At 39.0% G+C, this 144,179-nt stretch overlaps 1 protein-coding gene across 1 annotated transcript; it reads left to right on the forward strand.

Moving 5' to 3' along the window:
* Positions 1 to 38,481: 38,481 nt before the first annotated feature.
* Positions 38,482 to 111,080, forward strand: LOC124595284. Its single transcript, XM_047133968.1, has 9 exons — positions 38,482 to 38,706; positions 51,951 to 52,068; positions 74,472 to 74,605; positions 74,876 to 74,972; positions 75,195 to 75,424; positions 84,559 to 84,710; positions 102,299 to 102,424; positions 109,141 to 109,271; positions 110,866 to 111,080. Exons 1-9 carry the CDS (start codon positions 38,506 to 38,508, stop codon positions 110,967 to 110,969), a joined length of 1,293 nt encoding a protein of 430 aa, XP_046989924.1. The 5' UTR covers positions 38,482 to 38,505; the 3' UTR covers positions 110,970 to 111,080.
* Positions 111,081 to 144,179: the final 33,099 nt, after the last annotated feature.

Below are 144,179 nucleotides of genomic sequence, written 5' to 3' on the forward strand. Positions count from 1 at the left end.
CATATGGGCACAAGTGATGCTGAACGTTCTGGACGCCCTGTGGAGGTTACAACTCCAGAAATCATTGATAAAATCCATGATATACTGATGAATGACAGAAAAGTTAAGGTGCGTGAGATTGCTAGTGCTGTGGGCATCTCGAATGAACGGGTACATCATATTTTGCATAAACATTTGGACATGAGGAAGCTATCTACAAGATGGGCTCTGCGATTGCTCACGCTTGATCAAAAACGGATTCGTGTTAAGTGTTGCAAGGATGGTTTGCAGCTGTTCAGGAAGAATCCGCAGGACTTCAAGCGTCGTTTTGTCACTGTGGATGAAACATGGATACATTACTATATTCCTAAGGTCAAACAACAATCTAAAAAATGGGTTACCAAGGGAGAATCTGCACCAAAGAGGGCGAAGACCATTCCTTCGGCCGGAAAGCTTATGGCGACTGTCTTTTGGGATTCGCAAGGGATAATCCTCATCGACTATCTGGAAAAGGGTAAAACTATTACAGGTGCATATTATTCATCGTTATTGGACCATTTGAAAAACGAGCTGCAAGGAAAACGTCGGCGATTGGACCGCAAAAAAGTCCTTTTCCATCTCGCCAGTACACCAGCACACACCTCAGCAGTTGTGGTCGCAAATTTAATGGAAACAGGATTCCAACTCGTTTCACATTCCCCCTATTCTCCATACGTAGCTCTCTCGGACTACTATTTGTTCCCCAATTTGAAGAAATGGCTCGCGGGACAAAGATTTTATTGAAACGAGGAGGTGATTGCAGCATCTAATAGCTACACTCCTGGAAATGGAAAAAAGAACACATTGACACCGGTGTGTCAGACCCACCATACTTGCTCCGGACACTGCGAGAGGGCTGTACAAGCAATGATCACACGCACGGCACAGCGGACACACCAGGAACCGCGGTGTTGGCCGTCGAATGGCGCTAGCTGCGCAGCATTTGTGCACCGCCGCCGTCAGTGTCAGCCAGTTTGCCGTGGCATACGGAGCTCCATCGCAGTCTTTAACACTGGTAGCATGCCGCGACAGCGTGGACGTGAACCGTATGTGCAGTTGACGGACTTTGAGCGAGGGCGTATAGTGGGCATGCGGGAGGCCGGGTGGACGTACCGCCGAATTGCTCAACACGTGGGGCGTGACGTCTCCACAGTACATCGATGTTGTCGCCAGTGGTCGGCGGAAGGTGCACGTGCCCGTCGACCTGGGACCGGACCGCAGCGACGCACGGATGCACGCCAAGACCGCAGGATCCTACGCAGTGCCGTAGGGGACCGCACCGCCACTTCCCAGCAAATTAGGGACACTGTTGCTCCTGGGGTATCGGCTAGGACCATTCGCAACCGTCTCCATGAAGCTGGGATACGGTCCCGCACACCGTTAGGCCGTCTTCCGCTCACGCCCCAACATCGTGCAGCCCGCCTCCAGTGGTGTCGCGACAGGCGTGAATGGAGGGACGAATGGAGACGTGTCGTCTTCAGCGATGAGAGTCGCTTCTGCCTTGGTGCCAATGATGGTCGTATGCGTGTTTGGCGCCGTGCAGGTGAGCGCCACAATCAGGACTGCATACGACCGAGGCACACAGGGCCAACACCCGGCATCATGGTGTGGGGAGCGATCTCCTACACTGGCCGTACACCACTGGTGATCGTCGAGGGGACACTGAATAGTGCACGGTACATCCAAACCGTCATCAAACCCATCGTTCTACCATTCCTAGACCGGCAAGGGAACTTGCTGTTCCAACAGGACAATGCACGTCCGCATGTATCCCGTGCCACCCAACGTGCTCTAGAAGGTGTAAGTCAACTACCCTGGCCAGCAAGATCTCCGGATCTGTCCCCCATTGAGCATGTTTGGGACTGGATGAAGCGTCGTCTCACGCGGTCTGCACGTCCAGCACGAACGCTGGTCCAACTGAGGCGTCAGGTGGAAATGGCATGGCAAGCCGTTCCACAGGACTACATCCAGCATCTCTACGATCGTCTCCATGGGAGAATAGCAGCCTGCATTGCTGCGAAAGGTGGATATACACTGTACTAGTGCCGACATTGTGCATGCTCTGTTGCCTGTGTCTATGTGCCTGTGGTTCTGTCAGTGTGATCATGTGATGTATCTGACCCCAGGAATGTGTCAATAAAGTTTCCCCTTCCGGGGACAATGAATTCACGGTGTTCTTATTTCAATTTCCAGGAGTGTATTTTTCTACCAAACTTGGAGTTTGTTAAAGTAAAGTCCAGAAGCAACCCTACCTACCAAGTAAGAAAAGGGGAGGAATCTGAATGTCATTGGCCAGAGGCGCCCTGGAGGTGCAGAGCGACTCGTCATATTGGGCGAAGCTTGTTAAATACGGTGGATTGGCGGGTCAACTACAGGAAGGGAGACATAGTGCGCCTCCACGATTCTTTAAAATCCCATGTTTTTGTATTCAGAGGAGCTCTCAGTCAGATCGTTGGGGTGCCGACTCCGTCTCGCTCGTGGTCAGCCTTTGTAAGCTCCGACATGTCTGTTTTTCTCACCTCAAGTGCTGCTCTCAAGTTTGTACCTATAATGCTGCTACAGTTCGCTACTTCTGTTAGCGCCTAACCCCGTGGATTCAGACACTGACTTCTGTTCAGCAACCAGTTGCCTGTTTAGAATCAGCCTTCAAGGTAGTGATTAGTTTGATCGTTAATAAATAGTGAAAATCAGGCCTCTGAATTCCATGAGTCTTCTGCTGCAAACATGCTGTCGAGTCCCAGAATCCGTACCTGTCGTAGGTGCTCTGTGACAATGTTTGGCGCTAATTCAAGTTATCAACCTGCCTTCAGCGGGAATTTGTCTTCTAACATTTGCTCCTCACCGTTCGGAAATTGCAGACTGGCCTCAAACCCCCTGTCTTTCCCTATCTTGTGTAAGAACACGACAGAATGATACTTCCTTCTTACTTGCGCTGATCTTGCATTCTTTTGTGGTGCAGTAACGGTCAACCTCAGATACCGCTGTCGTCAGCTATTGTTATTGAGCTGACGCACCAGTTAACTGATGGTAAGTGCTCATGCAGAGATGAAGCTGTGGACTGTGGGTTATGATTAGTGCTCTTCCGAATCCATGCAACAATGAGCCTTTGAAAATATCGCCGAGAATGGGAAGCAGAGGACTGTGCGGAAGGTACGAGGGGCGTTTGAAAAGTCCTTGCAAAGTCCAAGAGATGGCACCACTGCGCATATCGAGGTCATGTTTAGTTAGTAGCATCTTTGGAAAGAACTTACACTAAGTTTCAGCCATATTGATCTATTTCTTTGTGTTTGGCATTCGTGTGACTCAAGGAAGTCGAATCATTGTCAAAAAATGGACGACAAAGAATTAGTGTGGTGATAAAACATTACTTTATGAAAGGCAAAACGCCTCAGGAGACTAAAGAGAAGCTTGATAAACATTACGGTGACTCTGCACCTTCAATTAGATCCGTTTGTAAGTGGTTTCAAAATTTTTGGAGTGGCCATATGGGCACAAGTGATGCTGAACGTTCTGGACGCCCTGTGGAGGTTACAACTCCAGAAATCATTGATAAAATCCATGATATACTGATGAATGACAGAAGGGTTAAGGTGCGTGAGATTGCTAGTGCTATGGGCATCTCGAATGAACGGGTACATAATATTTTGCATAAACATTTGGACATGAGGAAACTATCTGCAAGATGGGCTCCGCGATTGCTCACGCTTGATCAAAAACGGATTCGTGTTAAGTGTTGCAAGGATGGTTTGCAGCTGTTCAGGAAGAATACGCAGGACTTCAAGCGTCGTTTTGTCACTGTGGATGAAACATGGATACATTACTATATTCCTAAGGTCAAACAACAATCTAAAAAATGGGTTACCAAGGGAGAATCTGCACCAAAGAGGGCGAAGACCATTCCTTCGGCCGGAAAGCTTATGGCGAATGTCTTTTGGGATTCGCAAAGGATAATCCTCATTGACTATCTGGAAAAGGGTAAAACTATTACAGGTGCATATTATTCAACGTTATTGGACCATTTGAAAATCGAGCTGCAAGGAAAACGTCGGCGATTGGACCACAAAAAAGTCCTTTTCCATCTCGACAGTACACCAGCACACACCTCAGCAGTTGTGGTCGCAAATTTAATGGAAACAGGATTCCAACTCGTTTCACATTCCCCCTATTCTCCATACGTAGCTCTCTCGGACTACTATTTGTTCCCCAATTTGAAGAAATGGCTCGCGGGACAAAGATTTTATTGAAACGAGGAGGTGATTGCAGCATCTAATAGCTACACTCCTGGAAATGGAAAAAAGAACACATTGACACCGGTGTGTCAGACCCACCATACTTGCTCCGGACACTGCGAGAGGGCTGTACAAGCAATGATCACACGCACGGCACAGCGGACACACCAGGAACCGCGGTGTTGGCCGTCGAATGGCGCTAGCTGCGCAGCATTTGTGCACCGCCGCCGTCAGTGTCAGCCAGTTTGCCGTGGCATACGGAGCTCCATCGCAGTCTTTAACACTGGTAGCATGCCGCGACAGCGTGGACGTGAACCGTATGTGCAGTTGACGGACTTTGAGCGAGGGCGTATAGTGGGCATGCGGGAGGCCGGGTGGACGTACCGCCGAATTGCTCAACACGTGGGGCGTGAGGTCTCCACAGTACATCGATGTTGTCGCCAGTGGTCGGCGGAAGGTGCACGTGCCCGTCGACCTGGGACCGGACCGCAGCGACGCACGGATGCACGCCAAGACCGCAGGATCCTACGCAGTGCCGTAGGGGACCGCACCGCCACTTCCCAGCAAATTAGGGACACTGTTGCTCCTGGGGTATCGGCTAGGACCATTCGCAACCGTCTCCATGAAGCTGGGCTACGGTCCCGCACACCGTTAGGCCGTCTTCCGCTCACGCCCCAACATCGTGCAGCCCGCCTCCAGTGGTGTCGCGACAGGCGTGAATGGAGGGACGAATGGAGACGTGTCGTCTTCAGCGATGAGAGTCGCTTCTGCCTTGGTGCCAATGATGGTCGTATGCGTGTTTGGCGCCGTGCAGGTGAGCGCCACAATCAGAACTGCATACGACCGAGGCACACAGGGCCAACACCCGGCATCATGGTGTGGGGAGCGATCTCCTACACTGGCCGTACACCACTGGTGATCGTCGAGGGGACACTGAATAGTGCACGGTACATCCAAACCGTCATCGAACCCATCGTTCTACCATTCCTAGGCCGGCAAGGGAACTTGCTGTTCCAACAGGACAATGCACGTCCGCATGTATCCCGTGCCACCCAACGTGCTCTAGAAGGTGTAAGTCAACTACCCTGGCCAGCAAGATCTCCGGATCTGTCCCCCATTGAGCATGTTTGGGACTGGATGAAGCGTCGTCTCACGCGGTCTGCACGTCCAGCACGAACGCTGGTCCAACTGAGGCGCCAGGTGGAAATGGCATGGCAAGCCGTTCCACAGGACTACATCCAGCATCTCTACGATCGTCTCCATGGGAGAATAGCAGCCTGCATTGCTGCGAAAGGTGGATATACACTGTACTAGTGCCGACATTGTGCATGCTCTGTTGCCTGTGTCTATGTGCCTGTGGTTCTGTCAGTGTGATCATGTGATGTATCTGACCCCAGGAATGTGTCAATAAGGTTTACCCTTCCTGGGACAATGAATTCACGGTGTTCTTATTTCAATTTCCAGGAGTGTATTTTGCAGACTTGGACAATTCCTATTATTCGGAAGGGATCAACAAATCAGAACAGTGTTGGACGAAGTGTATAAGTTTAAAAGAAGACTATGTCGAAAAATAAAAAAGGTTTACCCCAAACATGTAAGTAATTTTTATTTTTGCACACGGACTTTTTCAAACGCCCCTCGTATGTAGTACCTACTCAATTCTTCAAGTGCAATACGTTCTTACATAATTATAGTTAAACTAAACGATTATTCCACTAAACATTAATTTCGACTATAATATGTACTACTGTATCGTAGGCTGCTCACTGACAGTTCAAAAGATGCCAACAGCTTCGAAGAAGCTTTTAGCAGAGATTGTAGGAAATATGTATGTGCCCACAAGACAGATATGCGGAAGCATGCAGCCGGGGAATTACATGTCTCAAAAATGAAACGTCGCTGGCCCCAAAAGGAACAGCAGAGATAAAATAATTTTGTATAAGTCGTTAATGAAGCAGGGAAGGAGACAGAACTATTAGTAGCTGTTTATGTAGCATTGCACTTATCGATAATAGCCGTTGGTCATCTAGAAGTCTGAATAAATAAGATGACTAATAAAACACTGTAAGAATTCACAGGACGAAATGCTGTCTCTCACTAAACATGTTGTTGTACCATATTTAATTGATCCTTTATTGCATGAAATTGGTAACGAACCTTACTCATTAATTATTGACGAGAGCACCATTGTGGGGGACTTAAAATATCTTTGTATTTGTATGAAATATTACTGCAAGGCAAAAGGGACAGTGACTATAGACTTTCTTGGATTACTGGGCAGTAGACAGTAAACAAAGCCAAAGAGGTACTTGGAAAAGGATTGGTTGGTTGGTTGATTTGGAGGAGGGGGCCAAACAGCGAGGTCATCGGTCTCATCGGATGAGGGAAGGATGGGGAAAGGTATCGGCCGTGCACTCTCAAAGGAACTATCCTGGTATTTGCCTGAAGCGATTTAGGGAAATTACGGAATACCTAAATCAGGGTGGTCGGACGCACGTTTGAACCGTTGTGCTCCCGAATGCAAGTCCAGTGTGCTAACTCTGCGCCACCTCGTTTGGTAGATTACTAGAGGTTCAGAAAACAGTGGGAGTGAATTTGTATACAGCACTTCAGATGTATCTGCAAAAGTTATCATTGAATTTAAATAAAATGGTAGGGGTGGGAATGCACATTGGTAGCAATTTATGTAGGGTTCAGAATTAAATTTTTGCTCTGTTTAGAAAAGACAATGTTAAAATCCAATTATTTCGGTGCGTTTGTCATTCAATTCACAATCCTGCATCGCAGGCATCTGAAGTCCTTCCTGCAATTGATGTGCAGGGAAATTTGCAGTTGGTTTCATTCTAGCCCATTACGGAAATTAGAATACCAAATGTTATTTAAAATTCTTAACAATAATGAGAAAAAATTTCACAGTTTTGTACAGCTAAGCACATTCAGGAGGCTATGTAGATGTAATATAGTAAACACAGTATTAGAACACTGTGAAGAACTATAGGTGCATTTTGATGCTCTGGTAGACAAAGAAATATGTTTAATAGCAAGTACAAGAAATGAGATGTTACAAGATAATGTCAACGATGTAAATTTAACGTTTTGAAACCCATTCTTTTCGAGGGAATTAAAGTCGATCTAATTTTTCAGCACACCAACGTCAAAATTGGACATACCACTATCCAGAATGATTTTCAAACCCGTTTTTGTGTAGAACTGTTTGCAAGAAATAATTGATCCTGTTGAAAACGATCTAGCATACCTAGATATTAAAGATATTGATCTTGATTGAGAATGTTATCATGTGTTGTCAAAACTTCAGCTCAAAGAGAGTAAGTTGCTTCAGTTGCAACTCAGAGCAAAGCAGTGTATTAAGTGATATTAACTTACCAACTCCTGAAAAACTTGCCCACAAGCTTGAATCATTTTAAGAAACTCCAGTATTTCAGCCCAAAGATATGTCTGTCACAAGCATCAGAAACGAATTTCATGCATTTACATAACAAATGATATATATCAAGTTAACTGAGATAAGTTTTTTGGACAGGGCATTTTGACAAGTTCATGCAAATTTTGGCCAACAGTTTTACACCATACAAATGCTGTATGGTCTTTAATTTTCCAAGTGTTAGCTGCATCTGCATTATTGCTGATGTCACTACCTACTACTAATACTGTAATGGAAAGACATTCAGCGTTGTGAATGCAACAAAAATAAATGGCGAAATAGAATGAAACCAGAAATGCTTAATGCATTGTTTCAAATTAAAGTTCATCTCAACTCTAAGTTTGTGTGTACTAAAGAAATGGTTTGGAAGATTCAATAACACAGTTTATTCAACAGCTGTCAACAGCAATATTGAAGAAGGTGAAAGTATTTTGTAATCGAAGCTATGCATGAGTATATCCTTTGCGAAAGTTTAGTACACTGATTCACGAACCATTTCATGTTATAAGGGTTGTAAGTTCAAAAATTAATAAATCTAACATTTAAATGGATCTGTACTCGAATTTAGTAACTACTGTACTTTCCAGATTCCCACTATTGCATTTAAAATATGACTATATTTTGATCGGATTCATAGCCCAGTCGCTAGTGTAACTGGGATCAGCTAAACTCGAGAATTTTTTTTTTTTTTTTTTAGGAAGAAGGTTTCTCGGTAAGTCCAACCTGGCCCATGTGATTGTGAGCGTGCTAGAGTGAGTGTTGAATAACCATCTAGCTTGTTGTTGTTGTTGTGGTCTTCAGTCCTGAGACTGGTTTGATGCAGCTCTCCATGCTACTCTATCCTGTGCAAGCTTCTTCATCTCCCAGTACCTACTGCAACCTACATCCTTCTGAATCTGCTTAGTGTATTCATCTCTTGGTCTCCCTCTACGATTTTTACCCTCCACGCTGCCCTCCAATACTAAATTGGTGATCCCTCGATGTCTAAGAACATGTCCTACCAACCGATCCCTTCTTCTAGTCAAGTTGTGCCACAAGCTCCTCTTCTCCCCAATTCTATTCAATACCTCCTCATTAGTTATGCGATCTACCCATCTAATCTTCAGCATTCTTCTGTAGCACCACATATCGAAAGCTTCTATTCTCTTCTTGTCTAAAGTATTTATCGTCCACGTTTCACTTCCATACATGGCTACACTCCACACAAATACTTTCAGAAACGACTTCCTGACATTTAAATCTATACACGATGTTAACAAATTTTTCTTCTTCAGAAACGCTTTCCTTGCCATTGCCAGTCTACATTTTATATCCTCTCTACTTCGACCATCGTCAGTTATTTTGCTCCCCAAATATCAAAACTCCTTTACTACTTTAAGTGTCTCATTTCCTAATCTAATTCCCTCAGCATCACCTGACTTAATTCGATTACATTCCATTATCCTCGTTTTGCTTTTGTTGATGTTCATCTTATACCTTCCTTTCAAGACACTGTCCATTCCGTTCAGCTGCTCTTCCAAGTCCTTTGCTGTCTCTGACAGAATTACAATGTCATCGGCGAACCTCAAAGTTTTAATTTCTTTTCCATGGATTTTAATACCTACTCCGAACTTTTCTTTTGTTTCCTTCACTGCTTGCTCAATATACAGATTGAATAACATTGGGGATAGGCTACAACCCTGTCTCACTCCCTTCCCAACCACTGCTTCCCTTTCATGCCCCTCGACTCTTATAACTGCCATCTGGTTTCTGTACAAATTGTAAATAGCCTTTCGATCCCTGTATTTTATACCTGCCACCTTCAGAATTTGAAAGAGAGTATTCCAATCAACATTGTCAAAAGCTTTCTCTAAGTCTACAAATGCTGGAAACGTAGGTTTGCCTTTCCTTAATCTATCTTCTAAGATAAGTCATAGGGTCAGTATTGCCTCACGTGTTCCAACATTTCTACGGAATCCAAACTGATCTTCCCCAAGGTCGGCTTCTACCAGTTTTTCCATTCGTCTGTAAAGAATTCGCGTTAGTAATTTGCAGCTATGACTTATTAAACTGATAGTTCGGTAATTTTCACATCTGTCAACACCTGCTTTCTTTGGGATTGAAATTATTATATTCTTCTTGAAGTCTGAGGGTATTTCGCCTGTCTCATACATCTTGCTCACCGGATGGTAGAGTTTTGTCAGGACTGGCTCTCCGAAGGCTGTCAGTAGTTCTAATGGAATGTTGTCTACTCCGGGGGCCTTGTTTCGACTCAGGTCTTTCAGTGCTCTGTCAAACTCTTTACGCAGTATCATATCTCCCATTTCATCTTCATCTACATTCTCTTCCATTTCCATAATATTGTCCTCAAGTACGTCGCCCTTGTATAGATCCTCTATATACTCCTTCCACCTTTCTGCTTTCCTTTCTTTGCTTAGAACGGGGTTTCCATCAAAGCTCTTGATATTCATGCAAGTGGTTCTCCTTTCTCCAAAGGTCTCTTTAATTTTCCTGTAAGCAGTATCTATTTTACCCCTAGTAAGATAAGCCTCTACATCCTTACATTTGTCCTCTAGCCATGCCTGCTTAGCCATTTTGCACTTCCTGTCGATCTCATTTTTGAGACGTTTGTATTCGTTTTTGCCTGCTTCATTTACCGCATTTTTATATTTTTTTCCTTTCATCAATTAAATTCAATATTTCTTCTGTTACCCAAGGGTTTCTACTAGCCCTCTTCTTTCTACCTATTTGATCCTCTGCTGCCTTCACTATTTCATCCCTCAGAGCTACCCATTCTTCTTCTACTGTATTTTTTTCCCCCATTCCTGTCAATTGTTCCCTTATGCTCTGCCTGAAACTCTCTACAACCTGGTTCTTTCAGTTTATCCAGGTCCCATCTCCTTAAATTCCCACCTTTTTGCAGTTTCTTCAGTTTTAATCTACAGTTCATAACCAATAGATTGTGGTCAGAGTCCACATCTGCCCCTGGAAATGTCTTACAATTTAAAACCTGGTTCCTAAATCTGTGTCTTACCATTATATAATCTATCTGATACCTTTTAGTATCTCCAGGGTTCTTCCATGTATACAACCTTCTTTCATGATTCTTGAACCAAGTGTTAGCTATGATTAAGTTATGCTCTGCGCAAAATTCTGCCAGACGGCTTCCTCTTTCATTTCTTAGCCCCAATCCATATTCACCTACTATGTTTCCTTCTCTCCCTTTTCCTACTGACGAATTCCAGTCACACATGACTATTAAATTTTCGTCTCCCTTCACTACCTGAATAATTTCTTTTATCGCATCATACATTTCATCAATTTCTTCATCATCAGCAGAGCTAGTTGGCATATAAACTTGTACTACTGTAGTAGGCGTGGGCTTTGTGTCTATCCTGGCCACAATAATGCGTTCACTATGCTGTTTGTAGTAGCTTACCCGCACTCCTATTTTTTTATTCATTATTAAACCTACACCTGCATTACCCCTATTTGCTTTTGTATTTATAGCTCTGTAGTCACCTGACCAGAAGTTTTGTTCCTCCTGCCACCGAACTTCACTAATTCCCACTATATCTAACTTTAACCTATCCATTTCCCTTTTTAAATTTTCTAACTTATCTGCCCGATTAAGGGATCTGACATTCCACGCTCCGATCTGTAGAACGCCAGTTTTCTTTCTCCTGATAACGACATCCTCTTGAGTAGTCCCCGCCCGGAGATCCAAATGGGGGACTATTTTACCTCCTGAATATTTTACCCAAGAGGACGCCATCATCATTAAATCATACAGTAAAGCTGCATGCCCTCGGGAAAAATTACGGCTGTAGTTTCCCCTTGCTTCCAGCCGTTTGCAGTACCAGAACAGCAAGGCCATTTTGGTTAGTGTTACAAGGCCAGATCAGTCAATCATCCAGACTGTTGCCCCTGCAACTACTGAAAAGGCTGCTGCCCCTCTTCAGGAACCACACGTTTGTCTGGCCTCCCAACAGATACCCCTCTGTTGTGGTTGCACCTACGGTACGGCTATCTGTATCGTTGAGGCACGCAAGCCTCCCCACCAACGGCAAGGTCCATCGTTCATGGGGGGAGGCATTACAGAGCTTATTAGAGGATTGTCACTGTCGAGTCATATGACAGTCTAGAATTAGAGGAACTAAGTTAACTGATTAAATTGGTGATAGTTTGGCTATTTTTATTGATAACAAGATGGCGAAATTTTGGCTATTACTTTCTTCAGCAATTGGCTACAGAGGAATGGAAGAACCTGGCAACCCTGCAGTAGTTGCAACAAAGCAAACATTGCCAATCTGTGAAATAGGTTGATGTCACCTGCAGCTCTGTGTTTAAGAATTTCACACCAGGAATTAAGAATGTCTTTAGTTTCGGACTATTTGACAAGTGCTAAATTTTGATTTTGAAAATCAACTTTTTCTGGCCAGGATTAATATTACACAATGCAAGGAGAGGAATCAGTGGCCCTTTAATGAGACGAAAAGCTTTGGACTTTGAAAAAAGTGAAATTCTCCTCAAAATTTCATTACTGTCTGGAAGTCTTTGCAAGAACTAGCTATTAATTGGCAGACCTCTATGTCCTAGATATGATTTGGGATCTAAAATATTTCTAAGTCTAAATTTAATTTTCTTTGCTCAGGGTATGTGGGGGCAACATCTTTCTTCAGTACTGACTCTATTAGCACGTTGAGATCATTTAACAATTTTCACTGATCCCTGTGTTGCATTCAAAATATTTATTAACCATCTAAAAATGTAAAAGAGTGGGTTTAAAAAAATATTAAGTATGCGAAATTACATTCATCAGAAAATTCTGCATAAAACGTTTCTACTATGGGACATATGTCTCTGATTCATGTTATTTCAAAATGCTGAATGCTGGCTGGTTTCAAAGATGTTGAAATGATTGTATAGGTTCAGCACTGTAATATATTATTGTTATTTCTAAAAATATGATCACACTAATATCTGTTGATTCATCAGTTAGAATGCTATACATGCTGTCACCAAATTGTGCTGCAAATTTTCCGAAAAATTGGACCTTGTACATGTTTTATAATTGCACTACACTTTTTTCTATATATTTGCAGTGTTCTGACAATATGAGTGTTCGTGAATTTACTCTTGCACAAATCACTTAAGTGACCACATGGCACAATGACTGTAAACAAATACTGTAATTCAAGGGTACCTGAGCTTAATCCACTTCTAAATAATCTGCCATGGTTTTCAAAGGTAAGTTGTTGAACATGTCCAAAAGAACAAATATCATTTTGGATCCCACAGCTGTACACGTACATAATGAGATGAAATAAATTCTGAGATCGGCGGGGTCAAAAACGGTGTCTGTTCTTTCGGTCATGTGTGCCACAAGATGGGACTTTGGGTTGGGCAGAATACGTGTTTGGATAGCCCAACGGTTAAGTCGACAGCTCATGTAAAGTGAGAAATCCAGGCTCGAGTCTCGGTCTGACACAAATTTTCACTTGGTGCTATAGAATTCATTTCAGTGCCCAGTTGCCGCCGATGTGAGAATTTATTCCATTTCATCATGTAAGTTTATACGATGATGTCAGAGTGTGCTTAAATAAATCCACAACAGTGTCGTCAAATAACTGGGAGAGCAAATCTAAGGAATCTTTGATGGGAACCCAAGTGAACAAGCACACTCTGACATCAGCATATTTTTTGTCTGATGGAGATTATTTTAACCAGACGGACGTCGTCGCGATGGGCAGACCACTAGTTTCAGTTATAGCTAACCTCTTCATGGAGTACTTCGAGAACATCATCCTGGACACGGCTCCTGCAAAGCCTAGTTGCTTTTACCGTTACGTCGACGACACATTCGTTGTCTGGCCTCATGAGAGTGAAAAGCTTGGACAATTTTTCAGCAGCATCCATGATAACATCAGATTTACGATGGAAGTAGAGACAGACGGTGCCGTGCCTTTTTTAGCCGTCCTCGTCCGCCGGAAAGAAAATGGGTGTATCAGCCATAGTTTTTTATCGGAAACCTACCCACACAGACCGATATATGCATGCTGCCAGCTATCATCACACTTTGGAGAAAAGTTCTGTTCTGAGGACATTCGTGCATCGATCGGAAGCCGTTTCAGACGCTGAAATCCTTTCGAAGGAACTGAGCCACTTACCGAAAGTCTTCAAAGAAAACAGCCACAACAACCGCCAGATTTCGCAATCCATCTTGCCGAAGAAACATAAGCAGAAGACCTCCGAGGTTGGCACGAAGAAGCTTGCATTCTGCCCTTCTGTGACTCAATAACAGGAAAGATTAGCCGGCCTCTAAAGAAGCATAAAATCGATACAGATTTTAGGGCAACAGCTAAAATTCGACAGCTAATGTGGCCCTTGAGGGACGATGTTGGACACAGAACGCCAGGAGTATATAAAATACTGTGTGGGTGCGAACAGTTCTATATTGGACAGACTGTACGTGCTACTGAACAGCGCTACGTGGAAGACGAGAGATGTTTTCGCCTACGGTACCCTGAAAATCAGCAGTGGTGGAACATGCTTTAGAAAACGGACACCGTATTGCATTGACGAGATATCTGTTAGTAGTGGACTACTAGTTTTTGGGACAGTGTTATAAAAGAAACGATCGAGTTAAAAATTTGTGACAACACCCTCAATAAAGACGGCGGCCTGCAGCTAAGCACAGCTTGGAACCCGGCCATGGGAAAGTTGAAGGGTGCGCGGCAAGCGCGCAATGAAAACCTTACCATATATGACGCCGGAGAGAGTACCAGTGACGTCACGGAAGACAGCGCGGCTGTATAAAGACGGAAGCACTAATTATTCGACAGTCACCACTTGACAATGGCCGAGGAGAACTCGGCCAAAAGCTCGTGGATTTTAAGCCACTGAACGCGGCTGGTAGCCTGAGAAAATTTTATCAGTACGAAACCATGCATTCGTATAAATAATTCTGTTTGCTACATGTCGAATGGTTCAACTGACTTTTAAAAATAATTTTACCGTAAAACCATCCATGTATTTTGAAGATCCACTATAATTACCACTAGCGACTATATGCAAACTTTGCACATTAGGCAATTACTCAACACAACCGGATTTAGTGGGGAAAACCATTAACTTCGCAACCATGGTACCAATAGTGAACAGTCCACTCTTGCTAGCTGAAACCTAAATAAATCGTTTTTCTCGATAAGTCGAACTAGTTGTCTGGTCTCCTAATACCTCGATGGATCGGTGCTATTGTCATGGGATATCTCCTCAAATAATGTATAATTCAACTGTTGTGTAATTGTTCGGTAACTGTTTGTTCAGCTCTTTGCGACAATCCTTTACTTACATGAAGCACAAAGATTGGATTGCTGAAAACGTATCGGATGGGAGAAGGCAGCGGGACCTAGCTATATGACTTTTTGCATCTTGAAGAATGCTCATTGAAACGTTGTCAATGCAGGGGAAAAAAATTTGTTCAATTTTATATGCTTACTTTAAAACTTTGCACCCCAAAGAAGTTGTGGCAGTGATAATGGATACCACTGACGATGGTCAGAAACCCAACATAAAAGTTTTAGCAGCGATGACCTTTGCTAATAAAACATGGAGTAACGATTACGAACTGTTTCAAGAATTTCGGATTCATCAGGGAGTAACAGAATAAACTGTAACAGCAGGTGTGCGGAGAAATGGATGAGTTTCCACGTTATCTTAGGTCTTCTGCCTGATTCAGGACACAACCTAACATTTGATGGCTTAAATATTTTGACGATCATGTGGAAGTCCGTGGTGCCCTGACTGAGTTTGAAAGTTTAGCTGTTCGGGGTGGTACGAAAGAAGGCGATAACAAAGCAGAAGAAGAAGCAAATCCATGTGTGATCCCAAAAGAGGCAAAAGTCATCACTGGGAGGATCCTTAGAACGAGTGTAGATTGCAATGTACACTGAGGGCAAAAGATAGTTAGTAGGCGTGTTTCTACATTTGAAAGATATTGTCTGTGTAAACATCGCGCCAGTCGCATAAGAGTGGCGCTAATAGCGCTATTGTGACGATGCAAATCATGTTCGCTTGAAATATACGCTGTAACTATCGTGAACGCTTGTTATCTTTGAGACTGGACCCGGTGAGTTGATGTTAGTCAAGAACGTTTTTAACCCTCCGTTACTCGCGCGAAAATTCGTGACATGGTAACGCGCGCGGTTGACAGGTGTCATTCACAAAGCAAGCGGTTTATTTCTATACTTTGAACGGTCTTTATGACTTATTTTATGATTTTTTATTAAATCTAAATATAATACATTTAATTCGTACACAGTATAATATTCGTACACAGTATAATATATTCTAACGTTTGAAACGGTTTGACCATTCGAAGAACAATATCTTCAGATGAATTACTGGCATTACATGGTCCCTCTGGTTGCTTACCGACGTACCATTCTAAATTCAAAGTGTAAGCTGTTTTTACATCAACCAAAGTAAACACTTCTGACCCACACTTTGTTGGTTTGTTGGGGATATGTTGCCTGAATGGAATGGGCAGTTTCCTCTAAATGCCAAAAGCTGTTCGTCAACAGTAAGATATTCACTAGGTGAAAAATATTTTTGGCAATTGTTCGTGAATAGTTCAAGTATCTCTATGATAGAAGCCAACTTGTCAGTCTCTCTGCGAACACCTCTATCACGGATATTATCAAACCTTAGGCAGCTCAACAGAAACCTGAATCGGTTTTCACTTCTGCATAAATAACATGAGTCCAGTCCGTTTCCCTTTGAGTTATCCCACAATTTCGATATACTCTTCCTAGAACATCTCAAAGATCCACACAGATATAACAAACCAATGAAAGCATATATCTATCGCTTCTGTTTCTTTAGCATCCCTTTCCCTAGAGAAGTTACCACGAACTTCACTGATGGATATATTAGTGAATGTTGCGATAATGCTTATTATGTTTTCATCCAAGAACAAATTCAGAATTTCTATTTCTGTCTTTTTTATACGAGCTTGATTTTATGGTCCAGGCAAATGCGTAATAATATTACAAGATCTACTTCTAACAATGGTAGGATATTTATTATTTCTTCATTTAGTTATTCCATCTTTCCCTAAATGAAATGCATCCTCTTGAGTTACTTCTTCCTGTGACTAATATTCATCATTCCTGTTCTGTTCCTTAATCATGACCGCTTTCATGAACACAGTCCTCAGTCTCTGAGTCAGCGCTACCACTGTGAGCATCTTCATCACTCAGCTCATTGAACCATCCCAACCATACCTTAGGACCTCTACTAAACTCTGTCCGAGGTTTTTTTGATTTTGACATTTCTTCCACGAACTAAAAATAAAGACAATACTAGGTAACACGGAAGGTAACTGCAGTCAATTTCAGTAAGTCCAAATTTACGCACATGAAAGATCGATTGAATCTAGGAAAGCAATAAAGTAATACAGACTTACTTTGTTTCAGATTGTGGCATCAGAGCTCGCGCGGATGACTTGTGTCCTCCAGACTATAACAATGTTTCATTAACAATGTATCTTTCGTAACTGAACGCCAACAATGATTGAAGCTAACTGCTGGAGAATTAACAGAAAGGTACTGAAAATGGTGCGATCTCAATCCTGCCCCGTCAGACAAAATTGATCGGGAAAGTCATGTGGATGACAAGTGACATCCGCGCGAGCGACGGAGGGTTAAGGCAACAAAGACTCCATTATCAACACATCACTGAGTTTGAACGGGGTCTTGTAATAGAGCTATGAGAAGCTGGATGTTCCTTCTACAGTACTACAGAAATACTTGACAGGAATGTAGCCACTGTACATGTTTAATGGCGGCAATAGTCACAACAATGTATGGCCACAAGAAGATCACACTCCAGACAGCCACGTGGCACTGCCGAGAGGGAAGACCGTCGTGTTCGACGTATGGCTCTGGCCCATCATACTGCATCTGCAGCAGTAGCCTGAGCAGCAGTTGGCACCACGGTGATACAACGAACTGTTTCAAATCTGTTACTCCAAGGACAGCTCCGAGCAGACGCCCTGTGGTGTGCATTGCTATAAAGGAGGTCTGTTGTGTTTTTTGATGAAAACTAGTTCTGCCCCGGTGCCTGTGATGGCCGAGTGTTGGTTAGAAGGACGCCACTATGGGCCTGCAACCAGCCTGTCTGCATGCTAGACACACCGGACCTACACCAGGAGTTATGGTTTCGGGTGCGATTTCGCATGATAGCATGAACACTCTCGTGGTTATCCCACGCACCCTGACTGCAAATTTGTACGTCAGTCTGGTGATTCGACCTGTTGTGCTGCCATTCATGAACACCATTCCAGAGGGTGTTTCCCAACAAGATATCGCTCTCCCACATACCACTGTTGTAAGCCAACATGCTCTACAGAGTGTCGACATGTTGTCCTGGCCATCTCGATCACCAGATCTGCTTCCAATCGAGCACATATGACACATCATAAGACGACAACTCCAGCGTCATCCATAACCAGCATTAGCCGTCCCTGTATCGACCGACCACGTGCAACAGACATGGAACTCCATCCAACAAACTGACAGCCGGCATCTCTACAACACAATGCACGCACGTTTGCATGCTTGCATACAACATTCTGGCTGTTAACCGGTTATTAATGCACCAGCATTTCACATTTGCTATGGCTTATCTCGCACTTACATTAACATGTAATGTTGCAATGTTAATCACTTAAATGTATTACCTAGACAAATCTATTCCCTAAATTTCATTACTCTTTATTTTTTGGTGTTGCGATTTTTTTCTGTCAGTGTATTTTCGCCGTTGGTCACAACAGAAAAACCTCTTGACCAAGGACGCTGGAACTCACTGGACACTGAGCACTGATTTCACATGTATTTTGAGATATCTGTATGTAGCCCGTTGTCTGAAATGTTAAAATAAACGAGAATGAATAAAACAGGTAAAAACCATTTTTTTATAATTTGTGTTTTAGAAATTACTTTTGCTTCCCTTCGTAAAGAAATACGATTCTCATACCATGTTTAACTTCATTTTTTGTAGAGGATTCTCTTATGTCGACTTGCTCTTCATTCCACGTTGTTCAGTCACACTTTCTTAAATAAAAGACTCAGTTTTTCGTGGTGCATTGGACTTCCAATTATTAAGAGTCAACTATATACACTGCATGAACTGTATAAAACAACTGCATTGTTCACTTTTCTCTCAGACGCGGAGAACTCGATCGCAAAGGAAAGAAGAAACAATAACTACACATAAGAGCTGAGAAGGTGATTTCTTAAAAAAAAGTAATATTCGACGGTATTGTGCAAATTTATATATATATATATGTATATATACCGGCGAAGAAGTCCAATAAATGAAAATTACATTACCGACACGGTAATGAAGAATGGAAAGTTTTGTGGCGTCGGAAGAAGCACCTAACAGGAGTGTGAGGATCCCTACTATAAGGAAGTAAGTTCATGTTAAAACGGAGTCAAAGGAGACGAACTATACAAATCTAGAATTTGGGTATCAATTGAAAATAATTGGTTTCTATTAATTTCTATTGATTTCTATTAATTTATTTATGTAACTTTTATTATATATATATATATATATATATATATATATATAGCAATAATAATAAAAGTTACATAAATAAATTAATAGAAATCAATAGAAATCAATAGAAATTAATAGAAATCAATATATATATATATATATCAATAATAATAAAAGTTACATAAATAAATTAATAGAAATCAATAGAAATTAATAGAAATCAATTATTTTCAATTGATGCCCAAATTCTAGATTTGTATAGTTTGTCTCCTTTGACTCCGTTTTAACATGAACTTACTTCCTTATAGTAGGGATCCTCACACTCCTGTTAGGTGCTTCTTCCGACGCCACAAAACTTTCCATTCTTCGTTACCGTGTCGGTAATGTAATTTTCATTTATTGGACTTCTTCGCCGGTGGCAGGCTGCATACGTGACATGAAATTTTCGTGGTGAGCGGAAGAAAATAAGAAAGGCTTCGTATTTTTACACTGAGAAAAATTATTATTCAGATACCGTGAAAGCTACTACACACATCTATGCATCTCACATTTAAACACGTCCTCTCTCCACGAGAACTCAAGACATAGTCTCTATATTAAAAAAAAAAAAAAAAAAAAAAAAAAAAAAAAAAAAAAGAATGGAATTTTTTATCATTTGTTGTCCGCCTTCCGGCGTAGCAAACTACATCTTTAGCGGCGCTTACGGTGGCCGCGCTAATGATTATTATCATTGGTTTTAAATTTTTGTCGTAGCTTGTTGTGGCTTTTCCTTATGTACCTATACAGTATGTTTCAAGTAACTGACGTCATTTATTTGCACCTTCACTTCGGGTGCAGTAGCGGGTACTTCGTAATATAATCCATCGTAAGCATTCATGTGTTTCACCCCGAGAACGGGCTGCGCCGGTCAACAGAAAAGCCTTTTTATATTAACCGCACAGAATTGTTATAGGCGCGCATGACAGCTGATAAAACTTATTTATTCGCTTTGTCAGGGCCATATTCAGAATCTATAAACTCCAAGGCTCAACCTGTGATGCGGACACAACCTGGGGAAATTTTGTGGTAACCCACAAAAATTGCATTTTAGAGCAATTTCGCGTAAACAGGTTGTAACGCCGCATTTAAGGTTTTTCTCTCCTCTACGCAGGATACAATGCTGTAAAATGTACTCATATCCTTCCGCATTTAGCGTTTTCTTAAGTGCAATAAGGGAGTATATTCTAGCTACAAAATCACCCCCATACAGTAACACCACCTCCTCTGTGCTTCACTGTTGCCAGTACACGTACCGACCGAGGTGGCGCAGTGGTTAGACACTGGACTCGCATTCGGGAGGACAACGGTTCAAACCCGCGTCCGGCCGTCCTGATTTAGGTTTTCCGTGATTTTCCTAAATCACTTCAGGCAAATGCCTGGATGGTTTCTTTGAAAGAGCACGGCCGACTTCCTTCCCCATCCTTCCCTAATCCAATGGAACCGATGACCTCGCTGTTTGGGCCCCTCTCCCGAATCAACTAATCAACCAACCAACCAACCAACGACTACACATGATGGCAGGCAATGTTCACCAGGAATTCACGAAACCCAAACTCTCACATGGAGTTGTCACAGAGTACAGCGTGATTCATCACTCCAAATCACTAGTTTCCAGTTATCCACCTTAACACCACCTCAAGGGTCACTTGGCGCTGATTACGGAAATGTGTGGCTTATAAGGAGCTGCTCGATTTTACTGTAAAATTTTTGATTTTTATAATTGTAAAAAATCAGATGGACTGAAATCGTTAAGGTACTTAGCAAAATTTATTAACACCGCTATAAAGAATTACATTTCATAAAAAGAGAACAAGAGGTCAGTTTCTCGTCCACGTAAAATCAGTATTCACATTTTGAAAATAACTTGTTGTAAGTGCACTATCTGATCAAAATTAATCCGGAAACCTACTAGTGAACATTAATAAGGGGTGTCCCCTACCTACGCCTTTGTAACTGTGTGAACCCTGCTGGGAAAACTTTTAATGGGATGTCTGAATGTCTGTGGAGGAATGAATGGTAGCCCATTCTTCCCCAAGAGTCGTAACCAGAGACAGAACTGATGTTAGACGCTGTGTCTGGAGAGAAATGGACGTTCTAACTCATCCCAGATGTGTTCCACAGGGTTCAGATCGGCACTCTGGACAGGTCAGTCCGTTCCAGAAATGTTAATGCTCACAAACCGTTGCCTCACAGATAAAAGAATGAAATGATCCTATGCCATTGTTGGCTGGTAAGCCCCACCTGGGGAAGTCCTGCCGCTGAGTGCAAGTCTTATTTCAGTCGACGCCACATTGGGTGCTGGTCATGAGGATGAAATGATAGTGAGGACAAAATAACACCCAGTCCACGAGCAGAGAAAATCTCCAACCCGGTCGGGAATCGAACCCGGACGCACTTCATGGGAGGCAAGCACGTTACCACTCTGCTAAGCAGGCGGACTGCCTCACAGATGCTGCTTTATGACGGCGTGCTTTGCCATTCTGATACAATCAGTCATTGTCTCCGGACTTTTCCTCTCCTGTGCTGAGAACATAATGCAGTAAAATGTGTCCATATCCCTCTGGATTTAGCGTTTTCTTAAGTGCAATAAGGAGACACACCCTAACCACGAAAACACCTCCACACAGAAACATCTCCTCCTCCATGGCAGGTAACGTTCTCCACACATCCACCAGACCCAGTCTCTTCCATAGGATTGGCACTGGGTGTAGCGGGTTTCATCTCCCCAAATCACTCGTTTCAAGACAACGTCGCTCTTTACACCACCTCAAACGTTGCTGAGAACTGGCTACACAAATACACTCCTGGAAATTGAAATAAGAACACCGTGAATTCATTGTCCCAGGAAGGGGAAACTTTATTGACACATTCCTGGGGTCAGATACATCACATGATCACACTGACAGAACCTTAGGCACATAGACACAGGCAACAGAGCATGCACAATGTCGACACTAGTACAGTGTATATCCACCTTTCGCAGCAATGCAGGCTGCTATTCTCCCATGGAGACGATCGTAGAGATGCTGGATGTAGTCCTGTGGAACGGCTTGCCATGCCATTTCCACCTGGCGCCTCAGTTGGACCAGCGTTCGTGTTGGACGTGCAGACCGCGTGAGACGAGGCTTCATCCAGTCCCAAACATGCTCAAAGGGGGACAGATCCAGAGATCTTGCTGGCCAGGGTAGTTGACTTACACCTTCTAGAGCACGTTGGGTGGCACGGGATACATGCGGACGTGCATTGTCCTGTTGGAACAGCAAGTTCCCTTGCCGGTCTAGGAATGGTAGAACGATGGGTTCGATGACGGTTTGGATGTACCCTGCACTATTCAGTGTCCCCTCGACGATCACCAATGGTGTACGGCCAGTGTAGGAGATCGCTCCCCACACCATGATTCCGGGTGTTGGCCCTGTGTGCCTCGGTCGTATGCAGTCCTGATTGAGGCGCTCACCTGCACGGCGCCAAACACGCATACGACCATCATTGGCACCAAGGCAGAAGCGACTCTCATCGCTGAAGACGACACGTCTCCATTCGTCCCTCCATTCGCGCCTGTCGCGACACCACTGGAGGCGGGCTGCACGATGTTGGGGCGTGAGCGGAAGACGGCCTAACGGTGTGCGGGACCGTAGCCCAGCTTCATGGAGACGGTTGCGAATGGTCCTCGCCGATACCCCAGGAGCAACAGTGTCCCTAATTTGCTGGGAAGTGGCGGTGCCGTCCCCTACGGCACTGCGTAGGATCCTACGGTCTTGGCGAGCATCCGTGCGTCGCTGCGGTCCGGTCCCAGGTCGACGGGCACGTGCACCTTCCGCCGACCACTGGCGACAACATCGATGTACTGTGGAGACCTCACGCCCCACGTGTTGAGCAATTCGGCGGTACGTCCACCCGGCCTCCCGCATGCCCACTATACGCCCTCGCTCAAAGTCCGTCAACTGCACATACGGTTCACGTCCACGCTGTCGCGGCATGCTACCAGTGTTAAAGACTGCGATGGAGCTCCGTATGCCACGGCAAACTGGCTGACACTGACGGCGGCGGTGCACAAATGGTGCGCAGCTAGCGCCATTCGACGGCCAACACCGCGGTTCCTGGTGTGTCCGCTGTGCCGTGCGTGTGATCATTGCTTGTACAGCCCTCTCGCAGTGTCCGGAGCAAGTATGGTGGGTCTGACACACCGGTGTCAATGTGTTCTTTTTTCCATTTCCAGGAGTGTATGTGGCTCACGAGGGGCTGCTCGACTATTATAACCCACTCTTTTGAACTTCCTAGACAGGGTAATTGCGCTAGCTGGACTACTGATAGCACTTTGGAACTCATAAGTAACTCCTTCTGCAGATTTCAGGCGACTTTTTTCAATGACCCTCCACAATGCTCGACGCTCCTTATCTCTCAGTAAATGAGTTCTGCATGGTCCCAGTATAGCTATAATTGTTCCTTAGCATTTCCTCGCCATTAACAGTCGACTTCGGCAGCTTTAGAACCATTGATACGTCTCTGATAGACATCCAAAGAGTAGTTTACGTTCGAGTTCACTGCGCTCTACTGATTGACCCATTCTGCTGTTAAGCCTAGTCCACACCAGGACTCAACCTTGCGCGTTTTTGTTGCACATTTGAATCGGCTCCGCTGAGATTCCGATCCAACACATGTTCCCATGTCCCCGGAGTATTTTGCGGGTCCATAGTGATACAGTATTTGAATCCCATCGAAAGGGGATTCTCTGAAATAATGTTGCGTAATGTCGTAGTTTGGCACATAGTCATCGGCGTTATCCTCGGTGCCTGACATCGTTGTCTTTTAGATTTTCCTTCTTGTGGATCACTTAAACTATTATGAAAGTAATTGAAGATTTCAAATGATCAGCTGCTTGTGGGACACCACACATATCGAATGCAGAAACCCCGACAAACGAAGATTGGCATTAAAATGTTTGTCGGAAAAGTTTGGCGTTTCAGTAGCGGAAATGGAGAAAAAATCGGAATTGAAAGCGTTTCGGCGAGAACGGAAGAAATTAAGAGGAAAGTAGGAAGAGTGTGATTTCTCCTAAAATATTGTAACCGCCCTGTTCAGTTGTTAGAAGCTTAGTCAGCTGGTGTCGTAATTTTGAAATGAGAGTTCGTATGAATGTTGCGTAATAAAAATTTCGAAGTAAGCACCATTGCGACACAGGCAAAGGTCAATTGTGCAAACTAAGCTACTGAATATTAAAAGTAATGATATTAAGGAATGACTACACAAAATAAGAGGGCACGTACATTCGCGAGTGAGTGGTTCACAATAAGAATTAATACTGTAAGGGAAATGGGTCATAAGTATAATTACGTCGGAACAAATTCAGTTGTATGCGAACGTACAATCGGATAGAGGCACGTACGTTTTAAGTACTATCATTCCCTGTGGCCCAGTCAAAAAGAATTGTGATTAAAATGCATTTATTCATCTAATAAAGAAAACTACCGGACTTCCTAATTAAATGAAAAGAAAGACTGCAGGTTCTGAATGTCGCGGCAAATAGGCCTCTGACCTAAATATTGAAACTGACATTGGCGGCTACGAAGGGAAAGAAATGAACACATTCACGAACCTCTATTGTTGAGCAGCGCCGACGTGAAGATCGTCGCCTCCATCTAAATTCTCCATATAAAATTAAAATGATAATAATCTGCCAGAGTTACAAGACTTGGGATCCATGGTATCGTGCGAAAGTCGTTCTGTTTCGAAATTGCTTTCATTGTATAACACAATTTCACTTTAAAATTACACAGCACGTCTTATCATCAGGACATGAGAACAACAAAAGTTAACTAATACTAAAACTAATAAAGAAGAGCGTAAAGTTTCTTTTGTCAGTCAGTGATAAAACTTTTCAAATGGATCTTCGGTATGAGAGTCGAATAATTATCTATACATTTATCAATAAGAAAAAATTATTACGTTTATTTATATTGTCCCCTTGGGTGAATTGTCCGAAGAATTGTCAAATTCCGGGCAATGAGCCCAACCACATTACACACTGGTAGTTCTTTTACTCCTTTACACACGTACTTGAATAGCACTGTCCGTGTCTATTAAGGGATTTCTCATCACCATTTTGCTTGTATAGTTCTGGTGCCAGCCCTGGCCCTCAACAATGAAAACAAAATATATACATTAGGGTACACCAAATATACATTAACTTACATACTACACACAAAAATTCCTGCGTCGTCCTTCACATCAAATACATAAATATTACATTACGTTTTATACAAGTCCATAGTTCAGTTCTTTACGATTGGTTTGTAGCGTCATAGTTCCTTCATACAAATAACATTTTCAATAGCATGTTGACAATAAAATAAAACTTCACATTCTTTTCTATGATTCTAAAATTATATTTTTGCTGAAAATAAGAAAGTTTGACAAGAAAGCCATATATTTTGGTGTGTCGATCCAGGCGTAGGGTTAGCAAGGGTATCTGGAGTGGCAAGTGTGATAAATTATTCCTTATAGTTGCTAATGTTCCCCACTGCCTCTTTTATACCAGGATCTATTTGATAACGTCCCAGTATGTCTCCTTTCCTGTTTTTACAGTTGTCTCATCATGGGCAAGATAAACATGTAACAAATAAAATTCACAGGGATTAGTACTTAGTCTAACTTGACACTAACGTGTACATAAACATAGGTGCTGTTCTGCCTTAAGTTCAATGAACATGGGTGTCGTTTTTATTTCGTAACGTGGGACGTAGATCATGAGCTGTAGTGGTAAGATCTTATTTAGTGGGTCAGGAAATCGTGTCTCTACATCCCTTTGCACTATGGTGAGCGTCCATTTGAAGGCAGATTTTGCTTCCCATTCAAATTGTCCTGCTGCTGCACGCCGTCAGTCAATAATGCGTCAGTCACAAGTAACCACACATCCAACAATTAGTCTGACAGCACGCTACGCACCGTTTGGAGTCCAGTAGCCTTGCACCCACCGCCGGGTAGCAATGCATCACGTGACGGTCAATGCACCTGTACGAAAAGTTTTGTGCAGTGTTCGAGCATTTACGAAACGACTGCACCTGCTTCAACTCATCGTACACCTCGACCATAGGGCACCTCCTACGTTCACTGCACGAAGGTAAGTACTGCATTTTATTATTTTGCTTGCCAACGGGGCACTGTCCTATAATTTGCATAAACACCCGTACCGTAGCAGGCTTCCTCGATTAACCAAGTCTCCTTTATTTCGAAGTAGAAGGCTTGTGGTATAAAACTTTTTCTCACTTGTCTCTATGCGTGTAACTCACATGTCACTGAATAAATCACTGTCACTGGATAGCTCACAGTCATTGCGTAACTATACACTCGCCCATTCATTTTTACCGTTAAAAAAAAAAAAAAAAAAAAAAAAAAAAAAAAAAAAAAAAAAAACCTATCATTCGTGAGACTACTGTTTGATTTTTAGTAGTTTATGCCCACGATCGTTATTTGCTCCTGTATTCTCTCTCAAAACTTTATTGGTGTACATATTGCTCACAATATTTCATTACACATGTTGGTAGTGCGGCGGGACGGGTTATAAATGTTTGCTCGTTCGTCGTACTGATCACTGCCGAAGTTCCACCTACCTCAGTGCGGCGGCAGATCACCAGCCCGTTTCTATGCATACACACGTACTGCGCTGACGACGTAAAAGCAGCATTGAAGCAAACGCCGTCAATACTTATCTTGCAAAGTAAACTCTGGTAGCAAGCTATCATGTAAATTCTTATCATACTTTTCGGGCGGAAAGTGATTGCTTCATTCTCTCAGTAATATGTCAAAATTCTGGAATGAGCCTTTATTCCATTTCAGTTCAAAAAGAAAAAAAAAATGCCTGCCATCAGCCCACATGTAATTAGCGAACAACATCACTGTCATGAGTTCAAAGTTCATGCAACCCAGTACACATGCAAGGCAGCCAGAAATGTAATTAAGTCCAACCCGAAGAATTACACGATTTCACAGTCCATACTCCGCTATTATATCTGTGTTTCACATTCAGTCCTTTTCAGTGGATTTCTATTAAAGAAAATTTCTCGCCAAATATTCCATATACGGATACGAAACATGCCACGCGGAATTTTACAACGGCCGAAAGTTCACAGGCGTTCATCTTTCTAACAAAAAAATTCTAGAACTTCCAAACTTCATAAAACTGTCCCTAAATGCAACTGCTTCTACGGCAACACAATCTGGACGCGAAATTCCAATAACTTCTTCATTTTACACATTATGCAAACGGACACGTTCAACATGACCTACGCGTTCAATAGCTACCCAGCGATTCCTTACTAGACTTGGCCACTGTTTCTATGTTTCGATACAGTGTATCGATACGTGGAACTGTTTCAGTGTTTCGGAACGGCTGTGGTTCACTGTTTCGAAACAGTGGTGTTTCATTCCGCCCCTGTCTCGGATAACCGGACCAGATTCGATCTCGAGCCAGACACAGAAACTGAATCGTTGTTTCAAAATAAGGTTGTTTCAGTCCACCTGTGCTTAGAACGGACTAATTGTATCGAAACAGCGATGTTTCATTCCGCTGTGTCGGACGAGATTCGGGCTCGGCACAGGTACTGAAACACAACATACCACTTCATGAAACACTTTAAAGAGTGTCGAAATCTTTTTGACAAGCAATAGCATGAAGCTTAAGATATCCGAAAATAAAGCTCCGTTTCTAGCTGACTGTCCTATTCCGAAATGGCGTAACATCTGCTTTATAAACACTAACCAAACAATAAAACAACGCATAAATCAAAATAATAAATATGTAAAAATCATTCAGTTAAATTACACTTTTTTTATAACGTACGCTTCTCTGTTCATGTACAGTAATCATATTAAGAATCGCAAGTAAGCCTACAACATTTTGAATAAAAAAAGGCGTAGAGTGACAGTTATTAGACATACACATATATTTTATGTAAGTATAATTGCAAGAAATCTGTTTGACATATCACTGATAGTGGTAATTGTATAATTGCAAGAAATCTGTTTGACATATCACTGATAGTGTAATGGTGAACGGGAAGTGCTGGGAAGCATGGTGAATTTATAGTAACGGTTCGAAACACCTTGCAAGACAAAATTTTTTTCTGTTATTTTTTGTTATTTATTCGAATTATTTGGCGTTATTTGTGAGTCTATAGTCACTGTGCCTATTATCCAAAATGATTCCCTTTCTGTGGATGGAAATTAGCAGGATGGGTATATTACCCATACTAACCTAATGTGGGAATCCCAGTAGCATATCCGTTGTTTCTGCAGTTTGCTTCCATCTCCAGTTCCGTTTGTGGTGGTTCTTCTGTCTTCAGCTATGGCTGTCCTCAGCCAATTGAAAAGTATGAAAGTCACACGACACGAAAGCAGCGCATTTGCTGCACGAAATACGAAACTCCCAAGACGCCTAAAAGGTAGTATCATACTTTCTGCGATATGATTAGCGCTCTCACACCTCATTTGTGTTTATATGGACATACTTATACAGTAGACATTCAAGATGATAAAATGTGTAGGTTTATTAGATTACAAAACACAAACTGTTTCACTGTTTCGAAACAGCGTATCGGAACATTACATTGTACTGTTTCATTTGTTTCGAAACAGTTAGGACGTGTTTCAGTTTGCACATCTCTACTCCTTACTGGTCCTTCCACAGCCTGTAACTACCTGGTAGTGCGCGGGAACTGCTAAACTCTGGTTGATCAAAATGACCAGCCAATCAGAACAATCGTTTGAGATCATTCTCTCGCCAAAACTGTCCTACGCCAATCACTATTCCCAGTTGCACTGACGACATTTCTAAATGCAAATATTAATATAATATTTAACAAAACCAAACGAAAAGAAAACTAATCTGGGAATTTATTTAGAACACTATTACTCTGCAAACGGCTATTTGGCTGCCTTCTTACAAAAACAAGTACTCTTAGACACACGTCATCAGCAATGAGGGAAAAAACAACTTTGCCACTACACAGTTACGTAATGTGGTACAATATACAATACAGAATTTCTACATATGTCCCACTTACACACTCTCACTCATTCACATACATTCCACAACAACAAAACAAATAGATATTAATTAAATAATAATCTTTTCTGGATTTTATATTACGAAAATGAAAAGTAGTTAACTTTTTTAATATGAAAATCCAAATAAATTGACGTGTCATTTGGTGAACTCCAGTAATGATTTCAAATGATACTAAGAGATAAACTATTAATATTCCTAACCGAGTTTTTTAGTCTAAGTGTCGGTTTTGGGTGTTTTAGATAATTTCCTCTGACTCTGAAACTATGACAGATAGAAGGCCGAAATGTTTATACCATATTCTCTTGAATAACAAAAGGCAGTGTATCGACTTTAAACAATGTTAAATAATATGTAATATAGTTTATGTAGATTCTGAAGGGTTTGAATATTCAGTCACTCGAAGTGACGCAGATACCGCTTCCCACAGTTAGCATAGCGACAGGTGCAAATGAGTCATTGCTAAGACGCAACAGGCTGTCTCTTTCGCAGCCAACGGCTCCCAATGCTACGGACTGTTCTGCCAAGTAGCTTACTACAACAAAGTTACCGCGTATTGACTCGCGACGTCACAGTAGGTGAATGCTTTCACAGAAAATACTTGCCTTTAGTACTACAGTTCGTGATCGCGATACTATCTTGCATCTCACAGGGTATAAGAGAACACGTTTTCGAGAACCACAGCACTTCCCTAACTCAAGATTGTGCTACAAACGCAATTAAACGTGGAAAGGATGGTACCTAAAATTAATGCACCAAAAATGCTTATAGAAATTGTCTCCAAATGAGGCAAAATCTGCTCATTAACTAAAAATATACCTGCAAGTTACTGTGGGGGGGGGATTTTATCTTTACGTCACCCAACACTGTAACAACGCACGGTACACACAACAAAAACAAGTAGAATGAAATAAAAACCCATAAATAAATCACTATACCTAAATTCAGACATACAAATAGAAAATTAAAATGCTAGATAGTACAAACAACAGACGTAATGAAGCTTGGCAGCTGCACGCTATACTGCTTCCTAAATCTGTGTCTGTGTTTGTCCATGTTTTCATGTTTGTGTGTTCATCATTGTATCACTGGTGACCTTAGTCACTCCTTACTTTACTTCTTTCACAAAATATCTTCAACTCAAACATAAGAGAAAATCATGGTATATATTCCTCTAAAGTCAATGTAGATTCTTAGTACGTTCATGTTGAAGAAAAGACAAATTATCAAAAACCTCTGGTGTTAATGAGCGTCAAACTTCTCAGTGTCCTTGGTAATATTTTATAACGTAGATCGTAAGTCGTAGTGACATTAGCGTAACTTAGTTGCTTCTCATCGCAGGTTGAAGTCTCGTAGCATCTCGAAGAACGCCACCTGTAAGGAATTACATATTCTTTTTTTTTTATTGTAAGAGACGGTGTTAAGTTTGCCTCATATAACTTTTACAAATCGTACCTCAACAGCGTATTTGCACTGTAACGTGTGTATAAAGATGAAAAATTATTTGTATTTCAGTAAGATCACACAGTAACAGGAGAAGATAACTCGGATTCTGGAAAACGTTGGAGAATATAACAATATCGAAGATCAGTGGGAAGCGATTAAAAAAAAAAACTGTGGAGACATCGGCAAGAGAGATATTTGGAATTGCGACAAGACAAGTGAGATTATCATGGTTTGATACTGAATGCGAAATAGTAACTGAAGAAAGAACAAAGCGTATAGAAAGACACGGCGATCACACTGTACGAGGAATATAGTAGAAGAATACAAAGAAAAACGGAGGATTGAAAAGAGGACTCACCAAAGAAAAAAGAGAGAATGGATGAAAGCAAGTGTCAAAGATATGGAGCTCATGATAAGCAAAAATGAAATAAGAAAATTCTATTGAGGGGTGAATGCGCACGGAAGCCTTTTGGTAGTAAAACAAGCTTAATAAAAGATGAGACAGGGAATATAATAAGTGAAGAGAAGGGAATATGCGAAAATGGGGCAAGTATTTTGATAGCCTCCTCAACCCTACAATAACTATACCAGGGAATCCAACAGAAACGAATGGGGAAGAGGGCCCAGACAACAACACTACCCCACCAAATATAGACTAAGTGAACACTGCCATGAAGAAACTGAAAAACAACAAGGCGGCAGGGACAGATGGTATTCCAGCAGAACTGTTTAAGCAAGGAGGAAGAGAGCTGGAACGAAGCCTTCTGAAAATGGTCACCAGAATATGGAAAGAGGAGAAAATGCTCCAACAATGGAAAGAGGGTATCATATGTCCCATATATAAGAAAGGAGATAAGATGGAGTGTGGCAATTACAGAGGGATCACACTACTTAATTTGGTATATAAAATATTCTCTAATATACTATTCAACAGTATACTCCCAATCATACAGAGAGAGACGGGGCTGTACCAATGCGGATTTCTTCCCAGGAAGTCAACTATAGATCAAATATTCACCTTAAGACAAATCCTGGAAAAAACAAACGAATACGGGGTTGGCACGCATCACCTCTTTATAGATTTCAAAGCAGCTTATGATAGCATAAATAGAAAGCAGTATTTCAAGCTTACCTTACGTTTTTCTTTTGCCGATCAGTTTTCTTGATAGTAGGTTTAACGTTTAACATTCCAAAAGTTCCTTCTTTCCTAAATTATTTTATAGGATAAATATTTGTGAATTTTATGGACTGATTTCGGTAATAATTTTCTTATCTGGTACGCAGTTGGCTTAACATGTAACAGGAACAAATGGTTATAGTCGCAATAATGGATGGAAAAAATTACTTAAATATATCAACTTAAAATTTGTACTATTTTTTTCTGAAACAAAGGTCATGGCACTCGGTCGCCATTGTAACCTCCCTGTTAAAATTGTTAGAAGCTTAGTCAGCCGGTGTCGTAATTTTGAAATGAGAGAGCGTATGAATGTTGCCTAATAAATATTTCGCGTGAAGCGCCGTTGCGCACAGGCAAAGGTCAATTGTGGAAACTAAGCTACTGAATATTAAAAGTAATGATATTAAGGAATGACTACACAAAACAAGAGGGCACGTACATTCGCGAGTGAGTGGTTCAAAATAAGAATTAATACTGTAAGGGAAATGGGTCATAAGTATAATTACGTCGGTACACACTCAGTTGTATGCGAAAGTATGATCGAGATAGAGGCATGTACGTTGTAAGTACTATCATTCCCCGTGGCCTAGGTAAAAAGTATTGTGATTAAAATGCATTTATTCATCTAAGAAAGAAAATTATCGGACTTCCTAATTAAATGAAAAGAAAGACTGCAGGTTCTGAATGTCGCGGACAATAGGCCTATGACCTACATATTGAAAGTGACGGTTGCGAAGGGAAAGAGATGAACACATTCACGAACCTCTATTGTTGAGCAGCGCCGACGTGAAGATCGTCGTCTCCATCTAAATTCTCCATATAAAATTAAAATAATACTAATCTTCCAGAGTTACAGGGCCTGGGATCCATGGTATCGTAAGTGAGAAAGTCGTTCTGTTTCGAAATTGCTTTCATTGTCTAACACAATTTCACTTTAAAATTACACAGCACGTCTTATCATCAGGACATGAGAAGATCGAAAGGTAACTAATACTAAAACTAATAAACGAAGAGCGTAAAGCTTCTTTTGTCAGTCAGTGATAAATACTTTTCAAGTGGATCTTTAGTGTGAGAGTCGAATAATTTATCTATACATTTAACAATAAGAAAAAAATTATTAAGTTCCTTTACAATATGTCCATGATTCGGGTATGAACCGTACTGATCAAGCAATGACGCGAGATATTTCATTCCACCATTTTTTCTCTTCACAACTTTGGACATTCCCCTCCGTACGATAATCAGTCTCTAGATAGCAGTAACGATATCATTTCTCCATCTCTCAATTCTGAAACCGGTCCTTGCGCTGAGTATGAGAAGTTTTCCACGTACTTTGATGCATGAGTTCAAAACGCTGATGATGACTTCACACACTTCTGGGGCAAACAAAGATGTGATTTGCTTAGAAATCTTGAAAGTATACATGAGACTTGTAAAGGAATCGCCACTGGTAAGGTATATAAAGGGTAGTTGCAAACCTCACAATTGGCGAAATCGAAATTCTAAAATTTCTACCAGTCGTAGAAGATGTTCAAAGTCATTGGCTGTCATAACAACCTTAAAAAATTGACAAACCCATTGCCATCTTCCAGTTTTAATACTTCGATCATGGAATGGTCCGTTGGTAACACTGAATTGCTTCCGTATCCACCACTTTTTCCGTTTTGTTTATTTCGATTTTTAGTCAGATCTAAAAGCGAAACAGAGGCCAGCGTAGGCTAGTTCCCGAAACATTTAGAGCAGAATTGCCCCTTGTAGTGTGGATAATAGTGATGGGGAGCTCGTGAATGAAGCGTTCAAATGAACGCTTCACTGCATTGAAGTGTGAACTAACCACTCAATTACAATGAACTGGTACTTCAAACTCTTCACAGATAGCACATTCCACACTTTTTTTGTAGTTCACTCACCTTCCCCTCTCCCTCTCCAACTACATCGACGCTCGTCACTCATCCTCCCTTCCCTTTAGTCCTCCCACTACTGCCTGTCGGCGAATCGCGCGGTGTTTGTGGGGAATGACAGGTTTAGGAAGGGTTGGGGAGCTGCTTCCTGCAATGCTGACATCATTACCCGTGACTATTTGTGCAGTTCAGTTATTCTTCGCGTCTACGGGTAGCCTACCGTTGGCAGCGCTTGCAGACAAATCAATATTAAAGATACAAACGAAGAGGCTGCCTGTGTGAGCACGCACAGCCAACATGAAAATAAAAGGTTTGTTAATAACACTGAAAGAGGGATTTTACCTGAAATCGTACCAATGACTACAGGTGACAGTTTACGTTTTGAATCTGGAAGGTTATTATTCTCAACAAAAATAAAATCTACAGGAAAACTCAATAATTACTTAACTAGGTATATAGAGTTTGTGACAGTGGTAAACATACTCATTCCATTTTGAATTAAATTTTTAAAGGAGCATAAAATTGAACTGCATTTCGTTGGTAGCCCTAGTTTTCAGTCCACGAATACAACAAATAATGTTTCATTTGGGCGCTTCGTGAGAAAATGTCGAGCAAGATTAAATGTAATACCTTCTTTATATGTGACAGGCTTCTCTGTTTATCTTTCCTTTGTCCCCTTCGACCATGCTCTATTTAACTCAGATGCTGTAAGGGCGTAAAACGTTGCGTGCGCGTTACTGCATAGTTCGGCCATCTGTTGGTAAAATTATGAAGTATTACGAAGCTTTATTGTACGAGCGAGGCGAAGCGAGCGTAGCCGCAGCTGAGCGGCGAACTTCGCCAGGCTTCCGTACTTCATGAACGAACTAATTCATTTGAACGCGTCACGGCAAAGAGTGAAATGAATGAAGTAGTTCACGGGAATGAACGAGTTCGACCCATCTCTAGTGGATAAGACTCTTTGTTGCGGGGCTATCCTGAACAGATGCGAGGGCAGCCCCGCAAAATATACCCGCAACATTGTTCCAGAACGGACTGTGCCTTACAGCTACTCTGCTGCCAACACAGTACAGTCTCTCCTCGTTTTATACTAGCTGATCCCCATTACACGGGAGTGTCCGCATGCTTTTCATCAAGTAGTGTGTAAGCAAACAAATTTGTTAGGCAAATATAGACTGCCCAAGGAATTTAACGACCAAATAAAATTTACTGATATTTAACGATCTACATTAAAATGAAAGTCTCAAACTATCTTACTGTCTAACAGCGAGTCCAGATTGTGGTATCTTTTCGCAATTTAGGGGAAAAATATTTTTTTGAAAAACTTTTGGGAAAATGGGAAACTTCCGGAAATTTTTGGGTAAGAAAATTTCGGTATTGGGGAACTGATGGAGGATTTTATCTGCCTAGCCTTACTACTAATGCCATCTCTGACATTTCAGTTCAAAGAACAGATACCGTACTTAATTTTCTAGATATTCACAAGATGACTTCAAATTAATTGACACCCTTTCTCTTTGTGGGAGACGTTAGGCTCACTGAAGCCATACATGTCCGTGACATCATTATGATGTATACAAATCAAGTTTCGACCGTTTGGGATGTTTATCGGTCTTCGTGGTCGTGTCGAATTCTGAGGAGACGCCATATTAGATTGCGTCGTTTTGCTTGAAGCTTTTATTGTAGAAGGCTTTAGTATTATAACGTATGTAGATGAATATATACTGTTTCAAATGCTGAGCAGCTCTCGAAAACGCTTTGACATTTATTATAATTGAATGTAAGGTAGTGACAGATCTCCGGTTAAGAACCTTAAGGAGATATAAGTAAAAATCATTGGCAGAGATTTTGTGTGTTGCACTAGCGTAGTGGATTGAACTGTCGAGTTACGAAGTGAGATCTAGGTGGTGCGCTAATGGGTAAATCGATAGAGCAATGAAAAACGCACGGAAAAAGCAAATGTGGCGCCCCTAGAGCAGGTTTTTTTAATTATTTTGTCACGCTGTGTGTCTTTATTTACAAATTAAAAATTTTAGTTTACGTACTACAAATTTTTGGAATGTACGATACTTCTACGGCTCTGAACACAGAAATCCATCTCTTCAAGCTGCCAACACTGATAACAAGTAATCGTTGAAAGGAATAGGTAGGCTTAAGATATTTGGAAAAAAGTTACTGAAATGGTATGATGTAGGAGAAATTTTTTGTCTGTTATGGGGGAATTTGGAAAACTCAAACAGGAAATGGTGCTGTCGGATTAATTTGTGTTTACAGTTTATACCAATAAAGCTACTGACTTAGTTTGTACCAGCAGTCCATTGAAAAATTTGGCCGAATAAGCCACTTAAATAAAAAAGACCTTGCCTTTTACGACTGTAAGAGGGTCGATACCACAGTATTAAAACAATTTTTTTTTATTTTAAATTTTCGTGGTTTGAGCCTGTGGCTGCAACGCTGATAGCTTGCCCATAAATGTGACCCTGTGTTTCACGACGACTATCGTAGAGAATAAATGCTACGTTCGTTCCAACTTGACTATATTCGTCGTTCACGATTCCATTATCTGTTGTATCAGTTATTCATCAAGTTTCGAAGTTGTGCTTCAATACTTCGGAACGAGTGGTCTGTGCATTAATTACCTTCAGTAACACAAATATACATCTCCATACATACTCTGCAATCCACCATACGGTGCATGGCGGAGGGTACCTCGTACCACAATTAGCATCTTCTCTCCCTCTTCCACTCCCAAACAGAACGCCGGCCGCGGTGGTCGTGCGGTTCTAGGCGCTCCAGTCCGGAGCCGCGCTGCTGCTACGGTCGCAGGTTCGAATCCTGCCTCGGGCATGGATGTGTGTGATGTCCTTAGGTTAGTTAGGTTTAATTAGTTCTAAGTTCTAGGGGACTGATGACCACAGCAGTTGAGTCCCATAGTACTCAGAGCCATTTTTTGAACCCAAACAGAACGAGGGAAGAATTACTGCCTTCACGCCTCTGCACGAGCCCTAATCTCTCTTACCTTATCTTTGTGGTCTTTCCGCGAAATATAAATTGGCGGCAGTAAATTGTACTGCAGTCAGCCTCAAATGCTGGTTCTCTAAATTTCCTCAGTAGCGATTCACGAAAAGAACGCCTCCTTTCCTCTAGAGACTCCTACCCGAGTTCCTGAAGCATTTCCGTAACACTCGCGTGATGGTCAAACCTACCAGTAACTTATCTAGCTTCTATGTCCTCCCTCAATCCGACCTGATAGGGATCCCAAACGCTCGAGCAGTACTCAAGAACAGGTCGTATTAGTGTTTTATAAGCGGTCTCCTTTACAGATGAACCACATCTTCCCAAAATTCTACCAATGAACCGAAGACGACTATCCGCCTTCCCCACAACTGCCATTACATACTTGTCCCACTTCATATCGCTCTGCAATGTTACGCCCAAATATTTAATCGACGTGACTGTGTCAAGCGCAACACTAATAATGGAGTATTCAAACATTACGGGATTCTTTTTCCTATTCATCTGCATTAATTTAAAAATATGGTTCAAATGGCTCTGAGCACTATGGGACTTAACATCTGAGGTCACCAGTCCCCTAGAACTTAGAACTACTTAAACCTAACTAGCCTAAGGACATCACAGACATCCGTGCCCGAGTCAGGATTCGAACCTGCGACCGTAGCGGTCGCGCGGTTCAAGACTGCTGTGCCTAGAACCGCTCGACCACCACGGCCGGCATGCATTAATTTACATTTGTCTATATTTAGCTATACTTGCTGTTATATTCATTACGGTACTTCATAAAGAACCAGAGTTATTGGAATACCTGATAGTGTATTTCTCGTAATAAAACTGAAGGTGTCACCATTTTCTGTACACGTAAGCGGAGAGCATTAGGTTATGCATTCCATTTACATTAATGATACTGCGTTGGTTTAACGCTTTCAACAAAATTCAACCATGGAAAAATTTTCATCATGTTACAAATCATCGATGTTGTTAGTTAATGCACAAGGAACACTGTTCGCTCGGCTTTACGAACTTGTCGCATCAAAGAAATATACCTCAGATTGAAACATAACACAACTGTTTCCAAACTCACTGGTTCCATTACCAGATTTGTGCTCTGCATAGTGCTTATTCGAGCGAATTGACTGAAATGTTTGAGGAAGAGCGTGTTCCCCTCGGGACATGGCAACTATAACTTGCTCCTTCGCGAACTCCTGCCGAAGAATCAATCATACGTGTGCCTTTGACAGCATGTTAGACATCTACCAGTTATTAAAATATAGGCTACTTATCTGTTTAGCCGGCGAAGCAAAATACTTGATTGTCAAGCATCACATGTGACGTGGCCAGCCTGCATTTTAAGGAGCTTCGTTTGGCAAATTAAGTTATTTGCAGTTGTCTGTATTTGTGGCTGCTAGTATACTTTCTAGGCATCCAGCACCTACCTGCGTGTACAAAAATTATGTACATTCTCTATGGACACAAACACAGGTGCGTGCACAAATGTGGCTTAATTACGCCTGCGTGGTAGACAGAAGCAAGTAAATGCGTAACATCCTTTTTCGCGGGTCTGCAAATACGTATTGTGTGTCGGCCTACATAAAGGCTGGAGGTCGAGGAAGCTGGTGCAAGACTCCAACATGACGAGCGTGACATTGGTTGTCCTCGCCGCGGCAGTGGCCAGCTCTGCCGCATTCGACATTTTGCCGAAGGAGCTGGGCAGTTTCCACTTGGGACACGCCGCGTTCCTAGAGGTCTTCGCCACTGAGCAGTCTACGGAGAATGTCGCAGACCAGTACACGCTCTATATCTCCATCTTCAACCCTGTTACGCTGCTGCAGGCAAGATTTATGACGTAACTCTTGATATATAAGTTCTATCTTACACTACAGGGTGATCCATTGATCGTGACCGGGCCAAATATCTCACGAAATAAGCGTCAAACGACAAAACTACAAAGAACGAAACTTGTCTAGCTTGAAGGCGCTGCCATAGGTCAAACGGATATCAACTGCGTTTGGCGCTGTAATAGTCACAAACATATGGTTCACAATTTTAGACGAACAGTTGGTAACAGGTAGATTTTTTTAAATTAAAATACAGAACGTAGGTACGTTTGAACATTTTATTTCGGTTGTTCCAATGTGATACATGTACCTTTGTGAACTTATCATTTCTGAGAACGCATGCTGTTACAGCGTTATTACCTGGAAATACCACGTTAATGCAATAAATGCTCAAAATGATGTCCGTCAACCTCAATGCATGTGGCAATACGTGTAACGACATTCCTCTCAACAGCGAGTAGTTCGCCTTCCGTAATGTTCGCACATGCATTGACGCATGTTGTCAGGCGTTGTCGGTGGATCACAATAGCAAATACCCTTCAACTTTTCCCACAGAAAGAAATCCGGGGACGTCAGATCCGGTGAACGTGCCGGCTATGGTATGGTGATTCGACGACCAATTCACATGTCATGAAATATTCTATTCAATAACACTTCAACCGCACGCGAGCTATGTGCCGTACATCCATCATGTTGGAAGTACATCGTCATTCTGTCACGCAGTGAAACATCTTGTAGTAACATCGGTGGAACATTACGTAGGAAATCAGCATACATTGCACCATTTAGATTGCCATCGATAAAATGGGGACCAATTATCCTTTCTCCCATAATGCCGCACTATACATTAATCCGCCAAGGTCGCTGATGTTCCACTAGTCGCAGCCAAGGTGTATTTTCCGTTGCCCAATAGTGCATATTATGCCGGTTTACGTTACCGCTGTTGGTGAATGACGCTTCGTCGCTAAATAGAACGCGTGCAAAAAATCTGTCATCGTCCCGTAATTTCTCTTGTGCCCAGTGGCAGAACTGTACACGACGTTCAAAGTCGTCGCCATGCAATTCCTGGTGTATGGAAATATGGTACAGGTGCAATCGATGTTGATGTAGCATTCTCAACACCGACGTTTTTGAGATTCCCGATTCTCGCGCAATTTGTCTGCTACTGATGTGCGGATTAGCCGCGACAGCAACTGAAACACCTACTTGGACATCATCATTTGTTGCAGGTCGTGGTTGACGTTTCACATGTGGCTGAACACTTCCTGTTTCCTTAAATAACGTAACTATACGGCGAATGGTCCGGACACTTGGATGATGTCGTCCACGATACCGACCAGCAAACATAGCACACGCACGTTGGGCATTTTGATCACAATAGCGATACATCAACACGATATCGACCTTTTCCGCAATTGGTGAACGGTCCATGTTAACACGGGTAATGTATCAAGAAGCAAATACCGTCCGCACTGGCGGAATGTTATGTGATACCACGTACTTACACGTTTGTGATTATTACAGCGCCATCTATCACAAAGCCAAAAAAGTGGACCAACTAAAACATTCATATTCATTTACGTACTACGCGAATATGTATTAAAAACTGGGGGGGGGGGGGTTCCTATTTAAAAAAAACGCAGTTGATATCCGTTTGACCTATGGCAGCGCCATCTAGCGGGCCAACCATGGCGCTATCTGGTTTCCCCCTTCACGCTAGGCGAGTTTCGTTCTTTGTAGTTTTTTCGTTTGATGCCTGCTTCTTGAGATATTTTGCCCGGTCACTATCAATGGACCACCCTGTATACACATTAAATAGATACTAATGACCCATTTTACTAAAGATAAACGGTTGTGACTGTCACTTCTGCACTGGGATTCTCCAGCATACTACAAGGAGCGTCTGGAAAGATCGGCGAATAATAAAGGAAACAAGAGCTAGAAACAAAATATCTTTACTGCTCTTCCGAGTAATCACCGTTAACCAGAAAACACTTCTGATATCGGTAGTAACGCTGTTGGAAACTGTCAGCAAACGCTGCTAGTGGAATTTCTCGAAGCACCATGGTCATGCGTTATTGGATATCCGTATGATTAAAGGAGATGAAACCTGGTGTTACCAGTACGATCCGGAGACCAAGCGACAGTCAGTGGCTTGATGTTCATCATCTTCCCCGCCTGTCAAAAAAAAAAAAAAAAAAAAAAAAAAATCCAAGATTCAGGCGAGGTTGATCGTCTTTTGGACAGTGAGGGCTTGACCCATCACGAATTTCTGCCCGAGGGAGACGGGGGAAAAAAATTAACACCATGCCATTGACGGTCGCTTGGTCTCCAGATCGTATTGGTAGCATCAGCCCTCATCTCCTGTAATGATGCACCTATCCAACAACGCGTGAGCACAGTACTTCGTGCGACTCCACGGAAAGCGTTTGCTGACAGACGGAGCTCCACCAACAGCAGCAGACAGCATTTAGCTAGTATTCCTTCCGGTTCTAGGCGCTACAGTCTGGAACTGCGCGACCGCTACGGTCGCAGGTTCGAATCCTGCCTCGGGCATGGATGTGTGTGATGTCCTTAGGTTAGTTAGGTTTAAGTAGTTCTAAGTTCTAGGGGACTGATGACCTCAGAAGTTGAGTCCCATAATGCTCAGAGCCATTTGAACCAAGTATTCCTTCTCTAGCATAAGCGCAGGAAAAATCCCTTTCTACACAATGACAGGGAAAGACTCTGGGAAGAAATGAAGAAAATCGATGTAGAAGACGCATACATTAATGTAATAAAGACAATGTACAAAGGACACAATTGTAGAATTAGAATATCATTGGGGAACTCTGAATACTTCGAAATTAGACAAGGACTTAAACAAGGAAGTTTTCTATCTCCTGTGCATTTTAATGTTGTGACGGAGGGAATGAATAGGGCAGTTACAGATATAGTAAAAGAAAAAGACAAAAAGATGATTTTTGCAGATGACATTGTAATATGGGGCGATAAAGAGGTAGATGTACAGCTACAACTTGATGCGTGGAAGAAAGTAATGAAAAGGTATGGATTAAAAATAAATAAAGATAAGAGTGAAGTAATGGTATTTGTAAGAAACAAAGGGATCAACGGAAATATTACTTGAATGGAGAACCCCTCAAAGTGGTAGACAGTTTCACTTATTTAGGGAGTGAAATATCTAGTGATGAAAGAATAACCAACGAAATTAATAGGAGGTTACAGAAGGGAGGCAATTTCTACCAAACAATAAAGCACCTGATTTGGAATAAGGAAGTTTCAGAAAAAGCAAAACTCCTTATGTATAAGAGTTATTACTGCCCGATTATCACCTATAGAGGCAAAGCATGGACAATGACAAAAATGGACTGGGGCAGACTGCAAGTAGGGGAAATGAAATTTCTCAGAGCAGTTAAGGGAAAAACAAGAACGGGCGGAGTAAGGAACATAGATATCAGAAAGGACTTTAAACAAGAAAGTATGAGAGAAGAAATTGAAAAAAAAAGAGATTAAGATGGTCTGGGCATGTTAAGAGGTGTGTGGGCAGAGACTCCCCAAAATTATGGAAGAACTGAAGATGGATGGAAAAAGACCTAGAGGGCGCCCAAGAACACGATAGAAAACAGGAGTGAGAATATCTGTGGAAAGAAGAGGTGTGACCTGGCAGCAAGTGGAGGAAGAAGAGTGGTGGGAGGACCGAACCAACTGGAGAGGACTCGTCAGCACCCAGACCCGGTACCAGCTGGTGCAGGATACGGATATAGATAGATAGATAGATAGACACAGTGACAAGAATTGTAGCCAATAACCCCTCTTCTTCTGCATCAATGCGGGAAACTTCACTAATTATCGAACGAAGACTGCCCACCAATGGAGCCTCGGGAATTTTACCCTAAAATCCATCGTCTACAGCACAAGAGCAGGAAAACTCTCTCCTTTATAAGAGAACACGACACTGATGATTTATGGGACTCATAATTAGTTATACAAGGTGTGTATGAGAAAAATAATGAGACTGATTTTTTTATCTACCAAATGTTTTATTTTTTTCAAACAATTTCATTTTTTTCATTTATTTATTCATCCAGAAATTTTGTGTTGTTACACATAGATGTAGGATAAGTTACATTTAACATGCTTTGATAAATAAATATACTTATTTTGTAGGTATCAAGTTACATGCATAAGTATAGACATTCTTAAGATATACATTTATATAAATTATATGCTGTAAATAGCGAATCATAACTTTTTTGGTATGTTACATATAGTGATCAGATAATGATTACAGAGTAACGCTATTTACATTATGTTATCATAAGTGCAGATGAGCCATAATAAGGAACTGTTATATCTGTGAATAGAGTCAAATAACTCAGTTGAAAGTAATATTTTAACACATGCAGTAAAATACATTACAAAAATTGTTTTAGATTACTATTCATAAATTCTTCCACTGAATAGAAGCAGTGCTTCTGTAGGATTGACTTTATTTTGGATCTGAATCCCTTCTGGCAAGACCTGACATTTTCAGGTAGCTTCTTGTACAGAAGTACTCCCCTGTGTCTTACACTACTGTGCCCTTTATGTCGCCGTTGATCAGCTATAAATATGTCATTGGAATGACGAGTATTATGATAGTGAACATCTCTATTTTTTGTAAATATATGGAGATTTTCATGAATAAAAACACTGTTTCATGAATATAGATACAAGGCACTGGCAAAATACTGAGCTCCTTAAAGAGATGTTTAGTGGTGGAAGACAGGGGTACTTGTTTCATTGTCTTAATTATTCGCTTCTGCATAATAAATACATTCTTATGGGAGAAGCCCCAAAAAGAAATGCAATATGTAATTATTGAGTGTACAAATGCAAAGTAGGCACATTTGAGTGGCTCTTTCTTGCTGTATGGGCACATTCTCAATCCTGATACCATCTATCGCAGACGATACCATTTGTATCGAGTGGAAATTTATATACACTATTTTATCTTCATTTAGGAGAAGTTTGTTTTTGTTCAACCAGTTTACCAGACTACAATTTGTATCAGCAATTGTGGAGTTGAGTTGATGAGGACAGTGATTTGAAAACAGTATATTGGTGTCGTCAGCAAACATTACTGGTAGACCTCCCTGAATGCTTTGGGGCAGATCATTGATGAATATTGGAAATAAAAGGGGACCAAGTGTAGAGCCTTGGGGAATACCTTGTCTTACAACTTGCTCCTCTGATTGGGCATTTTCACCAATTTTTGATGTAATCACTACTTTCTGTACTCTGTCTGAGGATATGACCTAAACAAGTCATTGCAATTTCCCCTTATCCCATAACGTAGTAGTTTCTCCAAAAGTAATTCATGGTTGACAAGATCAAAAGCTTACAATATTTTGCCCTTCAAAGTTGTTCACTACAGTAGCTATACACTGGTGGTGTAGTTGTTCCCAGTCTTGGTAGCATCGCTGAAAGGCTTCAAATGTTAGGGCCTTTAACATGTCTGTCACATTCTCCTGAATGTTCTCCAAGTCCCGAAATGACTTTGTTTTAAGATATTTTTCAATTTCAGAGAAGGAAAAAACGTCACAAGTACTCAGATCAGGTGAATTGGGAGGGGGCGGGGTTAGAACAACAGGAATGCCTTTTGAGGTCAAAAATTCTGTGTGGAAGTGGCCGCGTGAAATGGGGCCTTGTCATGATGCAGCATCCACTCTGACATAAACCTTTCTCACGGTGAAAGTGTTTAATGGGTCACACGCCATCCTAATTGTTATTAAACGTTGGTCTGATCTCACAAGAGTACGCACACGTAGAACGTTTACGTCGGTTTTTGAAGTGAATCCGTCACCGAGGTTCATCTTCAACGTGTCATCGGCCTTCCAAAAATAATTTGTGCCACCAGAAAACCTGTACTCTTGATCAGGAACGTTCCCCGTGGGCCAGTTTCAACAATTCAAAGGTCACACTCGCGGACTGCCCAAGTTTAACACATATTTTGATTGCATGACGCTGCCCTAAAACTGCATAACTACACTGATGGCGCTCCCAAGAATCACATCATGGCCGTACGGAACTGAAACTCGGACTCAGCATCTGGAAGGGATTAATACATCAGTCTGCTCAAGTCGAACAACACAGCGGTACCAAATCGCTCGTAGTGTCGTCAGTCTCATTACTTTTCTCACACACCTCGTATGTACTCATATTTTAATGTTTTATTTTAAATCTGTGTAAGAAGTGAACGTAATGTCTAAAAATACAATATGTGTCTGAAAAGTTCGCTGAAATGGTCTCAGAAAGTAATAGAAGCCATTACTGGCCTTCAAAGTAGCCACCTCTAGCTACAGCACCCTTCTGACATCGGTTGTCAGACTGTCTGCAACTGACAGCAAGCACTTCTTGTGGAATCGATCGACGTACAATGGTCACACAAAAATGGTTCAAATGGCCTTGAGCACTATGGGACTTAACTTCTGAGGTCATCAGTCCCCTAGAACTTAGAACTGTTTGAACCTGACTAACCTAAGGACATCACACACATCCATGCCCCAGGCAGGATTCAAACCTGTGACCGTAGCGGTCGTACGGTTCCAGACTGTAGCGCCTAGAACCGCTCGGCCACACGGCCGGCAATGGTCACACATTAATGGATATGCGCATAATTACAGGAGGTGAGATCTGGTGTTACCAATATAATTCAGAGACCAAGCGATAGTCAATGGCACATTGTTCATACAACGTATCATACATTTCCACCCGAGGGAGACGGGGAAAACGATGAACACCATGCTACTGAATGTTATTGACTGTCAGTTGATCTGTGGATCGTATTGGTAGCACCAGGTCTCATCTATAATGGTGTGAGGTCTCATCTGTTATGAAGCGGATATCAAACAATGCGCGAGCATGGTGCTTCGAGCGATTTCAGAAGAAATGCTTCTTGACAGATTCCAACAACTTCACAGCCAATGCCAGAAATGTGTTGTAGTTAATGGTGATTAGCTGATTTCTTCGAAGTTCCTTACAGGAATTCTGTTTGTAATTCTTTTTTCTCCTATCTTCTGAGATCATTCACCAAACTTTCCAGACCTTCTTTGTATTTTATCACACTAATTTAAACACCTTGAACTTCATTATTTCACCATTATTTGGCGAACATAATAGACAGTAGCCAAGACAGTAAACCTACCAGTCACTACTTTCATTTCTTCAGTTCATATAGCAAGGAAAAAGCCCTGTTTGATGAGTAAATAGTTAAATGCCAGCCCATGTTAAGGCCCTTTTCCAATAACATTGTTGCTAACACGTTGAGATGCCTATGCAGTAACGTGTCAAGGACGTCGTATTGTGGACGTGAGTGCTGCCTCGATTGGACCCAGTGTCATTCTGGGTTGGTTCTATGATCAGCCTCAATGTGGTTTTCAAGCAGTTTCCCTTTTCTTTTTTGGGTACTGGTGTGACTTGAGCAACTTTCCAGTCTTGATGGGATCTCCAACGTTAGGCGCGTTGTGGGGCCCCTTAGGGACTTGGCTGACAACAAGGGAAGAAAACCAATGTGCACTCCGTTTGCATACCGGGTGGAATCATTCCAGATGTGGAAAGGCTCCTCCCGGATGCCATGAAGAGCACAGGGTGCAGCCAACTGCAGGTGGTTGCTCACGTTGGCACCAATGATGTGTGTCACTTTGGATCAGAAGAGATTCTCTCTGGTTTCGAGCGGCTAAAAGAAGTGGTAAAGGCTGCCAGTCTTGTTTGCAAGATGAAAGAAGAGCTGACCATTTGCAGCATAGTCGACAGGACCGATTGCAGACCTCTGGTACAGAGCCGAGTGGAGGGTCTGAATCAGAGGCTCAGACGGTTCTGCGACCGTGTAGGGTGCAGATTACTCGACCTGCGCCAAAGGGTGGTTGGGTTTCGGGTTCCGCTGAATAGGTCAGGTGTCCACGATTCGCAGGAGGCGGCTACACGGGTAGCAGGGGCTGTCCGGCGTGGACTGGGCGGTGTTTTAGGTTAGAGGGTCTTGGGAAAACACAAGAAGGGCTTCAGTCACAAAGGGTGCAGACTGAACACAGGAAGAACGTAGATACAGGAACAGAGGTCCAAGTGCTAATTGAAAACACTGATGCTCAAATCGTTATAAGCACTGAAAGCTGGCTAAAAGCCGGATATAAGCTCAGCCGAAATTTTTGCGAAGAACCTAACGGTGTTACGAAAGGATAGGCTTAACCCGGTTGGTGGTGGCGTGTTTGTTGCTGTCAGAAGTAGTTTATCTTGTCGCGAAATTGAAGTAGATACTTCCTGTGAGTTGGTGTGGGCAGAGGTCATTGTTGGCAACCAGAATAAAATAATAATTGGATCCTTTTACCGACCTTCCAATTCAGATGATATTGTTGCTGAAAGGTTCAAAGAAAACTTGAATATGATTTCAAACACGTACCCGACTCATACGATAATAGTTGGTGGTGAATTTAATTTCGTAAAACCGTGTTTAGTTACTCTGCTGTAGTGGCACTGTCATCAGTAACATCGCCATTGTTATCTCGCAGTGAAGGTATTGACTGCGTCTTGCTGCTGGTGAACTTCACATACTACCAGAATCTCTTCAGGTTCTTTGCCAGATTTAGAGACGGAGTTTCGTTGTGGAAAGGAATTTTGTAAAACCGTGTTTAGTTACTCTGCTGTAGTGGCACTGTCATCAGTAACATCGCCATTGTTATCTCGCAGTGAAGGTATTGACTGCGTCTTGCTGCTGGTGAACTTCACATACTACCAGAATCTCTTCAGGTTCTTTGCCAGATTTAGAGACGGGAGTTTCGTTGTGGAAAGAAATTTCGTAAAACCGTGTTTAGTTACTCTGCTGTAGTGGCACTGTCATCAGTAACATCGCAATTGTTATCTCGCAGTGAAGGTATTGACTGCGTCTTGATGCTGGTGAACTTCACACACTACCAGAATCTCTTCAGGTTCTTTGCCAGATTTAGAGACGGAGTTTCGTTGTGGAAAGGAATTTCGTAAAATCGTGTTTAGTTACTCTGCTGTAGTGGCACTGTCATCAGTAACATCGCCATTGTTATCCCACAGTGGTTGGATTTAAAGACAGAATAATATATATGAAGTCCTAAAATAGTCAAAAGTTCATCCAAATCCAGGTTCTGAAGTTCAGCTTTGCTTTTGTCACAGTACTTCTGCCTGATGCAATCTATTTTAGCATTTTTCCATAGTAAGATGTGATCGAGAACTTCATCAAAATAGAGATGCCATAATGAAAATGGTTCTTTTGGATCTCCTGTAGTCAACGTAGTGGATGGAAATTTCATGATGATGTTATGGCAGGAGTTCTAACAGCTCGGATCGGAGGTGCTTTGGCCCATTTGTACTGATTCTTGCCATAGAAGCAATTGTTTCTCCCTTGCTCATCACATGGATCACTACTTTCACTACAGTAATTTTCTGTTGCACTTTGTTCTGACAAGGTGACATGCTTACTCACAATGGGAACAGTTTCTTCGGGGTTATCGCCCCAGTCACTATCGTCTGATTCCTCCAACCATCTGCTCACAGTTTCCTCAAAGTTTCGGTCTGAAGTGTTCACACAGTGTCTGCTACTTACATCAGATCCTTTACCTATAGAATTACTAGGTTTCGCCATATTTCAAAAGCTGTGAAATGTTAAATATCGAGAATATATAAGGAAAGTACTTGTAGAAAAAATTACACAAACATCGTAGGGCGGTGAAAATGACCGCGACGATTTTCAAAAGGACTTCACTCACATTACAGAAGCTCTGGAATAACACATGGTTGTTGCCGATCCACTCGCAACTAAACTCGAAGCTAAGGAGCCGATGGCCGCAATAATGGGTCGGGAACTGGCTACATCGCAATTGACGAAAGCGCGCGGTCAAATAGACCGCACCATGCTAGTTGCAGGTTAAGCAGAGACACAGGAAAAGTACAGTTATTAGACTTATTTGTAGTGAATGAAGAATGTGAACTGGCGCTGATTATAAAGTATTCATTAAGAGTATTGCATCTGTTGGGTTTGAGGTTTGTCCTTTGCCTATACTGAGCTCACTTTTTGTCAAGTTCCAAGCTGCTTGACAACTGCTTTTTGTGCCTGTGATAACAGCCATCATCGATTTTGCATTTAACTGGCTTTATTTCATATCTCTACAAATTTCTTGATAGTCATATACTGTTGTGTGGCATACTCACTTTTACCACCCTTATTTTTGTTCATATGTAGCAATATCCTCATTTCCTAGAGCTTTGGAGTGTATTAGTTACTAGAGTGCTGGTGTATTTGTCTACTGCTAGGAATACGCATTTTTTGTTATTAGTGGATAATGCCCATCTATTGCATTTTTAATTATAGATAAAAACAAAGAGAAACAATCATCAGTGTTATCTTATGTGGCAGTATATTTGGCCAATCTACCACCTTCAGTTCATGTTTCAATGGCTCCATATTGCCCTCATTTAACATTCCGTATGTGACTAACTGTTTAGTACCCTCAGGGTTCACAATGCCTGTTCTGAGGCATATCCAGTCACGATCAAATAACTGTAGCGTAATCTTACAGTACATTAGTTGATCTCTATTTACATTCCTAATAACATTTTCAAGGCATGCATGTAATCTAGTAGGCTTTTCATTTACATAGTAACAGTTTAGTGCTTTTAGACAGTTAATCTTGTGATTTACATTTGTTTTGCTTTCACATATGTCTATGTTAAAGTCTCCTGCAATACAGAATTTGTGATTTTTGTGTTTAGTGAACAACTTGATCAATGCATTTAGCTCATCTATAAGAACTTCCTTATCAGAGGCTGTTGTATGGTACACAGAAGCAGTGATACGTTTTGTGAGTGCAGTATTACAGCTGGTGCTTCAAATGCACTTTCAGTGGAGTACTTGCTTAGGTCTGTCACTGAATTCTGCAAATTTAGATTTTCTTCTGCATAAATTGCCACTCCACCATGTGCAGTATTAGTTCTACAATCATTGTGGCTAATATGTAGCTGTATGGGACATATAAGAGTAGTACTGGACCCCCTTGTATTTTTCAATATCACATGGCTGTAAACATTGGCTTCCTGGTAAATATTTTTATCACACATTTTATTTGACTTTCACATTCATGGGGTTTGGCAGCTCACAACCAAACTGCCACATTTCAACCTATCCTAGACCTTGGGTTGTGCTGTGGATCAGTCTGTTATAACAACCAAGATTTCGGGTCTGGCTGAAAATACACGATAATAGAAGCACAAATGTCCCAGTAAACAGGGGTCCGCAAACGAGCCGCTTGCGATATCACGACTATATGGTTCCACGCCGCTACTGACGGCATTGTTTGTAACATTGTCCGGTTTGCCCCTTGCGCATTTGGGGCCATCCTATGTTCGCTGTTTACACAACAGAACATTGCTCAGAGGTGGAGTTGGAATCACACCATACACACAGACTGCACAGGACAGATACAGTACACAGTCTCAAAAGGTATCAGTCACATCTGAGGAGTGCCACGTGTGCTGTGTTGTAGTTACAGTGGAACCGTACACTAACGAAGGGTATGTGGACATGCATTTCATGTATGGTAGGGCTAATGACAATGCACGGGAGTCTGCATGCTTGTACCAAGAAACATATCCTGATCGAAGACACCCAGAAAGTCGTACATTTACACGGGGTCCATCGGCGCCTGAGAGAACACAGGTTTTGCACATGGCAGAGCAGGAGGTAGGTCTGTTCGCATTTGGCCTGAGGTTCAGGATATGGTGTTGGAAACAGTACAGTGCTCTCCAGGAACCTCGATGAGAAGAATTGCCACACAAGTGCCTGTACCAAGCAACAGTTGTGAATGGAGAATTTTACATCACAACTTACTGTACCCTTACCACGTCCAACGAGTTCAATGTCTCAATGATGTAGACTTTGTTCCTAGAACGATTTTTTGACAGTGGCTGCAACAGCAGGCTGTAGTCAACCCTCATTTCGCGTGTAACATTTTATTTGCAGATGAAGCAGGATTCACACACGATGGTGTGTTTAACTATAATAATTCACATTTGTGGTGTGAAATAAACCCACATCCTGTTCATAAGTCACCACATCAGCAACATTTCTCACTGAATATGTGGTTAGGAGTATTAGGCGATCAACTCATTGGTCCACACATTCTTCCACCACAACTTTATGGATGGAGGTACCTTAGCTTACAAAATTGCTTGAGGATGTTCCCCTTCAGCAATGTCAGAGTATGTGGTCATGCATGATGGAGCTCTGCACATTTTGCTGCTGGTGTAAGATGGCATCTAACATGCAGATTGGCCAAAGATGGGTAGGTCAAGGCAGACCTGTACATTGGCCTCCAAGATCACCTGTTCTAAATCCTTTGGATTTTTGTCTTGGGTCATCTCAAAAGCAAAGTGTACAGCACACCCATTAACATGGTTAAAGAACTGGAACAGAGAGTTGTACTTGCTTGTCAAGAATTCCAGAATGATCCAGGGGTTTTCAAAAGGATTCGAAATTCATTGCAGAGACGAGTACAGTATTGCATCCAGAAGGATGAAAGGAAAACACTTTGAACACCTCCCTTAACAGGTACCCTATACGTGAATTGTGAACTAATTGCGATGTACAACGCAATAGTAAAGTCTGAATTTCAAATTAATGTGTACTAACTAGGACAATGTTTACAATGACGTCAGTGGTGGCGTGGAGCCACACAGTCATGTTCTCTTGCAAGTGGCTCGTTTGTGGACCCATGTTTATTGGGACATTTGTGCTTCTACTTTCTTGTACTTTCAGCCATGTACATTTGTGCCATCCTTTTTGATACACCATGTATATCTACCTTTTGAAATGGCCACCGTTAAATTATTCTATCTAGGATAGATATAAATTAATAAGCTATTTGATTGTGCATAAAGTTCCCTTTAAAACTGTTTATGCAATTTATCTACAGTAGTTCCAGTTTTCATATATTTCTGTAAACCAGAGTGCTCATAATTAAACCAAGATTATTCTTTAAATGTCAAGTATTCCCACATGCACCAAATTTAAAGATGTGTAACAACAGTGATGGTCTGATTTTTATTCTTATTATTTTTTTTACTTCTGATGATTTCTAATGTTGGTTAAATCTCAGTATACTTGGATTAATTTGCAGTTCATTTTAATGGACATTTATTTTTACGCTGAACCTAAAAATTTTATGTTTATTTGTTTACAGAAAGATTATATTTACTATATAAAATCTCCTGGAAGTCAGCTTGATAGTGTTGACAGCTGGGTGCCAACAAGGATAGATCAAGAGAACTATTGGCCAAATGATCTCTACTACATGAACAGTGAGTAGATTTTAATAGCATTCACTGTAAGGGATTTGCCCATTTTTCTTTTAAGAACAAAAATATTTAATTCTGTTACGCTTACAGCACATTACGAATAAACTTCACAAATAGATTAAAACTTTTTCCCTCTACTAAATAAGTGATCTGATAAAATACCTGATTTATATATTCAACTTACATACTTATAATTTTGTTTATGCACTGATATGAGAGAAAAAAATCAGCTGTAGTGAGTTAACAGTTATAGTTTTCATCTTAATGAAGGAGTCTGTTTAATGTAGAAACTTAAAGTATTTGTGCAAAATCTGTGTACTTATACATAACAATTTTCTCCTAGATAAATTTAAGTTTCATGGTATTGATGGTATAGCCAGCCAATGGATAATGTCACTTCTAACCAAATTATTGCAGAAAGTTGTGCTTAATAATTCAACCAATTCTGGGTATATAATTATGACTGGGGAGAAGCCTCATGTGGGGTTCCCCAAGACTCAATCTTAGATCCACTGTTGTTCCTCATATATGAAAATGATCTTCCATCTAATATACAACAAGCAGAATTTGTTATTTTTGCAGATGATACTATTATTGTAATCAATCCAAACATACGCACAAAAACGAAATAGTAAACAAAGTTCTTAAAAGTATCATTGACTGGTTTTGTGTGAATGGTCCACCTTCAATTTTAAAAAGACACAACTATTCAGTTCTGCACATCTAGTGGTATTACACCAATTATGGGTGTAACTCGTGGCGAGGAAATAAATAATAAATAAGGTGGAAACTTCAAAATTTTGAAATATCCATATTGATTAGAATAGGTTGTCTTTAGCACAACAAGGGATGCACAGTGCTGTAACAAATATTTTTGATCACTTTCCCAGTGATGTGAAATGTCTGACGGACAGAAAAGTAAAATCTGACAACTCCTTATTTTGTGATGTGAATGTAAAGACTTGAGGGAGAAGTTCGGTTCGGTTACACCAAACAATACTCCCATTTTGCAATAGTTCATTTATTCACCTCTTTACACAAGCAAGGCTTACAAAGAACTGGATGGCAGAACTGCACGAAGATAATGTTTAGCTTAGTTCGAAGACGATACTCAGATCGATACCGGTGTCGACCTCATCGGTGCCACAGACTCATTCCGCATCATTACAATCTATCGAGCAAAATTATGTATGGAACATAAAAACTAAACTGGATGACAAATGAGTGAAAACCAATAGACTGGATGGTTTGTGTCTGGTGAGTAGGGTTTGTAACTGTAGTTTTATGGAGACATCTACAGTGGCAATCAAGTTATTGAGTCATAATTCAAATCAGTGAACTTATACAAATATGCGGATTGCCTTTTTATGTTTTTTACAAATGACCACTATTGAGGTGTGACATTACTATTGTTATTGTCATTTGTTTTTGATAAAACAGTAGAATAGCACAAATGAACTGAATAATTTGTTTCCAGTATGAGTTTAAACAAAGACTGCCACGAAAAAATGGAAGTTTTTGTTTAACAACTTTTTATAATTTTTGCACTCACCTTACTCAGTGACAATGCCTCAAATCAATTGATTCAGCTTCAGAGAAGACTATTAATAATTTTACAGGTTTACACTGTGGTAGTGTTTCTGTCAGTGATGAATTTCACGAAATCGACCAGAATCAGTTGTTGTCACAAAAAACACACGTGCTGTGTACTTCATGGTTGAAGTGGATTGGCTTGTGAATTACTGTGAGACAGAGGTATCCCTAGGCTCTGGAATGTGGTTGATGTGTGAATCTTAACTGTGAAACAGATCATGCTCTGTTGGATTACACAGTGTTCGACTGAAACTCAAACAGAACTTCATGTCACTTAGTGTAAGGAAATAATGAAAAATGTCAGCAGAGGAAATGCAAAGTCTGTATATAAAATTGTGAGAAGAGAAAAAATTGGTATAAATATATTTATATCAGCTGGTTACTAAGGTTAACTGAAACCACCGATAGTTATTGATTCACAAAGTACTTCCAAAAAAATGAAAAATTATTTCTTCAGTTAGCAGTACACTGAATATATCGCAACAGTTGCCTAGAAGTATCGAATAACAGTTAATGGTGAACAATTTGTTTGTCACAAGTCTTCAATGACATCATAAAAAAATAAGCAAAAATTTACACCATTCTTCATCATGACAGTGCCAGCTGTCACACAGCATGTCAGACTATTTTTATTTCATGAAGAATATATCAGTTTAATATTTCATCTGACTGATGGACTGTTGACTTCTTTGGGTTTCCTTAAGTCAATCAAAAATACATGGGTAGTGATTTCCATGTCAAGGAGCTGTTAGGTCCTTCCAAAATCATGTTTGATGTTACTAAAGTGCGCGTCATTTATGTTGGCGGCCGAGTTTAGGTTCGTTCTGCGCATCTGACGTCACAAAACACAGTCAGCCAATGAACAGAGAATGACGTTGCCACATCTCGACTGCAGTGCAGAGCATGGACGAGTGTCTTCAGTTTTAGAAACGTTCAGTCATAAATAAAGTAATACAACAAAAGCAATGTCTTGATAGCAGACATTCTTTTATTGAAAGTTTGGAAAAAGTATTATTTATACCAATTGCTTCATATTCTATTAATTAATTAAACGAAACAAGCAATAAGACTCCTAATTCAGGCGATAGCAAGGAAAGGTGTTTGTATCAATCTCACGAACCGCTCTTTCACAATGAAGAACAGTGGTAATTGTTTATTTCCTATTGTACTTCGACGAAACGTGAGTAATTCATAGTCATACCATCAGTGTTTGTCAGTATTTTGCGTGGCGTGTTACAGTCCTCATGGCATCAGGTAGTCAGACGAGGTGCGTTAGCGTAACGGCTAAGGTGTTGGGGTGCTAAGCGAAAGGTTATGAGTTCAAACCTTGTGTGGTGCATAATATTTCCATTATTTAAAAACAACATTGAAGTGCCTTACGTCACGGATTATATTCGTTTGAATTGAATTTTTTGGAATTTCTAGTGCTTTGTCTCTTCATTAACCCCTTCGCTGCTGCAGACACGTGCTCGCCGCATTCCGCGCTGTGCGCGATTTTGTCATCACTGCACTGCTCGCCTGTGCAGACACATGGTGTTCCCACTGCTTTGACACACTTATCATTCGATTTCACAAAAACTATTTGGCCCAAAAATTTGATTTTTACACGTCTTCTTGACTGATACCTTCCCCCCATAAATTACTCAATTTTGTTTCGATGTTCAACGTAGTTATTATGCAGCATTAAATGTAGTAAACCATTGCACGAAATTTTGAAGAGTTTGCAGAGGTAGAAGTCCATAGCGTATACTTTCCGTATGGTCGATTTTAGTTGCCACAATGTTAAGAGTGAAATGTGGACAACATACCTAAATTTCATATAAAATTTACTGTATAACAATATCTCATTTAATTTAAGTACGACATAGGTGTCGTATGTAATATTGAGAAATATTCTGTCTTTCGCAACTGTAATAAAAGTATTATTTACACCGGACGCGTTTGGCTTTATTTTAAAGCATTTCAATCGAGGAAAGGTATGGCACATACACAATGGTACTCATGTTCTCTTTCTTGTTTTTGTTCCACAGTCGCAGTTTTACCAATGGTACTGAAATATATTCCTCTTCTGCAACTGTAATAAGGGGCTTATTTAGACCAGATGCGTTTCTCTCTTTTGAAGCATCTTCAGTGGACAGTATTTTGTCTCCTCCATTGCCAAGTCACTTTTCGTAGTTTTGTGCTGCGGTAACACAATATTCAACGTTTGTGTTGGCAAATCAGTGTTTTAGCAAATAAATGATGTTTGTGTGTGCCACACACAAAAATTACATTTGACATAGCTCAGAGCACTTCACTGATAGGCGGTATATTCAAGTCCTAATGTTTTTGTAAGTCCACAGTTTTGTTTAATGTATTTTGTCTACTTCCTTTTGATTGATTGAAGTGCTTTAAAATAAAGCCAAACGTGCTCAGTGTACATAAAACTTTTGTTACAGTTGCGAAAGACGGAATATTTCTCAATATTACATACGACACCTATGTGGTACTTAAATGAGCTATTGTTATACAGTAAGTTTTATATGAAATTTAGGTATCTTGTCCACATTTCATTCTCAACATTGTGGCAACTAAAATCGACCATACGGAAAGTATACTCTATGGACTTTTACCTCTGCAAACTCTTCAAAATTTCGTGCAATGGTCTACTATACTTATTGCTGCATAATAACTGCGTTGAACATCGAAACAAAATCAAGTCATTTATGGGGGGAAGGTATCAGTCAAGAAGATGTGTAAAAATCTAATTTTTGGGCCAAATAGTTTTTGTGGAATCAATTGATAAGAGTGTCAAAGCAGTCGGAACACAATGGGTCTGCACAGGTGAGCAGCGCAGTGACAAAATCGCGCACAGCGCGGAATGCAGGGAGCACGTCTTTGTAGCAGCGAAAGGGTTAATGCGGCCGTGGTGGCTTTACTTCATGAACTGCGCGCTCCCCCCTAAACGTAAGCTTGCGAACTATGCTATACTATGGCGCTGCTTCTATTGGCGCGTGCGTCGTGTGCAACTGGCAACGCAGCAATCTCCCGCGTCTGGGCGGGCATGCGCGAGCCGCCAAGATAAAAGAATTGAACTATAGCATCAGAATAGAGAAAAAAATATTCCCAGAATCGGATGAAACACATGAAAAAATGCGTACATTTTAAGTCAGATATTTTTAGGAACAATAAAAAAATTTGTACCAAAAATGTTTTTCTTTAATTATGATGAACCTTCACTTGTCACCAAGTTTGCTGTAGCAAGGACAAACACTATTTATGGAACATAGTACTTTATACAGTAATACATAAGATACGGTGAAATACAGGTTGTGTGTAGTACTGAACACATAGAACGAACTACAGGAATACAGCTTAGAGAACAGGCTGAATGCTCATTTGCAATCACTTAAATAGTATTGTTTCTTTGGCGGCTCACTGGAGCATGCCAGGAGGCCAACCCAGGTGGCCTCTCTAAGCGGGCCTGTGAACTGTACGGGCGCACGATCTCTGAAATCGCCCTCATCATGAGTGAAGGTACATCAAATTCCTTTTATAAAAACTTTGCATCATACTTGGGTGTACAAATTTATGCAGATATGATATATAATGATCACTAAGGCTCAGTCATAAATAAAGCAGGTAGGGGACTTTGGTTCATTAGTAGCATACTGGAAAAATGCAGTTAGACTGCAAATGAGATTGTCTCCAAAACACTCATGAAAACCTACGTAGAATATTGCTCAAGTATGTGAGACCTATCCCAGACAGGAGTAACAGAGTATATTGAAGGCGTATGAGGAAAACTAGCACAAATAGTTGTAGATTTGATTGGTAAATGGGGGAGGATCACAGAACTCTAGAAAAACTTGAACTGGCATCAGCTTGAAGATATATGTCAATGACTCCACTTACGAAGTTTTAAGAATCAGTATTGAGTGTGGTGTGTAGAAATGTGCTACACTTCGCTTGTTTTTCTCCTGTACAGACCTTGAAAACAAGGTTAGATTAATTACAGTAAACACAGAGGAGTTCAAGCAGTCATTCTTCTTCACATGTATGTAAATGTAAAGCTGCTTTATAAAAAGGAGGAAAGGGATAATGTAGACAATTTTAGACCTATTTCTATGCCATCAGTGTTTGCTAAACTTAAGGATAATTGATCATTTTATATCATACAATTTGCTATCAAGTGTACAGTTCGGCTTTAGAAGTCATTTAACAACTGAAAATGGTATATTCTCTTTTCTCTGTGAGGTACTGTATGGCTTAAACAAAAGGTTTAAAACTCTAGGCATATTTTTTGATTTAACTAAGGCGTTTGATTATGTTGATCACAAAATACTGCTCCTGAATTTGGGCCATTAAGGAATATGAAGAGTAGCTCACAATTGGTTCACCTCTTACTTTAGCAACAAACAGCAAAAGGTCATTATTCATAATGTTGAGAATGGCTGTGATGTGGGGTCTAAGTGGGGTACAGTCAAGTGGAGGGTGCCCCAGGGATCAGTGTTGGGGCCACTCCTGTTCCTTATTTATATAAATGATATGCCCTCTAGTATTACGGATAACTCTAAAATATTTCTATTTGCTGACAACACTAGCTTGGTTGTAAAGGATGTTGTATGCAACACTGGCTCGGTTTCAAACACTGCAGTTTATGACATAAGTTCTTGGCTTGTAGAAAATAAACTAACACAAAATCGCAGTAAGACTCAGTTTTTACAGTTTCTAACACACAGTTCAACAAAACCTGATGTTTTAATTTCACAGAATGGGTATATGATTAGTGAAACTGAACAGTTCAAATTTCCAGGTGTACAGATAGATAGTAAGCTGTTGTGGAAAGCCCACGTTCAGGATCTCGTTCAAAGATTTAATGCTGCCTTTTTTACTATTTGAACGGTATCTGAAGTGGGAGATCATTTGACACGAAAATTAGTCTATTTTGCTTATTTTTATTCGCTTATGTCATATGGTATTACATTTTGGGGTAACTCTTCCCATTCTAAAAGGATATTTTTGGCTCAGAAATGGGCAGCTCGGGCAATAAGTGGTGTAAGCTTATAAACCTCTTTTTGACCCCTGTTAACAAGTCTGGGTATTTTAACATTGGCGTCTCAAAATAAATAAATAAATATATATATATATCAAGGTGGTTGGTAGAGGTAGCACCTTTGCTTGGGGTTGACTCAGCACTGGTCCTCACCACCCCAGGGATGAGCTGAGGAGGTATGCAAGACCTTTGCCTCTGAGGAAGCTACGCCCAAGACCGTCCGTGCGTGGTGAAGAGCCACATCCTACACGAGGTGACCCTGTTAACACAGAACACGGCAGATCTATAGGAGAAAACCTTGAAAAAAAATCTCACATTCCAAATCCTCAATGCGTCTGTACTCGAGTCGAGTGGCAGCGAGGTCAGCGTCTGTCCATCTAGTAGGTGCGGCTGTATTATATGCTCCAGGAACTGACAATCCCTGGTTCTAAACACCCAGTGGAAACACTGGACCAAAACTTACAAGCTATCATGATTCGTGAGAGTAATGACAGAACTACCCCAGGTGGTAACCAATCCACTCGTCGACAGACGACAACTGAGTTTTTGGATTCTGGGGAACCCGGGCCATCACGATCAGAGTTCTCAAGCAAACTTCGTCCCAAGGTTCCCATGTACATTGGTACCTTTAACATTCAGACCCTAATTCAACCTGGAAAATTACACAACTTAGTAACAGAGCTAGACCAACAAAAAATTAAGATCTTAGCGTTACAAGAAACTAGATTCACGGATGAAAATACAATAGACTATGGAAACTATCGCATCTTCAAGAGCAAGACTGACAAACGAATTGCCAATGGTACGCCACTCCTGGGCATGGCATTTGCGGTGCACAGAAATATATTAGGCTCAATTAGAGAGGTCTCTTCCATAAATAATCGCCTCATGACCATGTGTATCCAGTGCGCCAACAAGAAATACACATTGATAAATGTTCATGCACCCACAAACATAGACAACAAAAAACGCCAACTACTAACTGAAAAATTCTGTACTAAACTTGAAGATGTCATGGCCAAAATTCCCCGGGATGATATCAAAATCTTAATGGGAGATTTCAATGCACAAATTGGCAGAGAGAAAGAACACCAAAAAACTGTAGGAAAATATCCAGCACACAGATTCACCAACAGAAACGGACTGAGATTTATTGAACTATGCCAACAAAATAATCTAAAAATAATGTCTACATCTTTGAGAAAAAAAACCTAGAAAACAAAAGACCTGGAGGTCCCCCATACAAGAGATCGGCGAATATCAGATTGACCAATTGCCATCTCCTATTTCGTACAGAAAGAGATCCATGATGTCCAAGTCCGCAGAGGGGCGAACATTGACTCAGACCACTACTTAACACGCATTAAAGTGAAATTCACCCCAAAAAAATTCTATCCGAAGAAAACACACATGATGAAATTTGACACACGAACAATCAAAGAAACCAATCTGAAGGAGGAGTGGGAAAAGGAACCAGCTGACTCTTGGGAAAAATTTCGAACAAAAATTACAAAGAAGGCAAAAGAACTGATCCCATTGAAAAAGAACACAAAACACCCCTGGTGGGACTCTGGATGTGAAAAAGCGCTGGAAGAAAGAAAGAAAGCCTTTCTGAAGTATAACAGTAAAAAATCCCCAGAAAATCTAGATCACTTCCACAACACCAGAAGACAAGTGGCAAAAACAATCAGACAAGTCAAGAGGAAGTACCTCAAGGAACAGTGTGAGTCTATTGAAGAAAATTTCCGGAACTATAATGTACGAGACTTCTATAAGACCTTTGCTGGGAGAATCAATGGATGCGGCTCACGAAATTTATGTTTCAGAAAACCAGATGGAAAACTAGCGCTCACAAATCGGGAAAATTGTGAGGAGCTGGCAAGATACTTTTCCGGACTCCTCAATTGCCCTGAACCTTCTTCAAGATTCCCTCAAGAAACTGCTATCTACACAAATCCAGAATCCCCACCACCTACACTAGAGGAGATCCAAAGACATATTCATAGACTGAAAAACAACAAGGCATCCGGAGAAGATAATATCACTGCAGAACTACTTAAAAATCTTGGACCAAATTCCCTCAAAGAACTCACTCAAATCATCACAGACATTTGGCAGACAGAAAAACTACCAGAAGATTGGAAATGCGCCCTAATTCATCCACTGCATAAAAAGGGAGACATGGCAGATATAAACAACTATCGAGGAATCTCCCTTCTCCAAGTCACTTATAAAATCCTCTCAGCTTGTCTTCTTCAACGATCACAAGAACAACTCGAACACAGTATTGGTGAATACCAAGCTGGCTTTCGCCCTCACCGATCCTGTGCAGAACAAATTTTCAATTTGAAGACAACACTAAAATACAAAGCAGTCAGAAACAGTCCGATCATTTGTTCCTTTGTTGATTTCGCAAAGGCTTATGATTCAATTGATAGGCAATCTCTCTTTATTATCCTTGAGGAGCTAGGACTCGATCCAAAAACCCTAAACCTTATCAAAGAAACGCTCACAAACACAACTTCTAAGATAAAATTCCTGGGTGAAATATCAGAGCCCTTCCTGATCAAAACCGGCGTCAGACAAGGTGATGGCTTGTCTCCACCCCTCTTCAACCTTGTCTTAGACAAAGTCATCCGAGAATGGGAAAAAGAACTGAAGAATCAAAATTACTGGACGCCTATACAACTAGGAAGATCTAAAGATGGTATTAAAATTTCATGCTTGGCATTTGCAGACGACGTGGCCATTCTAGCAGAAAACGAGACCACAGCAATTAAACAGATAGACATTCTCAAAGAATGCGCCGAAAAAGTTGGTCTACAAATTTCCTTCCAAAAAACCAAATTCATCTGCTCAAAATTTGAAACTCAAAAACTGACTACAAAATATGGACAAATTGAGAGAGTTCCATTCTTTAAATACTTAGGCGAGGTCCTAGAACCCACAGGGGGAGAGAAAACTGCACAAAAAGTTCGACTGCAAAAACTGAAAAGAGCATACTGGAAAACCCACAACATCTACAATAAAAAGTGTCTCTCCATTCACTCAAAAATACGACACTACAATACAGTAATCAAGCCCGAAGCACTATATGCCAGCGAAACACTCACACTCCATAGAATAGGCGACCTGGAAGGCATCCTGAAAGAGGAACACAAAATTATCAGAAAGATTCTTGGCCCAAAAAGAACGGAAGATGGATACAGGTTACAGTCTCGGAAAACTACAGAAAAATTATCTAACCTCGCCGCAGACATCCGGAAAAGAAGTCTAAAATTTTACGGTCATATCCACAGAATCCCAACACCCAGACTCTCCCACAAAATTTTAATATACATTGAAAAATTGAAAACCATACCCTGGATACAAGAAACCAAAACAGATCTAGCAAATGCACAAATAAATTCTTCAGAAGTTATAAACAGAAATGTATACAGGCAAAAAATCAATAGTTGGAAAGTACAACCCGAGAATGAAGTTTGCAAGAGACAGGGGACAAAATGGACAGAGGAAAGAAAGAGAATTCATGGGGAAAGAATGAGAGAAGTTTGGAGAATTAAAAAATTGAATCGGAAAAGCTTTGCGTGATCCGTATGGGTCCAATCGCACATAATAATAATATATCCCTTACTGTCATTTCTTGTTAACAATATTAGCTTATTCCCAAGAACAAGCAGCATTCACTCATTTAATATTCAGCAGAAATCAAACCTGCATTTGGATCGGACTTCCTTAACTCTTGTGCAGAAAGGTGTGCAGTATATGCTACATCCATTTTCAATAAGCATCCTTAGAATTAAAATCTTAGTAGTAATCCATGCGCTTTCAAATCGAAACCAAAGAGTTTCCTCATGGGTAACTCCTTCTACACTGTTGACGAGTTCCTTGATAAATTAAGCTGATTCTTGTTGTATTATTAACTGTGTTTACTTAAACTTACGGCTTGACTTTTTTCAGGTTCATAAACATTTTATTTTTATCTGTTATTACTTTTATGTTGTAATTTCATGCACTTACACTTTCCGTAGTTTCGGAGATTTGATCCTCAATTTGGTCCTATGGAACCTGACGTGTAAATAAAATAAAATAAATGATTGGATGGGGATAAAATGCAGATGTGTGGTGCAATGGGACACACCTACTGCCATTCATTTCACAGTGGTTTTCAGAATTTGATCATAGATGTAGATGTGTATGCAAATAGAGTTCTGACACATTTTTCTGAACAGAACTTATTCATTGCTTCTCAGTTAGTGTTTCATAGAGAATTCTTCACAGAGAAAGCAATACAAGAACTTATTAATTAAATAACAACAAAAATTATACTGTTGATATATTATATGGCTATACCAAAGCCTTTGACTATGTCTATCACAAATTTCAACTTGTCAAATTAATATGGTATGGCACTATTTTGAAAAACATGACTTCACTGTAAGAGTCAGTTTGGCTTTTGGCCAGGATGAAGCAACTGAAGTAAAACTTTTGCCTATGTTCCTTCTAACATTTTACTAACAAAACTGGAGTTTTATAGTGTATAGAAATTTACATTAGCAGCAATCGCCTCCCACTTGAACAACAGAAGACAGATTGTGTCAGATAGAAATACACTTTCCCTCTTAGTAAAAGTTAGTTCTGGTGTTCCACTGGGTCTGTCCTCACTCCCAACTTCTTGACCTGCATCATTATGTATCACAGTCTGTTATCTGTTGGTATACCACGTACATTCCATCATGACATCAACAACCTTTGTAAGATTATGTGGGAAACACTCAACTCTGGATTGAATTACATAGTTCGTTATATGCTGTCAGTTGAGTAGATTCTTTAACATCCATAACAATTAGTTCTACATGTCCTGAAAGATGGGCGGGGTAAATGTTAGTTCCCTCGGCTACTGGTGAACTGCTGGAAACGGCACTGACTACGGTTATGAGGTTGTTTCCTCATGCTATAGCAGCTATTATAATATAATATACCCCAAAAAGAACAATTCCATAAAAGAAATCTTGACCTTAATGCATTTTATGTTTGATCACAGTTTACGTAGTCTAGTGATGACTTCCCTTAAATGTTAAACATATTCTTCCCAGTTGCTACTACAAATAGTCATCTAAGTAATTGTAGACAAACATAATGTCCAAGAATAACAAACCTAGCAATGGAGAAAGGACTGCAGCACCAATTGGAAGGTTGAACAGAACATGACTGAATTCAAAAAGATTCCATTCCATGGCAAAAGCTGCAATAGGTTGAACCCTTCATTTAAGAGAAAATGGTGTCACATCTGGTTGAGATACAGTGTGGTAAAATTCTGAGCATCAGCGAACCAACAAAAGTAAGTACATAAATTGGGTAAGGGTATTGAGCGATGAACTACCTTTTTGTTCAGCTCTCTATAATCCACCGCCGGTCTAGATTTCCTTGTGGCCACAGTACCAGGAAAATGAGTGCTGAATACAGATATTTGGAGGGGGGATGACATCTTGGTCAGACATCTCCTTCATAAGTACCTTTAAATCTTTCATACTATGCTGCCCATGCCTTTCTTCGACTATATAGAATTCTTTAGCAGTTTGTTATGCTGACAAAATGAGAAGATACAGTTTTTACAGAATCAAAATGAAACATAGTCTATTCCCCAATTATGTATTAATCCAGTCATCTAAATAACACCAGAACTTAAAATAAATTCAGTCAACGGACCTTGTGTGTCACATAGCTTAATAACCCATGTGAAGACGCGAATCTTAAGCTTGGCTTTTAACAGCCTAACACATGCAATGAAATGGAGTTTACTTTGTTGTAGGAAGCAGACTCCTGATTCAACTCAGGACACCCATACAAAGAATGATGGGCCATGAACCTTGCTCACCTAAAACTGTCACTGACCTATCATTGCCCAGCAGGGTGCAAAGTGGATTGTTATTAATGCCATTAACACACAAATGCAGCGAGGTTTTCTTGTGCTGACATGGCCTCTTGCCACTGCCTGGGACAGGGACTGACCTGAGCACTTGAGTTGTACCCTTTCAAGACTGTCATCTGATTGCTCTGGCATCCTGCTTTTTCCCACAGGCAATCACGCCTAACATGTTCATGACTTTTGCAGGCAAAACAGCTACTCTGTTTGGCCTCTTGAAGCTTCTGTTCTTCCTATGACACCAGCCAGTTTACTTCCTGTTGCCCAGCCTAGGTCCACGTAACTAATGCCCTCAATCATATAGGCCAATGTTTCCAAGTCCTTTAACATTTTAGGTAGTTGGGCAAATATGATATGTGATCATTCCAATGGATTGGTTCCTTCCACAATATTTGATACCGTTTCTAGCTCAGTGTACAAAAGACACTAAGTTGTACTTGCCATTTTTCCTGAACTAAACTTACTCTCACGTGTGCATACAACATCTGTAAGATTCCCACATCCGCTAATCCAAAAACTTCCTTCTGCTCGTTGAGCAACACCAAATATAGTATACAAATTATGCAGTATTTGGGGTAGAGTACAGCAAGAACCTAGAAAACTGTTAGCTCCACTGTACCACCCTTACACCAGGACCCACTAACCTCTGATCTTGATAAGGCCATCTTCCTGCGCCGTGTTTATTTTTGCCCTGCTGCCTTGTAATGAAGTTGCTGACAGCATTTCATTTAGTCTCCAACTCTGTTTGTGCCTCCTTTGCATGAAGCTTCTCCAGCATGTCACTGTTTACCTTCCCTTGCATAGGAAACATAAATCATGTAGTTGATGTAACTTACATGCTACCCTGGTGTGTAATCTCTTCAACTATGACCAGGAGGGAACCTCACCTTTCAAGAACTTAATAAATCCATTGATTTCAGCCAGTGTAGCAGTACTGCAGCATTTGCACTACTTGCATTCTCCTGCTCCCGTGATGCTAATCAGACTGGCTTCCCCAATACCTGGCAAAGCTTCTGGGTCAACTTGGGTCAGTACATGTGGGGGCCTGTGTCTATTTTTTGGAGCCTAATGCAGGTAATAATTTCTAACATTTTTATTGTGTTCATGCACTCTGATTTTTCTGGATCACATTATTAATAAATGTTTCTAAACTTGACAAGTATTTACAGCCCCAATCCTCTAACCACTTATCACTCACATGTACTGTGCCACAACTGGTAGCAGAATGTGATTGTGTGTTGTGTGGGTGTGTTGTTCGTATGTAATATAACTGTGGTATTTCAGTGTTGCTCCACTCTTTTGCTGTTACTATTCCAGGGATGACAGTTAGAGACTTATCAGAAATGGGAAATGACATGGCTGTGTAAGGGTGAGTTACCATGTTAAGTAGCCATTCCTGTCACTTCTCGAACTACCATCCCTGCAATAGCAATGACAAAAGAGTGGCAGGACACAAAAATAGCACAATTATCTTATGTACTAAAAACACACCCTTACAACACACAACCACATTGTGCTGCCAGTTGTAGCACAGGACACTTTTTGAGTGGTAAGTAGCTGGGGATTGTGGGGGCGTAAATACTTGTCTAGTTTAAAACCATTTATTAATAACACAATCTAGCAAATCAGAGAGTATGAGCGTAATAAAAAACAAAGGAAAGATTACTTGCACTCAAATCTAACAAGCCTACAATTGATTCAGTGTATAAGCTGGAGAGGACAACAGTGGAATAGGGTAGTTATGCACAAGTTTAGGAAAAAATTCACAGTTTAAATGAAAATGCGAACTGACTCAGGAACACTTAAGGCTAATATTAATTATCCCAATTAACCAAAGGCAGCTGGAAATAGACAACTTATAATCCAGAAAAAGGCCTAAACTATGCTGGAATATAGTCAAGATAGACAGATCTAGCAAATTCAAATGCTAGGCCAACCAATCAGATATAAGGTCACCCATTAAAACACAACAATAATATAAGTGCATACCTAAGAGGCTAATTCAATAAATCTTCAATAACTGAAATATATTTCAGCCAAACACACTTAAGCATTTGCAGCAGTCCAACCTTTAGGACAACAGTAAGTAGGAAAGCCCTGAGCTTGAAGAAGAATAACAATTGGAATGCAAATGACTGCACAACCAATGTTTTCATCAAGCACCACTCATTTGACATTTAGTATCTACTCATGTTTTTTCAGCACAGCCTACCCTGGAGCCAAGATGCCAGTCACCATCAGCCCACCTGGAACAAGAATATTTGTTCATGCTTTGATAACAAGATCCATTAGTTACTATCTTAAACCCAGACCCCACCTGGCTGTCCCACTGTTGCCCAAGCGAACTTGCAACTCTGTCCTATTGCTTACACCTGTCCCTGTTGCTCTGTTGTTGTCTTTTCTTGATAGCTCTCCACAGACTGAATGATGTCTCTGCCCAAGGCTCCTTGCAGCTAAAGCCTTGTGGCACTTCAGGTGACCTCTGGATGACCAGAGACCAGCAATTGCTGGACAGTGTCAGCATGCTGTAGTTCACAGCCCAGTCGTCATCTAAAAAGTAAATGATGGACAGTAATTAGTCTTGGAGTTTGAGTACTGCCCACATTGCTATCCCTGTATTCCACAACATTATGTATGAAATGTTAACTGTTTCTAGTATACAGGCTGAGCCACGTGAGCCATGAAGAGATATCGTGAGATGCATCATTTGGGACTTTGATTGCCAAGGAAGGTTCAGGCTTGCACAGAAGGAAATGTTGGAGGCTGTCAGGGAAACAGGTTAGGAAGAAAACCAATGTGGAATCAGTGTTTCTAAGAAGGCTTTACTGGCAGCTTTCAAATGTATTGGATACAACTAGCTGCAAGGATTAGATCATGCAGGCACCAGTGAGACCTGCCACCTTGATTCTAAAGCTGTCAGCTGCCTTCAGCAGCTATCAGAGGTAGTGGAGACAGATTCTCTGTGGCTCATGAAATGGAAGCACAGCTCATAATAATTAACGTCATCCCAAGAACTGAATTATGTCCTCTTGTCTAGCCTGAATCTAGGTGTAAGGCTTAAACCAGAATATGTCAACAATAAAAAAGCAACCGCTGGAATAGCGCAGTACATGTTTTGTGCCTATGAGGTTGTTTTATGTTAAAAAAACAAACCATTAATGTTCAGAAACAGCATTAATAGTGTCCTGTTTGACACATCAGATCATTTCAATATCTGGGCATAACACTACCAAGTGATATGAAATGGAAAGAGCAAGTAAGGATTGTGGTAGGGGAGGCAAACGATGGACTGTGATTTATTGGGAGAGTTTTGGAAAAGTGTGGTTCATCTGCAAGGAGACCACATATAGGCCACTATACTTGATACTGCACTAGGTCAGATTAAAGGAAGACATCGAAGCATTTCAGAGGTGGGCTGCTAGTATTACGGAGATGCTTTAGGAACTCAAATGGGAATCCTGAGGGATGGCAGCATTCTTTTTAAGGAACACTATTGAGAAAATTTAGAGAACCACCATTTTAAACTGACTGCAGAATTATTCTACTGCTGCCAACATTCATTTCGTGTAAGGGCCACAAAGATAAGGTATGAGAAATTATGGCTCATGTGGAGGCATAAAGACAGTTGTTTTTTCCTTGTTCTATTTGTGCGTGGAACAGGTGACTTGCAGAGCATGTATGTGGATCTAGAAAAAAAAACTCTTTGTCAGGCCAATAAGTAGTACACAGCAGAATGAAGAGTCGGTCATATGTATTCGGTGTAGAATGGAGTACATGAAATTATGGTAAAGGTGGTTCAATAAACCCTCTGCCAGGCACTTAAGTGTGTTTTGCAGAGTAGCCATGTAGATGTAGATGTAAGCACGAATGATTGTAGCATGACCATTACGTGAACTCGGTAATGTTTAATGAGAAGTGTACAGAGTCAGAATACGAGAATATCTGGGTGAATATAAGCATCAGTGGTGGGCCAAAAAGAGTATTTAAATTTACATATTGCTCACCCGTATCAAATATGGAAGCTGTGGACCATTTTAGAGAAATTTTGGAGAGTATCACCCTTAATTTCCCCCATCATGCCTAAGTGATTGAGAAATGTTTGAGTCTGTCAGATGTAGTATAGAAGATGCACAAGATCTAGACAAGGACAAAGTTTAATGCAAGACTCCACTAAATGTATTTTTTTAATAAAAATAATTCAATTAGTTGATTGAATTACCAACTTACGAGGGTACTGTAATATATTGGACCTGTTCGCAACAAATTTCCCTGAACATTTTGATTTAGTGACTATAGAGACAGGAATCAGCAACACCTAGGCTGTTGCAGCATCACTGATCACTAGTGGGAAACAAAACACAAATAAATGTAGGAGAATATTTATAGTAAACAAGAATGACAAGAAAATTATTATAAACTGCCAGAGCAGCCGACTACAGCTATTGAGATATAGCAAAGAACAAGTCAATGACTTATAGTTCAAATTGCAGGCCAGGAGCTAGATTAGTCTTTTCTGGGGAAGATGGCAATGGGTGGGAAGAACCGACTGAGGTTCAATAAAAATACTTTAAAGTTACTATAAAATCAGTGGGAACTACACTGCAGATTAAAATGCATTCAAATCTTTGTGGCAAACAGAAACGAAGCAAAGTCAAAACAAGCATAAGGGCAACTATGAATGATGTGTTCAATGAATCTGAAAGCAGTAACTTACATACAACATTATTTTAAAAAGTTTATAAATAGTTTAGAACATACCTATCAGCAAATGGATCATAGTTAACTGTTCAGATTTTTGTTGATCTTGAGACACTGAAATTAAAGAGAATCAGGTGAGGTTGCACAGTGTTTAGCACACTGGTTTTGCATTTTGGAGGTCAACAGTTCAAATCCCCATCTGGCCATCCTGATTCAAATCTTCCATGATCTCCCAGAATTGCTTAAGGCCTTGCTCTTGCCCTTGAAGGGGCACAGCCAGTTTCTTTCCCCATCCTTCCATAATCCAAGCTCATGCTCTGTCTCTAATGACCTTGTCACCAATGGTATGTTAAACTCAAATCTTCCTTCCTTTGAAATTAAAGATGTTGAACTGAAGGCCGAAATACTAAATTCTGTTGATTGAGATTGCTTCACCAAATATCACTACTTTCAATCATTGCTTAGCTGCAAAAATGATACAGATAAAAGTTAGTGAGCGCAAAGCTGAAAAACAGCTGAATACACTTGATTGACATAATGAAATACTGTTAAGTGAATATGTAGAAGATCCAGCTTCTTTTTTTAACAGCAGTATATTGTAGCTTAATAGAACAGTGGCTGGAAAAAGTGGTCAACCCTTAAAGTTATTGAGAAGAGTGACAGGACAGTTTCACAGAACTAAATACCTATTTCACTGAATCAATTTGTTGTAGAGTCAGGGAAACATTTTGTGCTCAGGCACAACTTTCCTGGGAACAAAAAATCTAATTTGCAGGAACCAAATTGAATTCATCATGAACTGATTATAAGAAACTTAGTGTGAACCAGCTGCGTGATACTCAGCCTGCTATGCTCATACATTAGATCCACTAGCCTATTGATAACAAAGATCAGATTGATTTCATTTATGGCTGTGAGATTATTTCAATCGTAAAGCATAGTTACTGATAGAGACAGTACAGAAGTTCGATTTTCATGACTGATGTGTAGTGTTCTTTAACCACTCATGTTACTGAAACTTGTTCACTATCCATTCTGTGTATTTATGTACAATAATTGAGTGTTAAATAAACCTTGTGCGTTCATTTGCATCATTATATGCATAGTTTTCACTGTGGACCAGCATTCCCACACATCTTCCGTGACTTCCAGAAAATCTTTAGTACAGTTTGACATCACCTGTTGAATAAAATATATGCTTATGAAATACTGGAACAGGTATGTATTTGGCCTGAAGATTTCCTGGCTAACAGAATCAAATGCTTCATTCTTAATGAGGTGACATCATCAAAATTGAAAGTGGCATTTGGTGTATGTCAAGGAAGTGTGGTAGGACTATCAATGTTCATGATATATATGTAAATGATCTGCCAGCCACTGATTTTAGCTCCATAAGAAATGTTTGAAGGGCAGTGTGGAGGGTAAAAATCGTAGAGGGAGACCAAGAGATGAATACACAAAGCAGATGATCTGTCCAAGGCATTTCATGTCATACACCACAAGATTCTTCTCAACAAACTGGAGTCATATGGCATCAGAGGCACCCCACTAAACTGGTTCAGCTCATACCTGACACATAGGAAACAAAAAGTGTCAATAAAACATAGCAACCAAGGACATATCGAAACATACTGCTCTGACTATATGCAATATTACGCAAGGTGTGCCCCAAGGCTCAATTCTTGGACCAGTGCTCTTCCTTGTCTACATAAAGGACCTACCCTCAAACATCAATGCCAGCACCAGTAAACTCATTGCAGATGATACCAGTATCCTCATAACAAGCAAAAATGAACATGAACTCCAAGAGGCCATAAATGGAAATACAGACAAACTTGGTGATTGGTTTGAGGAAAACAAGCTCATAGTTAACACAAAGAAAACCACTTACCTAAACTTCCACCTAAGATCAAATAAAATTATTGCTGATATGAAATTACACGGTTCCCAAATATCCCCAAATACAGAAACAAGATTTCTAGGCCTATGGATTCAGGATGATCTAAAATGGCAAACACACATTAACAAAACTGATAGTAAGCTAAACCAAGTTTGCTATGCCCTACGAATCCTTGCATACTGCACAAGCCGAGAGACTGTTCACACAGCCTACTATGCACAATTCCACAGTGTAATGCAGTATGGTATTATATTCTGGGGAGACTCTACACATAGCCCAAACATCCTCCTCACCAAAAAGAGAGCTATAACAATAATGAACAAGGCAAAGCCAACTGATAGCTGCAAGCCTCTCTTCCAAAAGTTACTCATCCTACCCCCTGGCAGCCAGTATATACTAGAACTATGCAAATTTGTAAAAAGTGATATTACAAAATTTAATAAAAATATAAATGTCCATGACTATGGAACTAGACAGAAAATGGAACTCCATGTTAAAGAAATGGGCACCTCTGCCTTTAAAAACTCTCCCTTCAACAAAGGCATTAAAATATACAATAGCCTGCCATCAGAAATAAAAAACAGTAAGTCCCCGACTGTATTTAATAAAAAATTAAAGTCATTCCTACTTGATCATTGTTTCTACAGTGCAAGTGAATTTCTGCTCCACATGGGTGGAAAGAAACATGAAACAAATTGCAGCAAAGAATTTTGTAAAGAGTAAAACATTAATGCAAGTATGTGCAAAAATCTTGCATCTATATCATCTGCTACTAAGCAAATTAAGTGCAGAAAGAATATCCAACCAGGTACTGTGGTGTATATGTGTTAGAGGAATATATCATTAAAATACAAATGTGTAACTGAGTATGTAATTTGTGTGTCCATAAATTTGTGTGTCCATAACTTCTCAGAAAATATGTGTGTAAGCTCATGTTTGTGTAAACTTTTGGTATATTACTTCATGCCAGCAAATTATCACAATGTGCAACATCAAATGTATGTTTGTGCATCACCATGTGCATGTCATGTAGAGTATTGATTCAGAGGACAATAAATAAATAAATAAATTCAGAAGGGTGTAGGCTGCAGTACGCACTGGGAGATGAAGCAGCTTGCACAGGATAGAGTAGCATGGAGAGCTGCATCAAACCAGTATCAGGACTGAAGACCACAACAACAACAACAAGAAACGTTCACAGATGATCAGGCACTTGTATACAGAAAAACCACGTTGTTACAACATCAGTACAAAATGGATGAAAATGCTAATCAGGCTGCTCCCACACAGTCTTTAGTTACTGTGCTATTTATGTTAAGACCCAGAGTTAGACTGGTATAAAGCAGAAGAGATAATGTATTAGAAATTTGGGGGGTTTTATTACTCGCATTCTTTTATGAAGGATTTTTTTTGTCAAACAATGGAAAATCCAGGAGGGAATGATGACAATATTATGAAAAAGATAGAGTACTACTCACCACATAGTGGAAATGCTGAGTCATAGATGGGCACATCAAAAGGACTGTCAAATAGTTACGCTTTTGGCCAAAAAGGACTTCATCAGAATTAGACAACATAAACACACACATACTCATGCAAAGGTAACTCACAATCATATGACCACCATCTCTGATTGTTGAGTCCAGGTTCAGTCTGAAGTTTCTCTTTCTTGGTGAGACATGTGAATATGCAATGATTGAATGAATGAATCAGTGAAAGCAAACAAAGTGGAAGGTGGAGAGAACAATGGCAGTGACAAGATTCCCAGATCCTCCAGCAAAAGAATAAAAATAAAAATAAATTTAAAGAAAAAGGAAAAAGAAAAATCCACTTAAAGCATGCAACAGACAAAAATCTGAGAGAGAACAATGAAATAGTGAGCAAAGGAAGAAAAGGAGCCCAATGGAGAGAAACGGATCCAAATATAAAGCACAGAAAATACAAGCTAAAAATAACAAAAGTACAAAGAAATAAAACATTAGAAACTACAATTCAGGTAGAGACTCCTTGCATATGTGCATAAATGACAAGCTAACACAAGTGTGTACTTTTCATAAATGTTTAATATATCCAGAACACTGTTTCAAGGCCAGGTGCTTTCCGATATTGTCATTAGGCCATTAAAAGGTAAGTGTTCCTGAAAGACAGAGCTGCTGACCAGCTATTTATACAATATTAAAAAAAAAAAAAAAAAAAAAAAAAAAAACATTGACATTACAAGGGGTAACAGTCAAAACAGACTGTAACTTATCCACCAAAACAGAAGAAGGATATCAAATAAGGAAGATGGTCGTCTCATATATTTTACAGGAAATTGTAAAATCTAAAGGTTTTTGTACTGATTTTCTATGCACTACAGACCATAAACTGGAGTTCACAGAAATTGAATAGATTCATCTAGAACGATAATAATTCCAAGTGACTCTGTTGCCTGGTGCAAAGTCTTCAGCTGGATGCCACGCTGCTACTTGAATATCCCTAACCTCCCCCGCTAACCATACCGTGAAATGGAGTTCTGCTACAAAAGTGTATAACAGGTTGCCAATGCACATGATTCTGGAAATTAAAAGTTCTCAGATATTCAGAAGTATAGTGAAAGAATACTTTTTAGCTTCTCCTATAATTTACCAGAAGATCTTGACTTCCGTATAACCCTAGTATTCTTATCAGTCAGGTTTTAACTTTACAAGTATACAGGCAGCATGTAGAAATCTGTGCAAAGTTACATAAATTCCTTACAAGAAGTATAAGATAAAAAACAGCAGTTGAGCAGGAAATAATGTCCATGGTGTTGTAGAGAGCTGTAGTGTGTAAAAGCTTCAGGATGAGGTGAGATTGGGATATATCCAACAAATAATGTACAGTGTCGGATGTAAGTAATACACTGAGATGAAGAGATCAACACAGAAGAAGGAGTTATGATGGATCACATCAAAGCAAACTGATGGCTAATGCCCCCGCCCTCCCAAAAAAAAAAGAGTAGTGGAAGAGGAAGAGCCATGTAGTCGCCTTTCTTGTAATATACAATATACGTATACAATTGTGTCATTGTGTCATTCACGACTGTGTCATTCTTGTTATTTAATTTTCAGAATATTATGGAATGTTATCAAGTAGCAATTCAGTAAGTTCCTGTCCATCGTTACGTGGCTTCATAATTGGATTGTTCCAATGTATTGTTTATGAATATAAAATTTGTGACGTACTACATATGATTAGCATAACTACTTCAAGTTGCATTCTCTGAATTACAGGTTCAGTAGTGGGCCGCGAGGGAATAATTTGGACATCTGGGTTTCTTGTGCCCACCAAAACCAAAGGTTGTTTGAACATCTACTTTACTGGTACAGAGCCATTTGATGGGCCATACAACATTGCTTCCCTAGACGTAAGTTAAATTTATTGTAAACATAGCATGAAACCTATAACAAACAAATAATGTACCATACTAATTTAAGGTGATTGTTGTTAGAGAGCTATTTTAAGCACTTAAATTTTCACATAAAGTGATATTAGGGTCCCAGGCAGTTCAACAATGCTAACAGATTTCAATGCCTTTGAAAGTCTAAAGAAACTGGAGTGCATGTAACATTATGTTTTTATTAGTATGTGTTGCAGCAAATTCTAGTTGGATACTATACAATGTTTATTTATGCAGGACCAAGACTACTCCTACCATCGTGTAATTTGGAAGGATATTAATGGTGATGGTCTTTTGGATGCAGTAACAGCTCGTTTCCATACTGGTCTCCTAGGTAGGCATGGGTGAAAAATTTGTCATTTGATTGAGAATAATAAATCAAAAGCATTCTGTCCCACAGCTTAAATCAGTTTTTGCTTCCTGATTATGAGGGGCTGTAATGAGTCTCAGAAGCTTATATAGTGAGAGCCATACATCAATGTAATTAAATGCATCGTTTACCACTCTACTGAAATAGATAAGTTCAATGGTTAACATATACCTATATATGTTTCAGGTAGTGTAACAAAACAGTCGTTGTGGCTTGAGAATCCTGGTAGTTCTCAGTTAGAGGGATGGACTCAGCATATGGTAAAAGAGGATGGAGCTGATATACATTTCCAAGTAGAGCAACTGACAGCAGGTGGAACAACTTATGATGTCCAGATCAATGGAGAGTTCTGGAATGAAAAACTCACAATATATTATGGAAATAACAATGCAAACTTCTGGGAAGACCCATCTGAGGTAAGTACCGTCACATTTTTATATACAAGGATATCACCTAGATCATGAGATAAATGACTAATAATTTTTTGTAGTTTATGTGAAAGCCACAAATGAAGGCTAAAAACTACTGTAAATGTTAGACAAAGAATTTATAAAAGTGCCTAAAAAGGGAGAGAGGGAAGGAGGGAGGGAGGGAGAGAGAGAGAGAGAGAGAGAGAGAGAGAGAGAGAGAGAGAGAGAGAGAGAGATTGGGTGGGAGTTGAGGGAGGTTCAAAAAGTGACAGGCATCCTCTTTCCAATTACATGTAGTCCATCAGTGAAGGAACACTGGGAAAAAATTGTGTAATCACAAATTTTAGTACAACTGTAGGAGGGAGTATCATGAGCCGCATACTAAAAATCCCCACCATTGGCACGTAAGCATGGGTGTGGAGGGTGTGTGTTTAAAAGTCACTTTTCTATGTTTCTCATGAGTAACTCAAAAACAGCAGCTGCTAGCAAAAATGTTTCCCAGTACAAAATTAAACTACATTAAATTTTCCACAAAAAGGTCCTGTTTGTTGTTTCTCTGGGACTAATAAGTTTCCAGGCTGCAGCTGATGGAAACTCATAGATTATTAAATATAGTGTTTTAATGGTATAAAATTAACATTTATTGTGAAATAAAGTGAGTTAAGAACAAATATTTACAGGCATTTGATGTGTGTCCCATTTTTTAGTGCAGTAGAAACATGTTAATGCCCAAATTGTGTTCTGAGTGTGTGACAGGGTGAAAGGGCTGGGGGGGGGGGGGGGGGGCAGAAGTGCCAAGGAATGTTATGTCATTGGATCGTAGTCATGTAGTTCTTTTCTCTTTATAAATCTGCAAGCTGAAGAATGAGCAGATGGCTCCCCACTATGTCACAAACAAGAAGCAACTCTGGCTTTTTCATGAAGTTATAGAGATGTTCTGCAGCGCACCTTATGAATCACTGGCGACATAGTGTGCATACATGTCCGGGTGTCGTTTGCTGTCTACAAAGTGCATTCACACTGCATGGAATATAGATAGGAGTTACTAATAATACTAACACAAGAAATACATATGGATGTAATCTATGTAAATCTGTGCATACAGTTCTACACTCTAGAGGAGAACTGATTCTTAGTCATCCTGTATGGCAGCTGTAGCATTTTTCTGGGAGAGGCAACTGCCTCCACCATGATCATAGCTGACTTTTCAGTTTACAGGCAGATTATATTTCCCCAGCATTTCCTGTACAGTCCTCTTTTGTGAACTGGCAAAATAACTTCATTGAGCTCAAGTACACTGAAGACCTGACCATCTCAGCATGAGCATACAGTATATATCTTTTCCTTTTCTACATCTCACTGTTTCATGCTTGGTCCATGCCTGGGTATGCTGGTGCTCCACTTTTCCCTGATGTCAGTTGTGGGTGCAGTGTGTCTCCCACCTCTCCTTAATCTAACAAAGTGTTGGTTCTCATGCTTTACTACATTTGTAGGCACAGTCTCAGTGTATCAACAGGCACTTTTCTGAGATCTCAATGGTTGTTTAATGACACAGCCCCAGTAGTTTGATACCTGTGCCAGAACCTCATTGTGATCATAATTGACTCAGTGAATTATGTTGGGAGAAACAGAAAGGTCACAAGTTGATCTCTCTCTCTCTCTCTCTTTCTCTTTCTCTCTCTCTCTCTCTCTCTCTCTCTCTCTCTCTCTCTCTCTCTCTCTCTCTCTCTCTCTCTCACACACACACACACACACACACTCAATTGTGCAGCTACATTGTCTTGTTGCTGCAGCCAGACTGGGGAGAAGAGATGTGCCAGCTGGAAGTGGGTGAGGGGAAAGGTAAAGGGAAGGGTCGGTAACAGTTGGGGAGTGAAAGTCACCCAGGGAATGGAGCAAGAATGTGGCTTGGAGAGCCTGCCCTGACACAGGCAGGGGAAATTCCAGGTGGCACAGAACGAAGTAGTGGAGAGGATTTTGACTGGTTTGGCTATGATCAAGTGGCGTAGTCCATATCAATTCAGGCAGGCTAGAAAAAAATCTTACCTTCATAGTCTCGGATGTCATTGAATTTAGCGTATGTTAAAATGAAGGACTAAGTAAGGAACATGTATTTTTTTTGTTTTCTCCAAAAGAATTTCTGCTCCGGGATACAGCCCTCCAGGGATGACACTGTGTATACTAAAGATGGGTGGTTCATGAACTAACGGGTCCAAAGGAACGGTTCATCAAGATGAAAGGAACAAGTGATGAATGAATTCTAAGGAACGGTCTTTCATAGTTCACTTCAGTCACGGCTTTCTACTTATAGTTCCCGGGAATGGAAACGATCGGTCTCGTTCCCACAACGGCACATTGGCCAGTCTCGTTCCAGCCTCGGTCCTGTTCCCATAGGTCTTGGTCGCAGCTTTCTACTTATAGTTCCCAGGAACTATAGTAGCAGTAGACCATAGACCCAGAAGAAGGCAGCTGCAACTGTGGCCAAAACTACTGCTGCTGGAGAAAAACCAACATTTGAGCCACGGTTGCAGTGACCTTCTTCTGGGTCTACTGACAGTAGACAGTAGAAGCAGAAGGCCACTGCAACCGTGGCCGAAACATTGGTTTTTCACCAGCAGCAGTAGTTTTATACATTATGATGTGGTACCACACCCAGAAAACTTTAATATTTGACAGATATGTCCAAATAGAGGATATCATTGTAATCATAAAGCAATTATCTTTCAAATAAAAAAAACTCTAACAGAACATCTAGAACTGTTACAAAGATACAGCATTTAAAATTTTTTTTCCAAATTTCACATCTTCAAAATGGTGTTTGCAGTGTCATATTTGGAGGCCTGTACTGCGGGGTATGAATTTTTTTGGAGAAAACAAAAAAATATGTGTTTCTTACTTACTCCAGAATTTTAACATGTGCTAAATTCAATAACATCCGAGACTATGGAGGTAACCTCCCGGCTGGAAGTGATACGCATTATGCCAAGTGCAGTGTGACCACTCAATGGCAGTAAATGTCTGTCATCAGAACATCCTCAACTTACCATGTGATCTTGATTCTTCTTCCTCAACCAGCCTCTCTGCCACAATCTCCTTGAACTGCATAGATGGATTTTGCCCTTCGATCATGCTATCCTCTTGACTGAGATCTCCATCAAAATTGAGTCAAATTAACAAAGAACTTGTCAGTAAGAGTCCAATAATCAGTATGATTTTGAGTCCCCTGTAGCTTGAATGCACTGATTTAGTTGGGAGTGGCCTCTCCTGAGGCAAGGCAGCCCATAACTGTTGTAACTGATCCTTGATATTCTTGATAGATATTGGCACAGTGTTGATATATAAGATGGTCCCTCATGTGCTCTATCAGGAATGGATCTGGGGTTCTTGTTGGCCATGTGAATATGTCAGCATCATGCAGATAATTCTTAGAGACATGTGCCATGTGTGGATGAACATTGTCCGGTTGAAAAATGGCTCCATGATACTGTCACATGATAGGTAACACATGAGGGCACTGGATGTCTGAGACATACCATTGTGCCATCTACTCCCTCAATAACTACTGGTTGTGACCTGAAGCAATACTTGATGTCTGCCCTCGCACTGACACCAGGTGTAACAGCACTGTGCCTCTCCAAAACATTGGAAGAATAAGACACTTCTCCACGTTGCCACCATACTCACTGGTGATCATCATCTAAGAGAGTGCAGAGCAGTGACTCATTGCTGAAGACAATGATGAACACCATTCATCAGCAGTCCACTCTTGCCAGTCAACGACGCCACTCCAGATGTAGTCTTTTGTGTTGTGGTGTTATAACAGCAGCCTAAACATGGAATGATAATTCCCTAGTCCTATGCTGCAAGTCTCTGAGTAATGTGCAGGATGACACAGATTGTTTCAAGGAGTTCATTACTTGTTCTTGGATGGCAGGCACTGATGTGAAGGGGTTACGATGAGCTTGGTGCATTATATGATGATTGTCCTGTTACATATACAGGAGTAGAGTGGGAACTAGGTCCAATAAGTGCAGAATGCCCTTTCAAAGCATTCATCTATTATGCAATCAATTAAATAAACGTAATGTTATTTCATTGTCATGATCAGATATCATGAAGAGACTTCACTGCTGCTGCACAAGTGTTTGCCGCTGGCGCGCGCGTGGTCTAGAGATCCTACCGCGCGAATACGGGATTCGCGTCAGTCGAGTGATCGTGGGTTATATAAGTAAACACCAGTCAAAGCCGGCTTCAGTCGGCGTGCAGCAGCGCGTGCAGCAGCATCGGACAATTAATTGAGATGCCTCGTTATAGCAGAAGATATACACGCTCGCGTCTAACTGTGTATAAGGCCTTAGACGATTTGGAGGTCAAAGTTTCCAACAAAGGAGCGCAGGTTATTTTGCAAGGTCCATCAGTGTTTTGTGGTTGTATTATTAACTTTGCACTTACCCAATTAGACGCCCATCAAGCTGGTAATGGTTGGATTACTGTTGCTGTGGTTCGTTATGACGGTAATCAAGTTAAAAATGTGACTGCAGAATGCCCTTTCAAAGCATTCATCTATTATGCAATCAATTAAATAAAAACTTAAAACACAGTAAAATTTAAGCATTCCTTTGAACCATCTTTCAAATTTTTACCACCACAGTTAGTACATATGTACACAATACATAACTTGAATTAATCTTATCATCTTCTCAAGTCAGCTGGTCCACCATCACAATACAGTCAGTACAAGTGGACACCTTAGTTGTGTGCAGTGGAACAGTCCACAGAATCACGCCGACACAAATAATACAAATGATATCACAATAGACCCATCTGAAAGGAAAACTATATTAGAATCTGACCACAGAAACATTCAGTAACAACTCCCTTTGCACATAGTGCCTGCGCTTTTCCCTTTGACAGCCATACCTTAAAACCGTGACAGTAAAGAGTGCCCAGTTGTATAACAGTGTAAAGAAGAATTCCAGCCACAAGCAAGATACCAATTATTAACCAATAATCGAAATCCTGAGATATACTAAAAATGACAACATTCATCAAGTAATGCAGTCTTAAGGAGAAGTGGGTGCACTACATTTCAGCTAATAGCCACCTGTAACACGACAACAAACATTTGACTCTAAGAACCAATAAAAGATCATGGGAACTCACTCAGCTTTACTACAAATAATGATGTAGGCTCGGTGTGAGTTTAACTACATCCAAGTGCTTGGGTGCACACACATAACTGACAGACATTGTTTTTCCAAGCACCATCACAGTGTTACAAGCTAGCCTCAAAAAATTAGCATAAAACAAGCGTGTACAGAAATCAAGCCTGCAGTCTGAGGGCATTTACAACAAACACTGGTCCACTTCATTAATGAGAACCTGGCACTCAACACAAATTACGTTTGGTGGTTCCACAAAGATTAGAGTACACAGTTCATCTAACAAGTCCGTGGAAAGTACGATAAACAGCAATAAGGCTCACCAAAAATATCATGTTCCTTTTCCACTGCATGCCCAGCTACACACTTCAGCTGTGCAATATTGTAGCATCAGCATATCCATTGGTCAAACTTTCATTGGATTTCAGCTATATAACATGCTTCCAATGCACAGGACATACAATCCATCAATCAACTCCTTAAGGTACCCTTTTAACAGTCCCACATCATGTTGTACCAGTTGCTATTGCTGGTTGTACATGTGTGTCTGATTGTTTGCTCCAACTGACCTGTGCCCATCCTCTCCTCCTGCCACTGCCTCCCAATGGCACTCATGGTGGGCTAGCCCGCACACTATGAAAATGTACCAGTCCCCTGCCACAAGCAAAGGTGTGCCAAATTATGGCACACTCCCTTGTGGTGGTTGAGTGTCATCAACAGGAACCTTGATGATCGGTATATCTGCCTTCATGTTCACATGCAGTTTTCTGCCTTCATGTTCACATGCAGTTTAACATTGTGCTACCATCACATCTAAGTGTCACATAAATTTGGATGCTGCCCAGTTTGACTGGCCAAACAGAATGGTAACCCAAAATGAAGTGTCTTCAAAAATTTGTCTGGTACTGATAACACTGTCTTTCATGAATATGCAGCATCTCCTTGTCTTTGACATCTGATGTTGCTCACACCCCTTATGTACTTTACCATGTCTGGTAACAACACTAAAAATGAAAAAAATGCAACTAATGCCACATGTCACAGAGACATATACATGTATGAAGTTACACATTGATGTCTGACCACCTCTCCTGGGTGCTTTACTTTTTTGTCAGGCAGCATATGTTTAAACCATGTCTATGTTGGAGAAGTACTGGCCACCAGGTAGTTTTAACATTAGTTCTTCTATTCATAGAACGAGATGCGTGTCAGTGACCAATTGTGGGTTTACAGTTGTTTTGAAATCACCACAAACATTTGGTTTGCATAAAAGTACCAACAGGATTCTCATTGACTAGATGGAATAGAAGTGAGGATATCATATTTCACTAAGAGGTTAACTCACTTTTGAGGTCCTCTCATAATGCTGCTGGGACTGGTCTGGTTTCTAAGTAAAGAGGTCTTGGAAAAGAATTGAACTGAACATGAACTACATAACTGCTGACACATCTTAAACCTGTAGGAAAGAGACCAGAAATTTGAAATCACTGAATGGTACCATTGTAGATGAAAAATTAATACAGCCTATCATTTGAAATCAGAAGTTTTGAAAAAGTTGGTTGCCAATATGTTTTTTGTCCTTGGTGAGGGAACAACTAAAAATATAAGTGATCACTTGACTTTCTCGTACAACACTGTTACTGTAATTTTACTGAACTTTGCACAATATGATGTGTTGTTTGCTATAGGATCTTAGTCATCATTATGCAGGTTGGGGTGGCTGTGAACCAATCTAGATATAGACTTGCTTCTTCTCATTTATGATGGGGTCTGGTACACCAACATCAACAAGAAAATCTATTGACTGCTTGTTAATTATTAATGGAAGAGAAAACTTTTGTAATCATGGTGTGAAAGGATTCAGCTGTGGTTGAAGTACATTTATGCTGTACTGTTGTCAGGACTTAGTTGCCAAGTTTGACTCAGTGTGACTTTGGCAAACTGTCCCTGTGTATTAGTACTGCACACAGATCATTTCCTTGTATGGGTTCAAATGGCTCTGAGCACTATGGGACTTAACTTCTCAGGTCATCAGTCCCCTAGAACTTAGAACTACTTAAACCTAACTAACCTAAGGACATCACACACATCCATGCCCGAGGCAGGATTCGAACCTGCCACAGTAGTGGTCACGCGGTTCCAGACTGTAGCGCCTTTAACCGCTTGGCCACACCGGCCGGCCCTTGTATGGGCACTGAGTGTGAGAATGATTTGAAAAACAGTTTAGGCAATTTCAGTACAGAGCCTTGGGCTGATTAGGGTTCCTGTGAAGACTGAAACATGTGCAGCTGCTGTGTGGATCCTCTAGAGCTTTTATTATCTACATATCAGACTTTGCTTCCAAATTTGATGATGACATACTGCATGTGTTCTGGTCTTTCTTAGTGTGGCATGAACAGGAATGTTGTTTTATAGAAATCATATTAAGTTCATCAAAATCTTCCTTTACTGCAGCTGACATTACAAATTATTTTGCTGTTTCTAATTTTTTGCAGTTTGCTAGATTAACTGCCAGTGCAGAAACTTCCTTGTTAGGTGCATACCTAATTATTATTATTATACACTATTTATAAATTTCATTTTGACATTTGAGTTGATACTACTATGTTGGGCCTCAACGTCAGCTTCCCACGCAGTGTGTGGTTAATCTGATTTCTTACGACAATGAAAAAATGTGAGTGTGTTTGCTACAACATGAGTTTTCCAACAATTCTATGCATTCGACCTTAGTAAGAGGTTACAATTTCTGTAGAAGACACATTAACTGTTGGTTATTAGCTAATGAAAGTGCACTGCAGAGCTATGTCACTGGTACTACTAGTCTGGCAGTGAAACAACAGACATCTGTAGTACAAGTTCAGGTCTCCATTTTCTGGATGAAATGGTTGTTGCACTGACATGTTAAGCAGCTGTAGTATGTGATGCTGTTGTGCAGCCTTCTTAGCTTTTTGTTACATGAGCAAGCTGCTCCTCTTCTGCTGTTCCAGTTGTTGCAATTGATATACCTGTTGTTGGGTATGTGAAGTTGCAATTGTTGCTGCCACAGTTTCATCAATATAAGATCCTTTTTAACTGTAAAATTGGTCTGTCAGCCTATCACCTACACTTCATTGGAGTCCTCACTGTCATGCAACTGCTTGTGATGGCTTAGCAAAAGAGACTTATTTCATTATCTTTTACACAACACAGAATAAGCTAATAGCATGCAAACCGAGTCCATACCTCGATGTCATAACCATGATAGATTGCAATCAATCAAGAAAGTCCATAGTCATGTCCAAATAGAATCAACTGCCAAGTCTAACAGTTTGATTAAGTAAACACAAAATAGTGATAACTCAAAACTAGGCAGAATGGAGCACAGAATCAGTAAGAAACATAAACAAGAATGCAACACATTTCAGAGTGATTGTTCTCAGCTAGATAATGAGTTATATTAGTTGTATAAAGTCAGTGGCTCTAGCCATGTAATAGCCTTCTTATTATGTCTCGTGGCACTCGACAAAGTGTACTGCAGTGATGATCTTGTGTTATCAACTTTGTTGTCTGGAGACAGAGATAAAGCAGATGCAAGTCAACAATTTACTCAGTACCCCTAAATCTGGTCTTTTGGATTAAACTGCAATATACAAATGAATATTCTCATTTGTTGTAACTGCAATTATCTTCTTGGGTTTCTTGCAGAATCAAACCGTAGTGTTCTGTGACATTTTGGAAGGAAATAACATGTCTTGTAAAGCATCATGGACACACTGCAAACTGATGAGGCAAGAAACCCTAGGAAATTTTGCTGCTTTAAAATTGTCTTATTTCTGCTTGTACTTTTTGGCTTATATTCTTTTTTATACTGACCCATAGATTTGTCAAATAAATTTAATAATCTATTTACTCTCATAATAAAATTTACCACAGCACTTATTCGAATATAAGTCTGATTATGAGACTCCAGATTTGTAATACTGTTATATTTTTTTACAGCTGCAGGAAGTTGTTGTTGATGATACAATTGGTCAACCTTTTGATGTGTATTACTGGGATATTAATCTTGATGGTGTGAAAGAAATAGTTGTGACAGCCTATAATGGCAGCTATGGAAATGTGTATGCTTACACTGTACCAGAAGACTTCAGGTGAGTTAGTATTCTGAGTGTTATATGTGCTATTCTGATTCTCTGCAAGACATAATTATAAAAATTGACAACATACCTTTGGCCTTGTATTATACTTTACATTTCTTTGTGAAGCAAGTTTGCTAATTATCTTTTTAGAGCTGAAGTTTTGAGCTAATGTAATGTGAAAAGATTTAAAATTATTTAGGGAATGTAGGCCATCAAGGATGAAACATGTTATGTATCTGACACAGCAGTAGAAAACTTCACACAAAAATACATTTCCATCTACTTATGCAAACCAATAATATAACAGTGGTCAATGAATGGTTTTAATGTCATAAACTATGGGTTTTGATGGGATTGGGATTAAAAATTGTTTTGAACAACAGTGAAACAGTTTTGTTTGTGGTTAATGAAATATCTGGCTGAGAAAATTGGGAAGACAGTTCATTTATATTCATAAGATACTGAAGTAATCACATAATCACAGTTCAGATAAATATTAAGAAGAGCAGGAACATAACAAAGACAAATTTGTTTTATATCTTACTAAGCAAGAATTTAAAACATTTAATTCTGTTATAAAGAATTTTCTTATGATTTAATGATTATATAAAAATATAGTATGTAGCTATCAGATCATAGTAAAGTATCTTTTCCATAAAGTAATTTATAATTATCTATAGGTCTCATCATTTGAGAGGCGGTGTTTATTGTAAAGCTGTATGACAAGTAATAATATCAGGGTGTATACGACCCGGAACAACTGGGAGGTCTGGGAAAAACCTAGGAATTTTTTCATCTGGGAGAAAACAGGGAATTTTTCATTGTTTACATTTTCAGTTAAATTTTTGTGATTTTCACTGGTAAGAACCAATACTCTAACAAAGGATATTACTGTATCCCACTTCTGCAGAATAATACTGCAGCAACATAACATGTAAAAAAATAAAATAAAAAAAAAACTTCAGTCACAAAGGAAATACGCCATATACAACAATAAAAAACAGTGCTCATACAAGCGTCTGCCAACAGCAAAGTGTATCAAAGACTATGCAGTGCCTCATAACAACAAATTGCCTACGATGAGCGTGACATGACAGCTGTTTACATTAGATTCATTTGAGCAGTTGCGGGGGGGGGGGGGGGGGGGGGGCGCTCTTGTGAATGCATGGTTGAGTCACGTATGAGTAGTACCTTCTGCTGCTTCTGGCTACAGATGTGTGGCTGGGCACCACTGTCTAATATTGCCCTGGTTCAGAAATATCGGAGATCTGGGGCTGATCCACAGAGCAGCCTGAGTTGTAGTGGGGAGGTGGGCAGTTTCCATGTGACCTGTGTTTACGTTTAGTGATTTTGCTGTTTCCTCTTCATTTATTGCTCTCACATTAAATGAAAGCAAAACAAATTTCCATGGCTGGGAGCTATTAAATGAATTAAAATACGTTCGCATAATTACGGAAGGCTAAAATATGTTATTAGTTTCAGATTTTATTTCCACCTTTCTGACAGTCAAGCATTAATCGCCTTGCAGAGTAATGAAGTTATTTTTGTCAGTTTGTGAAAGAGATTTGGCTTTTATTAATCTTTTGCAGTGAGGCAGTCAATTTATTTGAAACGAAGTGTTTAATTTCACACTGTTGGCTAATTTCAACTGTTCGCTGCATTTCAAGTGCACATTTTCCATTTTCTAGCTTGTATGGTATTATGCCATAATAAAGAACCAAACACGAGATAATGCAGTACTGGTACGAAGAAAATTTGCATCTGAGTCTGGACGTACGAATGAGCACTTTAAGCCAAATTATGCATTTTAGTATGGTTCACAAAATTCCAATGATCTTGAAGTATCCTATGATGACTTTCCTTTTATGACATAATGCAAGATCTTTTAATGTTTTACACGTACGAACATGCAGGCTTCTTGCGTCATCGTAGTTGCACAAGCGCAGTGACACCTGTTATCTGCTGCTCTCTGGCAACTGCTGAAATGAACCAATTTTTAACAGGTCACAGGAAAATATTGTGAATGGTGATTTGAAAAGCGTTACTTTCAGAGTAAATTTCCTTTTACACAAGATGAGCCACGTGCGAGAATGTACGATGAATTTCTTAAATCACAGAGCGTTTGACTCTCATTTAAAAATCAACTCTTTGAGGGCGACCATCTAGAACAATTTTGAGCCCAGAAGATCAGACATTTACATCGTTATTAAAAATTTTACTGGCACATTTCTGTGATGTATCTTCAAGTGTAACATGCGCAAAAAAAGATCAACATTATATGTGGAAGCTTAGCTTCTCTTGCAGCTTATTAATCTTTGAGATCACTATTATATGGAAAAACTTTGTTTTTCTTGTAGCAACACTATGTATATTAATTTAAACCATTAACTTTCCTTATTTGAGTGTTCACACTACTTAAGAGTGATCTTGCTATTGGCTGACTACATCACGTGTCCTACGCTGTCATCAGCTGGTTAGATCATGTGACATGAGCTATGACTGGCTTACAAAAGCATGTTGCAATCTCTATTTAAATGCTTCAGAAAGTAACATGCGGTGTTTGGTGGAATTCAAATTTATACCTTCGTAACACAAAAATATGCAGCATACATGTTGCTGCACATCAAAGGTCTTTCCAAAACGTGTTTTTTTCCCTCTGAGTTTCGTTTTGTAAGTGCCGGGAAATTCTGCATCGATGTATAAAACAATAAAAATTCAAAGGATTGATAAGTTTTACAGTGCCAAGGAAAAGTATACTGTCACTTAACATGGAAAAAATGTATTTTCACCTGGGAGAAAGTGTATTTTCAACTGGGAAATCTGGGAAAAATCTGTGAATTTTGTTTCATTGTCCATGTATACACCCTGAATTACTATGAATTATTTATAGATGTAAAAAAATATTCTCTTTGAAAAATAACATTTTAATCAAAGTAATGTAAGCGACCAGTGGCAGACAAACAGCAGGTATGCAATAAAACATGGCAGCAAGTTGTTCTGAGTAGCAGTTTGGAAGGTAGGAGATGAGTTACTGGCAGAAATAAAGTGGTGAGAATGGGTCATGAGTCATGTTTGGGTAACTCAGATGGTAAAGCACTTTCCTGTGAATGGCAAAGGTCCTGAGTTTGAGTCTCAGTCCGGCATACAGTTTTAATCTGCCAGGAAATTTCATAACAGTGCACACTTTGGTGCCGATTGAAAATTCAGCTGGAAACAAACAGTTCTTGTTTCTCTGCAAGTAGGTCTAATATTTGTACGTCAGATACTTGTGTTAAATTTTTTATAGTAGTGGAGATTATACTAAGATATTATCTTTGTATTTGACTTTGGTTCCTCCAATATACTGCTATACTTTTGGTTTAAAAAATTAAAGAAGATTTGATTTTGGCATTGAAACAGTTATCAAGCCTCCATGTCGTGTGTGAATAAGCAACTCTTAACAACATGAATAGCTAATTTTTTCTGCCTGACCACTAAAGTGTGTGTGTTTGTTGAAAACTTAGCCCTAAATAAATGCTACATTGATTAGACACACAGGAAAGTGTAGAATAACGTCAATGTATCCTACTAAACACAAGGAATTTTATGAAATAAAGTTTGCATAAAACCAGTTAGTATATAAAGAGAAAACATCATGTTAGTTAGATGAAATGTTATCATCAGAAGCAATGTTTATCAGAGTATAAGTAAAGTTTACTTGAATTTTCATTTTATAACATAATTGCAAGACATTTATAACATATACATTAACACAATAAATAAAATTAAACAATGGAAAATCCAGAATGGATAAAATCAGAACACAAAAAATAGTGCAATGCTAATAATTAACACTGGGAGAATAACACTGCACAGCTAGAGACTTTCTGTTTGCCAGGCACAAGAAATTCTAAGAATGACTGTTCCCTTAATGTCATATGTTCGTGAAAAGTTTTTCTTTTCCAGTCAGTAGTCATTAAGTACCAGTATATATGTTTAAGCCTTCTGTATATATGGTTTCCCACTTTCACCTGTATATCATCAACATACGCTTCCAACATATCACATTGTGTCATGAGATTCAATACCTTTACTGTTATTAACATCAGTTACTTTTTCCATTACTTTAACATTCAGTTAATGATTGTGATCCATCACATTTTCACTACCATTTTCAGACAGTTTTTCTTCATATAGTGAATTTTTGTGTAGATTACTCAATCTTCCCTTGAGTCATTTATGAATCCATCTCTGATACTCTTTCCACCATTGTGGATACAGTTGTTTACTTATTACTGCCAGCTTTTCTCGAAAGGGATTGTTATGAGACACTTTTCCTAAGGTCACCAAAATTGGGTTTTACACATTCTAAGTTTTGTTTGGTATTTACATGACTTTCAACTGCCCTCCCTCCTCCTTTCCCCAATATCTGATTCCTGAGCAGACTTTGGCATTTCCAACACAACAGACTTTAGATAACTCACTTCTTCTTCTTACCCCCCTTTAGCATCTAACAACTTCACTATATCTGAGACTTCAGTCTCTTCTTTTCCTAACAGTATTTCTTCATCAGTTACGTATACAAAACCACATTACTTCCACCTCAAGAAATCTCTTTACAAACTTAATTATTATTTCATTTCTCATTTCAGAAAGTAGATTATCTTTGCAGTGTTCTGTGAAATCCATCTCCAGGGAAACTTTTCACAGGAATATTAGACCAGTTGTTATATGCAGCCTGAAACAAACTTTTTGCCTTTCCAGTTGTTTTATTTAAAGTACTTACATGAACAATATTTTGGCTGTTGGCAGTTTTAATTTGATCTTTTAATGTACAGCAGAAATTTCATTTCTGAGTCCTGGCTTTATTTCAGTCACTTCCAGTTTTACTGTTTGCGATCTGGATTCTGTGTTAGTTAACCAGTCATCTGTCTTATTCTTTTCTCACTCAACTTGTCTACTTTTTCACTTATAGCTGTTACTCGTCCACCTAGCTCACTTCTGACCTCAGAAATCTGAGTGCTCTGTCCACCAACTATTTCACTTTTTGTTGCTAAAATGTAGCTATTTTTGCCCAATATATTGACATCCATTTGAGCCTTTAGTTCTTTCTGGTTTATAATAATTAACTTAATTCTTGATGTTGATGTCGGTGTTAAAAGTATGTAGTTGGTTTTCCAAGTTCATATTCTGCACTGTAAACTTTCGTGATAGTGCTAATGTGTTTTCATAAATAAAAATGTTAGTCACAAATTTAGTTAAAATCTCTGGTATATTACTCAGCAGGTTTACATGAACTCATAGTCATGCACCATTTTACCATGTCACACTATTGTACAGTAGCCACAGTCCTGGACTTGCCACTATTGCACAGTACAATAACGTAAAATACACATGACCATAAATCACAGCTGTCTCTCAGAATTCAAAACACCATCTTGACTTCTGGAATCTCACTAACAAACATGGTGGATTTAGCCTTAATATATTCTAATGTCTTGGGTTGGTGACAAATGGAAGACAGTATTTGTGATACAAACAAAACAGGTGTTGGTTATTTTCATATACTAATTCTGCTTCCATGTAGTGATCATTAACTACAGAAATGTAATTTACAGTTTCTGTGTTTCACACTTTGGAGACCAAGCCCAAGCGTAGCTCTGGCGACAACTTTTTGTATGCGAGTATAGGTTGGGCTGCAATTTTTTTGATGCACGAGCCATGTATTGCTCCATAACTGGACTCATTTCTTATGAGAACAATGTGCGGATGTCTCACTATGTGTCCCTTGACTAATGTGGTCTTCTGTTGTCAATTTCTAGAATTATTTCACAAGAAACATAGTGAACTTAGCAGCTGCTGTTACAAATGCCTGAGTTACTATGATTGCATTGAGGCAATTTCGTGCATGTACTCATTAGGTTTTGCAGTTTTCTGTAATTTTGCTACAAATATGTCAGTTGAGTGAGCAAGTAGTTTTGGAAGCTCAAGAGGAAGAAATTGCTCAATAACTCACCTCATAGTATTTTCTTGGGAGGATAGTTGCACTTTTTGTCATCATTATTTTAAAATTTGCAGTCCATCAAAGAACTAAAGTAAATAAGAAAAATAAGTCTTGGAGCTTGCTCCTTTTTAGTATGTGTTACTCTTGAAGATACATCAATTACATACATGCTATTAATGCATTAAATAATGGCATAAATGGCTGGTTTCCTAGGCCCAGTATTCTTCTAAGTGGCTGCTCTCCAAAGTACTAATGGTACAATGAATGTGAGCCCAATAGTGGTTAAGAAAATTTGGATTTTAAAGTTTATTTTTCTTTGATAGTGACTTTCTAAGTTTGTGTATTACTTTAATAATGTAACCATGTAGATAGAATTCTTGTGTCAACAAGTTTGTAAATTGAGTGTGGTATGGAATTTTGATTTACTGTGCAATTTAAATATTTCATGTTTTGATAATGGCCCAGTACAACAAGTTTGACAAGATTTATTATACACTGTGAATACTCTGTCTTCTAAGCATTCTGATGAGCAACAAATTCTCACAAGATTTAAAAAAAAAGTACTTCTACAGTCTCTTACAAAAGTCATGGTCTTTATCAAAATGGACTGACTGATGTTCATGCTTAAATAGTTTGAGTCTGTTAGTTTTGAATGTTTGTGTGTTGAAAATGTAGTCGTAATTTTGGTTCTTTAAAATCATCTTTTCTTTGCTGTTCATAAGAACATAAGTTGACTATTGCAACATTGTACAAGTATAGGTATCAAAAGATGGTGTTGCAATTTTTAATATTTAATTTAAGAGTGTGCAAAGTTTTAGGGAACAATGTGATCCAAAGCAACATGTGTTTTTCTGGTAAACACATGACCAAACCCATTATTGAAATACCCAATATATGGTCTAAAATTCTATACTATGCAGTCTTATGCAGATTTTGTTACTTTCTTGAGTGTCTCTTGTGTTACCGGTGCCCTTCTTCAATTGTCTGCACAGTCTCCCTGATGTGTGCCGTACCGCATCTGCATGGAATACAGTAGACACCTAATTTAAGAGCTCCTAAGTCATCTCTTGCCATATCTAATTGTACACATGTTTTCAGATGTGGACAGAAAACTCATTTAATGTTTTGTTGAGCTGAGACTCTGCTGATTTCATTCAACGCTTTGCCAGTGTATGTCAGTTACAACATTGTCTTATCCTCATCTCGTTCTATTTGCTGGTTCTGTACCTCCCACCTGAAAGCACATCACCATTATCTCCCACTGCCTTTGTTCTTCCTGAATAGGTCATTAAGGTGGTTGAGCCCCAGTGGCAGGCTTTCTTTATAATTCATAGGCCCTGTGTACCAATATATGTACCACACCCTCACACTGTGAAGGCAGCTGGAGTTGTGAAGATACAAATCAGTGTAGGTGGCTTTCCTCTACACACTGTGTCACATAGTGCCACCCACTATGTGCTTGACTAGGATACTCAGAAATGGGAGTCCACTATTTGCTTCTGTCTCCTCAGTGAATTTGATACTGGGGTGCAGAGAGATCAGATTTTGGAGAAAGCCATAAATCTTTGCAGTCCTGTGTGGCCACACCGCAAATATATCATTGGCATATCTGGAAAGAAGTTTGGGCTTCAGTGCAATTCTTTTCAGATGTTTCTCTTCTAAATCCTTCGTGAGTGGTGACAGAGGGCTCGCTATGTTTATGCCATCTGTTTGTTCGTAATAATCACCATTTAAGAGAAATAATGTAAATGTGAGGACAAATTTGAAGAGGTTAGTTACTGTGGGGTTGAAGTTCTCTACGAACAGCTCAAGGGAATCAGCAAGCACCACTGGTGAAGAGGGAGACAACATCAAAGCTAACCATAAGGTTCTTGTTACAATGGCGTAATTCTTGTAGCCTTTGAATGATGTGTACAGGGTTCCTGATGTAGTGCTGACATTTATTGACGTATGGGCTTTGTGCTGCAGTTAGATGTTTGGTCATTTGGTATGGAGCTACACCTATGTTGCTTAAAATAGGACATGGAGGAGTGTTATTTGTGAATTTTTGATAAGCTGTAGGGGCTCAGTGGGCAGCTGTCTGTGGTCAAAGCTTCTTGATGGTTTTCTTTGCCAGAGACTGGCGTAGGATCTTGATGATGTTACTGTTTACTCTACTTGGTCAGGTCTCCTTTTAATTTCCTGTAAATTGGATCCTCAAATAAGTTCTGCTATTAGTGATTCTATACTGACAGCAGAAGTAGTCGACCGACATTTTCTTTGTCTGCATGTCAAAATGAATATATCAGGATCATTCCATAGTTCTCAAATGGGAGATGTTTCCACTTTGGGATGTTTGTCTTCAGTGGAATGGCTCTAGTGACTAAACAAGCATGTTTCCCAAGGTATCTATTCTGCATCATTTCTCAGGAGGGTAGAAATTACTTGTTCTACGCCAGTGATGAAATCTGCATCAGCTGTTGGTGTTGGTGCAAAATTAAGCCCCTTTTTCAAAAATGGTTTTGCCATCTCATCAATCTCTTTCACCATGAGACTTGTTCTTGTTCATTATTGCTGTTTTTGTGGCTGCTGTTCTCTTGCTGCCAGGCGTGTGAACGTGGAGACTCATTTGGTTGTATCATTGTGTTGAGATCAGTCTGCCTGAACTCAAGAGACAGTGTCATCCAGTTCCCAAGAATAAGGAAAGAGTAAACAAGCCATCTCTAAATGGCGTATGAGCAATTCTTTAGATGTTGTGTCCAGTCTCTGACGAATATACCAGATCCTTTCTCATACAATTGCCAGACTTGCTTTTCGCGTGATCCAGTGGGCAGCCATGGTATTTGTATGATGGGTGATCCTTGTGAATATTGGTATTATGCCATAGTCTCAGCACTTTGTCAAGAAGGTGAGAGAGCTAAGGAGACACTCTTTCCTATCATAAAGCTTATCCAGCTTCTTATAGAAACAGTTACTTCACTTTCAGTAAAAGCAAGCATTCAGCCAACTGAAGTCACTTCATCGCCTGAGAATGATTACTACATCTACATTTCTGATCTTCAATTAATGTGAGTGTTGTTTTCATTCTTCAATTTGAAATTTATGCTGTGTGTTTCCTTCTTGTTCAACATTATTTGTTTGCTTATTGACTAACTGCAGACATTGGTGAGGATTTCATTTTTTTGCTTTCTCTATAAGGATTTCTTGTGTTTTATCTGTGATTACAGTTACTTTCATACACAAAAGATTGTCTAAAAAGATACTGATTTATCTCTAGATCAACAATAGTTGTAAGAAACTATCTTGAGAAGTTATAAAAAGTGAGACAAAGACAAAAACAAGCGACACAGATGACCTAAAAATCAGGCATGGAAGTAACTTAATAGAAAATCAAAAAAGTGTGGCTGAAATTTTTAACAAGCATTTCCTGTCAGTAACCCAACAAATTGGCTGTAGGCCCTCTGTTGAGGAAGCTATGACTTTACATCAGGATGCATACTCCAATATAATACCAGAAATGTACATTAATCCTATCACTGTAGAGGAAATTCAAACAGTCATCTGGTCTTTAAAGTGTAAGAACTCTGCAGGAGTAGATAATGTATCCAATAATTTATTGAAATTTTCATGTAAATGGATTAGTGATATTCTGTGCCATATTGTTGATGCTTCATTTCAACAAGGCATTTTTCCTGAAAGACTGAAGTATGCCATTGTGAAGCCCCTACACAAGAAGTGTGATAGAGCTGAGCTCACTAACTACCGCCCTATTTCACTGTTAACAGCCTTCTCTAAAATTCTAGAAAAATTAATGCACAATAAAAATACTGAACACCTCATAATGAACAGACTTATCAACAAGAGCCAATTTGGCTTTCAAAGGGGCTGTTCAACTGAGGATGCAGTGTACGCTCTTACAAATGAAGTACTTGAATGTCTAAATCAAAAAATGATAGGAATTAGTGTTTTCTACGACTTATCAAAGGCATTTGATTGTGTAGATCACCACATTCTCATACATAAAGCCAAACTACTTGGAATAAGGGGTGTTGCAGGTAACTGGCTACAATCTTATCTGCAGGAAAGAAAACAGAAAGTAATTTTAAACAGCTCAGATGAGTCAAGGGATATCTCCGCTCAGTCTGAATGGACTTCTATTAGTTGTGGTGTGCCTCAAGGCTCAGTTCTGGGGCCACTGTTGTTTTTGATGTTTATAAATGACTTACCATTGTGTGCAAGCCTGCCTTGCAAATTTACTCTTTTTGCTGACGATACCACCATCTTCATGAGTGGGAAATCAGATGTTAATTTCGAGGAGTCAGTTAACGACATACTCTCTGAAGTGATTAACTGGTTCAGTGTTAATGGTCTCTCTCTAAACTCAAGTAAGACAAATTTTATCCAGTTCCATACAAAAAAAAAAAAAGTGAGAGAAATAAATGTAACATGTGGAAATCAACCAATAGAAAGAATGGATGTGTCTAAATTTCTTGGAGTACATACTGATAGCAAAATGAACTGGTCCTTCCATATACAACAGACCCTAAAAAAATTGAGCTCGGCTATGTATGCTATCACAATGATGTCTTCCATTGGAGATTTAACCACTATGAAGTCCGCATACTATGGGTATTTTCACTCTGTTACGTGTTACAGAATTATCTTCTGGGGAAATTTAGCTTTGGCAAAGAAAATTTTTGTGGCCCAGAAAAGGGCTATTAGAATTATGTGCAGAGTACCCCCTAGGACATCATGCTGTAACCTTTTCAAAAAGCTGCAAATAATGACCACTGTATCGCAGTACATATATTCACTGATGTGTTTTGTAATTAAGAACCCTGCACAATTTCCATAAAATAAGAACTATCACAAATATGATACAAGAGGGAAAGAAAATCCTCATTGTGAACTTAAGAACCTGACAGTTGTTCAGAGAGGTGTCAAATGGTCAGGAACAAAAATTTTTAACCATCTCCCTGACCAGATAAAATGTTTAAGAGAAAATGAATCTCTTTTTAAAGCAAAACTAAAGGAATATTTGTTAAATATGTCTGTTTATACATTAGAAGAGTTTTATGACCCAAAAAGGGAAATAGCATTTAGATAGAATTATCCATCTTGTTAACAAAGAAATGTGCTTGCAATTTTTCTCCAAATTAAAACATGAAATTTTGTATTAACACTCAAAGAAATCTGCTGTTATATGTACAATATCTGTTTTTCCTCTAAACTTTGTATTAACTATATGCAGTTATGTAGAAATTTTTTATATATTTAACGAAGACTGTTTTGTATCTTTTTGTATGTTGTTGTTTTGTATGTTTGACTCGTTCCACATCTCATGTGACGTGCTCACAATACGAGATCTACGGAACATGAAATAAATAAATAAATAAGTAGAATCTCCTATACTAATGAATTTGTATTTTGGATATGGTAAATTGTTTTACGAGAATACATCTCTACCATCTGTCACTTCCTGTCAAGATATGTTTGGAACCATTCATTTGCTACTCTTATTATTCTTAATGATTCTAGATTCTTCAAAGACTTGGGTAGATTTAAAATACGCCTGTCACATCATAATTATTATCTAGTGCATGAAGTACCACATTACCTGCACCCACCTTCCACAGAAACCCTTGTCCTCCAACAACTAGAAGAGCACTTCAGATACCACATCCAAAAGTTTTCCAATTTACTGAAACCCTACTCCCATCTTGGAGTGTCAGTGCCCAACAATATCTGTCTTACCCCCAACCATAAAATATCCTCACCCCTTTCTATATTTGCATGTCAACTTCTCATAGCACCTAGACATTGCCTTGCTAAAATTTTCCACCTGCTACATCCCCAAAACTCCCTCCCAACATCCTACAAAATCCAGAACCCAAACGAAAATCAAATACTGCTCTTCATCTAGCTACCAAAATCCTCAGTCCCATGCTAGCTTCAGTCCTAGCCAAAGGCCTCACCTTTAGCCCCACACCCAGATTCAGTCATGCTGTATTTGTCAAAGACATTCTCTCCTTCCCTGATCATTGGAGCAGGAAAACGTTTTTTTATTGTCAACCCCTATGACCAGAACTGACCAGTAGTCAGTATTGAACCTTATCTCTCCCAGTTAACACCTCCAACAAACTGTGACTCTTATCACACTCTCACTTATCCACCCCCTGGTCACCTTCCAGCAATTGCTTACCACCAACAAACACATCTGTCTCCAGAGCTTCAGCTACTTATGTATGAGGAATGTGAATGAGGAACATCCTATCCACAATCCTTCCCATGCCTCGCAAAGTGATATCCTGCTGCCCATTTTAGTCTATGAAACATCCTGAAACATCTTTATGCTTCATCTACTCCTTCTTTATGCTGTATCTATTCCCAGTCTCTTCACAAAGGGATCATACCCCTCTGGAAGATTTAGATGCAAGACCTGTCCTATAAACCCGTATGGCATTTTGTATTCCAATCATGTCACAGACATGTCCCATGCAGTTACAGACAGGGCTGCCTATAAAATCAGACATGCTTTCGCACAGTCTGTTATGTGGATATGACTGCCAACTGGCTGTCAGTCTGAAATGAATGATCATCATTAAACAGTTGTCTAAAAAACATATATGTGATTTCAGTCAGTAAAACAGATTTTTCCATGCTCTCATACTAATTGTTATTAATATTGCATATTGTAAATAAAGCTCACAAATAAATGTATTATATGTCATTTACAAACTTAGTTATCTTTCAATGGCATCAGTTGCATAGGAGATATGTTATATGTTAGGAGTAATCATTATAAATGCCTTGGTTGATTCTTAGTAGACTGAAACACTCTTTGGTAATTTGTCTTACAGTTTATTCCATTATTTAATCTCAAAACATCTTGACAAAAGTACTTGAATTGCTAAAGAACTGCCTACAAAGAAGTTAACAGAAGAACTGTTTCAGATAACAATTAATTGCATGTTACATGTAGCAAAGCTTCTGGAATGTTTTACAAATTTCAAAATAGGAATTAGTTAAACTGAAGTTTCAGTTTAAATGTTACAAAATAGTGGTGTCAATTAAATTTAGTTTCAGTTTTACATTTGAACTTTTTAGAATGATAAGGCTTGTGCATTACATTCTTATTTTCAAGTATTTTTCTTGGAAGCCTCTGTTTCTGACCAAACTAATTTAATGATTAAATTCATGAGGAATATAATTAGGTAATGAATAATAACATTTTGATCATAATCTCCTAAACAAAGTTTTTAAAGTTACAAAATCTGTGTACTTCTCATTAAGTGTATAAAAGGGAAGTATTAATTACATCAATATCACCTATTATTACCTTTTATTGTTCTTTACTGTTCCAAAAGAAATGATGGGATAACAAATTTTGGTTATGAAATATTATGTTTACATATTGTGTGAAATTGTGACTGTGTAAGGTAATTATTGACAGATTATAGAAATAACAACACTGTATAAGTCTGAAATTGTATCAAATAGTGAAACAAAGATGGTCCCAGTCTTTTTCAGAATGTGGATGTGGTCTATTTTCTGGTGTCTTACAGCACCCAATTGTAGGCACACTGCTGAGCACAACATGCTGCATTTTGAAGGCTGATTAACAGCTCTAGCCATTTGGGTCCTACCCACCAACTCCAGCTTCTCTGACTACTGTAGATGGGAGTTGTTCTTGCAACACGTCTATTCATACTTCAACCCAAAATCTTCTTGGTCTCAGTCTCTGCTATCACCTGTCCGAAACCCATCTCCTCCCTTGTCCTCATGCCCTCCATTTCAGTCTTTCTACACTCACATCCTACTCTTTCCAGGCACCCTCTTCCTCTGTTCTGTCTCTTCCTTCCAGTCCTCATCTCCGTGTCATTGTGCACCACGAGCAGCTTCCCAGCCTATGACACAGTGAGCTCATTGATGCCACTTTGCCACATTCACGTGGGAAATAGGTTACTATCAGTGTGATAACAAAATAGTGACAAGCATAGAGATACAATTTCCACACTGTTTATTAGTAAGTACAGATACATAACACATATAAGCGTGATGAGCATACAGAGCATACTAACTGTCACTATCTTCAGGGGACAGCAACCCACATTTACAGAGACAGAGATGTTATGCCACCGCTATGTCCCCCACCCCATCCAGTAGTGCGGAGCATGTGAGGAGAAGCTGTGCCTGGGTGTCGTGTGTCTGAAGTGATGTAGGCAGGAGTGTGATGGTGGATATGATGGAAGACATGTTATAGTCAGCAAGGTGCGCCAAAGGGGTGCGGGGTATGCCCAAAGCATGACATCGGCAGTGCGACTAACAGGTTGCCACTGGTAGCATTAGCAAATAAGGAAGTATTCTTGGCAGCATTTTTAATTGTTGCTGGCTCGGTGGCAGTATTTGAAGAGGGGGGGCATGTTGGCAGCGTTGCCTTGAATTGTTGCAGCCATAGGAGGCATTGCAAAGCCAGCGGTGGCATAAGCCAAAATGGTGATGGTGAGTGTACCATCTGATGAAAAATGGGAGGTTAGATCTTCCGTGTCAACTTCTGGCGAAACAGGGTTGGTATGTATGAAACTGTGTGTGACAAAGCTTGCATCCAACCACCTGTCCATGTAGGTAGCAGTAAACATGAGGTCATTATCACATAATGTGATGGATATGTCGTCAGGCAGAAAATTGTGGAGAATCCTATGCCCTTGGAAATTGACTAACAGGTACATAAGAGGTGGTTAGGTAGGGAATATCTGTTATGACAGATCCACTAACATCCATGCTGGTGTAAGCCAGATCACCAAGACTGTTGTTTATTTTCCAGCAATTACGATGTCAAAAGTGTTTGTATCGTGTTTCAACCCTTCTTATGGTCCTGTAAATAGCAGTTGCAGGACAGGGGGCACAGCCCTTTTCGGGATGGTCTGGATGCTGTTGGGTGGTCAGCGTCTATGCGGAATGGTTGGCCGCTCAACTGGCATCGTGCAAAATCAGTTTTGGTGCAGGTGTATTGGGTGTGAACTACGGCATAGTGATGTTGATTGCTAATTAGAATGCAGTGTTGTGATAGTGCCTGTGTTCTGTCAGCGAGTCAAAGTTTAAACTCCAGTGGTGTCTCCTCATGCGCTAGCATCACTATTTTGATGTTCTCTTGCAGATTTAGGAGCCAGAGTGTCCACAATGTGTGACCAGGCAGGAATCTGGCAAATAGAACTTGCAGGTGACGTCAGAGTGAAGACGGTGTGCTGCTGCCCAAATTAGTCTCATTGATGATGAGATGTAGCTGCTACTCAGGCGTGCTTGTCAGTCATTGTAGCAGTAGCGTCTTGGCAGTTTCGTATTTCTAAGAAGCTAGAACATCCAAAAGCAAGCCACTCATAAGATCTGCATTGTCTCCAACGTGGCTAAGAAGAGGTGAACTTCTCGTTGTACCCAATGATGGCCATCATACCACCCACAACATCCAAAACTACAGTTGTTCCTTGAGGTTTATTCTGCAATGTGGTTTTCCCTTAGTGAATGTTTGAAGTCAGCCAGTGGCTCCACCCCATCTCGCGATGGAGCCTTTCAATCAAATGATTGTAAGACACCATAATGAGGTGGGAATGGCACGGCGCAGGAGACCCAGGAGTATCGGTGCACACGATGGGCAGAAAATGCAACTTGACTAGGGTGATCTGTGATCAGGTGGGTCATGTCATGGCATGGTTGGCATCAGTGTCATGCAGCAATGTATGTAGAACTTGGTTGGTTGTTCAAGGAATGGCCACAAGTGTGAGTGAATTTCCGGGGCCGATGCGGTAGGTATGACTTTCTGAATTTCAAATGACTGAGACAGTGGAAAATGCATGTGAAAGTCTGCATGAGGTTCTGGCTCCATAAAGAAGGGAGGCAATAGTCCATTTATTATCCAGCAACACTCTCTGTGTCTCACAGAGGTCGTGCAAATGTGCGATCATTTGTGACGCGGCTAACGCAGGTGTGATGTCGGGCGAACCAGGAGGGAGAATTATCTGACCTTGCTGAGACAAGGTCATGGAAAATGCATTCTCAGAGTCAGAGGCCATAGTTGGTTTTGGTGTTGGGTGTGGGTGATGCAAATATGAAGCGCAGTGCTGCACTGGAAGCAGGTTTGTTTTGAAGCCCAGCACAGCTTGTGTGATGGGGATATGAGTGCATCATGTTCTGTCTCACGAAACTCATGTTTAGTCGCTATGGTTGAAACAGGATTTGGAAAACCGGAAAGCACAGGTACTGAAAGGTTGTGTAAAACTTGATCCCGTGGCTCGTTGGCAGAATGATGACTAAATGGAACAATGGAGTGGTATGGCGTGGGCCATTGTCGTTCAACTGTAACAGCACTGTGGGAATCATCCGTATGGTTCAGATCTTTAATGTGAGTGACATAATGCACAAAATAACTAGCACTGGAATATGCAATGTTTTGTCCTGTGCAAAAGTTGAAAGTACTGAGATTAATGTTTGTTATGGATGTGGCCGGCCATTGTTTATTGTGACTCTCCGCCACACTTCTGTCTGTAATACCAGGAATAGATTCACTTGGTGTCAAATCTGTAATGTTGATTGTGAAGTAACTCAGTAAATTTGACACACATCATGACACAGTTCACTGTGGTGAGTTTGTACCATATGTAATGGCAGCATTCTTGACGACGTAACCAGCACGGCAGATTTTCAACTTAATATCAAAATCCCAGCACGATGTGGAAATTCAGGGTCACCAATGGGGGAAATGGGATACCAGCAGTGCGATAGCAGACTAGTGACACAGCATAGGGATATGATTTCCACACTGTTTATTAGCAAGCACTTATACATAACAGGTGTAAGGGTTTTGAGTGTACAGAGCATACTCTCACTGCCTTGCAGGGCAGCGATCGTCATTTACAGAGTCAGGAATGTTACTCCACCACTTTCCTATTCCATGTAATTACTGTCTGTCCATCCCACCTTCTTCTCCAACTTTGCCTTCCCCTCTCCATTTCCTTTATCTCCTCAGCCAATCCACTTGATAAAACCCCTCATTCCAGTTGAGCTGCAGTGTTATTACTTGCTAGGAAAATAGAGCAGTGTAGGTGTGTATGTGTGTGTGTGTGTGTGTGTGTGTGTGTGTGTGTGTGTGTGTGTGTGGGTGTGTGTGTGGGTGGGTGCATTCACGTGCATGTATGCGAGTGCACGTGCACGCGTACATGCAGTACTCTAATTAGCTCTGAAGAAAGATGCCACACAAAAGCTTAGAAACATTTTCAGTCTTTTTTTATGTTCCTGTTGACCATTGAGTGTCTTCTTGACAGTAACGTTTGTTGTTATCTTTACTGCTTACTTTATAAGCTCCACGATTACCATCCATTACCATAATTAGTACTTTAGCGAACTTCACTAAAATTGATTCAGTACTTCTGCTACTGTAACAATGAAACTGGGCCTTATGGAGGAGGTTATATTTGTTCAGGTAATTCATTAGTCTATCTTTTAGAATTGTTCTTTATTTTTGTTTAGAATGATAAAATTATTTTTCACATTGCTGATAAACTCTCTTAAATTTTTGGTACACTGGCCATTTACTGCGGTACTCCGTCTGTGTATAATGTTTTAAATTTTTTTTCCCTTTTTTTAGAACAGGAACATTTGAAAGACATACACTTGCAGATGGGTTTGAGGCCAATTTCATTTTGGGAGGTCAGTCTATGACACCTGGTGCAGCACATCTGTTTTACATTTCTGATGAGCATGAACAATCAGGGTAAGTGTAATGTTGTCACCATAAATCCATTAAGAATTTATTTACATTTCATTATCTTGATTTCATATGTTATCATAAAGTTCTCTTGCCTTATTGAAATTACATAGCAGGAAGGAAGACCACGTCTTACTAAATTACAGAATTGGAGAAACTGAAGCAAAGGTAAAAGAAGTATCAAATTCAAGGCTGCCTCAGCTGGTAGCTCACTTTTAGGAGAAACAGATAAAAGTGGAGGAAACAGGTTGTGGAAAGGGACATGCAGTGAATGAAGTTATACATTAACAAACAAAAGCAACCACTTCAGACTACTTCCATAAAGTGTACTAACAGCTGTTTATGACCATTGTTAGTCTGCCAGCATTTATAACTTTGGAAGTTAGTTCTAGACTTTTTAATTCAAAATGCAAAGGAAAAAGTAATGAATATATCATATAAATAATGGTGAACATCTCCAGATATAAGAGCAGATTACACCATGAATCACCAAAAACAAGCAATCTAAAGAGCATTTCAGCAACACATGAAGTAAATCTTCCTTTATGCAGAATGTGAGATACAGCCCAGCAGCAGAGCAAATGAATCTTGGTTTGCATTTCTCTGCAAATGCAATTAGTAGTGATAATTGGAAATTGTCATTTTTGTGATTACATCTGTAACTCCTGACCCCTCAGTGTAGATGACTGAGGACACATCATGCAGACCATTTCTCTTTGTGGTCAGTAATAAGCTTTCATGACTCATTCAACACCTTCTTTGTTTCAAAAATTATAGTTGAAAACATCAGTGACAATGAAAGTTTGAACCAGGCTGGTGTTCTCAATAGCCTCAAGGTTAGTTGACTGCTTGCAAATAGTATAAAATCTTGGTTCCAGTCTTGATTTAACATAAAGCTTCAGCTTTCATTACATTTTAATTTACTGAGTTGTTTACCTTGTATCACATAGGGCATACCATGGAGTAGCAGATTTATAATATCATTGTTCTTAATGTTTGTGACTGAGAGCACCAGCTACAACCAATTACCTACCTAAGTATTGTACTGCTGGGTTCCACTTTCAGCCTTGTTTTATGTCAATGATGCTTGTATATCAAGGTGATACATAAATATTTTGTATATGGTGCTGCATCCATGTATGCTGTATTTACATTGTATCTGTCTGTATTTATCATAAGTGCACAGCTGAATTTGAACTGGGTTTGGGTGCAGCTGATAGTTATAAAATACCCATCTTCTTCAAAACTGCTATAACCCAAAGTTCTGTATCTTTAAATAACTTGGCATGAGTTACTAAAGGCAGATCATGTGCATAAAGGAAACTCCTGTCCTGCTCTGGAAGTGGCTTGTCATTAGCATATATACTAAAAAGAGCAGGGCATCTTTGTGGTAAGCCATTTTTCAAACATAGCCATAACACAGCATTTTCCCAGAAAGTCTATATTAGACCTTCTGTTTCTAATTAATCCTTCAATAAGTTTGGGGAAACTGTATTTCTTGATAAGCTTATAGATCTTTCTTGTCAGTATACAATGATTGACAATATCATAAGCAGCTGTCAGTTTGCAGCTGCATTTTTCCAACCCATCCTCTATAAACTGGGTTAGATTAAGAATCTGAGATGTACTTTTTTTTCCTGGTCTGTAACCTGTCTGTTGATGAAATAATGCTGGTTTCATCGTGTGCTGCAAGCAGCTCAGCAATATTCTTTCAAAAGTTTTGTATAAGTGACACAACAGTATTATTAGTCTACAGCTTTTAGGATCTGACTTCAAACCAGATATTACACATGTTTTCCTTCAGAATTTTGGGATATGTTACATTTTGGGACAGTTACCACAAAGTTCAAGGACCCATTCTCTCATTTCCTTTCTGCGATATTTTATCTGTTTCATTCTGATGTCACCTGCATCTGCTGTGTTACTGTCCTTTGAATTGACAGTTGATATATTTCAGTTCAGATATGCTTAGGGGCTACATTAGTTCATTGGTTTATGTTCTTTAGTCCACTTTATTTAATAATGGGAAACTCATGCATTTCCACCTTCTGACATTTATGAGGAGCTAAAAGGACTAATTGACAGGCAGTATACTATGCATGCATTACAGCAGTTGTTGAGTCACTGCTTAGTTTCTTAATATGTCTCCAGGCTTCCAGTTTTTCATCACTGAAAGTAATTTTATCGTAATGACTCCTGCAGGATTTAACATTGCTTCCCAGACACACTATAATCATAAAGCTGGACATAAATCACTGTAAGTGCATTTTTTGTGTAACTTCAAATCACTGATGCATTATGTACTTATAACTGGGAACTAATAATTACAAATACTGAGTGAATATACTTATCTTTTCTGGCTTTCTTACAGGTAGTTTGCAGAACATCCCTTGTCTCGTTGTCAATAGGGTCAGTTTTATTATCATTCTGATTGAAACACTTTTCAGCACTTTAATTCTTGACATTTTTTGTCTTCCAAAACACTTCTTAGTAGACGACATAGTGAGAATACACATCAGAGAACATTTTTCCTAATCTCATTTTAACAAGAGGGTGACTGAACAACTGAAATACGGAACAACATCTGAACTTAACGAATATGCTGTTGGTGCACAATTTATAACCTATTTGTTTGCCACAAATCCTTCTAGAAAATTACACTTTTGCAATTAAAACATAACTTTCAACAATAGTAAACATTTTTAGAAAGTTTTAATTTAGTGCCACAGAAGGAAAATTTTTGTTATTTGAATTAATTTCAATTTATATTCGAAGTTTCTGTTGCCTGAAAGTTTCTTTTGAAACCAATATTTTTGAAAAGTGTGTTTCTTGATTAAGGCAAGTTAATTCTTTTGTCAGTAGATACCGACTTTTGAGTATATGGAAATTTTATGTAATCTCTGTTTTGTTTGTGTTGTCATACTGTGATTATTTTCTTTAAATAACAGGTTTCCAATGAAACTAATTCCATTTTTCCAAATAGGTAACAGATATCTAAATCCTGAGTAATTTCAATCCAAATCATATTAAATAATTTTTTATAATTTCACAAATTTTGCAGCCGTTTTTATGAATTCAGTAGATTGTATTCATCAGACTCCCACTAATCCGACCATTCTTTGTGCATTTGGGTGCCGGATTAATGGAAGTGACGGATTATTGAGAGAATCGGAAATTTAGTGTCAACACATAGGGACTACACTTAATAAAATCCAAAGAATCTTCATTTTCATAGAAAACTTTTGTGTGTATACATATACAACAGTATCACTCACTATGAAACATATTCAACATTTTTAATTTTCGTAATGATGATATGTGGTGGTTGCATGCTTATCATGCAACTGCTTTACAAGCATTACATAAGAACTTCTTGTTTATGAGTGTTGAGTTCGTAATGTACTTCAGAAAGATGTTTGCAGCTCCAGCATCAGCAGTGTGAGAAAACTTCATGCTCTCTTCATCACTGCTCTCTTCTTCATCACTTTCATCATTACTTTACTGCACATTAAAGTTTGTTCTGACTCACAGTTTTTCTCATTCAGTCACTTAGCAACATCAACTTCATCAATTTCCCCTCCTCCTGGAAGCTTGTGGAACATGTCAATCTACAAAGTGTCAGCAACTGATGATTCTGAATTGACTTGCTCACCCCTGTCACTCAGTACTGGCTCCCACCTCTGCATCAGTTAATGGCCACACTTTTCTCCAGCTCTTCCTTGTGGTAGCTTTTTCCACTTTATCCCATGCTTCTGCTGTTTGGTAAACAGTATCACACAAGTTGGTCACTTTCCACACTCTCAGCATAGCTTCGATAAAGTCATTTTCATATTTGTTCAGCAAAGAGATGAGATGTCCACGTCGATAATGACTTTTAATTTATTGCATGATTCCCTGGTCCATATGCTGAAGGATGTAACATTGGGTGGTAGAAAGAGTTCTTATACACCATCAGACTTCAGAGTCACATTGGAAGGGTGAGGATATGTTTCAATGGAAACCTTTTCTTCCTCAGCACTTTTCTCACAGCTGGTACAAATGTTTCAGGAACCACAAAGGTAATATTCCTCTGTCCATACATGCTTTCTTTTGATCAAAATATTGCCCTGGTAGTGATTTCCAAGTCACCATGAGCAGTAGTTTACAACTCCAATTTGCATTACAATGTGTGTTGTTTCTGTTGTTTGTACCCACAAACTGTCTTCTCGTTCATCTTTTGCAAGAAGCATTTTCTATGAGAAGTTGGTTTCATCAGCATTGTACAAAGCATCAGCAGTTAAATCTTCTTTATCTATTATTTTCCATATCTCCTTTACAAACTGTTCTGTATCTTTTTCGTTAGCTTAGCAACTTTCTCCAGTGACTGTCAGTTGCCACATGCTATGTTGCTTTTTGCAGTTTTATAGCTGTCACCCAGTTGTTCGTTAAATGCAACTGTTTTTTCCTTTATTATAAGGCCACTCAATGGAATTCCTTTACTGTGTTGCTGTATGAACCATCTACAAAGCGCTATGTCCTGTTCTTCATTCTCACTCTTTCACGTAACTCTCCATTTTCCCAAGTTGCTCTCCTTTGGGGCTGCTTATTGTCAAATAAAATTTTCTTTGTTTTTTGATGTGATGAATAGTTGCTCATTGAACATTATACTCAGCAGCAATGGTTTTCTGGGAAGAAACTCAGTTCAACTACTCTAAAATTTCCAGTTTCTTCTTGGGATCTAGTGTAATGTACTTACATTTAGAAGCCATGATACTGAACTTTAACAAAAATCATAATTTCAAAGATACTTACCATTTTTATGGACTAACAACAAAGTTCCACACAATAATTCGTTGTTTTGGGTGTCATTTCTGTTTGAGTGACTAGATGTTGGATGTGGGCTGCATTACTAAGAGGCCAGACTACTGAGGGCTGGATTAGTGAGATTTTAAAGTAATAGAAGACAACAGTATGTAACAGAAAGATAGATCTTTCTTTTATACTTACAAGTGTCTCTTCTGTTCCAATAGAAATCATGAGCTGATGAACCTTCATTGCTATATGCTATACATTTCAGAAGAAATGCATCTATTAGTTACAACCCATACTGGATAACATGCTTATTTTTATGTGATCACCTGTATTGTGTCATACATATGCAAGTTCAGATTGTGAAGTATACCTGAGATTTGGTTTGAATACTTTAATAATGGAATTTTGCCTACCCACCTGATACATTTTAAGTAGTTTCTAAGAACCTGATCACAAGCATTTATATATAGTGTGAACCCCCACCAATAATTACTACCTGATCTTCTTTTGCGATACTGTTTGTCTCTGTTATGCATGTTAATAATTCTTAGCTTATTTCGAGATTTATCCTCTGCATATGCAGTGGAGATAGCAGAATTACTCCAGAATCTACCTCAAATAAAGTTTCTGCAATCACCCAGCAGGATGCTGTGAGAACAATGTCCTCTTCCTTCCATGGATTCCTAAGTAAAGTCTTTCAGCAATTCAGTTACACTTTCTTATGAATAAAATAAACCTATTACAACCCTAGCACTGTGTCAGTGAATAATTTCTGTCTGTTGTTAAGCCTGCATGATAGAACTCATTGCATGTGGATACTACTGTAGAATAGATCACATGAGTGTCTTGTATGTAGTTTCTGTAATATATGAACTGACTTTCTTAGAATTTTTTCAACAAACCTGACTTTCAGTTTATCATCCCTAATGTTTAATGTTAATTACATTTCACATCACTTTGTGGTATCACCTTGAAGACCCTTGGCTGCTGTTTTCACTGGGCACAGAGGCCTTCAGTTTCAGACCAGAGATGATGGTGGCCATGTGTGTGTGAGTTGTGTGTGTATGATGAGTAGCAATCTATCCTATTTCATTTTAATTTTGTAATCAGATGTTGCTGGATTCTTTTTCTTATTTATGAACATTCTCCTGTGTTTACCCACATTGAAAGAGAGCTACTGCTCATTGCTTCAAGATGCTGCTCTGTCTTCATCAGACTGCATCATCAATTGGTGATTTTTCATGTAGACAACAGTGTCACGACCAAAAACTTAAATGGAAATATTGATCTATGTGACAAACCACATACATGTGTTGACAATATTGGCGATTCTGTTATGCTTCCTCGGGATAAATTCCATGCTACACGTGTTTTTGCCGAAGACAATATAAGTGGTTCTACCAGTCAAATATTGTTGACCCACTCACAGGTTGCATACTTTGTATATTCATGTCACAGTTTGCAGTAAAAATTGTGGCACCTTAACCAACGCCTTTTGAAAATAAACGAGACAGAAGCTACCCACTGATCTGTATCTACTATTATTGAGATATCATGTGTGAAAAAAGTGAGTTGTGTTTCCTGTGAGTGGTGTTTTCTGCAACCATGATAATTTTTTCAAAGGATTTTTCTCTTTCTCTAGCTTTTCTTTGTGTAGGTTTTGGACTTACTCACAAAAATTGGATTTTTAACTTGGCTGAACACACAAAAATGGCTCTAAGCACTATGGGACTTACCATCTGAGGTCATCAGTCCCCAACACATAAAAATGTGCCTTCTGTACTTTTGACTCATTTTTATGACTTTTCTTTGTTTTATTGCATTTTATGTTAATATGGATTAAAATAATACACAGTGTTCAAACTATGCTTACTTAATTGTCACTTTGGCTCCACTGACATGATACTGAGCATGACACTGATTTTTTACAGAGAGAAGCCCTATATACTTTTGTCTGGTGATGATGATGGGAATCACTACATCCTCACTGCAGTAAGCCAAGACGCAAATGAATGGAGTTATCAGAAAAATATTTACTTGGAAACAGGTGGTACTACTACAGGTGAGTTTTTGGGAACATGTACATATTAAGTTGATTAACTTTAGATAATTTACTTTAAGCTGAGCAGTTAGTTTGGATCTCATCCTCACAAAACAGTTTGTTGAGAAACATATGTATTTTCATGGTTTTTGCTCTGTAAATTATGAGAGGAAAGAAATTTTCAATTTTGCTAAACTAGCTGCAAAATTGACATTTCATTTCTGAAGTGTGATACTCCTGATCTGGTCACAGGCTAAGAATTGTACTGAATTCCGCTTGAGGTCAGTTCAGCTCTACTTCACATCTGTTGCCCAGGGTTTTGTTGAAAGGGATGTAATTGTAACACACTGATTCAGATTTTGGATTCTTTGTCAATTTTATTAACAATGTAGGAAAAATAGATTACTACTTACCATAAAGATGACATATTAAGTTGCAGACAGGCACAATTAAAAGACATTTACACATAAGATGACAAGGAGGTAAGTAGGAATCTGACTTTTCGTACATTGTTATCTGTTAACTGTCCCTGTCTACAACTTAACGTGTCATCTTTATGGTAAGTAGCAATCTATCTTTTCCTATACTGTTGATATTCAAACCTGCAATTTCCATTGTTTGACTTTGTGGATTTTATTGATAAGCCTGTCTGCTCCAATATGTCATCATTATATGTATTTTCATGGCCTTCTTCATAATTTATCACTTATGTAATTTGCTTAGCATGTAATCAGGCTCCAAAAGCTTGCACAAGTATAATCTTCTGTTAAGTGTGTGTTCTCCTGCCACCACCTTGTGAGTAGATGTTTTTTATCTCTCCAATTGCAATCACAAATTTCACTTTATACTCCATACGATCATACTGTTGACAATATGCCTTTACTTATGACCAGAATTTCTTTGGATTTTGTGAAATATCATTTGACAATATTATGCTATGGTAATCGTTCAAGGCATCATGCATTCCTCCCTTGACAGCAAAACACATTTAATTCAGAATCTCTCTATCTATAGCCCTATACTTTGTTTTACACCTGTCAGCTGCATTGTGTGTGTGTGTGTGTGTGTGTGTGTGTGTGTATTGTGTTGTGGCATTGGGGGGGGGGGGAGGAAGGGGAATATACAGTCCTACCATTAAGTATTCAGAAGGCACAAATCACTAACAGGTTGTCTGTATATTCTAGGTTAAAAAAGCATTTGAAAGAAAGATAGTAAAGTTTCACATCTTGCTTATGTGCCTGTCAATGACTCAATTCCTCTAATATTCAGTGAGTTGTTACCTTTCCTTCTAAATTATTTTCTTTTCTTAAATAGAAGGTTCACATCCCTTATGTAAATTTCAATTTTCTCCTGTCAATGGGTAAGATATTTTGTTGTCTGAAAATGTTACTTGTCTTTACTAGATCTCAAGGATGGCAGCAGTGATTATACTGGAAATTTTAGTGTGTAAGACCAGGTGGTATATTTGAAGATATTTTCTGCCAAAACATACAGGATTACTTATAAATCTGTATCATTAATGAAAATGACATTGTTGGCAAAAAAAAAAAGAAAAAAAAAAGATGTTGCTTTCATGTTACAGAATGTCTTGTAAATATGAAACCTTTATTTTCAGGCAAGTCTGTTGCAGTTGATTTGGATGGCGATGGCAAGACGGAAATTATTGCAGCTGCTTATTCGGCAGGCAGGGTATATGTTTACAGCTATGGAGATGTGTAAATATTTCTGTCCCTTTGTGTCTTAAAGTCACATCACTGTCTACAAAAAAAGATTAGTAGCCATGGGAATGGAAATTATAGTGTATTAATAAAGTGTATCTATCTCACTGAAGTCTGATTATTATTAAATGTTATATGTTGGCCCATGGAGTATTTTGTCCAACAGTATAGGAGTGGACATATCAAGTATTAGTTCAGAAATATTTGTATATAAGAAAACACATACACACACACACACACACATGTGCACATGCACATGCTTTCGTGTGTGTGTGTGTGTGTGTGTGTGTGTGTGTGTGTGTGTGTGTGTGTTTGAAAGATTTCTCCATGGTCTGCAATACTGATGGGAAAAAAAAAATTATATATATATATATATATATATATATATATATATATATATATATATATATATATATATATATATATATATATATATAAAAAAACAATGATGAGGTGACTTACCGAATGAAAGTGCTGGCAGGTCGATAGACACACAAACAAACACAATGTATGGTTATTTATCAAGTTGAGCAAAAGAGTCATTGCAGCCATTCAACAAGTCTTGGTTTAACATTACATTACATTAAGACTTGTTCCATAGATCTAGAATACGACATTTCATAATAATGTGGAACATGTTAGTTTAACGTAAGGTTTCTTTACACAATATAATTAATTTTTTTGTTGCTGTGACTGCTTCATATTGAGTATAGGGAAATGTCATTCAGAAATTCTTTTAATTTGTTTTTAACCCTTTACCTACCATTGGGCCTCAGAGGCCTGTCCTTGATGTGTAATATCTTACCTATATATTTTATTTTAATGAAATTTTATGAATTTTCCTAGTTTTTGAAGTTAGTCGTAATTTTTCAAAAGAATTATTAAATTACCCGTGGCTTCATGTTAAGGTGTTGGTCCACATTTCCTCCCTTTTTTTTCAACAACCAGGTGTCTGTTTGTGCAGCATCTCTTACATAATAATTTTCTGTTGTTGACTCACACTGTTACTCTTTCTGTGTTTAAATGTCGTCTTTGTGATAAGCACATGTTTATTTTGGTGCATTACTTCATTAAATCTGTCTGTTTTGCAAAGTGAAAATGTTATGAAGCAGAGGTCTGTCAGATGAGGAAATTAGGGAATTGTTGGAGCAGTCTTCTGGTTCTGAAAACCCATACAGTGAATGAGAATCTTCCAGTGATGATGAACATGGGGTGGATGTCACTGAAAACTCTGTTGTTGACTCACACTGTTACTCTTTCTGTGCTTAAACGTCCTCTTTGTGATAAGCACATGTTTATTTTGGTGATTACTTCATTAAATCTGTCTGTTTTGCAAAGTGAAAATGTTATGAAGCAGAGGTCTGTCAGATGAAGAAATTAGGGAATTGTTGGAGCAGTCTTCTGGTTCTGAAAACCCATACAGTGAATGAGAATCTTCCAGTGATGATGAACATGGGGTGGATGTCACTGAAAACTCAGATGAAGATGATAACCAGGAAGAATCCCTTTACAAAGATGGATAAGGACAAATTAATTCAAATTCTATTGAGTCTGGTTAATTGTTTCCTCATAATGAAATGAAATATAGGCTACAGCTCCTCAAGCTGAAATTTCTAGTAAATGGAGCAAAAAGGATGTATTCAAAGAAGCTCAAGGTTCTAAATGTTATTCTATTAGGAACTGCGATAATGAAGAATTTTGTTTTATGTTTCTTTCGCGTACCCCTCTTGACATAGTGTGTATATGGACCAACAAGGAAGGTCGTATCATTTACGAGGACAGTTTGGATATAGATTCGTATGAAATGAAAAAAGTTTCTTGGTGTTCTGATCCTGACTGGAGTTTACAAGTCAAGAAATGAAGATATCAGTCAGCTTTGGAATGTTGAGAATGGCTGACCTTTGTTCAATGAAATTATGTCTCGCGGCTGCTTCCATTCTTTTCTGAAGGTGTTGAGCTTTGACAATCCAGCTGCCCAGCATGAACATACCTCAAGTGACAAATTGGAGCCAGCCAGAGAAGTTTTTGAGATGTGGGAATTACCCTTCGAGATGCCTACATACCAGGATAATGCATGACGATGTATGAACAGATGGTCACATTTCGAGGTTGCTATCCATTTCAACAATACATCCCATAAAAACCTGGTAGATATGGAATAAAGTTATGGCAATTCAGAAATGAAAATTAATGCTTAATTAAACTAAATACAGAAATAATACACTTAAATATCATTATAAATGGTTATCTATAATTTGAATATAATTATGCTGTTAGATTTTGAAACCAAGAGGTATTATGTTAGTATTTGTTTATTCCACAACAGAAGGGATTTTAGTACAGAACAAAAAACTGATGCATTCACCATGTGTCGAGTACCTGTTTCCAAAACAGCAGTGTAGTATTTCTGTTTGCTCATCACATTTTTGCAGTTCAGTTCTGCCCAAACACTTTGTAGTTTGTTGGGAGGTTAAGTAATTGAAACAATATAGCTATGTGCTGAATGTTGTCTTTAAGTGAATATTCAGTTGACAGTGAAAATTACAAACATTAACAAAGTAAGTGAATTATTAAAAACACCATTTAACGATAGGATCTCAGTGTAAAAATTCAGATAGAAATACTAGGTAGACCACTCCTTAATCAATTCCGTAAGTTCAGTCTGGAAATTTACTAAAAGAATAAATGGATTTATGCCTGTGGAGAAAATATTCTGCTTTTTGTTTTCCTTGTGTGCTATTTGGGAGACACACTCATGGGTGGAAGGCTGAAATAACTGATATTGGGCATATGTGGTCTAAAATGAAAGTACATGAAATGTCAGAGTGACAGATGAATAATGTTCTGAGTTTTTCATTTCTTGGCAAAAGCAATATTCAACAGAAATTAGATTCACAATATAGACAAACAATTGACAGCCAAAACAAACAACTAGAAAAGAACAGATATGTATGCAACTTAATTGTAAATTGTGTTCATTTCTGTGGCACTTTGGAACTGGTTCATGGGGGCCACAATGAATCTGATGCTTATCAAAATAATGGGATATTTCATGACCTAATTCAGTTTAGCATGGAACTGAATAAAGATCTTCAAGTTCACTAATAATTAAGAACTATGATGATGAAAATGTCAAGTCAAATCGGGTACATAAATTAATTAAACTACGGCCATTGTTATGTGCACCAGTTCAACCTTATTATGTCTACAGCAGCCTCTGTTAATTGCAAAGCCTGCATATTCTTTGCACGTCTTTCAAGTATTTCTTCTTTCTTTTCAAATTTGCCACAGAAATGAAAAATGTTACACAATGTTCGTCAGAAAAGCTTGCCCTATAAGTCTGTCACACAATGGAATTACCATTCGCAAGTAGTAAAGGATGTTTATGAAAACATGGAAGAAATTGTTAAGGAAGAAGGTTCATACTATCAAAGACTGCAAGATAAAGAATTCATTTTGCAGCTATCATTCTTTTATAAGATAATGCCTCATGCAGATGTACTTTTTAATCAGTTTCAAAAGAAGATGACTGATCTGACCAAAGAAAAACAAGACATCAAGTACTTTGAAGCAGTAATGCAAAACATCAGAGATGACGTTGACTCCATCATTAATGAGATTAGTTTTGAAAATGAAAAAACAGTGCCTGCCAAGAAACCATGAATTGTTGATGATAAAAAAAAAAAGAGATGCTCTGGAAGTATGTGATGCCATCCTTTCTGAAATGAAATTACGTTTTCAGTTCACTGGACACCTAATTGAAGCTAACTTATTTAATATAAATCAGTTTGATGAAGACATCACAAATTTTCCAGACAAATACCTTTTCTGGAAAAAAGAAAGTTGAATGGAGAGTTTCAAGTCTTCTGTGCTAGGCCTGAGTTGAGAAGAGGTTGCGGTGCAGTTCTGTTTCTTTAATTGATTCTAGAGGATTAGCTTTGTGATACTTTTGAAGAGAGTGTTAAAGTTTTGAAACTGCTAATCACGATGCCTATCTTGATGTCAGAAGCTGAGTGGTGCTTTTCAGTGCTCAAGAGAATTATCATGTTTCTACAAAACCCTACGAAAAAAGAACGACTGAGTGCCTCAGGGATTTTGTCCTGTGAAAAGTCATGTGTATGTAAAATGAAAATTTAAATTCAACAGTGAAAGATTTATTTGCCATCAAGAAACAGCAATGAATAGATTCTAATGCCATTCCTGCTAATTATTTTGAAGCTGTGTTTCCAAAGCCGTGGAGTTGGTGCTTTTGGTGAGTAAAATGCTTTTAGTTTTAAATTTTGGTAATTTGATTAAATCTGTTTCCCAAAATCCAGATTCCAAGTTCAAATAATTTGTACAAGCTCTGTTACTTTTCATACTAATGGCACTCATGTTGTATCAGTTACTATTCTGGCAGTCAGCTGCAAACTTAAACAAATGAGGACATCAGCCAGTTAAGTGGAGAATATTGGTGTGGTGGGACAAGTCACACCTCCTTATCAAAGGGTTGGTAGCCGATGTTTGTATTCTATGCTCCTGCAAAGGCAGAGCTAATGTAATGGTCATATGGATTGCTGATCGTATCTGGTGTTGTGAGAGTTGTAATTGAACCCTGTGACAGACCAAGATTGGTCTTCGCTCTCATTTCAAAATAAGAAAAGGAAACAACAAGCAAGCACAACACAGAGCAAAGCATTCAGTAATGGCTACAGTGCAATAGCTGTGGTTGGTATTGTTGTAAACGTAATAGTTAAAGCCCGACCTCTATCAGTATGTTACGCAACCATACATCAAAACACCCTCTACTTAAGACTGTCATGTAAAAGTGTCTGCACATACCTTATGAGCAATAAGAATTGTATGGTTGATGTAAGTGCGTGCATAAAAGAAAGGTTAAGCAACCTCCCCCCCCCCCCACCCCTCCCCCCCACCCCACCCCTCCTCTCTCTCTCTCTCACACACACAAAATCATATACAAATGATTCCTATCATGTTTCCCCGAAACACGTGAAACTCTTACTGTGCATAAGAAGAATGTCATTGTAATAAGGGTTTTTTTCCTTCCACACTGCCAATAGAATGTCTCAGTGGCTGCCACTGCTCCAGATATTAGTAATATAACATACTGTACTAGATACATAATTGATTATTTTTTTAAAGTAACATATTTTAGTCATAGATTTGTTCTCTCCTCAAATCATTCTTGGTGAACTCATCTCAGTCAAATAGTAATATTTCTGCATCAGTTTCTGACACAAGTTTTTTTTTTTAATTCTTAGTTAACCCTTCAAAGAATCAAATGCCCATATATAATACAGTTTCAGACATCTGATTGCTTTACAAATGAGTTGATGTGGTAAATAATTGACATTAAGCATACAGGCAAGATACAATCTGTAAAAGGTTTGAAATTATGTTCAAAGTTTGTTGGAAGTTGCCAAGTGTTCTCATTATGAAACTGGATGAATACTGTCTGGGTATTTGAATGCCATCAGTTATGCTGTCTCAAGATATTTACACAGTCTAACTCTAATACTTGTCCTATTGTGTTAATCTTGTAACATAAGAGTATACCTCTTAATGAATAGATTGTGATAGCACTTTAAATTTTTAAATTTGTTCACTAATTACATGAAATATTGAAAATCATATTTTTGTTGCCTGTAAAAGCTGTTAGATATTTATTTATTTATTTATTTATTTCTTGTTCCGTAGATCCAGTTAGTGAGTCAATCACAAGGATATGGAACGTGTCAAATTGTACAGGTTTCAATTTAAACTTACAATAAATACAAGGGCAATTCAATGGCAAATTGTACATAGTTTAAGTAAGACATACTATAAATACAGTAACAGATACAATGTCAGCTAGATAACATAACTACCATTTGACAGAAAAAGGAGTTTCAAATAAAGATTAAAGATAAAAGCACAAAGTTAAATCAGATATTAGGCCTACAAGAGTAAATACACGTACAGCCAATCTGTTGTTACAAAAAGTGCGCTAATGCCCAAATGCACAATAAAATCAATTGAACTACTTCTAGACACAATAAGTTTAGTGATGGTATACATTTTCTTTCAGGTATTCATCCACAGTATAATAAGATTTCTCTGTCAGGTAATCTTTGACAACTTGTTTAAATTTTGGCAGTTCTGTATGAACACATTTGATATGTAGTGGTAGAGCATTGAACAGCTTAATGCTGGAGTAGTAAACTCCTTTTTGTACCAGAGTGAGACGTTTCATTTCTAAATGTAGATTGTTTTTGTTTCTGGTGTTATAACCATGGAATTTACTGTTGTCTTGGTAGATGGAATAATTTTTGCACACAAAGGTCAGCAAGGAAAAAATGTACTGTGAGGCAGTTGTTAGGATACCTATCTTCCGAAACAAGTGCCTGCAAGAGTGTCTTTGATGGACCCCACACATTATTCTGATTGCTTTTTTTTGGATGGTGAAAATTTTTTTTGCAAGTGGTTGGTTCCCCCAAAATATGATAGCATATGACATCAATGAGTGGAAGTAGCCAAAGTAGGCAACCTTAATAGTGTCAACTTCAGCCACTGAAGAAATTACCCGTAATGCAAATGTTGCCGAGCTAAGTTTTTTACATAGATGAAGAATGTGAACTGACCAATTACATTTACTGTCTATGTAAGCACCCAGGAATTTTGTGTCTTCAACTTTCTGTATTGGTTGATCTCTACATTTTATGTTAATTTCATCGGGATTACTTTGTGATGTATGGAACCTCATATAATGAGTTTTATCTGCATTGAGCGAGAGACCATTTGAGGAGAACCAATTTAAGATGTCATTAAAAACAGTATTTGTAGTTTTTTCAAGATCATGATCAATCAAATGGTCAATTAGAATTGTGGTATCATCGGCAAACAGGGTAAATTTGCTGTTTGTCTCAGAACAAAGAGGAAGATCATTAATAAAGATGAGGAAAAGCAGTGGGCCCAAAACGGAGCCTTGAGGCACACCACACGTTATCGTGCCCCATTCAGACGAGGCAGGTTCTCCAGAAGAGCCATTTAGCATTACAGTCTGCTTCCGATCATGTAGATATGATTGTAGCCACAAGCCAACAGTACCACCTAAACCATAGTATTCTGCCTTTTTCCAAAAAATTTGGTGGTTTACACAGTCAAAGGCTTTCGTAAGATCACAAAAAATACCCACTGGAGACATTTTTTTGTTAATGGCTTCCAAAACTTGGTTGCTGAAAGAGAATATTGCCTGTTCAGTACAAAGACCGGCACGAAACCCAAACTGATTTTTGCTTAAGATACTGTGGAAGTTGAGATGGTCTACAATCCTCCTGTGCATGAGTTTTTCTAGAATTTTCGAGAAGGTAGTTAATAGGGATATTGGGCGATAGTTTGTAACAACGCTTTTATCCCCTTTTTTAAAGAGAGGAATCACTACAGCCAACTTAAGTCTGTCAGGGACAATCCCATCTTGTAGGGATGCATTGTATATGTTGCATAAGACGGGACTAACAAATTTATAACAGTGTTTCAGTATTTTACTAGAAATATTGTCCACACCAGCAGAATTTTTATTTTTTAATGATCTAATTACTCTTATGACTTCGCTTACAGTAACTGGAGGTAAGGATAACTGTGGGATTCTGTTGCTAATAGCTTTCTGTAGGAGGGACAATGATTCTTCCATAGAACCATTACAGCCTGTCTTCTCTGCTGCTCTCAAAAAATGGTTATTAAATATTTCTGCAACCAACTCAGGTTTCTTTATGATACTGTCCCCTGTATTAATCTCTACCTGAGACATGTTCCCTGTTGTCCTGCCAGTTTCCCTCTTTATTACATTCCATATAGTTTTAATTTTATTTTCTGAGCTTTCAATTTCTGATTTTATGCACATACTTTTAGATTTATTTATAACCTTCTTGAGAATGCTACAGTAAAGTTTGTAGTGTTGTTGTTTCTTTGGATCATTACAAGTCCTGAGAGAACTGTATAACATCCTCTTTGTTCTACACGATGTTATTATCCCTGTAGTGATCCAAGACTTCTTGGCATTGCCTATATGACTATTTCTAACTACTTTTTTGGGAAAGATGGACTCAAATACAGACATGAATTCATTTAAAAATGAATTGTACTTTTTGTTTACATCTGTTTCCCTATAAACTCGGCTCCAGTCTATCTCTTTTAGGCTATCATTGAATTTTTTAAGGCCCTGTTCATTTATTATCCTAAAAGATTTCCAAGAATGCTCGGAACTGTTGCATACACTGATGTAATTGAGCCTAAGCAATTGACCACCATGATCAGAAAGGCCAAGGATTGGATGTACAGTGATCTCATTGCATTTAGACTTATCTATAAATATATTATCTATCAGACTTTTACTGTTAACAGTAATCCTAGTTGGGAAATCTACTATTGCCATCAGATTATAAGACTCCATTAAATGTACTAAATCAGCTTTACTATTGCTCTCATTTAGGAAATCAACATTAAAGTCACCAGTAATTATCAAGTTCTTGGACTTTGAGTACAGTATGGATAATAAAGAATCTAAGTGCTTAAGAAATACATTCAAATTCCCTGAGGGAGATCTATACAGTGCTAACACTACAGCTGTGAAGTCATTTACAGTAATCTCAACACCACATACTTCAATTTGTTGCTCTATACAATAGCTTTTTAAATCTAATGCATTGTAAGATATGTTGTTTTTTACATAAATTACCACTCCACCTTTTTCCATGATGGTTCTAGAGTAATGCGTTGCCTGACAGTAACCACTTAGCTGTAACCTTTCAATATCCTTCACATGATGTTCACTAAAACATAATACATCAGTATCTTTTATTCCTTGTGGTTCCTCTAACAGAACAGTAATGTCATTTACTTTATTACCAAGTCCTCCCACATTTTGGTGAAAAATCGTCATTTCTTTGGAATTAGAGACAGATCTAAACTTTTGCCTAAAAAATTATCGGTAGCTACAGACACAGTACATTCATTACTAACAATTTCCTGAAACATTTGAGTTTGAAACCGAGTCTGACTTGATGGTTGGAGCCATTCAAGTGCGATTGGTTCCAACTTTGGGGTACATTTGTGGACTTCTTCCAATATTTTTGTTTTTATGAGGGTACCTAATGCTTTTTTTCCTGATCTGTTCAGGTGCATACCGTGTCTTGTAAATAATTCTCGTCCAAAACTGCTTACATCTACAACACAAGTATTTTTAAAATGCTTACACAACTTTGCTAACTTAGAGTTCGTTTGTGAGATAGCCTCATTTACACAGGACTGTGGAATTAGGTCATGTCTCTTTGGAATGTTCACAACAAATACCTTAGACTGATGAAGCGCCGATATTTTCTTCCTGAGCGACTGTATGGCATCATTCCCTTCGTTGCAGGCAACGTTGTTTGAGCCACCTATTAAGATCACACACTCGTTTTTTACTTTTTCAGGATCACACCCCGCTACAACTTCTTGAAGTTTAGCACCTGGCTTCACAATTCCACAAACATCGGCAGCATTAAAACTGCTTTTCACTATATCAGCCATGCCTCTACCATGACTATCAGCGAAAATGTGAAAACGATTTGTTGATGTTTCACTCACAGCAGACTGGATCACACCACTGCCACTTTCATTGCTGTTAACTGAACGTTGTGGCTTTGGAAGATCAAACCTAACCTTTTTCCGATAGTTTATCGGCACACTCTTCTTACGATTGTTTTCACTTTCAGTGAGACTATTACTAGAACAAAGTACATCAAAATTGTTTACATTCTCGAACCTCGAAACATTTGCTGTACACGAATTTTTAGTGCCGATTGTTTGACGCTTGTTGTGTACTACCTTCCATTCTGATGATTTATCAGCGTCATTTTGCACCAATGTAGCCATGTTCTCCCGAGATAAACAACCTGCAACTGTTACTGGGTTCTTTGATAGTTGCTTAATAACACAGATATTCAGCAAGTCTTTTCCTTTGACTTTTTTACAAATTTTCATATTCATATACTATAGATTTTGAGCACAAAGTTTCAAAAGATGGGTAGGCAGCATACAGTTATTTTGATTGCTAGTGTTGTAATCATGTTGAAATTGATTTGCTACAAATTATTCAGGCTTGCTGCGAGGAAACTTTATCAGTTTCATTATTTCTCATTTGTATATGTCTGAATGAATCTGCTGTTATAGAGAACAAAATATAAACAATAAATTCATATATGTACAATGAAGGAACACTTAGCATATTTAGATTTTCAGAAGTGAGCAACACGATTTTCTTCACTTTGCGTTGTGCATGTTTGTAATGATGCTTTTTTTTTTTGAGGTGTTAGTATTTAAGAAATAGTGTTTGAATTGTCTTAAAATATAATTTAGTACCTTTTATCACTGATTAGAAGTAACTGTGATATACCACTTTTCTGATGTTCATACTGTTGCATTGTATAATATCATCATTTCAAATGCCAGGCTATTTAATTTATTTGTCCAATTGCATTCCTAGGAGTTTCACACAGCTAACTTCTTGTAAATCCTGGTTTTTATGCTGGATTTGAACATCCTTTAATCTAAGTCTCATTTCTTGCTATGTGGAAAAATATCCTGGACATTGGTGCTATTAAGGATAGTGCCAAATGATGTAGACAGACAATAAATGGATTTTAAAAGTAGTTTATCCCACTTCATTTACACTACACCACAGTTGATAGCCAGTTCCAGTTTTACAATTCACAATCAGTACAGGTAAAGGAATACACATCTCTTCCATTGCAAATACATACGAAAGAAGAATCACCCAATTGTTAAATACTGCCACAGTATTGGCTGAAGTTCACAGTGGCGTAATGTACAGTAACAGATGCATGGAAGTAACTGCACACAAAATAATTTGCACTGTTATCACCAGTGTCAACAACACTGTACAGTTAATACATTTTTTAGATAATTAACACTTCTGGGTTGCGTATCCACTTGCTAGCTCAAGATTTTTGAGACACAAAATATTATTCATGTTCATACTATTTACAAACATATGTGTGTTGTGCATATTATATTGGTTTGCAAAATGTGACCGGAGTACTTTCCATTTCCAGTCTGTAACAAGTTCTGACGTAGAGATGTTAGATGTATAATCTCCAGGCACAGACTTTCACACCAACATGGAATTATTAGCTTCAGGCTAGCAACATGCAGACTTTCACATGAACTGATATAGTGATGTTATCTGTGTGCTGGCCAGTTGCAGACTTTCACAAGCTGTCATAAAGGTGGCTACAGAGTATGATTTCCAGAGACAAACTTATACAATTTGACCTAACAAATTGATGTGTATGAGCTTGGAGTGCAGCCTGGCAATTTTCGAGGAGGGGTGACTATTTACAGACAAGTTTAAGAAAGTGATGTAATTTCTGGAACTACTCAAAATTTTGGAGTTCAGCTATGTTAGAATTATTGGATATAGGCTCTACCTTTTATGCAAAACACTGTTTTTTCTTGTTTCCCAAACACGTTTCTGCACCTCTGTGCCATCATCACTGGATTTTGTTTATCTGACAACTTGATTTTACATTATATGGTTTTGGACGACTATTGTATGGTGTCCTGCACTGATAGCTTGTCATGTTTTGTTGGACACTAAGACTTCACTATTGTTTGGTTTATGAGAAATGTTTCACATTAGTAATTTACAAAAGTGCATCGAACATTGTTATTATGCATCATCTGAAATCCATTATTTACTAGTATGGCATCCATCTTGAAATAAATGTTTCATGATTCAAAATTAGCAAAATCTTAATTACTGGCTGAGTTAATTAGTGAGATGTGTTGTCTGATTCAGAAAAAATACAATAATGAAATTATATTGTCCAAGTTCAGAATCTTGCAGCCATTAAAGTAAAATAGGTGATTGAAATTTTGAGGGTCCAAACTTTTATGTCAATTATTTTGTAAGTCAGTTAGCTTCTGATAATTTAAAATATGTTGCCAGAAAGTCTGGAGTGTCTGCATTTGAGTTACTGGTAACAGTACATCCAACTTTGACTCAATCAGGAACCATTGTGTACAGCAACTGTGGTCTATAAGGAAGGAGAGACACGCAGCAGTCAGTCACAGTCCCCTTAGCTTTTATTATTCTTGCAATATAGATTTATATTTCAACTGACTGGTAGCAGTCCATGTAACCGTATGTTATTACAGGTGTTGGTCAATCTACCGTTTGGTGAGTCTGTTGAAATAGAATGAAAGTGCACTGATGATGGCTATTTATAGCTGAAATCTAGATTTGCAAGAATAATAAAAGCTAGTGGGATTGCAACTGACTGCTATGTGCCTCTCCTTCCTAACAATACCTCCTCTGATGCTTATTTACTCACAATGTTTTACCATTATATGTAGTTTTTATGCCTTCAGTTAACTGTACCTTTTACTTACTCAGACTTATATTTAAACAACTTGCATCACTGTAATCAGGAATACAAATAGAAACAACTGAACTATAAGTTTAAATGGGACTTTTTATAAGTAACAGTTTTATATGTTCCTGTACGTATTACATATTATGTGTGCAACTGTATTAGATCTAGAATAAAAGTGAAAAAAAATTAGTTATTTGGGGGAGCAGGAGACATAACAGATGGCTTAACTTGAACTTACTACATTTTACCATCTTATTCAAGTGCCACAAGTTGTGCTGTTATGTGTTCTCACTGCCTTGACTCTAATAAGACTGTAAACTGTTATTGTTCTCACACCAGTATTTATAACTGAGTTTAAGTCCCGATGCTCCCAATGCCCTTTGATGTCCTTTAGTTTTTCAGAGCTCACACTGATATTCCATAAAACACTTATACTCTCAGCATTTTCCTGCTCTGGTGCACATGATGGCTGGCCAGATTTTAATACATTGAGTGCTGGCCCCCAAGTGTTCTTTAAATTGAAAACTCCATCCCTCTTTATTAGATTTTCTGACATATTTATTCTGATAGATTCCTTAATCATGCTGTCCCAGAATCTGTGCATATGAACCAAGTTACTTGTCTCATCACATTTCATTTCATGATTATATTCAAGGCATTGATCAGTGGCAGCTGATATGCTTGGTTGTTTTGTCAGTTGTGCTGCTGATGTTTCTTGCGTATCTCCCCATCTGTTCTGATAGTCTGCCCCCCCCCCTCCCCCCTCCCCCCCCTTAAGGCATGCCACATTTGCATGGAATCTGGTACACAAGAATTGGGCCAGAATAAGATAGATGAACAATGTTCAGCTTCTCTTCCTTGGTCTCAGTCTCAACTTCTTCCTCTGTGAAGCTAAAATCACTTATCTGCCAAATGCAAGCTGAGTATCTGGGGAGATCGATGGGAACACACCGTCAAGTACATTTCACCCCCTTTAACTAACAAAAAAAATATTGTAATGTTAAAGTAGATCTAGATCTCCAAAAGGCAAGTGTGTATGGTATTTCATGTGGATGTGGCATTCATATGTGGTGCAGACTATCACAATGGTTGAGGAAAGATGTAAGAAACGTGACATACCATACTTGACTTGAATAGTCAATCAAATCAACTGTCACTGAACACTGAGACCAATATTGTGATGCAGATGACAAGTTTCTGGGACAGCATAATTAATGAGTCTGTAAAAATGAAGACATCAGAAAATGTAATAAATAGGGATGGAGGTTTCAATTTAAATAACACTTGGGATCCAACACTTAATTTATGAGAATCTCACTGAGCATCACATGCACCAGAAGAGGAAAATACTGAAAGCATATGCATTCCAGGAGTATTAGTGCGAGCTGTGAAAAACAAAAGATCATTGGGAATCAAACTCAGCTATAAACAGCAGTGCAAGAGCAAGAATAGTTTACATTTTGGTCAGAGTCCAGGCAGAAAGTACACACAACATCAAAACTTGGAACACTGAAGAATATGTCTGTATCAATTGTCCAAATATTGTGCTTAAAATGGAAACAATAACTTGGCTGAACACCCGAAAGCACGCGATTAATCAGTCATGCCAAGAAAACCTGAGAGTTCACATCCTTTGACTTTCATATTTTCGTTTTAAATTGCATTAACTGAGTTTTTTTCCTTTTTTAATTTCAACCCATTTAGATTAAACCACTTATCTAGCTTTTTAGGGTATTAATTACAGTTTGAAATATGTTGTCAGTACTGTTAGCATCAGTGATCGTGGATGTGTGTGTAATTTGTAAATAAAGTTGAGTGCCAATCACTATTGAGTGGTGACAGTACATAGGGCTCCTGGAGGGAAAATTTGTTTTCTTAAAATGACTTGAATCAGTTTTGGTAAAAATACATTCAGAGGCTAAGCAGTTAATCATTATGGGTGACTTTAATGTAAACTTCCTTACAGCAACTCAGGCAGAAGAGAACTGGAACATTTGTTATAAACCTTTAATTTAACTCCAGTAGTTGAATTTCCAACTTGAGGGACAGGTACAAGTGTAAGTCTTATTGACAACATCTTTCCTGATAAGTTAAGTAGCCGTTGTACTACTGTAAGACAAATTCTCAGTGGTCTGACCGACCATTAAGGGCAGCTTCCTGTTCCTTAATGACCTATGCTTTAGCCTTAAACCTAAACCAGTTTTTAGTCTTTCAGAACAATCAATGTGGACACATTAGAAAATTTCAAACAGCTCTTGCAGCAGATTAATTGGAGCCCAGTAAATAAAGAAAGCAATGTTAATATTCCTGCAATAAAAGAACACTACAGATTATATTGTAAAATGCTAAAAGGAATTATAAAGTGCTCCAAAACCTTACATATCAAATCTGAAACAGTCAACTCAAACAACAAAATAGAAACCATCTCGAGTGTCATCAAAAGGGAGCTTTGGGGGGAAAGGTGATAGTGTGTCCAGCAGAGAAATAAGACATTGTGGTAATTTGATTAAAGAAATGGATGCAATTGCAAGTGTCCTTAATGAGCACTTTCTAATAGCTTCTGGGAAAACTGACTGTAAGGACTTGCTTAATGAGGGTATGGACCTTCCGAAAGAATATAGGTTGTGCAAAATGAGTCAAATGCACATAGCCCTATTACAGCCAGTGAGGTGAAAAGGATCATTACAAAAATGCAAAATAAAAATTAATCTGGTTTTGACAATATTTCCACTAAGGTACTAAAACATTGTCATAATGCCATTTGTCTAATACCTTGTCGTACATTTCATGAAGCCCGTTAGCATGGAATTGTCACAGATAGAATTATGTATGGACATGTGAAACCAGTATTCAAGGAGAGGGATAGAACTGATGCTTCAAACTACCACCTGATTTCCCTTTTAACATGCTTCTCCAAAGTTCTTGAGAAAATCATACATAAGAGATCTGTGGGACAACTGAATATGCTCGAGGCTCTTAGCCATTGTCACTTCAGATTCCAAAAAGGCTAATGACACTATATTTTCCTTTACCAATAATGCTTTAGATGCTGAACAATAGAGTGGCTTCACTTGATATGTTTTGTATATTGTACAAAAGCTACTAGCAAATTTAGTCTCTTTGCAGGTGGTACATCTCTTTTAGTTGAAAAAACATCTGACAGTGACATTACAACATCTGCTAAATGTGTGTTCCATGATCTCCATAAGTGGTTCAGCTGCAATGGCCTGACTTTCTTTAAAAGCAAGTTTATTCTTTAAAAGCTTTAGGCTTCCACATCTACAATTAACTAAATGCCATATTCTGGATGTGAGAAAAAGACTTGGTTCAGAAACTTATGCTCTACATATTATAGCAGCAACTCCTGATACTGATGTTAAGGCTGCTTATTTTGGCTGTTGTCCTATGGCATAATATTCTGGGGTAACCAGCCAATGGAAGATAAAATATTTGTCACTCAGAAAAGAGAAATCTAAATTCAAAGAAATCATTCATGCAGAAATTTTTTTGGAATACATAAAATATTAACAATGACCTCACAATACATACTATTCCTTATGTGATTTTTAACCCTTTCATTCATGGTGTTCTCATATAAGGGCATACTAAATAAATGCTTAGTATATTAAAATTCATTAATTTATACTATTTGTGATTGTTGTCCTCATATTGTTACAACCAGAGAGTTTATTTGAGAACAGTGTCAACATCTCTTGTCAATCTGTGGTACCACAAAACAAAATTGAATGTGCACAATAATATGGATGCTTCCCAGTAATCTTTGTACCTCCCATCAGCCAGTTAATACCTTCTGAGTTTAGGTAAAATTATTTATTTGTGCACAGAAAGGTGCATTCTTGAAGGTGAAAGCTAAAGGTGTCTTTCGAAACAAAAGGTGAGTGACATATTTATAACTTTATACATGTCTCTAAATGAGAACATTGTGATTGAAAGGTTGTAATAGCACAGAAATTTAGGACATTATTTTGCTGTCTTTTTAGTCATATCATGATGATTTCACAATGCCCTGAGTCCAAGATAGACGAAGGACACTTACAGAAGAAGAAGTTATAGAGCTTGTAACGCCAGAAATGCATATCCTCCTATTTCCATCTGTTGTACTATTATTTTTTTTCCTTGTTTTGTTACCTCAAGATATGACATCTCTGTCTCTTTATATATTGTAATTGTTTTACTGTTTGTATATATATATTTATGCATTTATGTCGATGTATAATTGGTTTGTTTCGTAAATATTATTTGTATTTTTACGCTGGGTCTTGCCTAGGGAAAACTGCTATCGAACGATTACATCGATGGGTCGTGTGAAGAATCAAAGTGTGTAGGATCTTTGGTAGTGTTAACTCTGCCGCATTGAGCGCGGGCAGAGGGGGAGTCCGGCGGGAGTAGCTAGTGGAGCAGGTGTGTGGTGTGAAGCTCCCGCGAGTTGCCGCGCTTTCGGGGTTTGGCAGCATGTAATTGCGCTCGACTTGCGATTATAGTTTCGGACATGGTGTCGCGGACGGGAAGCATTAGCTGGCGCACATCAAGAGCCCGTTTCGTCTGGTGACCGTGTCGAGAAGAAGGCGCGCCAACATCCAGCTTCTGCAACAGCGACGGCCGACAATGAGTGACTGTCGCCACGTCCTTGATCGACGACTTCAAACCTTCAATCAACCAACAAGGAAGACTAAAAGCACGTAAAGTTTCAGAACTGTATGGCAGACCTCAGCTTTTCAAACTGTTCCATTTGCCTCGCAAAATTACAGCAACTTAGCATGAACTTTTGTTGCTCATTGTCCCAATTGCATTACCAAGCAGGGTCCCTTCCTTTTCCGAAATGAACCCGAGTGTCGTTGAAATTCAAACGCCAGCATAATTCCATTTCAGTGCTTTAATTTCAAAGTTCAGTTAAAGTATTCATAGCTGGCTACAATACTTAGATTACACAAGCACAAATTAAAAGTGCTAGTTTTGTTACCATATTTTAGCTTACCTGTGACTGCAGCTCAGCTTGGTACGTACTAAATTTTACTATTGTTAATTGTTCAGAATCATTTAATTCAAGTTCAAAGTTAAATCTCTTATTTCTAAATTGCGTAGATTCAAGTAGCTTTTGAAATGATTGTTGAGATAGTCCAAGACTAACCGTATTTTACTGAATTTCGATGTGCTTAAGAAAGAAAGCTTCTTATTAATTTCAGTCACTAAATTAACTTTCAGTTTTCCGGTTTTATTAATTCTTTTGCTAAATTAAGTCAGAATGCAGCGAAAGTTATTACTTCTGACAAACTTTCAGTTTTCACACTACACGTGTCAGCCTTCAGTTGACACGCTTCTAGTGCTAATTATATGTGTAATTACCTTTCTTTTTCAGTTACTATAGTAATTGTCCTTAGGACTGGCGACCGTAATTTCCCCAAATCTCAAATATCTAATTACCGCTAGTTAATTGTTAACGTAACGGCCGCACATTTACTTTCTTCATTAACTTTACCCCTTTTCAAAATTAATTTCCACCAGTTTCATTTGCATTTTTCCTTTCATTTAGATGTAACCCTTTCCTCCCTCTTTGCCGACAGATTAACTTCGGTGACGATTGCTTTTCCCAAATTTCCATTAGGTACATGCGGTTTAATTTTTCACTGTCATTAAGGTCGATAAGTGAGGGGGAGGTTACAAGCTCCTTATTTCATCTGAAATGGACTATCTATCTGATGATCCTTACAATCATTTTGAACAAGAGGACAATGATGGAGGTGATGTTAGATGTTTCATATCATACAGTATATTGTAAGTTAAGTAGCCTAGACGCAAAGCTCGCTAACTGCATGATAAGTGAGATAAACATGAAACACTCGTCCCATCCTAATGACAATGCATTGGCAGTGAGAATGTTATTGTTGCGTACGAATTTGTTATAGTGCAGGCAATCTAAAGCTGAATAAGAAAAACTTCTATTCTAATCATAAAAGACTGAAAGGTAGCTTTGAATGTCCAGATTGGTAAGTCTGTCTGTTCACGTACTTTGCATCCAGGCATGGCAGGGCAACAGCCACACCTATTGGGAATTTATTGGGCTTTGCACCCGAAGACAACATGCAGTCACCTGATTTTGAAACCAAACACAATTTTCAACAGCCATTTTTGACAGTTTATAGCCAGTTTTGCAACCTGAAACATATTCCATCATGTAGGCACTGAAAAAAATCTATATGGCCATGTGCCCACCTCAAAATAGACTTAAAACAGATTTAGCGGCATTTTCATCTGGGCTACTCAGATGTACATTTTTTATGAGTTTTTCATTCTGTAATAGCATTTTTTACTATAGGTCCTGGAGATCCACTTACCATCAGAATTAGGTGTTCCTAAAAATAAGACCCTTGATTTGCTTCACTTTAGGGCAAGTGTGGTGAAAGCACTGACAAAAATAGATAAGCCACCTGCCAGGAAAAGGAAGTGTCACGCTAGTGAGAGTCCAATGCCATCTCCAAGTACTTCAAAACTAGCCAGTGCGGAAGTTCATCCAGAAGCTGATGTTTGTTTCGACAACATTGGCATCTTCCAGTGGTCAGCAACAAAAAATCATTTGACAGGTGCAAGAAACTGGGTTGCAAAGGTAAAACCAAATTTTATTGTGTAAAATGTAACATTCACTTATGTCTGGATAGAAAAAAAAATGTTTTTTAGATTATCATTCTTCACAAGTGTAAAACCATATGATCATTAAGTAAGCTTTGTGTAATTTGTGTATGTTGGTGAAATAAAATCAAATAAAATACTTTGACTTTTCGACTTATATGGCACCCACTTGAACACAATGTGCTCATGTGGGTACACATTGTATCCCACCTTGGGGGGCACATCAGAATATTTTAGACATCTGAAAAATCATAATTTAATTCGAAGAACTGGACAAAAAACAGCAAAGTCATGGTTTTTTTTTCCCCGCTTCTCCCCCCTACTGGTTGGAAATAGGTTGTCAAAGTGTCCATACTGAAGAGGACAGTCATCCCTCTCATCAATGACACCTTTGTGGAGCTGATACAGCAGTGCATTATGGAGAACTGTTATTCCATATTTATGGATCTTAGCACCCATATTCTGCATATATTTGGACACTTCTTGTAGGAAATTATCACTACGCATCTGCTTCAAGAAATTGTGTGCCATTTGGGGGAGCAGCATTGACATTTATAGGGTGCTACCATAATTATGGCAGTGGTACCTCAACAGGACTGTCATAGATGTTAAAATGTGGATTGCTCTCCCCTCCCCCCCCCCCCCCCCCCCCTCCCCTCCAGAACCATGCAGAAGTTGATACATTGGTGCCACAGTTGATCTCTGGTAAAGTTGAAGTTGAAACAGGCTGTATCAGAACAGAAAGTAATGTGCACATTGTTCTGGGACACGAAGGGCATTCTGCTCAATGACTGTCTGCCCAGGGATGAAACAGAATGTTCTACATCTGCATCTGTACTCTGCAAACCACCATGAAGGGCATGGAAGAGGGCACATCCCATTGTGCCAGTTATTAGGGTCTCTTCCCATTCCATTCACGTATGGAGTGCATGAAGAATGATTGCATTGCATGCAGTAATTATTCTGAACTTATACTCGCAATCCCTATTTGAGTGATACATAGGGGGTTGTAGTATATTTCTAGATTCATCATTTAAAGCAGGTTCTTGAAACTTTGTTAATAGACTTTCTCAGCATAGTTTCTGTCTATCTTCAAGAGCCTTCCAGTTCAGTTTCTTCAGTATCTATGTGACACTCCCTCATGGATCAGATAAACCTGTGACCATTTGTGCTGCCCTTCTCTGTATACATTCAATATCGCCTGATAGTCATATTTGGTACAGGTCCCACACACTTGAGCAATATTCTAGAACTGGTCACCTTAATGATTTGTAAACAGTCTCCTTTATAGACTATTTGCACTTCCCTGGTATTCTACAAATGAACTGAAGTCTACCACCTGCTTTACCCACGACTGAGCCAGTGTGATCATTCCATTTCATATCCCTACAAAGTGTACACCCAGGTATTTGTATGAGTTGGTCAATTCCAACAGTGACGTACATAGGATACTATGTTTTTTTTTTTTTTATTTTTTGAAGTGCACATCTTTACATTTCTGAAAATTCAGTGCAAGTTGCCAGTCGCTTCACCACTTTTAAAAATTGTAAAGATCAGAATGAATATTTATGCAGCTTCTTTCAGACACTAATTCATTACAGATGATTGCATCATCTGCGAAAAGTCTGAGGCTACTATTAATATTGTTTGCAAGGTCATTAATGTATAATGTGAACTGCGAGGGTCCTAACACACTTCCCTGATGCACAATTGAAGTTATTTCTACATCTAATGATGACTCTCCATCCAAGGTAATTGACCATTATTGTGGTAGACTGTGGAAATATTGATGGGCCATTCAAAACAGGGAGTGTGGAATGCTCGGTGCAGTGATGATAATGCTCGTGTATATGTGGCTTAGTGCACATCTACTCTGAGTGAATTTGGCTGGGATCGATTTGATCATCCACTGTGCAGTCCAGATATTGCTCCCAGTGATTTCCATCTTGTGTCTCAAGAAATTCTTGCTCTCTGGTTATCATTTTCACAATGATAAATCGAAGGCTAATGCCACACATTAGTTCCATTTATGGAATGCAGACTTCTACGATACAAGAATACAAAAGTTGATCCCACAATATGACAGTTGTCTCAGTTCTGATGGTGACTGCATCTAAAAATAGCTCAAATATTGCTTTACCTGATGACAGGAAGTTATCCATGTAACTTTTTTTTAGAGATAGGAAAACTTGAATAGCAGCTCTTTCAGCAACAAAAATGTTGGCATTGACTTCAACATGTCAAGACACATTATGGCCACACGAGTTAGTTAGTTAATTAGTTCAGTGTAATGGAAATAGCAGCAAACCAGTTTCAAAATTCTGGTTTATTAAACTTTGACCATGGTTTCAATAGTTTTAAAACTGTCTGCTTCAGAAGACACATGGAATCACATTATGTATATCCAGTCTGGGAGTCGTTGACTCTGTCTAGCACATATGCATGCTATCCACTTAATCACATGTACTAGATACAGTCAATGACTCCCACATTGGATGTAGAGAATTTGATTTCATGTAGCATACCTTCTGAATAAGAAAGTTTTAAAACTGTTGAAACCATGGTCAAGGTTTAATAAACCTGTATTTTGTGACTGGTTGGCTGTTATTTCCAATCCATTGAAGCTTTTGCATGTGCAGTAGCTGAACTACTGCCATGTTTAAAATAATGAATAGCTCATGTTCCACTATTAAGCTTCTGTGCAACAATAGGAGATTCACTCTTGAGGAAATCATTCAGTGATCAGATGCTTACTGACATGACAAAAGCACTGGGATACCCAGCATCATCAACTGATCAGCAACTTTGGAACATGATTTCCAGTTGGCAAATATTCTGATGGCGATACAGGAAGTTAGACTATGCTAATCTACTTGTCTGTCAATATATGTCTGTTAATGTATGCACCCTATCTTTGTGTTGTATGTTTATGCAGCTGATGTTATTTTTATTTCAATGTCTAACACTTCAGCAAATTACAGTTACCATAATGGACAATATATTGCTTTCCATACAATACCAATACTTAAGCCCACAGTGCCAACAGAACTAGTCAAACAAGAACGAACCCTAAGCGAACAGAATATAGACACCTTCAGACAAATGTTAGCTAAGGAAACATGGACTGCAGTATATGAGCATGGAAGTACATGTCAAAAGTTCAACAGATTTATGGAATTATTTAGCAAGTATTGTGAAACTGCTATCCCAATAAAGAAACATAGACTGAGATCTAATAATAGAAACAAATCTTGAGCAACAACTGGAATAAAGATCTCAAGCAAGAAAAAGAGAAAATTATACGATATTATAAAGACACAGCAGGTAGGTGATGAATTTCATGCCTATTACAGAAAATACAAGATAATACTCTAAAAAGTTGTGAAGGAAGCAAAAATGAAGGCAAATGATCTATACATTCAGTCTGTGGGAAACAAGCCCAAATCCATGTGGAAAGTTGTGAAACAACTGACAGGTAATGTCTCTACCAGAAATGCCAATATCATGCTACGTCAAAATGGAGAAAAAAAAAAAAAAAACAGATCCAAGGAAAGTAGGAAATACCTTTGGAACAGCTATTTTACAAACGTAAGTGGGCAACTAGTCAGTAAGATTACTCCAAGTAACCAAAATACAACAGCATCACCACCTAAGATCAACAGCTCTACTTCCTCATTCTATCTGTACCCAATGAATGAAGAAGAACCCTGACCATCACAAAAACCTTAAAAATGAAACAGACCTCAGGAGTTGATGGTATATCTGATGAAATAATAAAATAAATGTAGTGAACACATTGTAAAACCACTGACACATTTATGCAATGGTTCACTTGTCTAAAGATTGCAATATTGAAACTAATGTAAAAAAAAGGAAACACAGAAGAAGTTAGCAATTACAGACCAAGTCCCCTATTGTCTGGCTTCTCAAAAATTCTAGAAAAAGTTTTCCACAAAAGAATTACAGCCTTTATGGAAAAATTTCAAATCCTATCCACAGCACAACATTAGTTTAGGAAGAACTGCTCAACCAACCAACATTGCTATCTATGAATTCCTAAGTGTGATTTACCAAAAAGTGGACAGTGGCAATTATATCACTGGTGTATGCCTTGACTTGTCAAAACCATTTGATATTATAGATCATGAAGCATTCCTTCCAAAATTAAATCAACTAGGCATCAGAGGTTGATTACTGGGTCAGGTCATATGTTTGCAGATAGAAACAAACAGTGGAAATACAACACACTGCCTGAAACAAAATCACAAACCATTACTCAGATTACCAAGACATGAAATATGGTGTCCCCAAGGATCAGTACTGGGACCAGTGCTGTTCCTCCTATATGTAAGTGACCTACAAAAAACATACAATGTCAAAATGCTTACCAGCTTGCTGATGACACAAGCTTTCTCATTACTGCAAAATCAGAAAACCTATTACAGGAAAACATAATAAAGACAATGGATAGCATGGCAGAGTGGTTCACATATAATAAGCTTATCATAAATGAAGGAAAAACTGTAGCAATTAACTTCCATAATGTCAAGGAAAAGGTTCCACAAACTATAAATATCCAGTTGTCGAACAAGGCTGTAAATAGAGTTGACCTGACAAAGTTTCTTGGGCTGTGGATCCAGAATAATGTCAGGTGGGGAACTCATACTGACAATCTCAGCAAAGAATTGAACACATCCTGCTATGTGATGAGGATCCTTGAAAGCTGCTGTAGTAAAGACTGCCTAAAAGGTGTGTGCTATGCAAGTGTCCAATCAATGCTGAAGTATGTAGTCATTTTCCAGGGATCTTCGCTAAATATCATCAAGCTATTGAGAAACCAAAAAAGAATCGTAGGAGGTGTCAAGCACAAAAAATCTTGCAAGCCACTCTTCAGAAAACTGCAGATCCTCCCACTTCCATGCCTTCATATACATGAAACTATAGTATTCATACAGCACTATGCGACTGAAAATCCCATGCTCTTCCTCAAAAATGAAGATGTACACACAACGCAAGGCAAAAAATGGATCTCCATATGCATCACACAAAAACTAAGATCTGCCAAAATGGCGTTCTGTACATTGGTAAAAAGATATTCAGGAAACTACCAAGTAACATACAATCGATAATATATCAGGGTTCAAAGCTGCAGTGGAGGCGTACCTAATTGATCACTGATTCTACAATACAATAGAGTATTTAGTTAATAATAATGTGTCAGTATGTATAATAATGTATCATTCTTATCCATTGAAACCATAGTAACACTGTAACCCTTGAACAAACGGAAATAATCCACATATATAAAAGAAAGTTGTGTTAGTTACACTATTTATAACTCAAAAATGGCTGGACCGATTTGGCTGAAAATTGGTGGAGAGGTAGCTTAGAACCAGGAGACAGACATAGGATACTTTTTATCCCATTCGACCGCTATAAAACGTGGTATAACAAAAACACATCTGGCATGGAATAACAAAACGTAAATGTCAGCTTAACATCACTATAAAATGTGGTATAACAAAAACACATCTGACATGGAGTAACAAAACACAAATGACAGCTAAACGTCTATGGTTAAGTATCAGTATATATCATTAATTAAAAATTTAAAGAAATAATTTGTATTTTCTTTGAATCATCATTAACAATGTTGCGACCAAGACAATCGAATATTTCTCGACAAGGCGTAATGTAAGAAGGATACAAAACATTGCGAATGAAAGGACTGAAGAAGAACAAGAAATTGCCCATGAAGAGCGCCTTGTTAGTATGGCTCGACTTCGTGATTCTCAATCACAAGAGCAAAGTGAGGCAGCCCGTGAAACAGCTCGGTTGGCAATGCGAAATCATCGAGCGAACAACAGAGATCAACATGTAGATAATTTTCTAAACACAAGAAGAGATTTACCACATGATGATTTGAATCAAGCAGCATTTAGATACGATTGCAGCAATGATTACTGCTTGCATTCTTGTGTTTGCATTGGGCCAATAGACGTTGTTTACGAGTATTGTGGTGCATTGAAGTTTTCCGGAGAAACGCACAGATTGTGCTGCCTTAGTGGGAAAGTGAAACTGACATTATTGACTCCACCACCTGAGCCATTGCATTCTTTGATTTGTGGTGAAACACCCGAATCACATCATTTTCTTGCAAATCTAATGACTGTGTAACAAATGAAGATGAAGCCACCAACTATCCAATTGAAATTTTAAACTACTTGGATGTGCCTGGCTTACCACCACACAATTTACGCCTAAAAGTTGGCTCCGTAGTAATCATGCTTCAAAACATAAACCAACCAAAACTGTGCAGTGGTATGCATTTGGTGGTAAGTAAATTGATGAACAATATTATTTATGTGATGATACTCAAAGGAAAATTCAAAGGTGAGGAAGTTCTCATTCCGAGGATCCCGATGATCCCAAGTGATATGCCATTTGAGTTTAAAAGACTTCAATTTCCAATCTGTCTTGCATTCGCCATGACCATTAACAAATCACAAGGCCAATCCTTGAAAGTTTGTGGTTTAAATCTGGAATATCCATGTTTTTCACAAGCTCAGTTATATGTGGCATGTCCCTGGGTCGGAAGACCATCAGTGTTGTTTGTTCTTGTGCCTGATAATAAAACAAAAAAATGTCGTGTATCACAAGGTACTTAATTGAAGAGTGCAAGCTGTTGTTGTTGTTGTGGTCTTCAGTCCTGAGACTGGTTTGATGCAGCTCTCCATGCTACTCTATCCTGTGCAAGCTTCTTCATCTCCCAGTACCTACTGCAACCTACATCCTTCTGAATCTGTTTAGTGTATTCATCTCTCGGTCTCCCTCTACGATTTTTACCCTCCACGCTGCCCTCCAATACTAAATTGGTGATCCCTTGATGCCTCAGAACATGTCCTAACAACCGATCCCTTCTTCTAGTCAAGTTGTGCCACAAACTTCTCTTCTCCCCAATCCTATTCAATACCTCCTCATTAGTTACGTGATCTATCCACCTTATCTTCAGCATTCTTCTGTAGCACCACATTTCGAAAGCTTCTATTCCCTTCTTGTCCAAACTAGTTATCGTCCATGTTTCACTTCCATACATGGCTACACTCCATACAAATACTTTCAGAAACGACTTCCTGACACTTAAATCTATACTCGACGTTAACAAATTTCTCTTCTTCAGAAACGGTTTCCTTGCCATTGCCAGTCTACATTTTATATCCTCTCTACTTCGACCATCATCAGTTATTTTACTCCCTAAATAGCAAAACTCCTTTACTACTTTAAGTGTCTCATTTCCTAATCTAATTCCCTCAGCATCACCCGATTTAATTTGACTACATTCCATTATCCTCGTTTTGCTTTTGTTGATGTTCATCTTATATCCTCCTTTCACGACACTGTCCATTCCGTTCAACTGCTCTTCCAAGTCCTTTGCTGTCTCTGACAGAATTACAATGTCATCGGTGAACCTCAAAGTTTTTACTTCTTCTCCATGAATTTTAATACCTACTCCGAATTTTTCTTTTGTTTCCTTTACTGCTTGCTCAATATACAGATTGAATAACATCGGGGAGAGGCTACAACCCTGTCTCACTCCTTTCCCAACCACTGCTTCCCTTTCATGCCCCTCGACTCTTATAACTGCCATCTGATTTCTGTACAAATTGTAAATAGCCTTTCGCTCCCTGTATTTTATACCTGCCACCTTCAGAATTTGAAAGAGAGTATTCCAGTTAACATTGTCAAAAGCTTTCTCTAAGTCTACAAATGCTAGAAACGTAGGTTTGCCTTTTCTTAATCTTTCTTCTAAGATAAGTCGTAAGGTTAGTATTGCCTCACGTGTTCCAACATTTCTACGGAATCCAAACTGATCTTCCCCGAGGTCCGCTTCTACCAGTTCTTCCATTCGTCTGTAAAGAATTCGCATTAGGATTTTGCAGCTGTGACTTATTAAACTGATAGTTAGGTAATTTTCACATCTGTCAACACCTGCTTTCTTTGGGATTGGAATTATTATATTCTTCTTGAAGTCTGAGGGTATTTCGCCTGTCTCATACATCTTGCTCACCAGATGGTAGAGTTCTGTCATGACTGGCTCTCCCAAGGCCATCGGTAGTTCTAATGGAATGTTGTCTACTCCCGGGGCCTTGTTTTGACTCAGGTCTTTCAGTGCTCTGTCAAACTCTTCACGCAGTATCTTATCTCCCATTTCGTCTTCATCTACATCCTCTTCAATTTCCATAATATTGTCCTCAAGTACATCGCCCTTGTATAAACCCTCTATATACTCCTTCCACCTTTCTGCCTTCCCTTCTTTGCTTAGAACTGGGTTGCCATCTGAGCTCTTGATATTCATACAAGTGGTTCTCTTCTCTCCAAAGGTCTCTTTAATTTTCCTGTAGGCAGTATCTATCTTACCCCTAGTGAGACAAGCCTCTACAGCCTTACATTTGTCCTCTAGCCATCCCTGCTTAGCCATTTTGCACTTCCTGTCGATCTCATTTTTGAGACATTTGTATTCCTTTTTGCCTGCTTCATTTACTGCATTTTTATATTTACTCCTTTCATCAGTTAAATTCAATATTTCTTCTGTTACCCAAGGATTTCTACTAGCCCTTGTCTTTTTACCTACTTGATCCTCTGCTGCCTTCACTACTTCATCCCTCAAAGCTACCCATTCTTCTTCTACTGTATTTCTTTCCCCCATTCCTGTCAATTGTTCCCTTATGCTCTCCCTGAAACTCTCTACAACCTCTGGTTCTTTCAGTTTATCCAGGTCCCATCTCCTTAGATTCCCACCTTTTTGCAGTTTCTTCAGTTTTAATCTACAGTTCATAACCAATAGATTGTGGTCAGAATCCACATCTGCCCCTGGAAATGTCTTACAATTTAAAACCTGGTTCCTAAATCTCTGTCTTACCATTATATAATCTATCTGATACCTTTTAGTATCTCCAGGATTCTTCCAGGTACACAACCTTCTTTTATGATTCTTGAACCAAGTGTTAGCTATGATTAAGTTATGTTCTGTGCAAAATTCTACAAGGCGGCTTCCTCTTTCATTTCTTCCCCCCAACGCATATTCACCTACTATGTTTCTTCTCTCCCTTTTCCTACTGGCGAATTCCAGTCACCCATGACTATTAAATTTTCGTCTCCCTTCACTACCTGAATAATTTCTTTTATCTCGTCATGCATTTCATCTATTTCTTCATCATCTGCAGAGCTAGTTGGCATATAAACTTGTACTACTGTAGTAGGCATGGGCTTTGTGTCTATCTTGGCCACAATAATGCGTTCACTATGCTGTTTGTAGTAGCTAACCCGCACTCCTATTTTTTTATTCATTATTAGACCTACTCCTGCATTACCCCTATTTGATTTTGTATTTATAACCCTGTAATCACCTGACCAAAAGTCTTGTTCCTCCTGCCACCGAACTTCACTAATTCCCACTATATCTAACTTTAACTTATCCATTTCCCTTTTTAAATTTTCTAACCTACCTGCCCGATTAAGGGATCTGACATTCCACGCTCCGATCCGTAGAACGCCAGTTTTCTTTCTCCTGATAACGACGTCCTCTTGAGTAGTCCCCGCCCGGAGATCCGAATGGGGGACTATTTTACCTCCGGAATATTTTACCCAGGAGGACGCCATCATCATTTAATCATACAGTAAAGCTGCATGTCCTCGGGAAAAATTACGGCTGTAGTTTCCCCTTGCTTTCAGCCGTTCACAGTACCAGCACAGCAAGGCCGTTTTGGTTAATGTTACAAGGCCAGATCAGTCAATCATCCAGACTGTTGCTCCTGCAACTACTGAAAAGGCTGCTGCCCCTCTTCAGGAAGCTATGCACCAAAAAACATAAAGAATAAAGAATCATTAAATTACTTAATTTTTTATTTGTATTTCCTAATAAAAAATTGAACTTAACATCCAAAATCTGATTATTTATTGACTTTAAGGCGGAACAGAGTTCACCGTGTCAGCTAGTGTACCAATAATAAGTAGTGTAACCATAGGAACTTAATGATGTTAAAATGATAGAAACAATATTGTGTTAAATGATGTCCAACATCTTATGTACATTCTGTGTACTAACAAGGTCTCATGGATAAATAAATAAATACAGTTATCAAACTGAAACTGCTTGGAGACACAGTTTAATTGCTGAAAAATTTACTAGTGATTAACAAAATAGAACATATACTTCAGGAGATAGTAGTTTAACTGATAGCTTACTGTTGCTTAGTCATCATAGGAAAAGGAAGTGATAGTTAAGATGATTGTCATAAACAAGGCCACACAGACTGATTACAAATCATGTGATACAAAAGAATCAGGTATATCAGGGTGTCTGTATGGAGTGAGATGGCCTTTGCAGTGCTAGCCAACTGTCAGATGTCTGTTTCAAGTGTCACGGTGTACCTAAGAAAGGGGAATCACTTGAATCACTGTATTTTCTGTCATCTACCTTTTTTTATTATTATTTTAAATACTTGTTGTACCTGATTGACAATAATGTTATTTGAAATAAAATCATAAAATCATGTTATTATTTCAGTTTGTGAGTAGTGAGGTTTTTTTATTAGCTGTGATGAACATTGATTGATGAAGAGTTTTATGATAGCAAAAGTTTCTAAATGGGCAAAAAGAACAAAAAATACAAAGGTACTGCAAAGTGGAATTGGCTTTGGATTGAATTACAAATCTTTATTGGCCATTCATCATTTTCTACGTTAACAACATCTATATGCTGCAAAACCATTGTGAAGTGTGTGATGGAGGTTACTTGCCCTTATACCACATATTACGTTGTCTTCCCATTTCAGTTGTGTCTGAAATGCAAGTAGAATAACTGTGTAAGTGCCTCTGTGCAGACTGTAATAAGTCTGATCTCTATCAGAGCAATGTAGAGGAGCTGTAGTATATTCATAGATTCCTCACTTAATGCTGGTTTTTGAAACTCTGTAAGTAGACTTAAGCAGAAGAGTAGACGTCTTTCTTGAAGTGGCTGCGAATGGTCTCCCATTAGTTCGATTTGGTGCAGGTCCCACAATCTTCAGCTGTAATGAGACTGGCCCACACAAGTGTTTTGTGAGCAATATCCTTTGTACACTGACTGCATATTCCCAGTTTACTACCAATGAAATGAGGTTTGTCATACACTTTTCGTACAAGTGAGTACTTATAACCATTCCATTTTGAGTTCCCATAAATTGTTACAACAGGTATATGCTTAATTTCATTCCTCATGTGACTCATTAATGTTATAGTCATGGAATACTGTGTTTTTATATTTTGTGAAGAGCAAAATTTTTATTTCTGAACATTTAAAGCTAGTTGTCATTCTTTGCACTGCATTAAAATTTTATTGAAGATCTGACTGAATATTTCTGCGCCTTTTTGCAGGTAAGACTTCATTAAAGACAAATGAATTACCTGTAGAAAGCCTGAGATTACAATTATTATTTTCTTCCAGGTCAATTAACATGCAAAAAGAACAGAAAAGGTCCCAATACAATTCCCTAGGCGACATCTGAAGTTACTTTTAAACCTATTATGACTCCCCACCCATGTTGCATCCTCCCTACAAAGAAATCCTCAATTCAGTCACATAGTTTGATACACCATGTAAGATAAAAGGCAGCAGTGTTGTGTGATGTGATAGCTTTGATAGCAATGGCACTGTATCACCCGCTGGTGAGCTGTAAATGTAGATGGTTGTTTGCAAGATGATTGCTGGGCCACACAGGCAAGCACAGACCGAATGGATATTGCCAGGAATTTCTGACAGGGGGAGAGAGGGGGAACTGAGAAACTGCCTGGCCACAGCATCCTAAAATGGCAAAACTATGGCTGTATTCGAAACTAAAATATCGACTCACCAAAAATGCTAAAATTGTGTCAACAAGAGCTACAGTGAAATTTAGAGCAGTGTTGAAATCAGAATAAGAAGACTATTTGTAGAAATATGTCATTATGCTTTATACCACTTTTACAAAATAAATTATTAACAATTGTTCCAAAATCGTTTGACTACCAGTAGATACCGAACATGTTGCCTATGCTTATGATATAGCAACGAGCGGGCATGAAATCCATTAAAAAATGAATACATTTGGCATAAGGGTAAATTAAACTGCCTATTTATTGTAAACAAAATCCTTGGACCACTACTGCTGTGCGCCAAAAAAAAGTTCTTCACAAATACATGAAATAGTTAGTCTCTGCAGGGATAGTTTATATGCTAATATTGTCCATGTTAATTAAATGATAAATTTGTATATCAATATTTGCAAGATGACAGTTGAGTACCATAGTGTGGAACTCATTAGGATGAATAAAGGAGCACTTTTTACTAGTGACAGCTGTCCAATTTGTATGAAAATTTAATAAAAAAATGATTATATGACAATGTATAAATGAAATGAAACTACATTTGAGTGTATGTGTGTACAATTATATACCACATACAGAAATATTTAAGCTTGTGAATTGATTGCAGATATGAATGACAGTCAGGCATCTATATAGATATTTATTTGAGCAAGATGGTTTGTCATGTAACATAATCAAAGAGTGAGCATGCAGTGTTAGCATCGAGGTCTTTTACTGGTGGGAGCTGCTGGAGTAAGGTTGATTGAGTGGACAGGTTACTGCTTGTGTGTGATTGTGTTCTGAATTAGGCTTAGTCCTATGAACATTTATTCAGAAGTTAGTTAGTTTCCATATATTGGTCGGAGATTTTGAACCTTAGAAAAATTAAATGATGAGATTTTTTGTGGTGAGCTATTAATTGCAAGAAGGACTGACTAAATTAGTAAAGTGGTAGGAATGTATGCAGCTCTTATTGAATTTAAGGACACTGCAAAATGCTTTTGGTTTACGGTAGCCACTGCCCACAACTGCTCTGCTAGAACAATTATTTCTAATTTCAATTGTACTATTGTAGATAGTGTTATCCTGTGCAAGGTCATCATTCATAGAAAGTATTTCGTCTGTGAATAAATGAGCAATAAAATTCATCTGTGGTAAGCTTACATTGTTATCCTGAGGTATTATTATCTTAATTGTCTGCCCCGATAGCTGAGTGGTCAGCGTGATGGATTGCCGTCCCACGGGCCCGGGTTCGATTCCTGGCTGGGTCAGGGATTTTCTCTGCTCAGGGACTGGATGTTGTGCTGTCTTCATCATCATTTCATCCCCATCCAGCACACAGGTTGCCCAATGTGGTGTCGAATGTAAAAAGACCTGCACCAATACGGCCAGACCTGCCCCGCAAGGAGCCTCCTGGCCAATGACGCCAAACACTCATTTCCATTTCATTATCTTAATTTACTGTTACTTAATTATTTATATTTTATTTGTATTGTTTATGTATAACATTCACTGACTGCTTCCATAGGCCCCTTGAAAAATCTTTGGATGCTTGCATATGGGCATAATGCAGCAATGTACAACCAAACCCCTGTGTAGACAATCCAATTAACAGTTTTCTTAGGTTGTGCACTCGCCCATAGACCAATGTGTAGTGGTAGGTAGTTACCTACCCTCCTGGCACATTGCCACCTTATGATCATACTTCCATTAAAAGCATTTGTGTGGTGCTGAGTCAAATGCTTCTTGGAGGTCAAAAACAGTCCATCCATACGATCACCTTAATCCGTGGCTTTAAGGACATTGTGTAAGTAAAGGCTGATTTGATATCATGTGACCAATATTTTTGGAATCAATACCACAGTGAATAGAGGAGGTCATTCTGTTTGAGATAATTTATTACTTTTGAATTCACAGTATGTCGTAAGATTCTGCCACAGATGGATACTGATGATTTGGAATATTTTACTATGTGGTAGGTTTTATGATAGATACAGTTCATGATAATGTATGCAAGTACAGCAATGGGAAACTCTTAAGAATTCTGTACTTCTGAAAAGTTACTGTTATATTGAAAAAGCCAGAGATTGTGGTCATGTGTATGTGAGTTGTGCTTGCATGAGTACGTGTGTGTTTATGCTGTCTAATTCTGATGAAGCCATTTCTGGCTGAAAGCTTACTTGTTTGACAGTCTTTTCATTGTGTCTACCTGTGTCTTAGCATCTCCATTATGTGGTGAGTAGCAAAGTATCCTTTTCATTATATTGTCA

Source organism: Schistocerca americana, chromosome 2, assembly GCF_021461395.2.
Source record: "Schistocerca americana isolate TAMUIC-IGC-003095 chromosome 2, iqSchAmer2.1, whole genome shotgun sequence".
NCBI lineage: Eukaryota > Metazoa > Arthropoda > Insecta > Orthoptera > Acrididae > Schistocerca > Schistocerca americana.

Excerpts from the sequence above, each read along its gene's own strand:
- LOC124595284 (XM_047133968.1), top strand. The coding sequence starts at position 38,506 with ATGACGAGCGTGACATTGGTTGTCCTCGCCGCGGCAGTGGCCAGCTCT. Across the intron at positions 75,425-84,558 it reads TCTGGGAAGACCCATCTGAG|CTGCAGGAAGTTGTTGTTGA; the intron begins GTAAGTACCGTC and ends ATTTTTTTACAG. Across the intron at positions 109,272-110,865 it reads AACAGGTGGTACTACTACAG|GCAAGTCTGTTGCAGTTGAT; the intron begins GTGAGTTTTTGG and ends CTTTATTTTCAG.